The sequence below is a fragment of the Clinocottus analis genome, unplaced genomic scaffold (assembly GCF_023055335.1).
Source record: "Clinocottus analis isolate CAN_PGR_092001 unplaced genomic scaffold, fCliAna1.0.p SCAF_25, whole genome shotgun sequence".
In the NCBI taxonomy this organism is placed as follows: Eukaryota; Metazoa; Chordata; class Actinopteri; order Perciformes; family Cottidae; genus Clinocottus; species Clinocottus analis.
Window position 1 is genome coordinate 605,699 of NW_027175987.1, and position 143,319 is coordinate 749,017.

The following is a 143,319-nucleotide window of genomic DNA, read 5'->3' on the forward strand; positions in this document are numbered from 1 at the left end:
TGCCGCCACACATCCACCAGACTGCAGTCTGACATTCTTAACCTACCATTAATTGGCAATAGAAAATGAATCGGGCCGCTCCCCTCTCCGTGTCCTCGCGCTCTGCACATGGGAGGAAACACAAAACACAGAAGTAAGGGCAGAGAAGAGCGATGGGCCTCGTCTTTTAATTTAATTGGGTCCTGTGTGGACGCAGTCACACTTCCATGCAGCTCATTAAGCTCCGCTATGGAAAAATAAATGTTCCAATTCAAAGACTAACATAATAAAACAAGATAGGATAATAAATAAACTGACATAATTTCCCCCGAGGAGACGTATCTGACTGCAGGAGAAGTAGGTTGCGGTGCGAGTCAGACGAACATGTAATAACGGCGAGTAAGAAAAAGATTATTCTCTTTAATTTCCTGCTCGCCTGCCAAGCCGCTGCACGCCGGCAGAGACGGTGATTGAAGAGGTTTGATTGTAAACGGCTCCACGAAGAGACACGGTAGCCTCAACGCACCAAGAAGTCAACCGAGCAAAGGTGGGAGGAAGAAAAAAAAGGTTGTTTTGTCAGAATTTAAGCTGCTACAGTAGACGAGGCACTAATTCAATCTCAACAGAATCTTACACAAACTGTGCAAGAGATAATAAAAACTTGTCGTGCATTTTGACTCAGGCATCTATTTGTGTGTATGGATGTCTGCATGTGAAAGTGTGCTTGAACGTGTGTGTGTGTGTGTGTGTGTGTGTGTGTGTGTGTGTGTTGCTGGAGGGCTGACACCGGCACCATGCTGCATTCAGCCAAAACAAGAGACAATGACATATTGAGTGCTGCTAGCACCTTCTGTTCGTCAGCCTGCAAACCCCTCTCCGGGCCATGGCTGCTGACACGACCACAGTGTCATCGCGAGCGGCGACACACACTCAAGCAGGTCACACTGTCAGAAAAGCAAAAAGCGCCACGTTACCGAGTATACGTTTAACATTGAAGCGCTTGGAAGTGAACGTTTTGTCAAGCTACGCAGGCCCGACAATCGATGATCTTTCAGATCGCTGTTGCTTCTCTGCGTGAAGCGAGAACGGTTGATTTATTTGTCACGCAACGTTCAGCTAAACTTCCAAAAAGGTTTAATAAATTTTTCGATTTACTCGCGCAACAAAACGACATTGTTAGCGTTTAGCTAGGATGACCACACGTCCTCTTCTTCCTGGACATGTCCTCTTTTTCGAGACATAAAAAATGCGTCCGGGATTTTGCCTCGTTGGACATTTGTGTTTTTCTGGGTCTTTCAAAAGCTGTTTTGTAAACGGTATCTCTCTTACGTTCCACCTTCTTGCTCGAGCTTTGACGGTAGAGAGACCTGTCATTGGTCGACCCATTTCAGTGTTGCCGGATGCACGATAATAATCCTCCAATTATGACCATTTTCAGCCTTTTGTACGATACTTTGCCATCTCCAATCTGGCAACACTGAGCACCTTGACACCTCCACTAGTTGCATTGTTTACAACAGCAACACCAATAGGTCAACGTTGACTCGGGTTTCACACGAGACACAAACAGCGTACTGCTGGGTGAAAGTCCTGTGTTTGTTTAACCCATCTTTCTCTCTCTGTACACGTCAGGAGCGCTTAGTGCCTCTACTGATGAATTATATATGTTTACATGTAAGTTAGTTGAAAGCCTGGTGTGCTAAAGACGCTCAAGGAGTCTGATATCGCTATCGGACGTCAAGGGGCGCCGACCAAGCCGCGGTGTGAGAACATGTTGAACTAACACCGTCACATTTCAACTCCACGTGATATTTGTTTTACAGCCAGTACGGTGGTGGCTATTCTGGCACCAACACATTATTCCGTCTTGTTTGTTCTAATCGCGAGCGCTCGCACACATCAAATTAAACCGAAAGGCACCGTCGTAAAGGAAAAGGCAGACGAAACTCAAAAGCGCAGACGTTGCGCAACACAAATCAAATCCTCATCACCGGGCGTGTTGACGAGCGTGCACCTGTACCGACCTCGTGTGATGAGGCTGTTTCCTTACAGGAGACAAAAGATGGCTCGATCAAAGGAAAGGAAGGTACGGAGGGGTTGAGGAAGTGTGTGTGTGTGTGTGTGTGTGTGTGTAGGGAGAGGGGTGAAGAGAGGAGTTAACGAAGGCTGTTGTGTGTGTGTTGGCGACAGCTGAATGAAAGATAAATGAGAATGAATAAGTGTTGAGGAGACACACACACACACACACTTAATTTGTCGTATTTTGTCCCTGATCAAATGTTTGGCACACACAACAGATCCACTCGGCTTTTCAGCAAAAAAAATGAGGCCGTGAAATAAAAACGGTCGCCCTTGATGCTGACGTTAATATTTGAATACATCCCACTTCCTTGTAATTTGCGCCCGAATATTCTGTTAGCACTCGTGTTTTACATGTTTAATATATTCTGAATCGCTGCGGTACAAAGTGGCACTCTGACGACCGCTCAAAGGGAAGCTACGAACAAATGAAACGGGATTTAGCTTACTATATTTCAAAAACTACAATAACGACATTTACATGGGCGTGGATTTGCGTTTGTGAGCGTCCAGAGCTCATGCAATGAAAAGTATGAATCATTGTAAAACGACGATGGATACACCAAAGTCGAGGTCGTGCACCGAAATAGATTTCAATGCAATAAATGGTTTGGTTAATAATTTACCGGGGCTGTTTATGTTCAGTCACATGCTGAAATGCACGCTGCGCCGAGCCCCCTCCTCTGCCCTTATCCCCTCATTACTCTCCAGGGCTCGGCCTTATATAGCACCGCGCATGCCGGGGGGTCGAATGACATCATTCTCCCCGGAGACAAGCTCATCCTCGTCCTCCTCTTCCTCACCACACATCAAACATGAAGAGGAAAGGAAGGGCCGCACACAGGAAAATACAAACAATAATTTGACAAGCTCGTATTTTCGCTCCTTTTTGTAATCGTCTCCACGCACTCAGGAATAAAGTGTCATCCTGACATGTGATATATTTTTAATCAAGAACACTGCAGCGGGGACAAAAACAACACGTCAACCCTCTGACAGCTTGTTAAAAAAAAAAAAAAAGAAAAAAAAAGCCCACGGATCTACAAAGGACATTCTGACAAACATGGGACAAAGACGTGTGTGTGTGTGTGTGTTTGTGTGTGTGTTGTATTGTGTAGGGGGTCGTGACTAGTGTCATCTCATTATGGAGCGTGCCCTTTGTCTTTCACACATTTTAATCAGTCCACTCATGACACACACACACACACACACACAGTAATTGAGCTCCTGGTCTTACGTACTTGTGTCCTGGTGGAAACAGTCAGCGTCCATTCAGATTCTCCCTCCCGACTCCAATGAATATTAACTTTGTCATTCATGAATATCAAAATAGATTTTAAATTCAGAGGACATGTGGACCTCAACCTCCTGTATTTAAAAAAAACACATTCTGTGGAAACTTTTCATAGTGGATATATAAATATGAGCCAATGAACAGTCAGACAAATCTATTTTAGATTAAACTCAGGATTCTGACAAGAAACTGTTACAATATTAGATTCTTAAGACGCGACTATCATGAGGAAAATAATGTATGAAAAAGAATTTATCTGTAGAAAATATGAAAAACAAATAATATTGAGAAAAGAAATTGGCAAATTATTTACACTCGTAGAGGTTTTGTAGGTAGACAGGTGGATCATTTATGATAATAACTCTACAATATCATGTTTTAAGAGGTGCTCGATTATTTGTTATATGTGTATTATTAACATGATATCAATGACGTCCCTTATTCTAACTTAATTCACAACATTTTGTGGTTACCTAAACAACTCATGTTTCACACGTGGCCCTAATCGTCTTCCGTGGCTACAAATCAACGCACGTCACCCACAAGAAAACGTGAGTTTCTCCTCCAACCTACTTGTGACAAAACACACACAAAGAAAAGTTACATAAAGAACCAGCTCGGCTTTCAGCGAGGCTCAAATGACCTTCAGCCAAAGGAGCAGGGAGCGTTTATAATAGATCGCTTCACAACGGTCGTATTCACCGCCGCTGTAGTGCTCCGTGTGTCGTCAGTAGCTGGCTTTGTCCCGTTCAGATTGCTAAAATGGCCCACGTGTCCTTCCTATCGCCAGAAATATTGAACAGAGCGGCCCGCTACACGTGTCCTCTCCGAGAGCGGTGAGTAATGTTTGGAGACGGAGGGTGAAGAAGACCTTTTGTTTTATAACAGCTCACAGGGCATGAGTGATGCCAGCTGAGCTCCAGGGGCATGAGGTAGGTAGTGCTGAGTGACTGTGTGTGTGTGTGTGTGTGTGTGTGTGTGTGTGTGTGTGTGGAGAGAAAGAGAGAGAGAGAGCTTGTTTATAACCCAACTGCATAGAGTAGTATGTGTGTATGTGTGGGCAGAAGTGTGGAAGGTGTGAGAGTAGTGAAGAGAGTGTGATGCGTGGGAGGTGTGTGTGTGTGTGTGTGTGCGTGCGTGCGTGTGTGTGTGTGTACGCTGTTCATGGACTGGAGGTAGAGACGCACACATGCTGGATCATATTGGTTCCTGTGCTCTTGTCACATGGTCACGTCTGTTTGACCCCCGTTACATCGTCGGCGCTTCATTCCTTCACGGCGCTCGTCAGCCTCCATTATTTACAGAAATTAGTTTTTCCTTCCTTTTTTTTTTTTCTTTCTTCTTCTTCTCTCTGCGACGAAGAAGAGCTCTCCTGCCCACTCCCATTCTCCAACGTTAAACAGCTCATCTTACTCCGCCACCTCCACCACTGCAAGTTATATAAAAAATAAAAAAACAAACATTAAAAGGATAGCAATTATCTGTGACTTCCAACCAAGTTCAACGACGGGTAAAATATGTTTCCAGCAGAACGATTGGAGGACTTTGGGAACATGCCGTACCGAGGACTTTGAAGTTTAGAGGTATACGCTATTTTTGAAAATCTTGTTCGATGACCACTTAAGAAACTGGGTTTGGATTTTATTTTCAAGAGGCAGCTCTGAATAGATTTAATGATTGTGTATTTTAAGCATATTGATTTCGGTGGGGAAATAACCAGCGACAGCAGCATGGGGAGGAGAAGCAATCGCTATATCATCTCTAGAAGACGACAAAAGAAAAATCAGAAACAAATACAGCAACCGATGCTACGTTTAACAGGTCCGCCGTCGCGTGCCAACATGCTAACGTGCTAGCATTGGTTGATCATTTAGCTTTGCAGGTATACACCAAATAATTGTGCCAATTTAAAAGTTTTACCTCCTGGTGGCCGCGAGAGGAAGAGTCAGAGGATCCCAAACGTAAACTTCAATTCATGTTGTGTTGAGGCCTATTTCCCCAAGACTAGTAATACCTGGAGTTTGTGATATTGACCTCTGAGATTCTGCTACGTTCTACCGTCGTTTTACTTCCATACTTTGGTCAAAAACACAGATATCATGTGATTATGTAAGACGATACGAATCAATGATGTTTATTTGTCTTTCCTAAGACGAGGTTTGAGGTTCTCTTCACACGGTTTGTTGCGCCCGCACCTTGTATTCTTCCTGTTTCAGTTGTGTTGACTGTCACTCACCTTGTCGCTCGCTCCAGACTCCTCCCCTTTCTCCAGTGCCGATTGCAAGCCCCGCCCTCATTGTTTCCACCTGTGCCTCGTTGCCTCTTGTCTTTACTCTGTGTCAACTCCCTGTCCTGTGAAAGTTTGTATTGTAATGTTCTCTTGATGTCCGCGAGTGATCGTATTTATAATATATTAATTGTACCAAAAGGGGATGTTATTCACCCCCCGGACTAAGAACACCCTCTACATCTACGTCATACCAATACATCACCCCTCGGCGGGTCCACGCAGACTTCAGGAATGTTCTGCATGTATACTAACTCCCCATCATGGCCCACTTGAGAACGATTGCTGTAAAGGAGCCCGATGTACATCGGCTCTTACTTTACTTCGAGTGCTGTCAAGCATCAATAAAGATTATTTCCTGTAGCCCAGCGAGCATGCTCCACTTCAGGAGGCGAGGCGCTTCTCCTTTTGCAGGCGTTCATTAATACTGCATGGACTCCAGCACGGCGCCTCGACCCGCTGTAAGTCGACACTAATGTTCATATTCACAATGAGTGGGGTCTTTAATTCAGAAGACCCATCTGCCCTTTCTGCATATTGAAATATTCATAGAGGCAGTCAAGTCTTTGTTTTGTTCTTTCTTTCAGCGACCACGTATTCCCTGCCACAGTCAGGAAGCTGCGACCATATATGGCAGAGAGATTGATGTCATTTTCGAGAATGATTCATTGCCGCTGGAGAGGAAGCCCATTACTCAGCTTGCTGAACATGAGGCTGCAAACCCCCCCTCCCAAAAAAAAAAACCAGCAAACGGCAAATCTCTCCAGTTATGATGTAAAATCACGCTGGCAGCGACGGCGACCAATAGCGGCGTGTCAGTCTGTGCACACCTGACACATGAATGCGCCTTTTTTTTTTAATTCATTTTTTTTTTTCCCAGCCTGCAGAATGCAGTGAATCGGAGTCACGCGGCTCCCTAAAAAAAAAAACGGGTCGTGTGGCGCTCAATTGTGCGAGACGGAATCAAAACTCCCCTCCTCCTCCTCCATTTTGGTTTCATTTATCTGTTTCTGACCGCTTTCGGGGGCAACAAATACACTTCAGTCATTTGTTGCCATGGTAACTGCTGCCGGCATGAGCATCGGCTCTTGTGCAGTCAAGAGTCTTTTAAAGGGCCAGCGCGCAGAAAGAGAGGGAGAGATGGTAGAGAGATGTGTGGGCTTTTTTTTTTTTAAGAATGTAATTCGTCTTACAACAAATATAAAGCATATCCCCGTTAGCTCGTCTGTTTATTGCTCCCCTGCAGCATATAAAACCAAGCTGGGTGCACTATAACCGAATCTGCGTATCAATGTGTATTTATTACTCGCTCTTTGAGCTCATTTATCTTCCGTAGACTCGACTACTGCAACGGTGCGTTCACAGGCCTCTGTAAAAAGTCAGATATCTGCAGCTCGAGTCCTCCCTGAGACCAGGAAAGCGGATCACGCCGCTCCAGTTCTAGAGGTCTTTGCACCGGCTTCCTGTCAAACAAAGCACTGACTTTAAAACCCCGCTGCTGGTTTATAAAGCACTGGATGTTTTTAGGTCCTCAGTGTGTTTGTGATCTGCTGCTATGAACCATCGCGACCCCTCAGGTCATCTGCTTTCTGTTCCAAGAGGCAGAACTAAACACGGAGAGGCAGCGTTCAGCGTTCCTGCTCCACACATCTGGAATAAAGTTCCTGAAAGCTGCAGGTCTGCTGAGACCCTCCAGCTCCTTAAAATCCAGATTGAAGACTTTTCTGTTTGCTGTTGCCTTTAATTGAAGCAGACTCAATTGCTGCATCTACCGCACTGCAACGTCTATTTTGCTTTTTGACTTTGTTTCAGTGTTTTGAAGCTTTTAATGGTTTTGTGTGAAGCGCTTTGAAACGCCTCCTTGTTGAAATGTGCAATACAAATAAACTCGCCTAGCCTCTTTCAGCTCTGTATTTTATAAGCCTGGAAAAAAAAGAGCCATGGAGGTGAAAATCAATGTGGTTTTTTTGACAATGGATACCATAGACTACAGTAACATAGACATTAGATCCTGCACAGAGGATTGACGAGGACAGCAATTCACATCGAAACAAAGCAGCCAAGGCAAACGCATTCTACGATGACGACGATGATGATGGTGGTGATGGTGTTGGCGACAAAAGGCTGGAAAACGAATATGTTCCAGCATAAAAAAAAGGGCGACAAAAACACGAGGCTTCATGCAAATGGCGAAACAAAAGCGCGTTTTCACACACGTTCGACTAATTGTGCTGGAAATAGAAAAGAACACAAAAAGCCTTTTGGCATCTCATCTGAAATGTAATCTACACTTCAGCTTTTTTGGGGCACTTTGCCTCGGCGTGAAGGTGAGCCCAATTGCTGCTTCAGAGGCAGAGAGCGATTACCTCCTCGTGATGTGTCGTATCGAGAAGCTCATGTTCCAGCATCCCGGAACGACAAAAAGAGACGCGGCTTTTTGCTTCAAGGACGGACGACAAGCGCGTTCGGGTTCAAACAACGAGAACAACGTTTCCCATCAGGCGCGGTCGTGGATAGCAGACACAGTACCAAGCATTTTGTAAGCGCTGACGTTCCCTTTTTTTGTTTTTTTTGTGTCGAGCAACCGGCTATTATGTTTTCTATTATCCCTGCAGGGTACTCGAGGGGGAAATGTATTTCATAATGTACTGACATCTAACTCTGGAGGTGCAATCGTGGAACGTAAGTGAGAATGACGCCTTCGCAGGAGACGGGCTGTGTTGGTCGGTGACTCATGCACCTCGAGCTGCCCGAGGTTGAATAGTGTGTGTCCTAAGTGACTTCTTTTAGGGACTCATCTGAGTGGGAGGACTTTTGCTAAGGAAAGGAGCTTCGACGCTTCCTTTTCTTATATCTCTTTCAGCCGAGAGTACATCCTGCTTCCCCCAGTGTCGTCAATGTTACAGCTTCAAAAGGGGCCAAATTGGTTGCGATGTTCCTGAAAAAAGAACGTAGGTTGATTATTTTATTCTCCATTCAACCTGGTGTAGAACTAAATATTGGATAAGCACCTCATAAGAGGGCCTCTGAACGTTATTGGGTAACTTGATTAATAGGTAATGACGCTTTATCAAGTGTTTATTGACACTACAATGGATTAATAAGACGATATAAAAGATTTATAAGCGCTTATAAGGCACTTGTTAACCACATGAAATGGTAGAAAGTATAACATAAATCTGTGTTTTTGTGCTTCCCTACTAAATATTATTTATATGTAGTTATTTATTCTCATTTTATAAACCTTGACAATATGGACACAGGACGCTCTATTGCAATAAGTATATTTATCATATTGCGCATTTAGTAACTCTGTATTTTATAGCTAGTTAATAAATGCACAACCAATTAGTTATTAATCTTTTTAAAAAAGCAACAAGGTTTATTGCATGTTTACCAATAGCATACCAGGTAAGCTAGTTCAACTTATTAAATGTGTTTGTCATGTTTTTTATAAAGAATTATATCAATAACTCTTAAGCAGTATATAAACTGCCAACAAGTTGCTTGTGAGTGCTTATAAATGTCTTATAATCTAACAATATACACGTTATTGATGATACTTCTAACCCTTACATAGTCTTATTAACACATAATATTCACAATGTATCTTATGAAGGCCGTATTATCTGTTGAATAATAAATAAATAACCTTAATAGAAAGTATTTTTCTCCAGACTGTCAGCGCTGCTGATTCAAATCAACAGTGGTTATTGTTTGTGGAGCAAATATCTGATGATACATCATCTTTTCTAACTATTACACTTTCTGTGTTTGACTTCTGAGACTTTTTCTTTCCCTTCGCCACATTGCATAGATGTACTGCAGACTGTACAGAGGATTTGATCCAATAAAAGCCTTCAGTGTTGCTTTTGAGTCTTTGATTTGATTCAAACGCGAGGTGAGTTTAGCTTTTTTGTTGTTTTTTAACTAAATCTTTACTGTGCGCATTTATTTCGACAGGAAAACTGGTTTTCTATCACACAGAATAAGAAATCAGATCGGAGTTCAACTTCAGAAAACTTTAAAGCGGAAAACCGTAAACGAGACCGGAGGCTGTGGTCCGATGTGTTTGTTCTCAGGAAGGTTCCTCCTGGAGTGAAAGGACCCGGGATTATCTAAGAAGCCTTGCTTATAAGAGCTGGTCGAATTCTCTAAACACTAAGGAAAGGTGCTTTAATGCTTCCTTCCTTCCTTCCTTCCTTTAGCACACACCGGACCATCCTTTATGAAAGCAAAGCAAATGAAATAACGCCCACAATTCCTTGCGATAGCAGCGACTCACCGTTTGACCCACCTGTTGCTGTTTAATTGTTATGGATTAAAAACATCTGTCACTCTCTCTTTACTTGAATTATACGTCACCGTGTTTGTCAACGGACACAGTTTCCATGTTAAATAAGAAGTTGCTTAATTGTTGTCTTTCCGGGAGTCTTCATGAATCCTCCTCTTCCTCCTTCGAGGAAAAGCTACAGGACATAATCAAGTGACATGCACAGTGGATTACTAGTCGTTACATGAGAGCTAATTTTTGCTACTCGCAGGTCAAACATGGCCACGACCTCTCTGTCCTCGCTCAGCAGCAGATCAGTGTTTTCCCTGTGTGAGCGCTCATGAACATTTATTACACACAATTGACAAAAACAGGCCGCATGACATTCTGAACAGAGCGTTTGTGTCGCTCACAGTGCCTCTATGACAAAAATACGGCGGCAATTATTGATCATTTGACCGTTGAACATCAAGCGATGAGCATGAGACCCGATACACAGGGAACCTTTTCTCAGGAAACACATCTGGAATTTCCTGCATCACCGGCACACAGCAGTCCATCACTTAACAGGATTAAGGAAATGACTAAATATTGTAATAAGCGTACTGAAACTATTGGCTGAGGCCGTTCCAGTCAACAGCCGTGAAACAGCAAATTAGATATGTTCATCTCCCCGTATGACAGTGATTTGCCACGGACTATGTTTTTAATCCAATATGTTAGACCATGAGTACTCTGACGACAGTATAGCGGCGTCGGCAGCCATTTCATCTTTCTTTCTTCCACTTTCAACTTGAGAAACCCTTCCGGAGACAACGCTAATGAGCATTTGATCATATTGTAGACCTACGGTGCGAAGTCCGGAGACTCCAGGGTCACGCCAGTCGAACTTTCCAGTTGATTAAAAACACTTGAGAGCTGGTACGAGTCTTCGTGAGGGCAGGAGGAGGTGAGCGCCGGCGGGTCACACCGGAGACGCCGGACACGAGCCGAGAGATCCGGGGAGCATCGCGCGGCCGGAGCTGAACGACCAGCACTCCGACCCCCGAGGGAGACCCTCGGCCACGACCGCGTCAGGGCCCGGCTCTGGTTACAAAGTGAGGCGGCAAATGGAGGGTGATGAGGGTGATGTTGAGAGGGAGAGGAAGGTGAAGAGGGAGGGGCCGCTGTTGGCACGGGCAGCGCGTGCGTCGGCATTCACCTTCCCCATTAACGAACCGCTGGAGGGGCTTCACATGGCCGACAAGGAACACAGGAAGGAAGTGGGCGAAGAGGAGGGTGAGGGGCGGAGGACAGAGATGGAGGGTGTGTGGGCCGGGGGGTGAGGGGAGAGATTCTATCCGGCCTCGTCACTTTTCCTACCCTCATTGCCGGTTCAATCAGTAACACGCATTAGGAGTAAATTGAGTGGATAGATGATGCAGCTGCTTTCGGCCCGGCCGGGGTCAGACGGAGCAATTACCTCTGCTGAGCGCTGCTTAGCCGCGTGACGTACTCAGCAGCGCTACGACTCCAGATAGTGATGGGGTGGCTGCATTTTCTATCTTCGGTAGCAAAAAAAAACAAGCGCTTTCTTTACACGCTCCGTGCAAAATATATGGACTCCGTACCCTCGATCAGTCAAGAGTGCAGCATTTTCTACCTGTGAAATGAAGGACACGCTTCAGAGAGTTGCTTGAGAAATAATGGAAGTCGTAGGGGGTGGGGGGGATAGATGAGTGTCTTACAAGAAATTGACAAAAGAAATGTAGAGACGCGAGCGATACGTGGCCCAAACAGGAGAAACTTGACTGTGTCACCTTGAAGTGAACCAACTGGAGTTGTCGGTGTGACCCTGCAACCACAAGAAGAAGAAGAAGAAGGAAAAAAGCAAACATGTGACTTATCCTCAAGGTCTTATGGTCGTGCTGTAACAGCTCCACATGGCAGCTGTCACTCCTCGGGCAGGCACTGGGACAGGCATCTCTTATGTATCTCGAGGATGACAGATGCATCTTGGAGATAACGAGTGTAAATTATATTTAGGGCCGCTTAGATGATCAAACTTAAAGGCTAAATGCCTTTTTATTAAGTGGGGGGGGGGGATATTGTGATTTATGGAGTCTGCAGAGATGAGCAAACGCTGGCTGGAGGAAGGACGGGAGCGTGAGAGAGATGGACGAGGAGCGCCCTCACCTGGTCATCTTGGTTTACTGCAGTTGCAGCCATACAGCATGGACTCCCAGCAATGCAGCAGCTTCATTGCTATAATGCTACATGTGGTCAAGTGTGAGGCCAAATGTCTCTTAAACACTGCCCCGCATAAATAATTAAGTAATGTAAGAGGTTTTTGTTTTTAATCATCTGAATTGTTAACTAACAATAAGCTACATTGTGCCTTGATTATTAGCCAAACTACTGTTGGCTAACCTTCTTAGCACGGGTTTTAGCTAGCTCCACCGGGAGGCCGAGGCCATATCACTAGACCTTCAGGAGGGAAGAGGAGGCAGAGAACCAGGACCAGGACCAGGACCAGGACCAGGCTGGTGACACCGACAGACCCTGCTGCAGTAAAATGAGAAGTTTTAGATTTAGAAGGAATCTGGTGCTCGGAAACAATACTGCTTCTGTCCACAGGGGCCGCCAAAATCAACGCCAAATGAAAGTTCCTCGTCGTAGCTTTAAAAATGACAATGAATTACTTTCTGTGTTTTCATCACTGGAGTATCTGAAGTAACACAAATACATGTACAGGACCTCTCTAAAGCCAAAGACATGAATGAATAAAAACATGTTTTATTATATATAATTATTTTTTTTTCCGTATTTTTCCGCATTTTCTTGTTTCCCAGACCTGGACATAGAAGATAAACAGTCGTCACATGAGTGGAACTTGAACTGGGGATGAGACATGACAAACCCAGCTCTGCTTTTCAGCCTGCAATCTTCCTCCACTAGATGGCAGTGACGTTTTTTTGCCTTTTCTGTTTTTACCAGGGAAATAAATGTACAGTATGACAAACTGAGCTCCACACCTGCCCCGTGGAGATGCCCTCTCTCTCTCTCGCTCTCTCTTTCTCTCTATTTCACATTCGACACGGTTCTCAACGTGCTCCTTCAATTTCATGCTGCCCCTCGGAGCCCGGCCACTTGAAAGAAACCAATATTTCTCAAAGATGGGACGCAGCGAACTGCGCTCAGTCATACATTAGAGGGTGCTCCAAAGTCCCCAGCATGCTGTATTCATTTGTATGGCTCAGCAGTGATGATCCAAACCATATGAGGGGGCTGAGTGGATCTGCAGAGGCCCGGTGGAGAGGCAGGCCACCCACAGCCATCGTTCGCTGCTCTCTCTTTTGGTCTCCCCTCCGAGGTCAGGCGGCATTCCTTCGGTGCCCTGGGGATCTCCGCCTGGAGGAGGCAACATCATTCACAAAGACACAGATACTACAACATGTGTTACCTTCATTTCTCCTCCCGCGACGATCAAACGGGGACATAAAAAACATTCGTTTTTTTAAACTCGGTGACAGGCAGATGGGGCAGACTCATTACTTTGGCATTAGAGCATGTACCTCTCTGTGTCGGGAGGTGAACGAGTGCAGGGAGAGAGAGAGAGAGAGAGAGAGAGAGAGAGAGAGAGAGAGAGAGAGAGAGAGAGAGAGGAAGAGAGAGAGAGAGGAGAGGAGCAGATGTTCTTATCAAACACAATGCTAAAACAGATTAGCCTCCATAGACCTCATGGTGTCTGGTCCACAGATACTGTGTGTGTGTGTGTGTGTGTGTGTGTGTGTGTGTGTGTGTGTGTGTGTGTGTGTGTATATGTCCACAATATTCCACAATATGTTTTCAGTCTCGCTCGCTGTGGTTGTCTGTGTTTGATCATCGGCTGAAAATGAGGGGACGTGAATGTTCTCGATAAGCTCCATTGTTGTTGTGTTTATCGAGCTCGATGTATTGCTCAAGGGCAGACCACCTTCTCCCCTCCCCGCCCCCCACGCCTCCATCTCTCAGTATTATTGTAACCGCAGCTCAAGAGTGAAATATCAGCATTGACAAACCCAGACAGTCGACTAAATGAAGCATGGCAGCGTCAGACGACTTTATCTGTCCAAGGACTGTCGCTCCCGATTTTTTTTTTCTGTGCTTCTTGATATTAATTCTATTTGGCACAATGTGGCCCGAAGTTTGTGACCACTTTTTTCCCCTGCATTTTGACGACAGCGACGGCATTTGAGGTCAATGTCGGCTCTCGTCGCGTTCAAAAGATTATTGTTGCCGCACAATAACGAGATAAGACACAGGAATATCATTTCTAACGGCCACGTTGCTCTGCAAAACCGACAGTGAGCAGCTTTATGGACAGAACACGTCCTCGCTCAAACTGCATGTGATTCGTAACCTCTGAGTTGCGGCACATGAGAAGAAATAACAGAGCAAAACATCAACCTGACAATTAAGAAAACTGCTACTTCAGGTCACAATTTAAAGTCAAAGTCAGTTTTACGTATGTGCAAACATACAGCAGATTAAAAAAATAGGTTTCTCTTCTGTCCAACATAAAGTGAATGATAATTATAAAGTGCAAAAGGGTTTAAAGTTCAAGAAAAAAGAGAGAGAAACACAACAGAGGTTGTTTTGCAATAAAGTATTTTCCCGGATACCTGAACAGCTCATCGTCCAATCAGTTTACTCAATAATGTATGAAAAGAAAAAGTTGAATAATGAAAAGAAAAGCTAATCTAAACTTCCCTCGCACTCACTTTTCTTGGACCTAATTATCCCTTAATGAGTCTAATATGGTGTGAAAATGTTGAGTGAGGTCATGTAAGTGCCCAGCGTCTGGCGCTGGAGGGCATGGATCATTTCCCGACTCTGGAAATTGAGTCAGACTCAAACTGTGTCCTGCCCTGGCTTATTACTGGCTGAGAGGATCGCCCATCCCAGCAGCATAATTCCATCTGGGCTAAATATTTATACAGAGGGGGAACGACATCACTTATCCACAACACATTCATTCACATAAGAGGGAGAGCTACTTCCAGAGTTGAGTCAGAGGCACCGGAGGAACATCACTGCTCCTCGCTGATATCTGCAGAGACAAGCGTTCAGAGAAAAGACAAGAAAAGGAAAAGGTTTTGTACCAACTAGAGTTCACAATGATCTTCTTCATTCCTGTTTTTGGGGTGATTCTCACTTTGTATCAGATTGGGAAGAATCCTGCCAGCGGTGAGTGGACTTTTTATATTAGTATTTTTTTTAAAAGTACGACCCCAAAGCTTTCAAAATAATGAATCCCCTTGCAGTTATCATAATGAAGAGGAAGTTTATTTGTATTTTTTTTTCCACGAGAACTTCATTTATCTACTTTTATGTGCTTTTTGAAAGATATTAAATATGACGGTACAGGTGTTATCTCCTCTCTGTGTATATAATTATTAAGGAATATCAAAGGCTGCACATGAGCCTTTTTCAGCTGAAGTCCACTTCAAAGTAACTCTGAATGACATCATGCCCCTTTTTTTTCGTGCGTGTTTGTACAAGAGTGGATGTGTGTTCAGACTAAATCAACTTGTTGTCACTCCAGCTGGGATGTGCTGGCTGCAGCAGAGTCAAAACCAAAGGTGCGACATGGTGCTGATGAGAGGGGTGACCCGGGAGGAGTGCTGCGCCGGCGGCCGCCTGGACACGGCGTGGTCCAACAGCAGCCTGCCCATGAATGAGGTCAGCCTGCTGGGCTTCCTGGGAATCGTCTCCTGCAAGCCGTGCAAAGGTAAACAAGCAGACCCTTTTAAAGAAAACTAATTTGTTGAATCTGCCAAGTCGAAGCGATTAATCACTCGCGTTTCGCTTCGGTTTATCACTGCCGCGGGCGCCGATTAGTCATCGCATGCAACCCCCGAAAAGGTAAATGCTGTCATAAACTGCTCCCAAACCCACATTTAAATTCTTTACAGTCACATTGTGAGTAAACACTCTGCGCTGCTCTCAGTGGAGCAGTGTTTTTTTTAGTTTTTTTTTAAGGTAAGTACTGGGAGTTCTGCTGAGATATCATTTGCAGACCTAAAACAGAAGTTGGCTCCTCCGTTACACTAAATAACTTGTAAAAGTTTATCCAGAAACCGCAGCCGTTGTGAATCAACACACGAGTTCCCACTGAAGCGTCCTAACAAAATGCAGACATGGGTCGGTCCACTTAACTCCCCCCTCCCACCCTCGTCCCCCCCCCATCCTCCCCTCCCGCCCTGGAATCTCTGCAAGGTTCATTCAGGTTCACTTGCGAATACATTCTGGTCACGTGAGCAGCGGCTCGCGATGCAGTGATGATCGGCCAAACATGTGGAGAACTCCACGCTGATAAAGGCCAGTAAAAAGCCAGCTCCTGGCATCTCTTTGACGAGCACGCCCCCGACCGCGGATCCCAGATCTTTCTGGCATCGGAGACGCGGAGATGTGGGTCGTATTGATCAAAGGTAACGTGAAGGAAAGACCTACACGAAGGTGAACAACTTCCATATGGAAAATGAATGAAGTGGGTCGAATCACGACCTCTATCCTCCTCCTCTTATAGGCTTTTTCAAAAGCTAGTTTCAATATTACAATTTTTTTTCTTTTTTAAAGGAGCCCTCTTTCCTTCCAAAATATATTTGAAAAAAAAAAACGCATTCCTGCAGGCTGGAAGAAAGGCCCGCCATGTGGGACTCATAATGTCCTACACTATCTTGATCATTTGGAATTCTGTGGGAGGAGCACGTGGTACATCGTAACAACGAGGAACGTTGGAGCGGTGGCTTGTCGGTACTTCTGACGGACCACAGAGATTTTTAGGAGACTTTAGAGGAGAGAGGAGAGAGAATATGCACCGAGAGACAGAGCGAAAGATAGAAGTCAACCTAAAAAGTGAGCCAGGAGAGTGTGTAAGAGAGAGAGAGAGCGAGAGAGAGAAAACAGGATATTGAAGTGGTGCTCGAGACAGGAAATAGCTTCCTTCAGGACTCGGAGCCGAGCAGACATCACCTCTAAAGGTCCTGGGAAGAAACCTGTGTGCATTGTCTCACGTTGCCTCCTGCACTGTGTAGGATTACAACCCCCCCCCCCCCCCCCTCACACACACACACACACACACACACACGCCCCCGCGCTCTGACATTATGGGGTGTCGGTGGAGCCCGCGGCTCCCTCGCTTCTCAGCCCGTAAAACGTCTCTGACAGCTATTTGCACTACCTCCGAGCCCCTGCGTCCCTCCGCGGGGGAGCTTAGCCCCGTCCGTGTGCAGCCGCACACACATAGATCTGTTATGAAAACACGGGCGGCCTCGCATTCCACCGGGGGCGAGCCCACCCCCGGTGTGTAACGGTCAATAAAGAGATGTGATTATTGTAAATATTGTGCAAGGTAGGAAATTGTGTTATGGTCTGGGAAAAACCCCAGGATTTCCAAGGCTTGTTTTTTTTGTGCCAAAAAAGAAGAAAAAAAAATCACGTGACGTCTGCGATGACTTGTTGGCACAGTAGCATTGCACTGACGCGTCTGACTCGCTGTGCTTGTGCAGAGACCTGCGAGGGAGTGCAATGCAGCCCCGGGAAGGTTTGTAAAATGAAGGCGGGAAGGCCCCAGTGCGTGTGCTCTCCGGACTGCTCGCACATCACCCGGAAGCACGCCGTGTGCGGCAGCGACGGGAGGTCGTACAAGGACGAGTGTTCCCTGCTGACGGCCCGCTGCATGGGGCACCCGGACCTGGAGGTCATGTACCAAGGAGACTGCAAAAGTAAGCTCTGGCTTTTGATCTCGATCAGCGGTGCTGCGCGACGACAACGGCGAGCTCACTTTTTTGAATCTTGCTTTTTCGCGCCTGTCGAACAGAGTCCTGCTCCAACGTGGTGTGTCCCGGCACGCACACCTGCGTGACCGACCAGACCAACAGCGCCCACTGCGTCACGTGCCGCACGACCCCGTGCCCCATCCCCATGCCGTCCGAGCAGCCCATCTGCGGCAACGACAACATCACCTACCCGAGCGCCTGCCACCTCCGCCGGGCCACCTGCTTCCTGGGCCGCTCCATAGGAGTCCGCCACTTCGGCCACTGCAACAGTAAGGCCACGATAAAGAGAACAAAGAAATGTCCCGCACGCACAAAAATGTCAACGGAAGCGAGCGCACCCTGACTCCCTTTCTCTCTCTCTCTCTCTCTCTTTCTCTGCTTGCAGGCCCCCCGAGGAAACCTCAAGATTTCGAAGGCAGCGAGGAAAACGCGGTCTAGCGTGAGGGCGGGGGAGATAACTCCCGACGAGTCTCGGATCAACAAACTTTTCCACGTGTCACACCACTAGCTTCCCATGATGACCTCTTAGTATTCTGACAATCACTCCCAATGTACACATAGACCTCTGTTGGAAGACACACGATAGCGTAACTGCCTCAGAAAAAGAGCGGCAAACCCCCCCCCGCGCGAGCAATTTTTGCGTTAACCTCGTGTTAGTTTGGGAAACAGAGGCAGGCGAACGTGTATGTGTGTGTGTGTGTGTGTGTGTGTGTGTGTGTGTGTGTGTGTGTGTGTCGAGGTTCAAACTATCTCATTGGCTCTTTTTGGGAGAAGTGTGCATATTGTAAATAGAATACCGCTGCTATTTATTGGAGAAGGTATCAAACTCTATTTATGTTTTTACCCTCGTAACAAATCCATATATCCTTGGGAAAGCTGATGCATAAAATGTATTTATTGTGTGTTTCTTTTTGTATGTACAATAGTGGCATTTTACAGACGTTTTGCTTCCTTTTTTTTTTTCCCATTTTGCCCACAAACAAACAGTCCCACCTCCACCTCCACCCACCCACACACACACCCACCCACACACACACACACACATAGCTGATGGAAAGTATCGCTTGGAAAGCTGATACCACTTTATATTCTGCCAACGTGGTTTCAGTCCACCGCGGACGAGAGCAGGACGGCTACAGTCGTGCTGTATGTACTCAGGCTTTTGTCTGGAGTTGAGGATAAGCTCAGCCTAAACAAACCTGTACAGCCCCCCCCCCCCCCCCTCCCTCTTCACATGTTTACTCTGGATGCTAATCCCAAACTCTCTGCCACTTGCTGACAACTCAAATGAACAGTCTGGTTGTGTTTGTCAGAGTCTCAGACGACCTCCTCTTTTGTTTTTTCGTGGATGCCTTTTTTTTTTTTTTTTTTCCCCTCCGTCGGCCTCGCTTCTTCGTTCCGTTGCTGTTTTGCTTGTTTTGCTTGTTTTGCTGCTTTGATTTAATTTGAACCTTTCCGAGAAATTACCGGACAGACAAATGCAATCAGCGTCGTCTGACCGAAAGGAAAATCTAATCTGTCTGAGAACGCGTTGCGATTAAGGCCGATTGAGCGTACCTGATTACACCGGCAGAGACCAGTCAACCTGGTCACCTGCCGGTGGTCACAGACGGCCCCAATGATCCAGTTCAACCATTCAGACTCAAAGCAGATGTCTTAACACAACGCGCTCCTGATAGAACATCTCAACGGCTCGCCTGTAAATAACAGTCTCATGTGCACCGACCTGTGTACCTACTGTGAACTTTAAATGACAAATGCATCAATGTATTTTTGTATTTTTGTACTGCCACTTCAAAAACAACATAAAGTTTAAGAATTGGCACGACGTGTCCTCTCTTCTTTTTCTTTTCTTTTACTTTCAAAGACTTCTTCTCGCTCTGCAACCTGCTTTCACCCTCAACACACTGTCTGCATTGTGTTATATACATATATAAAAAAACACACACACACACACACACACACACACACACACACACACAAAGGGTGTTCTGCGACTTAAGAACAGTTTTGATTTTTACAAACTGTGTCACCGTAAATGAGATCATGCCTGCGCCCGTACAGGATGGAACATGGGCAGCTTTTTCGTCTCAAGATGAAGTTTGGGGTTGGGTGTGTGTGTGTGTGTGTGTGTGTGTGTGTGTGTGTGTGTGTGTGTGTGTGTGTGGGTGGGTGTGGGGGGGGGGGGGTCAGGCGCTCAGTTCATGCGTGCCGTGGTTAGACCTCCTCTCCTGTGCGTGCAGTGGATGAGTCTCCTCTCCGACGGGAGGCCTCACGTGAGGGAGGCGGCCCGGGAATCAAATCCAGGCCGGGCGGCTTTTCTCCTCCTTCTCCTCCGGGGATATCCTCCTGCTCCGGGTCAGGCGGGTGGGTCGGGGGGAGGTAGGGGGAAGAGGGGGACGGTAGGGGCGAAGAATGAATGTTTCGGAGCGCTGAGGCCCGGGTACTGACTCACGTCCCTGTATATGGAGCACCTCCCTTGTTTTTCTGTCTTCCACCGAATTCTGCGCTCCGCCATGCAGCAGCATCTGGTTCGACTTTAGGGAGATGTTTATATTCCCATCCAAGTACCCTTTTATTACACTGGGAATGGAATTAGATGTTTTGTTAGTTCGAACGGTGCAAATAACGAATGCCACCGAGGGGCTGTTGTTGTGCCCGTGAACAAAACACAGACGGCGGGCTTTTTTCAGAAACTTATTTGTGAATGTTTTCGGTGCATTGTGTGTTAAAATGACATACGATGGATTCAAAGATCCACTGAAACACGTTCCACAAACATAAATCAGATTTAGACAGACCTCTTGTCCAATGAGGGTCCTCTCGTGCCAGTTTTGTTTCTCATCTTTTGGGATTAATACATTTTTACTGCCTAATCCACACCTCATTATGTGAGACCGTATCGGACCATTACTCCCATACCTTTAAGAGTGTGAATTCTCCTGTGACCCACGCAACCGCCAAACCCGTGTTTCTCGCCATAGTTTTTTTGTAAAGAAGTGGCAACCCCACAGGTATTTGCAGCGAACACCCACAAAAACAAAGCTTTTGCCTCACTGCGTTGAACATATCTGTGGTCTCTCTTTTACGGAAAAATACACGACAAAAAAAAATAATACATCCAGTCGGATGTAAGGCCAATCCCAGTTGTTGCAGTCATTATGACTGTGTTATACACACCTGTGTGTCATTACCACACGGCCCACTGGCTGGTGTCGGATGTGATGCGTCTGTGTCACTCCAGCGGTGGTAATGACATAATCACAGAGTAAACCTATGAGCCATTTCAGAGCGATCCTGATTACACTTAACATGAGACCGCAGGAATCCTCTTCCCACTGCGCTCCATATTTCATCCTTTTCCCTCCACATGTTCTGGTTTGTGGTGCGGCCAGTGAGGGGGTCGGCCAGTGTGTGTGTGTGTGTCAGTGTGTGTGCGTCTGTATTTGAGTGTGTGATTATGGGTGCATCTCACCTGTTATGAGCACGGGATCAGTCACACACATTACATCACCTCTGTCTGAGTTGTTTACATCCCCCGCAAACACGCATGCGTAATCCTCCCCCTTCTGAGATGTCACGCTTCTCTCTCAACGACGTCCACATGGGATCATTTCCGCCAAGTTGCCGTACGACTTCCAGTAAGTCACCGGGCCAACTTTTAGATCTAAAAAATGATGTTGTGATGGGACCAGGCGCTGCGGAGTGTTGTTTTTTTTTTTTGTCTTTCCCGGAGACCACCCACTCTCTGGATCGCGCCACTGGATTGTAAACAGCTCGGCCCCACAGCTGAAACTAATAGATATCAGATCCATCACTCCATCAGAATATATCGGCCTCATACATGATTTCCCAGACTCGCTCTGTTACACGGCAAGTCGTACAATGTTCCACATGTGCATGGAATTTTAACAATTGATCATTACACTGACACAACAGCCCGCACCCCCGTCTTATAGTTTATCTGGGATCCGCTGAAGCCCGTCTGCGAGAGACACACGGTATATATCTGCTACAGATGGCGTTCTATGGATTTCTGGGAAACGATCTTGGAATAACGCTCATTTATTGACATTTTATGTCAGGTTTAACCCTCTATGACGAGGCTAATGTGATGTCATTAGTTCGTGCTTTAATTTCCCCCCAAATTGGGAAATGTAAGCCAAGTAAAGGACACTGCTCTTAAAACTGAAAGCTAGTGGTTCACTTGTTAAGAGAAACCTTAAAACCACGTGTTCTATCGGCCTTCGAGCAACGACTGGAACGCCACACCGGTCGAGTGGAAATGAGCAGTGTGTGTGTGTGTGTGTGTGTGTGTGTGTGTCGGTGATCTGGTCGGGATCACCTCACCAACAACAAATCAGCGCAGTTAGGAAGTTGTGCAAATGCTAATTGTCCCCAATTATTCTTGGTGAATTGTCTCACTTCCTCGTCGTGACCTCTGGGACGGCTTCTCATCTGGCGCTGTGTGTGGTCTGTGTGTGCCACATGTCCTGACATGGAGGAATATGTACTGGGACTGTAGCACAGCGCGCTGCAGGGCTTTACACAACTGTGTGTTGAATGTAAATCGATTAATCTGCGCGATTACTTTACTTTGTTGTGGTTTTCAACACACATTTAGGTACTGCGTGTGAGAGTGTTTTTAAGTGTGCGGGAACACGTTTTGACGGAGACACATGTGCTGTGAGAGTGTTGCCTCCCCGGCCTTGGCACTGACAAGGTCATTGAATTAACTCTGGTTGGACATATCAAGCCACAAAACTGAGAAAAAAATAGCCAATTAAGTGATAATTGCACTACACTTCCTTTCCAAACTCAAATTTAGTCAAATTGTGCAATTTGAGGCAAACAAAATTACCCGGGCCATTATTTCACATCAGCTTCTCAGGTGGCTGTCGTATAGAAACTAGACAGAAATACTTTTATCCATATAAATATATAGGCCTCGGCCCAGATTCCTGCTTGTTGTTTATAATGAAAACTTGCTTGGTTATCATGGAAAGTTGGTCGAACATCTAATTTGCCGTTGAGCGGGTGCCATGCCAGCTCAGCAAAGGTGAGAGTGGGAAAGTTTCCTCGCTTTGGATTTTACCCGGTCTTGCTTGCTTGTTATCGCCAGCTTCTTTTCGTTGAACGTCAGGCCGAGTAGCCATTAGTACTCGGCCAATTCAAGGATGTGTTAGGAGATCCCCTGCTTATTGAAGCAGGACAGTGCACCACTAATGACCGCAGGAGGCCCATATGACATCTATTCCCCCCCTCTAGATTACACAGCTGCTCATCTCGTAAACATGCCCATGGTCAGTTTTAGATTAGAGGAGTAACAACACCCATGCATTGTGTTATTAGCTCCAGTGTTGCTTGATGTTGGGAAAAGTGTGGCAGCTACAAGTCATACAAATGCGTGAGCAAAGTATGTAAACATTCACACAGAGTGTGCACGCCAGTGGAAGAAGTATCCAGGTCCTTTATTTCACTAAAACTACGAATACTAATAATGTAATCATGCATGTTCAGTAAAAATGTCCTTCAGCTCAGATTCCAGCGGAGGCCTTCCCAAGTTGATCACACTCTGAGCGTACAAAGAGAGTATAGAGTTGCATAAAAAGTTCAGTCCAAGTACCTTGAATTTGTACTTTTTCCTGCAGTTACATTCCACCACTGATGCACACAAAATATTCGAACAGCACACTCTGGAAACACACACACACATACCACACACACACTCACGCCATATTCTCACCCACACAGACAGACGCACATTGAAACATACACACAGAACCTGCCAAAGGCAACACTCCAGACATTCAAGAAGAGACTATTCTCTTGTCTTCTTCTATTACACACACCTGGCCGCTGTCTGTTTGTTTGTTTCTGTCCTCATTTCACACTATACCTGCTGCGGAATTTCATGAAGAAATATTATAGGCTTTGTTTTTTTTAATTGGGAATTTTTCTTGTCTCCCGTGGAGGTTTGCGGTTTGGTGTAGCCACGTCGGATCGGCTGGGTAGAACAGATAACCCTCTGTTCGTGTCTTGTGCTCAACGTCCTTGTGTTTTTTTTTTGACTGCGTACTGCATTGCGTAATGCTGTTTTTTTTTGTGCTGGTTAGACTAAGAGTCTTGCGGCATTCTGACATTTCCCCAAAAGACATTTGTATAGACCTTTTCAAACTTGGCAACATAAACAATCTAAATGGGCCCCTTTTGTATTTCCTGTTGCGGTGTTTGTTAATGCAAGAGCTGACAGGAAGTGAACTTGGACCAACGTTGCCCGAGCAACAGACTGGTAATAAAAAGTTTGTTTTTTTTACTTTTTCCAAAACTGTGTAAGTTCACGACCATGCTGGCGTATCTGTGAGTTAAATGCTAATGCTAGCATGCTAACAGAATTACAAGGATAATGCTAACAAATATACTGTTTTATCACATCCAAGTTTATTGCGTTAGCATGCTAACATTCGCTAATTAACAACAGTCACACAGCTGAGGCTGTTGGGAACGTCATGACAGTAGCTTTTAAGGTATTCGGTCCCAACCACAGTGCGAGTTTGGTTAAAAAGTGTTTAGCACTGTCAACTTGTGACAAGTAAAAACACAAGTTGGCAATGATAATGTATTTCAATTGTTAAAACGGCAGTAATTTAAACTAATCACACTGTGCATAAGTGAGACAGATGTAACTTTATGACACAATCGGTCAATAAAAGAAGATAAAGTCCAACTCCGCGTAAGCATCGACAGTGAGTGACCACAAACACTTCGCTCCAGCAAAGGCGGTTGAACCTAAGTTGCTAATTGTACTCATGTGTTTCGTCTAGCAACATCTATATTTTGTTAGCTGCCTAGTGATGTAATCCCAAACACTGAAGTACCGCCGTAGTATCAGGGGATCTTCTTCTGGAAATACAAGCAGAGCTAAAAAAAAACACTTTGGGATCCCTGCTGTGATTTAATAATGTGTCTAATGTACATGATGAGGACATGTCAGGTTTATTTTAAAGGCTGCTTTGTTCATCACTAATGTTGACCTTTGCAGCCTTTTAGCTCAGAGATCTTATCGTGTGTGTGTGTGTATGTGTATGTCTCTCTCTCTCTGTATGTGTGTGTGTGTGTGTGTGTGTGTGTGTGTGTGTGTGTGTGTGTGTGTGTGTGTGTGAGATGCACAGTGTGTCTGGAGGGAGAGAGAGTCTTCGATGGTTGGGACTGAAAACAAGTGATGCATGACTAAGAGGCCCAGGAAGTTCCAACAGGCGGCTGTTATTGCTGAGTGTCTGTGTATGTGTGTGTGTCTACGCGTGTGTTTGTGTGCACGCCACAGTGTGATTCGGGGGCCAGAGGGACTGTGTGGGGCAATCCCTGCTGGAGTGTCTGGAAAAACTCTGTGGAGTGACAAAAGCAGCAGTGTCCCTTGCAGCATATCTGTCTGCTGCCTTGGCTGCAACTCTTCTTTTTTTGTTTCTAAGAGCACAATAGAAATACATAAAAGTAAAAAGTAGGCAGAGAAAACAACACACTGTCCGTGTGTACATACATGCATGTGCAGTCTAAAAAGCTCCTTAATTACAGCGGCAGGAAGAAATCTAATTAGTGACTTCCACCCCTTGCGGTGTTTTTACAGCACATGTTCCAATCAGCATCACAGCAAGAAGACATCGAAGACATACTTAATTTAAAAAATATCTATAATAAAACTAAATAACTCTATTAAATAAGTATTGTTTTCCAAATCCAATGACCTTAAACTACGTGATGTGGAAGGTCACAGGGTTGTTTTCTGCTGCTCACGCGACCTGTCTATGACCCAAAGTCACTCACTCCCCAGATTGCATTGCTACAATGAGCTTTCGACTGGGTTGGCGGTGACGCACTCGGCGCAGAGAGACAATAGCTTACCTCAGCCAGGCAGACATAGCAAACCTCAGTGCTATCAGACCCTCTCTAATCTCAGCCCATGGGACAGTCGTGTCTTTTCTGCTCCCACATGGCCAGTTCAGACACAATGCCGGCCGAGAGAGGACATCAGGACCTAACTAAGTTACATTGCGAGCTTTGCTCTGAGTGAAACATCCAGTCTTATTATAACTAATTATATCTATGTTATGCATGCCAAGCCGGGAAATGAAACCGTTGGGTCATTGAAAGTTTGCAGTTGTTTCACGGTTATTTCATTAGAACATGTGGCAAACCGGATTGTTCCGCATAATGAACACTGTTAGGAGCTGCTTGCATTCTGGGCTGCTCTTCTAAAGAGCATGAAATTGGACATTTGTAAATAAAAATCAGGCCAGACGGTTTGAGGGATGTGATTGGCTGATGGGAGGTCGCATGGGAACTCCTACTTGCTCTCAACATGTTTTGCCAAACACACCGAAGATGCTCCAGATTTATGTGACATGTTTATAGCGCTCAATCTGTAGTTACGGTAATCGCATTAAGGATACCTGTGAAAAAAAATAATATTGAGGACATGTTAATTTACGACCTCAGAAATAAACACAGACCTCAAAATAAAATAACATCCATCACGTTCCCCTCCAGGTCTTATGAAACCCAGTGATCTCTGAGTCCTCCACTGCTATCTCAGGGCCGCCAGATAGCTGCCAGCGAGAACTTGGCTGTGTTTGCAGAAAAAAATAAGAGAATGTATTTTCCATGTGAGTGGCTTTTTATTTACTGTTTTATGTCTCAGATTTGACACTTGACAAAATGGTTCCAACAACTACTGTCAAATAATCAAGGACAACTCACAAATCCACCTTAGACGAGATTGATGGCTCAAAAACAGATGCTACTTTTAGACGCTTAAAGTATGTCTGTTGGGCTCAAGAAATGGTTGACGGGAATCCAATGGAAAAGTAAAATGTGTCAAAATAAATCCAACGCAGTGCCAGATTGCAAAAGCACATCTCTGGTTTATATGTGAAGAGGGACCTGCAGCGATAAAACACAAGCTCAGTGTGATGATATGTGATACAGCTTTTGGTAGGGGGCTTTAGCATTAGTATTAATTCAGAACATCTTAACCCGGTTTTCCCCAACATAACATAATAATAATCATATAGATTCTAAAGGACATTTACTAAAAAAGTGCATTGTCTCCTTAGTCCCGCACGACATTGTGAAATACAGTGACACTCATCAACAAGAAGTGATGCACAAAAGCGCCATCATGTGGCGATGTTCTGTAACACATATGGTTGTTGGTCAAATTCTTATGATTTAATAATACAACTCTTTACAGTAAAACACCCGTTTTTTAATTGCTTATATATATTCACCAATTGTAAAACAATTAATTGATTTCAATGCTGTTGTGATGTTTCACAGTAATCTTAGTCTGTAATAATATATACATAGAGTTTAATCCATAGCCGAAATATAATTTTTATAATGTTCTTTATTCATGGAGAACATTTTCATAGTGTTTTTGCTGCGTAGTACATATTTTAATCACATGGCCGTCGTGTTTTCTCTGAGGTTTTTGACCCTTCCGGTGCTCCGTAGTCCTTCCTCTTCTCTACCTGTTTAGTGGTTAAAGATGGCGGAAGCTCCTCCATGGCCCAGCCGGTTCTTCTGCCACAGATGCTCGGCGGAGATTAGTCCTCGGCTTCCCGTAAGTACCGCGGACAGAAAGCAAAGACGAAGACAACCAGACACGTGAAAATTACGGTGGCGTTGTCGTAACATTAATTTAAATTTAAATTGCGGCGGGGCCAAACTGATCGCATGCTAACGGCGTTAGCCCGTTTATCTCGCTCGCGCTATCCGGTGTTAGCTAGCTTGTTATCTTAAGCAGTGGATCCATCCGCGCACATTCACGAACTGCGTAGTCGTTACACACACAGCACTGCTATTATGCAATGTCAGAACACCATTGACTGGTTTATGAGTTCATTTATGAGGGGATTTTACGTGGTGTGTTGGCCTAACTGGTATGGTTAGCTAGCTTATATTATCTAGCAATAACTGGTAACTGTCACCCTGATCTAACTGTTAACTGTCACCCTGATCGCGTCCACTTCGGGTATTTATTTTATTAGAGAAACGCTGTCAAGACCAGTCTGACCTTGTGAGCTAGATTCTGAATCGCATGTGAACGATCCACCAGCAACAATGCCACTGCGTCCTTTTTTGTGTGTGTGTTACCATTCACTAAAGCACACAAGTGGCATGCCTGTCTGTCACGGGCTAGAATGATCCGTCATAGACCTGTCAATGTGCCCTTCACAATATAAAAAATATAAGCCTTAGATTTCGGGTTATTTTGTCATTTTTCAAACCATATCAAAATACAGCTGATTGACACAGTGTTTCTGTCAGAATCAGAGGTTAGAGCCATCTAAACAAAGAGAAAAGACACTCAGTTGGTCTTCTCAGCTGTTTTTGGTGATCAGCTGATAAAGTTCCCTTATCAAATAGTGGCAGCTTTGCAGGCCACGTTCAATAGTGTCCCAAATAGAAGCCATCAGGGAAGAGGTGACGGGTTAGCAAACGGCCACCTGCCAAATACAAGGTAATCGTTTGCTGTGACAGGTAAACATTCCAGATTCAGATTCAGACCCTGGAAGGCAGCCTATCCTCTCTTGGTCAGATTGTTGGTTTTCCAGGAGAAGATTGTCTGCAGTGTGTGCTGGAAAAAATGTGGCGCTTTATTTACTTGCAACATACTGTGACACACTAATAGGCTTTTTTTTAAGTCACAGGTTTACAGGATAAGTGATTCAGCTGTTTTTAGAATTGTATAGTTTTACATTTTGTACTAACGTGTCATTTGCATGTGCCTGCAATATTTCAAGCGTTGATGGTGAAAGAAAGAAAAAAAGAAAGAGAGAGAAAAATGTTATGCGTCTAATGTTCTGGTTTTACTCTCTTTATGTTTGTTTCCAGGAGTATACATGTCCGAGATGTGACTCAGGGTTTATTGAGGAACTACTGGAGGAGAGAAGGTGTGTATACATTTCCTTAATGAGGCAGCATTTATTTTACGACTTTGTAGTCTGCCACCTTCCATTATAATAATGGAATTCCTTAAATATTATTCCCACAATACTTTTTCTTTAAACCTCTGTTTGCTTGTTTGAACGCCTTCCTAACAGTTGTTACTCACCAACATACGCCGACCGGAGTCACATTCCTCAAACATACTTGGTCAAAGAAGCTGATTCTGACCATTTAGTATACAAGCATATTAAAAGCAAATGGTGTTATAATATATGTTGTTACTTGTGATAATCGATGCCATTGTGAAGCTGCGTGGAGCAGTCACAATATATATTGCTTTTTTTTTTTTTGGAGGCAGTTTAGTATATAATGTATTACTGTCTGTTCTATCCCTTTTTTGTAACTTTTGTCACAACAATTGTATCTGTTAAAATTGGCATCCCAACAATAAATTTCATGTGAAATCAGAAACTGAAGGGGCAAGGATAAAGGAAAGAAATAGGACACATTAATAAAAACTTAATTTTATGATTGGAAAGGATGGAAACAAAGACACATGGTGGAAAACAAATCTTTATTATCACTGAGTTGACACATAACTTTGTCAACTACTTGTCCTCTGTTTAGTGCCGACAATGGCTCCTCGTCTACCATCTCCAGCGGGCCCCAGAACCAGCAACCATTTGAGGTTTCTAACCGATTCTTTTCTCTAATCTCCATCACACACAACCTCTCTCTCTCTCTCTCTCTCTCCCACCCTCTCGCTCTCCCTCTCTCTATCTCTCTCTCTCTGTCTCTGTGTCCCACTACACCCTTGCATAATATCGTCAGAACAAAAATAGTTTCCATTTGCATTTTTTTTTTTTTTGCTGTTGGAAGTCACCTCTGGGTTGCAACAGAGCGCAGTTTATAGTGATATTATATTAAGTGATTGGGCTGTTTTTAACTTTGCCCAAAGAAAGGTAAAATTCTTCGCCTGATATGTAGTTTTAGATGAGTACTGTGGGATAACATTTTACTGAAACAGAATATGGCTGTGATGATGCTGTTATCTCAGTATACAAGAAGGTTCTGTATGCCAGCATGCATATCCTTTCGGTTGAAATCTGACCTAACTGTCAACAGAACTCTTAAGGCTCCAGGTGTGTTGTATTGTCGATAAACAGTGAATATGTGAAGTGAATATGTCGAGAAATCCCAAAGCTTCACTGGCTTCTACCACCAAGATTGCATAGTTTTATTGTGTGCTTTCATCCGTTTCTTTTCCCAGAATCCGGACCAGCATATGTTTACATTCCCTTCTGGCTACGGACAGTTTGCCCTGGGTGTCTTCGACGACCGCTTCGACTTTGGTGCTGGACTGGCAACAGAGGATAACAGGGATACTGAAAACCGACGAGAAAGGGAAACGGCATCGCGGCAACGATACGGTGCCAGGCAACCGAGGAGTCGTCATGGTTCGAGGCGACAAGCAGGGAGGCATGAGGGAGTTCCAACTCTAGAGGGGTAAGTAGTGCAGACTGTCACTTGTGGGACTCGAGTCCTAAATCAGGCTTGAGGACTTAATTAGTTCATTAAAAGATATTGTTCCACCTGGACCCCTATTTTTTTTATATTTTAATGACTAATGGGTACAACAATTTCTTAAATTTATCTGATGGAGGGAGAGACTGAGCATTCACTGGCTCCTGGCACTGGCTTTTAGTAGACATTCATTGATAGATTATTGTAATACATGTCTGACAACATTATGGAAAGGACCCTACAGAGTGTTTCTTACCTTGTTCTTGATCCAGTCCATCTGTTCGCGTTGAGAAGTTTCCCTCTGAAACCTCACGCCATCTTCTGTGCACCAACACAACGAACTCTGACTACACCGGTACATCTCTCTACAACTCTCACTCACGTTTCCGCCGTTGTCTTTAGGCAACAAGTCACATGATGCGATAACAAACGAAAGCTAACGGTAAGAAAGCCTTTATATTTCTCTGTAGGGTCCTTTCCATACATTGTCTATCAATCAGAGCCTTTCGATGGCTGTTAGGCGTCCTCCGTCTGCAGCGTTCACGATCAAAACTATACCAATTTAAATAAATAATAAAAAAATAGGTTCCTATTGCTGACTTGGACACAAACACATGGGCAAATAGGGTCCAGGTTGAACAATACAGGTTACCCTTTAGTAGCAGTGCAGTTCATTCACTTGTTTCTCATTTCACTATCAATACGTCTGTATCATAGCTCTGTCTTCTTTTTTATAGAATCATCCAGCAACTAGTGAATGGAATAATTGCACCCACTGCAATGCCAAATATTGGTGTTGGACCCTGGTGAGTGTCTGAAAAACACTTATATTTAACCGGTAAACTAATCTTCATCCATCTTGGTTGTTCAAATGTTTTACTATTTTCTTAAAGGGGTGTTCTTCACTCAAATCCTATGGATTATGCCTGGGGCGCTAATGGTCTAGATGCAATTATAACTCAGGTATTTTTCAAAAAACCTTTTTAAAATGTTTTTAAAGTGATTGCTCTGCTTTTTCATTTAAATCTTTTCAACATTTTGGATGTCATAAAATATGCAGAAATATGCATCCAAACATGCATTTATGTTCTATCTTTTTCTCTCTCTCGTATTTAGCTATTAAACCAGTTTGAGAACACGGGACCTCCGCCTGCCGATAGGGATAAAATAAAAACTCTTCCTACAGTACAAATCACAGAGGAGCACGTTGGTAAGTTAAAACATAATAAAGTGTAACAGAATGTTTTGTAAAGTTTTTAATCTGATATCTTGGATTGTAATTGCAAATTTGCACAGCAGTGTAGTTTTCTTTAAAATGGATGGTTGCATGCTGCCATTATATTTGATTTATTCCAGTTTAAATGTAATGCAAGTATAATTTTTGCCAGACTGGCTGGCTTCATTGGGCTTTAGTTTTTGACACACAAACGTTTCTTTTGAAGCATCTCACCAGAGACAAGTAGCGGTCATGAATTATTCATTCTCAATTACTAAAACTGAAATGCATAATTCTGTAATAAAACATATGCTGGTGACACTGATAACTCAAACAGTACACTTATTGAATAATCAACCACAAGATGCAGCCTTAGTCTTATTTAAATCATCATCTGAGATTAGAACCTATTCAGTGTCTCGTCTCATTTGAAACTTTACAGTATCTATTAATAACTATGTATTTCTAAATGACATTGATGGTTCGTAATGTAATGTAACTATTGTTTTAACCCTCTCATCCAAACCGGCTTGATGTCGTACTTAATATTTTTTTTTAACATTTTCTAATCCGCTCTGTCTTTCAGCTTCAGGACTGGAATGTCCAGTGTGTAAAGAAGATTACAGTGTCGGAGAAAATGTGAGGCAGCTCCCATGCAATCACATGTTCCACAATGATTGCATAGTCCCCTGGCTGGAACAGGTATTCAACACCCTAATGCTCTCCCTACTTTAAGTACAAAACAAAGGCACCCTTATTATTTTTTGCCACTCACTCTCTCTCTCTCGCTTTCTCTCCAGCATGACACTTGTCCCGTGTGCAGGAAAAGCTTGTGTGGACAGAACACAGCAACAAACCCTCCAGAACTATCAGGGATGAACTTTACCCCCCCATCTTCCTCTTCCTCTTCCTCGTCCTCCTCATCTTCCTCGACCCCTCAGTCCTCAAGTTCGGCCAGCAATGAGAACTCCACTGATAACTCATAAGAGGGCCGCCGGTCCTCGTGGCCCTGCGAGCTGTTTATAGCTCCTAGGCTGCTGTCCTTCGGAGCGGCGACCTCCAGTCTCTCCCTGCAGTGGGGCAGAGGTCCGAGTGCATCTCGCCAGGAGCACTCGGGCCTGATTCGAGGGGAACTGATACGCCAGGTCCATGTCTTTCTGCCCGTCCTGTTGCTCCCATCGTCGACAGGGATCCGAACAAAGGAAAGGGCGGAGGCCCGGAGTGCAGCTTCTGTCAAGGAGGATGTAGAGAAGCATGGAAACTTAAAAAGGCTCGATCTGCCTGAATCACCTCACGCGGGAAGAGAGAATAAAGAATCCAAAGGTAAAAGACTCGGGACAACAAGACAGTCGTGGTTCTTACTTTTAGTTTCTTTTTTTAAAATTTTTTATCCAGACTGTGTGAAATGACCCACTTTTGCTAATGAAGCAAAAATAACTGTACATGTATTCCTTTTTATAAGTAGTATTCATATCTCACAGATGATATGATCCAAAGTGCACTGTAGTGCACTGTTAAAGGTGTGCACTTAAGTTGTTTCTTTTTGGTTTAGAATGATGCTACTTTTAAAAAAAATGTTTTTACCCAAAACAAAATTCCAATAGTTTGTGAAATGATAAACCTACAGATTACCTGACACCACACGGGTACAAATGTTTGCACTTGAAATGATGCGGTAAAATTGCAGTAATTCTGTGCTGTTTGGATATTGATGTGGATTTTATCACTAAATTACGCGCATACAGATTTTGTTATCTGCAAGCCTAAAACACTCAGAAACATGTCAGTGTTTTGGGATTTTAAAGTAAAGGTAAATTAAATATTTTCTGAAGTTGCCAGTTGACTATTGATTTGCAGTATGATTGTGTCAACCAAAAAAAGTGATATGAAAATAAAGCTGTTTTTGGGTGCTACCACTCAGAATTTGTGTGTGTGTGTGCGTGTGTATGTGTGTGTGTTTGTGTGTCACTCTTTTAAAATTGATTTGTACGCATCAGCAGTCATGAAAGACATCTGTTTGCTGCACTTAATGTTTGATGCTGTGGTTAGATACTCGATTGGAGTGCAGTTTAAAAATACATTAAAAGGACAGTAACCAAAATGTAGTAAATAGGACAGCAAATAAGCTAATAGCCACTTGTTCGTCCTAATGCCAAATAATTCAACTTTTATCGGCAAACAGGCAAAAGTATGAGCTGTGCTGTTTCGTGTTCCCCAGTCTGAATTATTAGTCCCTTTAGTGACATCGTGCAGACACGTTGAACTACCAAGCACCAACCAGAGAACAATGACATAGATGAGCACCGCTGGAAGTGATTTCAATGCATAATGCAGTTCTGAGATTTCAAAGTAAGCCCTTGGTCGAAAGGCACGTCTATAGTAAACAGGGTTTCTATTATATCGTTAAATGAGGTACTTTTCTTTTAAATGTTATCAATAAGCGAATGCTTTCTGCTTCCTCTCATTGTTTAGCCTTGCACGCATGTTTCCTCTATATTGTACCTCTTCTCCTCTGGGGTTTGGGTTCAAGGGCCTTTTAATCTGAGGGGATTGTTACGAACAGAACATCAGTCTCTCTCGATGACGAGTGGATACACTTGATTCATAGTTATGAGTTTGACTTTACAATGTGAAATAGATTAATATCTGTTTAATGGGAGCTTCATGCGAGCATTTGTGCCTCTTTTATAGCTATGTCCCTTGAGATATGGTCAGCTTTTTTTTTATATTTTGTTACTACAGATTCAAGTCTTAACTTAAGTTGATTTAGAGTTTGTGAACCTATGAAAAATAAGTGAAAACAGTTAAATATATTTTCAGTAGGTTGGCAGCACTTTAAGAAGCAGTGGCACGACATATCTGGGTTTGTGGATTTCATATTTTTCTTTTATTCATAAAAAAAACCCACATGTTTAACATTTACACATCACCACTTCTTTGACAATAACATCACAATTTAGGAAGTTACAGAGAATAATATATATATTTTTAAAGCATAATTTCTTGTACATGTTCTCAGTGTACGAGTTGACTGGTAGAAATCTGAAATTAATTCACAAACAGATTTTCAAGTTTCCTTTGGACTCTAAAACTGGTCACCAGGAATTATTTTTTGTTCCCTCTACACAGATCTGTGGCAACTACCCGCACAAAAAGATTTCTTGCATCACCACATTTTCTAATTAAGTGTCTTTACATGTACAAACTCCAGTTGTGATCAATCTAAAATAAAACAACCTAGATGTTTTGTGTGAATGCTGTGCTGAAACCCATAGACTAGAATCTTGACCTTGACCACTGTGACATTTACCCGAAGGAGGAAACTTCGTAATTCAGTCTTTAAATATTGCAGGCATTTTCTTTCAGTCTTTGCTCTCACACATTGACAACCGGGTGACTTTCCTTTTGACACTTTAGTTTCAAATGGCGTATGTGCATTTTAAACCTGTGACTGTGCGATATAAAATGTGTTACTTTCTAGAAGAAAAGCGCTACTTAAGAGTGACATAATTATTATTGTATGACTTATGACGTATTTGACGTGACCACGCCCCTAAACATCGCGTCACGCGTACGTGCTGTCCAGGGCGTGTGCAACCAGAGGACGACCGACTCCCAAGCGGAACGATCAGCTCTCTCATCGCAGCGGCAAAGAGGAAGCACAAGATTCATCCCTGTCGTAGCTAGCGTTGCGTTCACTCGACGATTGAGTTAGCGATAAAACAATTATCCACCATGAAGTTGTTGTGGGCTGTCAGTGCCCTGCTGTTGAGCTGTTGGCGAGCCAACGCGTCCACAGGTAAGAATTGTGTGTCAGCCATGTTGGTTTGAAGATGTAACAGCTAGCTCGACTTTGTCCTGAACACGAGCGTTTAATGCTAAAATGCTGTTTCCGATACTTGCACTGTTAACTTCCCGGTAGTTGTATTTGTCAGACATCTTTGTTCGTCGCGGCCGTTATTCCAACGTTAAGTAAGAAACCGTCACAAACACAAGCGGCATTTTGGTACTGTCGCTGGCAAAACATTTGGCTAATTTGCACTCGCAGAATTCCTTTCGGACGATAAAACGACGGTTTCGTGACTACACTTTTAAAAAAAAAACCTTACATGACGCGAACTCCATTTTTCTTTTGTATTTTTCTCGTGTTAACGAGTGTTATTGGTCACATGAGGTCCAACGTTAATAGAAAATATGTGGAACAGTTGTGTCCACGGACGGTAATTAGTTGCGTAACGCTCCAAAGGGAATGCCGGCCGTTGGTAATTTAACGTGACGTTAACCGTCGTTTTTTACGTTACACCATTTATCTTTTGACTCTGTGATCCAGTTGGTCGGCTCCACGTGATGGACCTGGTCCTCCATTGAGTAATGTTACGGGCGAGGGGCAACTTGTTATTCACACACACACGCACGCACACAGCTCTATTTGCGTGGTTACAGTGATCACAACCTGTTATTTGTTGGCTGTGTCACGTGACGTGTGTCAGCATTGAGACACTGGCTATTATGGAAAATATCGTGGATCAACATCAAAACAAGACGGAATCACTGGGATTTAGGTGGGAGCAATATTCATAGGGCTGCCTAATTACTTAAAAAAATACAATGCATAAAACAATGTTAATACCAAGGGGACTGAATCGGTTGTAATTGTACTCGCATGTTAGTGTATTGTGTTTTCACGATATTACCACTTTTTACTACATTTTTACCCACTTAAAATATAATGTTCATGTTGCTGTGAGCTTTATTTGCCGAGTTGAGTTTTACCACTGAAGGAGTTACTCATAATCATTTCCAAATGTTCAAACTGAGTCATTTCCCTCCCGTTTTTGGATCTCAAGGCTGATAGCTGAGCGAGTACAGCTTTTTGAGTTCCCAGCTGCTTGACCTGCTCTCACCTAAATCATCCTTCAATGACAAAAAAGCCTGCAGTCTACAGTTGCACTGGCTGTGACAGGTTGTTGGGTGTTGACATCCTCGTAATGGTGACAAATATGTGTTACACCACACTGAATTATCACATTAGATAAAGTGGGCTGCTTGGTTTGTGCACTCTAAACGGATCTAAGAGAGAGGAAATATGTCAATACTTTTTGACTAGTATTACAAGTGGCCCGAAGATTACATCTTTTAGTCTTTGTTTTTAGCCTTTTTCTTTTTATGAAGATAAAACATGTATCCAAAGTGTAGACTTGTTGAAAAATAAATTGTAACAAATCCCATTCTACCACTTTAGAATGGGATTTGTATATTTTCCCTGTTTGGTTAAAGCTATTTGTATTCATTGCACAGGCATCTTGTATTTGTTGAGTATATGTAAACATATAATATCAACTATATTTCACACATAGCTGGTTCTCATGTTTAAAGACCAGAGGTCGAAAGGCAGTAAATTTGAGGATTCATGTGGTTAACATCTATTTACACTTTGGACAAGGGCCATGCCTATATTTAATTTTGAACTTTCATTCAGCATATGCCACGAAGGTGACCTTAGATAGCATTGGTGGAAGTCACTAAGCAAGAAAGGTGAAGCATGTGGCTGTGGCTCTTGTTGACAAATTCACACGTCTGCCTGTTTGTTTTAGTCTTTTATTGACATCTGCTGACAGTGTTGATTGGAATAGTTTTGAAACTTAAACTTCTCCAACAGAAAGTTCAATTTATCTTAATCAAGGGAATGTAGGATAATGCGAGTTGCTGGTTAGATGTCGTGGATTCACTCATTTTTCATATTCGTGCTAGGTGTGCTGTGTCCAGCCCTTTTTTTCTCTGCTTGTTGTTATTTTAGGATTTTTCTAAGCGGAGGAGAACAAGCTGGCTGTGCCTTTTTAGCCTGTAGCGTGAGAATGTTATTTTTCTCTGGACCCACCAATTGTATTCGCCCCCCTCCCTTTGAACACCACTGAGTGGCCAAACAAGTCCCCCAGCCTGCTATGAATGTGGAGAGCTCTGATACTGGGAAGGAAACAAATGTGTAAAAGAAGTAAATCCATCAGAAAGTGATTCTATATGACATAAACACAATAGTCAGTGGTTTGTGATCATTAATGTCTAGCCTAAAAACAAGTCGACCATATTGTTGTTCTCACGTAAATCAATGGAATCATCAATGGAAAATGCTGAACGTTTGCCTTTCAGTGGGGATTTGCCATTTTGACTTCCATTTGCATTGATGACATGTCCATTTGCCTGCATGAAATCATTGGCAGAATTTTCTTAATAGTAGTTCAACTCCCTTATCACAGCTGAGTGACACGAGGCACAGCCGAGAAAAGACACCAGCCCAAAATGCGTGCATGTCCTGAACCTTTCATGCATTTTTAACTTGATTTTATTGTGTGTTTTGTTTTTCATTTCAACCTCATCTGCTTTTATTTTCATGTCCTTCTTCATTCATTGTTTGGATTTCATGGGAATGCTATTGGATGCTTTACATGTTTTTCTGTTATCTTTTTTTTTTTTTTTGTCGTTGCTGCTATAATGGCCTTTTAGGGATGTCTTGATTAAGAATTGTTGCCCCCTAGTCCCAACCTAAATTATTGAGTAATTGCTTTTGAAGCCATTAAACAGAACAAACACCTATTTAAAGGAATTTAATTTGGTAAATCACATTGACATAAAAGTCCACCAATAACACATTCAGCTTATCACAGAGATGGTCACCCAAACCTAATAGGATTCTACGGCCATTGACGTAAATGAAAGGGCAAAAAGTTAAAAACACCTCTTAGTGGAATTTTTAACTTTGTAAAATGAATAAAAAATAACCATATAACCGCAACACAAATTCCAGCCTCCAAAATGATTGTAACATTGAGTCAACATCTTATTAAATCTATTTAAACCATAATAATAAAGAATGTATGTAATAAATTATGACTTAAGTGGATGGCTTGATGTTGTCCTCCCATATTATCTGACTCAGCTCTGTTTGTCCCTAATTGCTTTCTATGCAAATTTCTTTTTTTCATCTTGATCAGTTAGAGTACCAGGAAAGATCAAACATTTTCTAAAAATAATTGGATGACAATGCTGCTCTGCTTGTGCATACTTTCATATTTTCATTTCATTTGTGTTTTATTAACTTTCTTTCTTTTTCTTTCTTTTTTTCCTGTCTGCTTGCCTTTCTTCCATCGCGGCCTTTTTTTTTTTCAATCACCAATATATTAAATCCCCTGGCTTGCTTTTTAATTTAAACCCACCACGTTAAATATCTACTTACTGGGCTCACTGTAAACGGTGCTCAGCGGGCTTCATCAAGTGTCCCCTGTCTCGGATGAAGCTGGTCAGTGACAGCGCAGAGCTGCACTGTGAAGTGATAGGGAACCCCATCCCCGAGGTGCAGTGGTGGTTTGTCGAGGGCGAAGAGCCCAACGAGACCTTCACCCAGCTCTTTGACGGGGCGCGGGATGGCCGCGTGCAAATAAATACCATATATGTAGCGCACTCCACAAGCACCATTCACCTCACGGGCCTCAGCCTCAACGACTCTGGCACGTACGAGTGCCGCGCTTCCAATGACCCCGACCGCAATGATCTGAAGAAGACGCCAAAAATCAAGTGGATCCGCTCGCAGGCAAACATTATTGTGATCGAAAGTGAGTGACAGAGGAGAAGCATGAGGAGACTGCGGTCAAATTAGCTTGGCTGTTATCTCCTCATTAGCCAAGAACTGGACATTCAGCTCCTGTTACTCCATGCTTCCCAGTCCAACACCCTCTCCCTCCTGCCTCACCCAGTATATTCGCTCTCCCCTCTCCAAAAAGCTCCAAGATTGTCCCGTAGAATCCAAACCTGTTGGTAAAGCGTGGCTGGGCCACTCCCTCAACCTGTATTACACACACAGAACATATCTTTGATCTGATGCCTTTTTTTGTTGTTCCCGTTTCAAGGCTTAGGTTTTTTTGCTTCTTCCATATAATACTGGGCATAAGGTTTTGAAATTTGTAAATGGCCTCTGAAGAAAAAAAATCTTTTTGATTTAACAAAGAGAAGATAAATAAATTATAGCATATGGCCACCATGTAAAATGTTTCTGAAATTGTTAAGTATAACTGGTCTGCTTATTTAGATTGGGATCTTGATGGAATGGGGTATTGAAAAAAAGGGGTGTCAGATTTTGATTAGTAAAGCTTTCTTGGTAGATATTTTTTCCTAGCATTTTCCTTAATTAATACTAACATTGGCATTGACCCTGGTTGTTGCTTGTATACCATTTCTGTGGCTTATAACCTACTAAACTGTAGGCACAGAAGATGGAAACTAATTATTAAAATTACACTCTCAGCCATGGGGGATCTTTCTGCCTTGTTGTCCAGTATTATTATTATTTTTAACGAATTGGTCAGTTTCTTCACCTAGTTAAAGCAAAAATAACCAAATATGTTGTTAAGAGATTGGCAGTAAATACTACCAATACTATTGAATTCTCCTCCTGTTGCTTCTTCTGCATGTTTTGAAAAGATCTTTTCCCCATGACCTTGTTGTTGACTACCATGTTCGATAGATTATCTCCTATCCTCCTCCTCCTCTCTCCCTCCCTACTGTTGATGTGATAGATCTCCCCATCTTGGGGGGATCTCTTTCCACCATTCTTGGAGAGTTCTGTACATTTCTTCAGAACTTGTACTTGTGTCTGATTTATTTCCTTCTCAAACTTGGCAAGTGGGAAGATAATGCAAAGGATTTAGTTGCTAATTCTGCTTTGATTTCCACTTGACCACTTAACACTCAACAGTTGTCTCAACAAACTCCCAATCTGTGTTTGTAAATGTAGATTTAATATCTATATTTTCAGCCTGGCTGAAAAAACATGGCCAGATTACGGTGCTGTCATCTCAGGGTTGAATTCTTGCACCCTGCCCACCTTGTACTTCTCTGCAATGAGGGCATCCACCGTGTCATTCATTTCTATAAAGACAACTCTTAAGTGTTATTAGCTAAAAGTTCTTAAACTTTAAATTTTTTGCACCCAGTGATAATGATACATTTCACGGCAATACCATCAGGTCAGTTATAAAGTATAAGGGTATTAAGATGACTATTCTGCCCTACAAAGTGTGCTGTAATTACATAATGCATAATAACATTGCAGATATAGTTTTCTGCCTTTTTTTCTGTAGTAACTGCAAATTTTAATTGATTTTCATGGAAAATACACACTTGCTTTATACATATACAACGGACATCAAATACACGTTAAACCACCAATTTTAACTAAATATGTAGTTACTGGGCTTTGCCTTTGTAGGGCAGCACTGATGTCTTAATCTGTAAAAACAAAAATAAAAAGTTTAATGCCTAATAAGATGGAAGTTTGTATTTAGAAAAGGATGATGAATAATTCATATTTCCCTCTGTTTCTCTGAAGCCCTAACAATCGTTGCTGAGCCTAACGAGGTCAGCAACCAGACCTCCGCTGTCCTCAGCTGCAACCTGACAGAGTCCTCCCTCCTCGTCAAGGGCTCCCACTGGGTGCACAACGGCAAGCTCATTGAAAATTCAGAGTCTGACGATGCCACCGCATCCACAGTCCTCCAGTAAGTAGCCACATCATCGAGTGCCGTGTGGGCGGATCTGCCCTTACAATGTCACAATAACTCCCCGCATCTTTGGATAGTGTGCCTTGAATCATGTTTGTTTTTTTTAATGCCGTTTTACCCGCTAGCTAGTAAAGCAGAATAATTCCCTGTGTATGTTTAAGACAACATTGCAGTTGGCTCGACTGTGTGAATAAACCAATCAAGAAAATGGCAGCCCTAGCTGGCTTAAATACTTTGAAGATGTCCTCTGGATGTTTTAGAAGACGTTTAGCCATTTCTCAGCCTTCATGTGTTGGACTTGCATGTCTTGCTGTAGTCCTTTTTTTTTGTTCTTCCGATAGTCATGCTGTCCCTTTTTGGCTCTGTTACTACAGTCAGTATCCATCTCTCTTCTCCAACACGCTCTCCCTCGCACTTTGCATCTTTGCTCGTCGGTCATTCCCTCCCCTCGCCACATTCTCGCTGGCTGCCTTCCATTCGCAGCGAGGCTCAGGGCGCCATTCAGGCGTTCACTGCTCTTGATGAGCAGAGAGATGGGCCGTGCATCCGTGCAGCTTTGCCGGTAGTCTTGGCAGCAGGGATAAGCGCCCCTAGCAGTGCGCTCACTTGCCCTGACCTTAATTCCCCATTAGGGCGCGCAGGCAGAATTGTACGGGACAGCAGCATAAAACAAAAGTGGGATTGTGATTACCAGGGGAAATTTGAAATATTTGTTGCATGGACAAGCAGCTTTTATTTATTTTTTTACCCTTGAGCATAAACGGGTTTGTTTGGAATTTTCTACTTGTCTTTGTGGGAAAACTAATTGCTCTCATTAAAGTGGCTTTAACAGAATTGCTCACAAGTCACCTCCTGCTATGCTATATACAAGGTCTGTGTTCTCAAATCCTTCTTTCTTTTTCTTTCCACAGTTTGGACAAGATCACCCACAGTTCTGGGGGAATTTATGAATGTGTGTTTCGCACCGAACCAGAGATGAAGAAGTCAATTGAAGTCAAAAGTAAGTAAGTAATGTAATTAACATCACATATCAAAGGTGAGTGGTCATGTTTACATTGGGGTTTTAACTTGATTGCAAAGTTTATGTTTTTATAGTTACAGATTAATGCCTTGCTATAAAATATAGTAGTAATAACAGTAGTAGTAATATTCAATGTCAAATGCAGCCAATTTCCTGGAAGCATCATGTGCTGTTCTGTGTTTCCATTAGCAATAAGCACTGCTAATCCTGAAGACCACAAATTAACTGTTTAGAGAATTGATAATGTGCCAAATTCTGCTAAAAACTGTGTGTCATCTGCACATGCAGCAGATAAGGGAATACTCCTGAATACATTATTATGTAAAGGTGCCTTTTTGAGGCAGGATAAGCAATTATGGCAGAGTTAATTTATTTATATAAACTTTCACGTTCTAATTTGAATGTTTCTCCTCTTGCTGTAGCACTTCCCCATATTGCTGCCTACAAGCACTCTGAGCACGGCAATGAGCAGGACAAAGGGGTGCTGGTCTGTGTGAGCCAGAGCTATCCAAAGCCCACCGACTGGACCTGGTTTAAAGAGGAAGATGGCGTCCAAAGGGTACGCGTCTCTTACGCTTGTAATTCTAAATATCTTTCAAATTCTACAGTTATGTTTTTGATCCGCAGTTCTAAACCAGGTGACTAACTCCCTCGATAACAACCCACAGCCTATCAGCAACGGCACCACCGACAAATATGAGATCAAGAGCACCGTTAACAAGACCACTCTGACCATCAATGTCCTGAGCATCGAAGAAGACGTCGGCGACTACATCTGCTCCGGAACCAATGAACTCGGCACGGCCAGTGACAGGATCCACCTGCGTGTCCGCAGTCGGTTGGCCGCCCTGTGGCCCTTCCTCGGCATCGTCGCCGAGGTCATCATCCTGGTGACCATCATCTTCATCTATGAGAAGAGGAGAAAGCCCGATGAGATCACCGACGGTACGTAGGCCACGATGCCTCCCCGGCTACGTACAGTACATGGGGTTTGAAGCAGGGATGGGCAATTCTTTTTCCCAAGGGGCCACATGAGAAATTGGGACCGTTGTAGAGGGCTGAACCAAAAGGCTGAACTTAATTCTGCTCAATATGAATTTTTATTACTTTATAAAACAGTACATTATGTGGTTTTGAGCTGCTACTGGTAAGAATACATGTTAAAATAAGACTGTGAAAATATACTTTGAAAACCTTCACAAAATACATGAGATTTATGCTAAAGATCAGCAATTGATTAACTTTAAACAAAAGCAATTAGTGCTTTTGATATTCTTCAGTTCAGTTTTTCTTACTCGGTGAGAAAAATCCAGTCTGTGTTGGTCTTGAACAAATGCCCTGAAGTCTGGTTGAATGTTTGAGGTGACAGGTGATCAGTGAGAGAGGATCTGGTTTTGTTGAACTTCATCCGTGAGAATGTTTCTCCTTTTCATCTAACAGTTTGTCAGCATCTCAGTGGCCCACTTACTTGGCGCTGAGGCTCACCAGTGGTTGAGAATAGCTGTGAGATTATCCAGCGGAACGATCTGAGTATAAGGGTACGAGTATAAGGGTACACGCTCTGTTTCAGAACGGAGAACCCCACAATATGATGAGCCTGCTTTGGGAATAAAGAAGAAGAAAACAAACATTCTGTGGGTCAAAATCAACATCCCATTCATTGTTCATGGTGCAGGAAAATGTTGCATTAGATTTTAAATGCTAACAGAACCAGCAGCGCTATAGGAAACATTTGCTATTTCAACAACATCACATTACAGATGGCCCTTAACACCGTATTATTTAAATGATTGATGTGATATAGATGAAAGCTTGCTGAGATAATGTGATATTGATGTCACACGAGCAGCTAGATGGAGAATGTGTCACTCTGTTGGAGTTCTTGGGACTACAAAACCATTTGCTGTTGTGCAGTGGCGTTAAAGAGTGAAACTTCTCTCTTCCCTTGTAAACAATCTTTGGTGGAGTGAGGATTCAGCACGCCAACCGGCCATCAAGTTACAAACTTCTCCTGTGGTTTCTGGCTTTGAGAGGCTCATGCTCACACATAATGATGGAACTTTCCTCAGTCATGTAAATAACTTAATTTAGGTGGGATGTGTAGACTATAGGTGCATGCATTCAATATGAACCGTTTTTGTTGTTTCCATTTTAAAAATAAAGATCAGGAGCTAGCTTCCCACTTTTGTATAAACAAATCTGTGACGGCAACTTTTTTTTATTATTTACATTTTTACTTCTCTGTTCGCTGCTGATTTTGCATTTTGGTAAGTGGACAACGCTGCATGTCGGACTGAAGTGGTTGAGCTGAGGTGACCGCGTGGTGGGGGAGGGGAAGCTATGGGTGTCTGAATGAACCGCTTTCATAGTCGCCACTTCTAAGAGGAATGCGCTCAAAGATTTGGTCACTCTTTCACTGGCCCTGCAACCGAGCGAGCTTTAAAAGTTCCACTGGCACTTTTCTATTGTTCCCTGTTTTTTTTAAACCATGTGTTTGAGCCAATGAAAGAGTCGAATGAGACCCGTAAGCTAGTGTGACGGTTTGACATAATGGACTTGATAAGGTTGAGAAGTGAGACGTTTCGGCATTCTGTCTGCATGCCTCTCTGCATCTTGTACTTTCATGCATGATATCTGATAGGCAACCCTCTTCTCAAGGTCAGTACATCATTTACATTTGTCTCGTTCACCATTTTGCCACAAAGAAGAGCCTCACTCTGTCAATAAGTGCTCTTTGCTCCGGTGTGAACTCGGCCTCTGAACCTGCCAGCTGTACGTTGGCTCGGCCAGTTCAGAGGCCTTTTTGATTTTTGCTCTTGAATACAGCGACTGCAGTGTCATTTTTTGTTGTTGCTTGTGCTGCATGAGCCTCTGTGACGCTAAGGGACTCTGGACCATGTGCGGAAATGTTCAAATGTTACCCCCAGTTCTCCTACAGAATCGTACAGCAGTCTGCCAGGGGCAATGTGTCTTTTTCATACACTAGGATTGCGTGTAAATAATTTTCTGGGGATTTAGTCGTGTTATTCATTGTCAGACGGGGGGAGGGAGGGCATGCTTCAGCTCATGTTCAGTTAACCTCATTGGAGTCGCGTTGCAGAGGATGTCGTGTTCTAACATTTGCTACCATCGTCTATCGGGGAGGGGAGAGGGGCGAGTTTTGCTCACACGAGTAACGGACTCTTAACTGACTTGTTTTTTTGTTTGTTTGTTTTGCTCTTCCTCCATTGACCGTTGACAGATGACGACTCAGGAGCTGCTCCTCTGTAAGTACAGCCAGAAGCTCATAGCCTCATGGTCACCAAAGGATTTTGTCTTTTTTTTTTTAAATCTATATATATAATTATGTTTTACTCTTGTTTCTTTTGTGTGTGTTTTTCTTTTAGGAAGAGCAATTCTACCGAAAATGACAAAGACAAGAATGTGAGGCAAAGGAATTCCAACTAAAAAAAGGTGAAAGAGGTGAGTGAAACTATGACCTTCTTCTTGAAATCTACCTGCCCGTGCGATCTACCCCTCAACATGGAAACAGTAAATAGGGAATAATGCAAAAAAAAGAATATAGGTTTTTTTGAAACGGCTATAATTCGTTTTTCACCTAACTTGTTAAAATGTGTTTTATTATTCTAGATGGGGACATCCAGATGGCAGTCCAAGATTCAGCTGTTGTGTGGCACATCCTACTGTGCACCCTGCGATTTTAAAAGTACCCTTTTGTGCTTAGGTGTTTCTAAATAAACTGTCGGATTTCTTTTTTTCTCTCTCTGTTTCTCTTCTATATTCTCCTCCATATTGTGCAGCCGCAGAACATAGTGTGAAGTAAATTCAGCTTTGAGGCCCCGGGGCAAATATTGCATGAGAGTTAAAAATGCCATGTTATAGGAAAGTGTGTGTGTTTGTTGTAAAATCATAAGCGGTTCATGTGAGGAACGCCTCTTTGTGGGGGGGTTTTCTGTTGCTTCCCACACTAACCTCACAGTCGTCCCTGTCTTTGCTTTTATGCTTTTATGATCGGGACTGGTCACTTGTGAAGCAGTGCCAGTTGTGTTCAGAGGATCTGAAACATTTCCCCATCATCAAACTTCACTGCCATTCTCATAACACCATTGCAAATTCCCCCTTTCCGTAGTTTTTATACTTTGCCTAAACACGAGTGTAATGCAGAAATGATGACGATTTAATGCAAAGTTTCGTTGCCGTGAGAAATTACTTATTACCTTTTTTTTCCTCGAATCACATTTTAAATTGAAGTTTGAGTCACCGAGGTTTTTGTTTTGTTGCCAATGTCACATCCAGAATAAAATATATTGTTATGGACCAAGTGCGAGAGCTGTCTGCTACTTCTGTGGAACTTAAATACTGCGCACTGTTTCCATGTACTCCAGCAGATCAACATGTCACACGATGTTCTTCTTCTCTTCTCTCCCACTGGGATTCGAGACATTTTGTGTGCGATTGTTGGACCGTTGTCTCTGTTCCCCTCACTGTCGCCGATTCAGAAGCCATATGTTCCATTTGACCCGATTAGTGTTGTGATTGGATGTTACCACTACAGAGTTACACGGATATAAAAATAAAAAGACTTAGCCAGAATTGTGTACATTGTTGTACCATGGAACACCTTCATGAAACACCATCTGTTGTACAACCTGCACAAACTGAATAAAGGCATTTGATTTTACGTGTTTTATTACTTCTCGATTGAAAGGGTGATTTTACAATAGTGGTTCGAAACTCTGTACAGGAGGCCAAACATCTGCACTGTAGATAATCATCTGTTTGTGGGATTTACTGTCCTGCAAACATGTCAGTGTATCAATGGATAACTATCACACACACACCTGCAGTACAATAGGAGGAATCTCAAGCAGGACCTTATAGTCTCACTGAATTATGGCGTGCATTTTCTGAGGTTGACGATATCGGTATGGCTTTATTCATGGACGTCATACCAAATCTCTGTTTCAGGCCAAGGCAGACTGTCAATAACAGCCAATAGAAAGCCTGTTTTTATCAATAGAACTGTGGACATGTCTCGTTATCTTTCCTTCGTGTGAAAGATGGTTAAGAAGTAGATGTATCTTGGTTTATGGAAGACCGATGTTTATGGGATGTGTTGATCTGCAGCAGAATGGTAAGTTATAAATTGGACTGCAGCTAAAATTTAATAAATAATGTTCTTTTTAAAAAAAAGGATTTGTGGTGGTTGAGGGTTCTCCCAAAACATAGAGAGTAAAATCCCCCTGATGGGTAGAAAAAGGCGTGTTTCTCAGGAGAGCGTGTGTGCAGTGTGTGTATCTCTCCACCAGGTGGAGCCCTTTGACCGTCAATGGAGGATTCATGAACACATTGGCGGACCATCAAGCAACAGGCCGACGCTCTGGAGAACGAACGAAAAGCCTGAGGATCACCTGACCCCGGCAAAGGAGGTGATTGGCTGATGGATCTTACCTGAGATCAACTTGGGATGACGGAGGATGGAGAAAACTTACTGGTTTCGTGTGACCTTCATCTGTCACCTTTGTCCCACTTTTCCCCACTCCTGCAGGTGAGTTTATTAATGTATATAAAACATCTGTTTACTTATTATATAAATAAAGTTACTAATTCCGCTCTCAGATTCTTTAAAACAAATGTTTTACATTGTTTCTTCATTATAAGTTGCGGCCCAAATGTAATTCTCTCTTGCACACACACGACAGCTCACCGTTGGCGTTGCTATGGCTGCAGTTAGTGTGTGTGCACGTGCGTGCGTGCATGTGTGTGTGTGTGTGTGTGTGTGCGTAAAGCAGAAGGCTGTTGCTGCTTTGAACTCCTCACCCCTCCTCCCCCCCCTCTTCCCTCCCGCCGCCGCCCAGTCGCGCCAGGTTGAAGGTGCGGGGAGTGTCCGCCCCGTCTGTCCGTCTCGTCTGTGTTCCGGCAGTGATGGACGAGGCGGAGGACGGCGAGGAGGAGCCCAGATTCCAGCAGCCCCGACCCCGTCAAGTCACCACCACCACCACCACCACCACCCCCACCTTGGCCGGACGCGAGGACCATGGGAGCGGCGCAGGGACCAAGATGAAGCGATCCTCGCCAGGAGGCGGAGCCGCGTCCATTGCGCGCAAAAACTCCAACAGCTACGAGCTGTGGCTCCTGCGAGACGTGGACTCCGCACCTGTCGGCGCCAGTGGCAGCGCAGCCTCTGCTCTGTTGTGCCGGAGGGATGCTGCTGCTGCTGCTGCTGCTGCTGCCGCTGCTGCTGCTGCTGCTGCTGGACGGGACGCAGACCCACAGGCGATAGCAGAGGGAGCCACCGGTATGATATGCAACAAAAACGGAGATTGTAGAAGGGACCCGACCAGTTCAGGGAGCCTCTCCTCTCTCATCTCAAGGCAGGAGAAGCAGGCGGATGGAGTAGTGGCCGCTGAAGACAGGAAGGTGCAGGCTGCCAGCATGGACGGCTCCATCACTTCAGCGGGGTCCCCGGCACAGGGGCCCCCGGGCGCCGAGGTCAAGACCGCGCAGGCGACGGAGAAGAAGGACTCCAGGGTCTCCTTCTCCAACGCCCCGACCAGCAAAGGACACACTCCGAGTCAGCACTCGAGGAACTCTGTCACGTTCACCAAAGCTGAGGACGGCTCTCTGATAGTGCCGGATGATGGAGACTCCAGGGGGAATCTGACATACATGCAGCGGCAGTTTAGTTCCATGCTTCAGCCGGGAGTGAACAAGTTCTCCCTGCGCATGTTTGGCAGCCAGAAGGCAGTGGAGAAAGAGCAAGAGCGCGTAAAGTCAGCGGGTAATTGGATTATCCACCCATACAGCGACTTCAGGTATGGGTCAAATGGAGTTAGGTGCTCTCTAGAGCGACTGGCATGGCAGTCAATGAGCTGTGTTTAATTGTATGGATATAAGTATCCACATCAAACCTTATATGAGAAAAGATTGACATACATCATAAAATATTCAGGTTTGATGTGTCAGCCGAGATGAAACAATATCCACCAAATATTTATGTCTCTATTTCTATTGAGCGTTACACTTTGAAACCTAAGGGGAGGATTTTATCCATCATGGTGATTCATTATTGATAGATAAAAAGGTTCTCAATATAGCAATTGCCTGTCTCAGCCGTGCATAATCCCCAGACTAAAATAGTAATGTATCTGTGATATATGATCGCAACAAGCGATGATGAACTTGATAAACTTGATGGGAAATTTCCTGCGTTGGAATGTGCACCTGTTTCAGCACCAAGGACAGCTCCTCCGATTCCCTTTAACTGTAAAACGGCAGACGTCTAGAAGATAAAGTCAACTATGTGAGCCGTCACCTGGCTCTGACTCACATTTTTCAATCATAAATTGCTGAATCTGTGGGTTTTTTTTGTGGGGAATAACGCAAGGGAACATTCATGACTCAGCAACGCTCTTCAATCGGTTCCTCCCTTCGCTTAACAGGCTGTCATGTTCTTCCAGACGAAGTGTTAACTCAGGCTTCCTTAAAAAAAAAAAAACATGACAAAAGCACATTCGGACTAATCTGCCAATGATTTTCTGAAATCATCAATTGGTCTTTAAACAAAAAAAAAAATCACTATCTTCAAGCCCAAAGTGACGGCTCTGAATGCAGGGTTAAAGGTCAAACACTCAGGTTCACAGAAGATAAAGAAGAGCGTCACATCCTCTCGTTGGAAACGCTGGACTATATTTGTCCAGTTGAGAAATTGCCTAAAGAGTGATTGACCATCAACACAGTTGCAAATACATTTCTAGCTGATGGACCCATCGTCTCAGCTCCAAAAGTCAACAGATAAGCGGTTTAGTGGTACGGTTGATCATCGTGGAGCCGTTATTTGAACACGGCACACAGTGGCTGAGGCATCGGCAGCTTTACTGTTCTAGATGTCTGCTGGTCTGTGAGTTGAAATAAACTGCGGCCAGCTTGTATTTCCTGTTATATTCCTGTCTCTCTGCTTGTCCTTGGTCTGACCTTGTCCTGAGTCTGATGGTTTAGGTTACGTCGCCCAGAGGAGAAGATACAGCACGCGTAGTGAGAAAAGCAGAGCGCCACCGTGTTGGACGGTTCCTCCGTCTCTAACCGTCTTCCCCCTGCGTTTCAGGTTCTACTGGGACTTCACCATGCTGATGTTCATGGTGGGCAACCTGATCATCATCCCCGTGGGCATCACCTTCTTCAAGGACGAGACCACCACGCCCTGGATCATCTTCAACGTGGTGTCGGACACCTTCTTCCTCATGGACCTGGTGCTGAACTTCCGGACCGGCATCGTGTTCGAGGACAACACCGAGATCATCCTCGACCCCAAGAAGATCAAGAAGAAGTACCTGCAGAGCTGGTTCGTGGTGGACTTCGTCTCGTCCATACCCGTGGATTATATCTTCCTCATCGTGGAGAGAGGGATGGACTCTGAGATGTACAAGACGGCCCGGGCGCTGCGCATCGTCCGCTTCACCAAGATCCTCAGTCTGCTGCGGCTGCTGAGGCTGTCCAGGCTCATCCGGTACATCCACCAATGGGAGGAGGTAGGCAGAGATTCAACACTCGTGAAAGCAACTTTGTGATTTAAATACATATTTAAACATACAGCGAGCATACAAGGGGCCCGCAACTCTACGCTAATGAAGATGGTCGAAAGCGCGCGGCCGTGGCCTCGAGGGAAAGAAACGCATACACGAGGAGCGAACACAACACGAGCGCCACTGATGTTGATTGTGAGCTATATTTAGGAAAGGGTAGTTGTCGCGCTAATCTCAGCCATCTGTTAAGCTGCGCCCAGCTGGAACCTGAAGGATGTGGGATGGGCAGATATTCAAGAAACAGACATTTTTTGTGACGATATGAAAATTGTAGTATATAAATAAACTGGAATATACACAATACATCCACTTTTTAAAGCATTTATATACTGCCGCGTCTATTTGTGTCACATGTTGCACACCATACATGAGTCAATACCGGTGTCTACAGTATCTCGTGAGCCAGTATCGACCGATAACATTGTTTTCCTCTACTCGATAAGGTGAGGTTACTGCTGGTTTGTTCAATCTCTCGCTGGAATCTCACAAAATACATATTTTTGTATTCCTCAGAAACAATAGCGAAAACCCCAAAAATCCAAAGGAACACTTCCTGTTCCTTTCTGGTGAAGCGCCGCTATATCTAGATGCATCCTGACGTATTACAGATGCATTGGTGTCGCGCATACGCCGGCTGATGACTAACAAGAACTTGTCGGACAGAAATACCAAAGTAGGTGTGATGTGATTTAGACACAGCGTTTCCACAACGCAGCAGTTTTTCCACCAGAGGGAGTTGATTTAGTCAACTGTGAAATGTGCCATTTTGTTCCAAAAAAAGAAGAAAGAAACAGATTTCATGGCTCTGTGTATAAAGATCGTTGTTTAATGTGTTTAAAGCATTTAAAAAGTGTTATCGGGTTAATAATAAAACTAAATATAGGTGTCATGCACTGACCAGGCTGCGAGCAGATGATGTCTGTTAGCCCGTCAGGAAGCGATCCTAACGCATTCTCAGCGTTTATGTTCCCACCGTGAAACATAACTTGCAGACAGAAGCAGGATCATCAAGTTTATTATGAATTTGAAGGTTGAACTGCCACAGATCAAAGCTACCAGAGAAGTATTGATCATCACCGGATGGTCCTGTATAGAAGGAAGCTTCAGTTTTTTTGGATGTTATGACAAAGTTCGGTTCCCCGCCACTTTGAATTGTTTGCTCATTTGAAAACAGAAACAGTGTGACTGCGCTCTAATTAATAACACAATATTGGATTTCAGCGCAGTGGGTTTATGTCGGCATGCAAGTAATTCTGTTTGTACATGAAAACAATGCGCTGTGATTACTCCCTGACACAGACACCGAGGTTTCACCAGGTTGTAAAGCAGTGAGCCTGATAGCTGGATGCTGATGTAGTTAAGAATTCATAAAATATTAATTTCTGCTTATTAGTGGGAAAGCGAAGAGGGATTTTCCGAGGAAGGAACACAACAAGCGGAGACACTAATTGCCTTTTTCTTTATTCCCGTAGCTAAAGCTACCTTTTTTTCCTCTTCTCCCCGCTTCCTGATCCTTTTCATTCTTGTTTTAATGTGACATTTCAACCGCACAAGCGCTCCGATCACATTACACATCAGGAAGTGGCCATTTCTCATACGCCACCTACATGAACACCATCAGGAGGCCCGGCCTGCTATGTATGCACTTTTGCATATAAAGGGGGAAAAAACAAAAATCCATATTTGGATTAACCAAGCATCCATGAATCCAAAGTGGGGGCTCGCTCTCGTGATTACAGAGTGTATTTGAGCTGTAATTACCGACTCAAACAGTCACAACTGAACGCTGCTTCAGCCCTTCCCCGAGCAGCTTAGTCCAGCCGAGCTCCGCTCCGTCCAAAACGTGGCTGGCTGGGTTTCCCCTCGGCTCAGCTCGGCTCGGCTCGGCCCGGCTTGCTGCTGCGTGGCGGGCTTTTCCCAAAAGATCATCCCAGAGTTGTGACGATTTCACCGTTTAGCTCCAACTGAGTCCACCACGGTGCTCATAATCAAAGAAAAAGAAGGAGAAAAAAAAAGAGCAGGTTGTGTATTTTTGACATGATCTTTGAATAGACCATGCGCGTTTGTGTGTGTGTCTGTGTGTGTGTGTGTGTGGAAGCAGAGATAAGCGTTGTCTGGAATAACCAGAGCAATTTCCTGAGGCAGGAAGCTCGTATCAAGGCTCTCCACTTGCTGGCACGCACTCCAGACGATGCCTTGTTTCATGAGCTGCATGCAGACAATGGCGGCGAACGGGGCGGCGGCGAGATTGCCGCGCGGGAGCAATATTCATCTGGTATCAACCGTTTTGCTCTAAACGTCGTCATCTCGAATCGTCCGTGGGCCGCCCCCCTCCGTCCCCCCCTCTCCGATGTGCTGCAGTCGGGACTTTTTTTTAATCTGCGTTCCTCAGGCCGGCGACTCGTGGTCACAGCGATGCGCCTGGACCCGAGTCTGTGGCGTGACAGTGACACATGGCCAGGTGCTGTTCGGGTGTCAGGGGGGGGAACATTAGTCCTGGAGCCTCATTTATCATAATGGGGATGCTTCACAATCACGGGGCAGGGCCCACACAGCTTCCCTTCCACCTTTGGCCAAATTAGCGAAGGCCATTAGTTATTATAGGAGAGGAGCGAGGAGGGAATTCACAAAGGAGACGAGTGGGGGGGAAAAGAAGAAACTTTACATATATTTAATGGATATTTGCACATCTACCAAGTAGAAACAACACATTGATGCTGATAGATCTTCTATATGCACAATACTAAAGTGTTATGAGCACTTAAAGTGGAAGTAAATGAATGGGACCCTGAGAAAAAGCACCGCAGCTACTTTCACAAGAGTCCTGCACATTGCAGTGGAGTAATATTCGGTTTGTTTGGTCTGTGTGGCTGGAGGAAAATGTGTTGGAAAAGGTTTTTCTTTCTTTGTGTTGTCACTGTGACTAACAAGAGACATCTGCACCCCTGGGGGGGGGGGGGGGGGGGGGGGGGGTTTGTAGGGGATGCTGGTTCTGAGATTCAAGTGAGCTGAGGGTTTAGGGCAGCGAGGTGACGGGATGAGTCGATTTCTCTCGTCTCGAGTGAGAAACGAGGCTTTGTTTTATAGATGTCAGAAATCAGCAAACTGCTCCATAAAGCGGGGCTTTTCCATTATGCATGGCTATGTATTATATACGTTGCAGACATGCGTCCACCAACTGGCCTACTTCCCTCATTCTCTGTCCCGTAGTGAAATGCTTTTGCTTACGATTTTCACGATGCCTCCAGTTGGCCCAGTGAAGCAAGGTTTTTTTTTTTTTAACAGCATTGATGTAAACCTACCCCTCACGCGCAGACACGTAAAAGGGAAACAAGGCCTGGCCGGTAGCCAGCGAGAGCCACACGGAGCGGTGTTTACAACGCTGTGACCACAACGCTGTGACCACAACGCTGCGACCACAACGCCGGCTCCACACAACCCAGCCTCCTCACCTGAGGGGAGGGAATCGACAGAGGCCGACCCCCAGACTGAGAGGCTGATCAAAGCCTCATCAGCGTCTGTCGAGATTTCATCGCTCATCATTATTCTTCGTGTTCAATGTACCCAGCTGCTTATAATGTGGACCCGCTGCATGACGCTGATATTTTACGAAGATTGAGGAGGAATGACACGCAGCACGTCGACCTTTTGTTCCTGATTAAGGGACATCATCTTACCATGTTTTACCTCTTGTTATAAACAACACATTTGTAGTACATTCACATCGATAGGCCCAGGCTGTTGTTTTACTAAGAGTTACCACGAGGAACTTTTATCTGATCACGAATGTGAGCGACTTGAGGAAAAGGGACCGTCAGCAAGAAGATTGACCATTACTTTATAGTCATTCTGGTCACCAATTCTGGGACTGAAAGACCCCCGCTGCCGTAAAATTAGACATTTTTTAAAGGGACTCTGGTGCGGGAACACTACCACTTTGGTCCACAGGTACCGCCAAATCACAGAATTAAAGTTCCTCGTAGTAGCTTTAAATCTGCACTAAGAAATATGTTCAATACTGTATCAAGCAAACAGTTGAGTGACTACCTAAATAAAATACAATAAATCAAATAATACTGCTTTAAAAGTAGGATATTAGCCAACTATCTCCTATAGACTATTGTTTTTACCTCGATCTGTGGAAAGACATTTTTCATTCCCCTCACACATCTATCTCTGTTTTCCCTTTCTCTCTCCGCCCGTCTCTTCTCCTCCTGACAGATCTTCCACATGACCTATGACCTGGCCAGCGCCGTGATGCGAATATTCAACCTGATTGGTATGATGCTGCTGCTGTGTCACTGGGATGGCTGTCTCCAGTTCCTCGTTCCCATGCTGCAGGACTTTCCGTCCGACTGCTGGGTCTCCCTCAACAAGATGGTGGTAAGCTAAAATGTTGCGTGCGTGTATGTTTTTGCCGAACAAGTGGCACGATCACACTGAACGACACGTGCGCGAAGGGGTTTGAAAGAGCAACCGCTGCAAAACCAAAAGCATCACACATGTCGCCCGTGGAGCGCAGACGAGTGTTATTTGCAGGCAGATGGGGAAATGGGATTTATTTAAGGTTGAGTCTGCACACACGCACACACACACACACACACACACACACACACACACACACACACACACAGGACCGGCCTCAATTAAACCCTCTCTAGTTAAACCCAGGAGACATGCCAGTGTGTACAGAAAGCAGGAGTGAGGGATAAAAACAGAGCCTGTTTTTTCACTCAGTTCATACAGCACTTCATGTAGTTTGTTCTTTAGCCAATGTCTTCTCTCTCTCTCTCTCTCTCTCTCTCTCTCTCTCTCTCTCTCTCTCTCTCTCTCTCTCTCTCTCTTATTCACGTCTCCTCTTAGATGTCCTTCCCTCATTTCTAACTGGCAGGTAGCTTCTAGCCATCTGCTGAACGACGGGCCAAATTAATGCTGACATGAAAGAAAAAAAACACACAAAAAAACACTCGAGCTGCATGAGAAACAGTGATCTAGGCCAGATCATTAATGAAACATCATTATTAAAAGCATGTCGGTTTCGAACTTTAAACCTTTATCCCGTGTTTTGCCAAATCAAAGCGACACTTGATCCGACCTCTTGAACCAGAAGATTCTCTTTAAATCCAATCTTAAGCTTCAGAAGTAGAAAAAAACATCCACAATTAAGCAATAAAATACAAAAGTACAACAAATTGCAGCTTCCAAACCACCATGAAGGTGAATCAAGACCTCTTTAACACGGCTTTAACCAATACTGAACATTTTAACACTTGTTAAGCTTAAGAAACTAGCAATAGTACGCTTAATGTATATATTTTTAAAACTATTTATATTTTCCAACATTTAATTTATGGATTGCTTTTGGGATGTAAACGAAATTTCAACAAACAGAAAATAAATTGAATTCTGGAAGATTACCAACTCGAGCTAAAGGTAGATTTATTGCAGCATTGCAATAATTAATCAACACAGTCTAATATCTTTGTCAATATCAATAAACTGGTAACTTCCGTACTGGGTGTACTTGTTACAACACTATTAAAGCAAAGATGTTTTTTTTTTACGGCTGTTCCTGTTACATCACACCGTTTTCACCTGTTTGTGTATTTATCATGTCGGGCTTAATCCCTTCCATCCTTTCTGACGCGTCGCTCCGTATTAGAGATAACTGGCTGAGCTCTGCAGACTGACAGAGCCAGCGGCCCGGAGAAGTCAGGGGATGTGAGCTGTTAAACAAAACACATCTGCCTGGTTGCCCGTTGCTCGATACATACCTCTTTCACACCTTTTTGTTCCTTTTTTTTATACTTATATACTATTTAACACTGTTACCTGTTACCAACAATACAAATTAAGATATTTATGATAATCCTGATGAAGAATATTCAGTTTTGCATCTTGATAGTTCAGATAATGAACTCAATGAAGGGCTGTGAACCCTGATAGTGAGCTTACAGTGTATATAAGGTGTACTATGTGTGCTGATGAAACGCTTTGGGAGTAACTTTAGAGAACGACAGAACAGGATAAGTGGAGTGCGAGTTGGAGAGGGCAGTTTGCATTGACTGGAGAGGTAAAGGGTGAAGTGATTGCGTAAGGCTGAGGAGAAGTAGTTGGCGTCTGTGGGGAATTACGCTATTTCTGGTTCAACTCTGAAAAGTAGAGCTAAAGCTGAAGCGCCTCAAACTTGCATTCTGTCTCACGGCCAGCAGGGGGCGACGGAGAGAACGACTCCACTTCTCTGTTGATTTATTACCCCACTAAACGTTGTACTCATGAGTTTATGGTCTCAATCCATAGTTTCAAGGCTGCTTCAATACAGCATGATGTTTATTCAGTAAATGATGATCTCCTTTACAGTCAAATTGACCGTAAAGCAGGGTGTGCTTTATGGTGTGGCTACCTTTTGATTGACAGGTTGTTACCACAGCTTTGTCTGGTCAGCGGTTTCTTCTTGAAACTTGAACCCTTTGACAATGTTTCCAGTCCATGAAAAGTTTATTGTGAACATTTTATTTGGCTAAAAAGGTTTTACTTTGCGCCCCTTGCCAAAAAACAACATGGCGCCGGCCAAAATGCTGAATTTGACGCTTCAAAACTACAGTCCAGAAAACCAATGGGTGACGTCCTGGTGACTCCGTCCGTTGACTTTAACATCATCATCTTAACTAACCTCTAAGAAATGCTTCTTATGAACCTTCTAGTTTTGGCACAGAGGCTTGTGACTTTCAGCCCTCGAAAACCTTGTGTACTATGACACAGTGGTGTGCGTTTGTGTGTGTGTGTGTGTGTGTGTGTGTGTGTGTGTGTGTGTGTGTGTGTGTGTGTGTGTGTGCATGTGTGTGATCTCCAGGAACAGATGGATCTCACACCCATTGACCCAAGGGGACATCACTTGCTTCTCTATCGCTCCATCTCTTGTTTCATCTCCGGCCATCCTTTTTTTCTCACTCTTACCCTCCTCTCTCTCACACACACACACACACACACACACACACACACACACACACACACACACACACACACACACACTCAGTCTATATAGTTCGACAAGAAGCCCACTGCCGTGTGCCACTCCCGACTTTTAAATGTAATTCCACCTCAAATAGACATGTTGTGTTGTTGTCGATTTATTTTCCAATCTCAGGGAACAGGCTTCTATCTCGCCTCACAACATTGTTGTGTATTATGTTAATTATCTCCAAGGGGAATGAAGAGAAGATTATTCTGGAAGCTGTCAGGCCTCTCCCTTCTCCTCCCTCTCATCCAGATCGCCGCGCTCTCATGCAGCTTTTCATCGTCGACGCCTCAGAGAGAGAGATGCGTGTCGCCTAAGTCCGTGTGCCATTTTCCCAGCAATTTGCCACGACGCCGGCGAGCGCCCGCGTGGGCGCGGCCCGCCCGCCCGCCGTGCCGCTCGCCGTCTCAGAGTAATCAAGGTCATCAGAGTAATCAAGGTCACCAGAGTCTCTTCCTCCTCAGAAGGGGCTTTGAGTGAGAGACGCAGCGTTAAATGATACTCATCCACGCACTTCCCTTCTGCCCGCGCTGCACATTTACTGGACTCTTCCACGCACTCAGGCTGTAATACAGCCAGAGAGGAACAACACATGAGTCATTCACTTGCTCAGAGGGCTCTCTCATGTGCACTAGCGCACCTGCTTTCATACAAATATGTCTCTCTTTCTTTGTGTGGACGTGACATGATTAAACAGCTTCCTTCCAACTGTTTTCCTTCCTGCAATGCATTCAGCTCTGCCTCGAAACATCAAAAACAATATCTGGGACTGGGTTTAACTAAAAGATGTGCACACACCCGACAATGGTGTTGTTTCTAAGCTCAACAACCCGGCTCCAGCGGCACGGTGATCACACGACACCGGGTCATCACGGCCTGTTATTTAAAGTGTCTGATGGCAGGTGGGTTTGTCCCATCTGCCTCATCCCGATTGGCTCATGGATCAGTGGCATTAGAATAAAGCCTCTCTCTTTCTCTCCTCGTCTGGGCCCTCTGTGTCTGTATTTAATATTTGAGGCTGCTGAGGGATATTGTACTGTAGAGGAAGGGTTGCTTGAATTGCAAGATAATTATTACCTCTGCATGTGCACTGTTTCCCCGCACACGTGCAGAGATGCATGTCAAGGAACCCTCCTGCTGTGAGAGTTAATAAGGACATCCCTCATGCCTTCAATTACTGAAGTCATCCAACTGGCACACGGGCCTGTCAGCATGCATCAGCATAACGGACGGTTACTGTGTGGAGGTGCGTGTGAGTTGAGTGACTGCTTGTTTCTGATCTAACAGCTTCTTTTAGCGCTAATTTGGTTCATGCACAACAAAGTTGAACAGATCACAACACAACACAACAACATTCCTTTTTTAAAATACATTTATTAGAGACGAACATCCTGTTGAGCCCCGATTGGAGAAGCCCTTCTCGAGGCCTTAGTGAGTTCTGTTTGAAGTCGCATGAAGTTGTAATACTTTTTTTCAGAATCTATTTGTTAAAAAAACAACTTTTTTTTAACATATTTTGATCATAACTATGAACATCCAGCATGATATGAGCAAGATTTCCCAAAAATACCTTTTCCAGCCACGCCCCCAGGTTTTTCCGACTCCATGGTTCAAGGCCTAAACAACAACCTACAGAGTTGTAAGACCCCACTTTGTAAAGATAATGACGCAAAGAGTCGCGATATGCAATATGAATCACAATAAAACAACACCTCGGCATATTACCAAGGAGTTCCAGTCAAAAAACTGTGTCGTTCGGTTGAAGTTATAACCTTTATGCCTAAACCTGCTCGGGTTGGGGCGTGCTGGGTATTTAAATTTGCATACATTTCTGCTTATGACGCGTTCTATGAAACGTCCCCTGTAAATCATAGCCTGCATTATCTTATGTGTCATGTCTTTAAATTCATAAAATGCTCCCTGCTAAACTATGTTGTCACTTCAGTGTAAAAAAGGGTACGGATGTAGCTAGCTAGTTCCCGCCGGCTCGCCTTTCCTCTCCGGCGCCGCGTCTCAGTCCATTCTTGGCCGCAGGGAGGAAACTTCACTGTGCACAAAGTTTTAGCCTTATTTTTCCATTGCAGGACTAAGTGGTGACATGGCGTCCATCTTTATATACATATAACATCTGGGCTTTGCGAAGGGAAAGCATGCTCTCAATGACAACGCTACCGTGCGGTTGCAGATATCATTTTAACCATGTTCACCTGCTTCGTTGATAAGGCTGATTGCAGGTTTTTAGTCATAAACGACAGAATAAAATGTGTCTTTAAATATTCATTGGAAAACCATCACAAGTTGTTTAGATATTTCCGTCTGGAGCGACCGACCGGCGAGAGTGGCTCGGAAAAAGCAACGTTGGCCTGTCAGTCTGGCTTTTCCCCAACGTTGTTAAGTCTAAAAAGCAGTATAGATTTCTCCCCCCTGTTATTTACGCTTCGTCATGATCGTAGCGGCACAGATGCTTTGGGCTGGAGTCACATGGCCGCAGCTTGCATCATCAACGAGACACGTCCTCTGGATGCACATGGTTGCACACCAACAGCAGCCTGAAATCTACAGCTGTGTCTCCATCCAGAGGCCGGATCCCGTGAAGGGTACGGCCAAAGGCGAAGGTGGGTCCTTCAGACCGGGCGGGTAGGAGGGGCGGGGGGGGGGGTCTCAAAGTGGGGCACTCCGCAAAATCATTTGCTGTGGATCATACAATTGGGGCTGTATCATTAAAAAGTGCTTATCTACAGATGAGGCCCATAAAAAAAGCATATTGTGTTCATTACTCCTATCCACGTTGGCTTTGGGCCAACAGAAAGTCTGATACGATTGTGAGTCAAAGCAATGAATCCATTATCTCTAAGTGGGATCATCTCGATGTATCAGGGGCGACGCCAACCTTGCTACTTCTTCATTTCACTCACTTCTCGAAACACAGCAAAAGCTATAGAAGTGGTGTTGATATGATGTGTATCAGTATGAAACGGGTCCTTTGGGTGTTTGAGCTTTACAAAACAATGGCACCTCGTCGTAAGCAGATGCTTCATCGGTGTGATGATAAAGAGGGGCTTCCTGAATAATGCCCCCCCCCCCCCCCGCCAATCCCCCCTTCAGAGGACCTGAAGGCCGGACCGAACCTGCAAAACGCGTCGCTCCTCGTGAACTTAGGTTAGTTCCAGTGGTGCTCCTGCTACTTGTATCCCCCGGCACACCTTATCCTCAAAAAGTTCCGCTTGCATGGCTGAATTTTCCGATTTGCTGAAAGCAAAAGAATGAAAGCTGTGGCGCTCTCTATTGCAGCCCTGCCAAGGTTGAATACCTCGGGGGGAGGAGGATGGAGCGAGGAACTCTTGGAAAAAAAAAAGAAGGAGAAGAAACGAGCAGATGTCAAGCTGGCAAAGAATTTGGCCAGCTCAAAAACAGCTGAACATTTTTGTGTTTTCATATGTAGTAAGGCCAAAACTACAAGTAAGATGACAGTATACAGAGATTCAAATCTCATTGAATCTTTCGTGTTGGCAGAGGGGTCACATTACTTGGACTCCAGTCACAAATGTGATGACTTTTGGAGAAAAAAATACATTAATAAATAACTCTACATGGATGTGACTTTGGACTTGATTCCTTCCCTTGAAACCCGAAGACTAAAATATACTTCATGTAAAAAGTGTGAGCACGAGATAATCAACTGCCCGGTATACCTGATATACCGGGTATACTTCATGAGGGATCATTAATGGATTTGTTTGGGAGGAAGATTTACTCTTGGGGAATAAAACTTTACCTGAAATGTTGTTTTTTTGTCAGGTGCGGTTTTACCTTAAACATCAAACACACCGTCTACTATGGAGCTGAATTTGCATTTTTGCTTTATTATGAGCATTCACTCTGTCAGGCGGAGAGGATTCAAGAGAAGTGTGTTTGCGGCGGAGTTCATGGAGCACTGATTTATGTGGGGGATCAACCATAAAACATGTCAAACATCATATTGTTGGATGAAACTCCAGCTGGCATCGTGATAGTTAGTCTGCTACAGAACAAATCAATTCATTTCCCTTCAGTTACTGATTCGTTAGATCCACTTTGACGCTGGATGCTCTGCTGTGACAACGGCTTTACATTTGGTGAAGAGTGCAACCATCTCATGGGACTCTTGACTTGTCGGTCTTGATTTAGGAGCTGGGAGCAAAGACTTGGGGACTCGCTTGTGATTTAGAAACAATGACATTTTCCCACATCCGCGGGAGAAGATAACAATATTAAAAGAAGTACAAGGACGATGATAGGATTAGAGCTCAAAACATACTTCTGGGAAGCTAAAAACTAGCCTATGGTCTCCCACATAACACAGACTCCCTTCTCTTTAGCTGATGTAACCTTTTTATCTAACGGTAAAATGATGAATAATGTGATCGCACAGGCATGACTTATAGTTCATGTAACCAACGAGCCATGATCATTTCATCTCATCTATTTGTTGGTTGGAAGTTGTTTCTCAGGCACGTCGTGTTGCACGCCAAACACTATTAAACTATTGAAGCTAATGGACTCAAACCCAATAACAAAAGCTTATTGAGCAGCAAAGCTATGACCCTCTGAGGCAAATTTCTCTCGTAAATCAATTAAGTTCCATCTCACATCTGATGAATTCAATTAAAGAAGTCAGGTGAGAGAGACGAGCAGGAACCGCACTGAGATAAAGACTCAAATCAGCATTTGCAACACAAGTACACAGACTTCAAATGTTGTGTTTAGTTATCTTGTGTTGGTTGTTCGAAGAAGAAGAAGAAGAAGAAGAAGAAGAAGAAGAAGAAGAGGTAGAGGTAGAGGTGGAGGAAGAAGAAGAAGAGGAAGAGATAGAGGTAGAGGATGAAGAAGAAGAAGAAGAAGAGGAAGAAGAGGAAGAGATGGATGTAGAGGAAGAAGAAGAAGAAATAGAAGAAGAAATAGAAGAAGAAAAAGAAGAAGAAGAAGAGGTAGAGGTGGAGGAAGAAGAAGAAGAGATAGAGGTAGAGGATGATGAAGAAGAAGAAGAAGAAGAAGAAGAAGAAGGAGAAGAAGAAGAAGAAGAAGAAGAAGAAGAGATGGATGTAGAGGAAGAAGAAGAAGAAATAGAAGAAGAAATAGAAGAAGAAAAAGAAGAAGAAGAAGAGGTAGAGGTGGAGGAAGAAGAAGAAGAGGAAGAGATAGAGGTAGAGGATGATGATGAAGAAGAAGAAGAAGACGAAGAAGAAGAAGAAGAAGAAGAAGAAGAAGAAGACATAATTATAGGTATAGCTGCTACCGTTAAGTTTGACATAAATCAGGAAAAAAAAGCTGCATTTGGTCAACCGAGACCTTTTAATAAGTCGCTCATTATATTCAGAGAAAGTAAATGTTCCAGTTCAATGTATGCATTCAAACCCGTGTGAGGTTGCAGTTACACAAAGCCATGAAAATGTACTCATTCCTCCATTACTTCACATTAACACACTCTCCAATTTAACTTCACGCGCCGGTACTCCAGTCAGGAGGAATGCGTTTTGCTCTCGACGTCGGCTGTTCCTTCATTAACATGCTCACGTATACTTCCAGCAGACAGTGAACCAGCTCGCAGCTTCCCGTACACTCGTTTGGTTTTGAATAATGGATGCAAACACGAACGCGCTGCTTCTGAATAATGAATACTAGCATTGCTAACAAGGTCTTTTGTGGCAGTTTACATATTAAAATCCTAAATGTCAGTGTGATCTAAATGTCAGTCCTTTAAAAGCAGTGTCGGTTTTTCAAACTGTCGGAGAGGGACTGCGCCCTGTTCAAAGAGAAACACACACACACGCACACACACACACACACGCAGATGGACTTGCCAGCATGCACGTACACTCACTATTCTCTCCTTACCCCGTCATGTATCATAGATCATCGTAGATATGTTTCTGCCTAAATGTATTATGTACAATTAGCCCTCATCCACACTGCTCAGTAAAGATAGATGGCAAATAAAATGCTTCCTCTGCCCCCCTCTCACGGGGCGGTACCTCTGTGGAATTAGTTTATTGCGTTAGCACGAGGGATGTCGTTTGCAATAGCTAGAAACAGCTGTCCGCTGTCAGTTTTAATCAGCTGTTATTTACTACTCAAACGCGTACTGACCTGTTCCTGCGTTCATGAACACACATTTTGCTTTTGATTCTGCTCGTCCAGAGTGGCGCCAAACAAGAGGATAGACAGCAGTCTGGTATACAGTATGCCCGTTGCATGTGAGCTTAGCTTAGCTTAGCATAAAGACTGGAAGCGGGTGCAAACAGCTAGCTTCCACGAAGAGCACACAGACGGATTAAGAGCATGCACCTTAAGTTAAACTGTTACACCTTGTATCTGTACCAGGTGTAACATTAAGGTCTTACAAGTGTATTCTTTCTAATGGCCAGCAGGGGGCGACTCCTCTGGTTGCAAAAAGTAGTCGGATCGTATTGAAGTCTTTGAGAAAATGACTCTACTTCTCACAAGATTTATTACCTCAGTAAATATTCTAAACATGAGTTTATGGTCTTGGTTGCCAGCTTTGAGAATGATGTTCATTTAGTAAATTATGGTCCCACTTAGAGTCAGATATGCCATAAAGTGGAGCCTTTAGGGCGGGGCTACCTTGTGATTGACAGGTTGCTACCGCAGCGTTGTCCGGTCTTGGAGTTGTTGGAGTTTTATTCTTCTTTTTCTGAGCTTTAACTCTTTCACATTGTGTTTTCAGGAACATGAAAGTACATTTTAACATTTTAGTCACCTGGAAATTCAAGTTTTTAATTACTTAGCGCCGCCCTCTCGTGTCCTAATGCTTAAAAAAATTTAAAAAGCCGAACTCAAGACTTCAAAACCGCAGTCCAGTAAAACTACTTCTAATATCCCGTCTACGATCTGTACCAGGAAGAGTAAAAAAATCCACTCGCAGGACTCCAGTTCAGTGTATTTACAGTAATGTTGCCACACCGGCACGTGACAGTAGACAAGAATAGCTCACCGACAGACGAGCTGAGAGCCGTCTCTTGATTTCATGTCTACTCAGCAGCAGCTTATTCTTAATGTTTTATTTCCCTTTGCACAGTGGAGTGTACGGTCCATTCAGGACGGATGCCCGAGATGCTGAAGTTGTTATTCTCCGGTGCTCCGTCCACTCTGTGTTAGTGTGCGTGAGTCTGTTAGAGAGTGAGACGGACAGACGCAGCCATGCGTAAAGAAGGTGTTTATTTCTCTGCCGGGGCTCCGGCTCAGGGCTTCCTCCTCCCGCTGTTCATCCACCGGCGGTGTGGCCGGCATGCTGATGGCCGACGAGAGGGACTGAGCTCCACGTCTGGTCACCACATGTGGGGATGAGTCTCGGACTGAGGCAGGAGCGGGTTTGTCTAATAATGGGCTGCAGGATGGCAGTTGGAGAGCTGCGTTGTGTCGCAGTAACATCAAAAGCTGGAGATCTCGTCATCTTAAAGTCTGCAAACTGTTGTCGTGGCTTCTTTTGTCTGTTATCTAAGATCCCAAGGTCCAGTTTTATCTGCTCGAACCGACAGATGATGTGAAACGTCGAGCGACGCTCGGCTTTCACGCTGGGTTTTCTGGTCGCTCGATGCTAAGTATACCTTTAAAATCCAGCTCCTCCTCAACACACATTTTCTATCTGACGGCGGCCTCCGGCCAGTACGTCCTGTTTCACCTCTAGAAAAAAAACAACAACCGAATTTGAATCTCAAATGACATGCTAATGTTCCTGGAAAAAAAAACAAACCCAAAGCAGATACAAATCCAAGCAGTCAATCAGTGACTGAAGACTCTACTCGTCTCAGAGAGGAACAAAAGAAGAAGAAACACACAAACGGCCGGTAAACCTCGGACTGTGTGTACGTGTGTGTGTGTGTGTGTGTGTGTGTGTGTGTGTGTGTGTGTTTGAGGCTAGGATGTGAGGTTCAGCGAGGCCGGTTGAGGGCTTTATAATGAATCTAACGCGGGAGAATCAGGGTTGACTGAGTGTGTGAGCACCAATCAAAGGCGGAGTGGAGGAGGCAGATATACAGGCTCCTCATTTACACTCGCTTATTTTTGTTTTTTTTCTCCTCTCCTACTTTGGCCCGAGACAAGGCGAGGCAGCTCACTGATGACGATGATGATGATAATGATGATCAGGCTCTTCACCAAACCCGAAAACAATTACCAGAAAATGAGCCATACACAGGAATGTCTTGCTCCTTAGCCCTCTTGTTCTTTAACGTACTCTCTCTATCACCACCTCTCTTTCATGCTGGAGTCTCTGTCTAGTGGCGATGGCTCAGGTCGCGGGGTCGGAGTCGTTTACAGCATGAAAAAGTACCGATATAAAAAAGAAGTAGCTCTTCCAGGAGGACACAATAACCCAGCTCTGTTCCCCTTTATCGTCCTCCACCGCCCTTGTGTTTTGTTGTCCTCACTCGTCTCCTCCTCCATCTATCTCCCGACAGAACGACTCGTGGACCGAGCTCTACTCCTTCGCCCTCTTTAAGGCCATGAGTCACATGCTGTGCATCGGCTACGGGAGACAAGCCCCGGAGAGCATGTCGGACATCTGGCTCACCATGCTCAGTATGATCGTGGGAGCCACCTGCTACGCCATGTTCATCGGCCACGCCACCGCACTCATCCAGTCTCTGGACTCATCCAGGAGGCAATACCAGGAAAAGGTAAAGGATCTGCTTACTTGTTGGTGCGCTGTGTGGCTTCCTCTGGATGCGTACTGCTTCACAGCTCATGTGGATAGATGGGGGCGGGTTTAAAGTCGGCTCAAGCGAAAAAGGAAAAACGCTTTTCACTACTTAACAGCGAATAGCATGTAGACGCGCAGATAGTTGTGGTTTTATGCAGGTTTGTGAGTCTCAAGAACAGCCTGCGATATGGAAAGTGAAAGTCTCTATTGAATACTGATCGCACTATATAACCTACGTGAGTTAATGGGACCACCAGCGAGACAATTGGCTATTTCCATATAGTTTAAATATATAAAATCAGATGATTCTGCAGAGGGTATTGAAGAACCAGGACGCAGGACTGTCAGACTCTGCTGCAGGGAAAATGAGAGGTTTTCTAAAGGGACTCTGGGGCGTTTTGTCCTCAGATATTGCCAAAAATCTACCCAAAATGTAATTTCCTCGTAGGAAATCGAGGAATCGTGCTTATTAGATTCCTTGCTTGCTTTGTGTGAGATGAGAAGATCTCCCTCTCGTTTTCATTGATGCTAGAGCCAAGAGGCAAGTAGCTTAGCTTAGCATAAAGGCTAGAAGCTGGCAGAAACAGATACTGGGACCTGACTATGTGCAAAGATTTTAAAAAATATGCCGTCTTTCACCTTTAAAGCTTATTAATTAACACGTTACACTGACACATTGTGCTGGACTTTCTTCCAGAGTTTAAAGACAATCTGTTACTCGTCTTCATGTGAGAGCGGTATCAACGTTCTCATCCGACTCTCAGAAAGAGAACAAATAAGCGTATTTCCTCAACTATTCTGTAGATAAATCCAGCCGCACCTCTTTTCAGAAACAATGTCCTTGTTAAACTGGCTGATCCGCAGACTGTGCTCGAAACAGTCGAAATACCATGTCCTGTGGATATTGAAATAATCCCAGTGAGTGTTCGGTGGATTATCCGGAGTTACTTGGACACTTTGTCTGGAAAGAGATGATGCTGCTGATGATTTTGAACGTTGTTTCTGTTTGGTGTGAGCTCCACCACGGTAATGCAGATATCTAAGAAAACGGATGTCCCAAAAAACTACATTTTACGATCTTTCAAATCTTAATCTAGATGCATGGCCCGACACCATATGGAGATTTCTGTCATTTTATTGATACAACTCTTTAAACTAAAACATATCTGAGGAAATAGTTGCATTACGTCTCATTTAGCTGACGCTTTTATCCAACGCAACTTACAACAAGTGCTTTCAACCGCGAGTACAAAGAACTAAACTAAACTACAAAGTGCTATCAGTAAGAGACATTTAAGTGCTACTACGGCGCTACTTTCCTTACTCGAGGTGTAGTCGGAAAAAGATGTGTTTTTAGTTCGGACGTTGGATACGAACGCAGAGGGTTTCCTCATTTCATTCCAACACATTTTGACGGGAACATCCTCGGATATCCTCGGCCGCGGCGCGCCGGGCCTCGGCCCCGTCGGAGGTCTCTCGGCGGCGGCTGATCAAAGCGCTCGGCGTCTGCGGGCCGGCGCGGGGGGAGCGCGTCCAGCTTTGAAATAGCCCGCGGTGTCAGCGGTGCTCTGCTTCTTGTCCGTGTCCTTAGATCCTGAGTGATGGGGAGAAGTCTTACACGCACACTGCAAACTGCAGGGTGATTGGTCGAGCTTTGTTCTGCAGGTGAAGCCCGTGCTCGGTGTTTAGAACAAAGGGCGACCGGGTTTACTCTTATTGAGTCATGCGCCGTTTGGGCCTCAACGCTTGGCTGTTTATTTTATCACTTGCAGCTCGGTCGTGCATCATGTTGAATAGATAATCATCTGGCGTTACTTTCTAGGTCATGATAGAAGTGAGCAGCCGTGATGTTGATGTTGAGTTTATAGCAGAACAACACTCACTGAGCGGTGGTGGTATTTAAAAAGTAATGAAGCTACTGTATGAATGTGTCAGGAATATGAGCCTGGCAAATGCAGCAGGGAACGGAAACATCATCAATGGATCTGGGCTACTCCATCCAGCAGCACTGAGCATAATGCATCACTGTGTACCGTGGAAGACAAGGCGTCAAAGGGTTTACTCAAAAGCCGTCAGGAAACACAGGTGAACGGAATTGACTTTTCCCTTAGACCCTCTTCAAATGCAGGCTGGCCAATCATAGCTTAGCATCAGAGCAATCTTTTCAGGCGGTACATATTTTCGGATTTGGAGCTGGTCATGGTTAAATGAGATGGATGGATGGATAGATAGATAGATAGATGGATAGATTGGTAGGGAAGGAGGGAGGGACAGAGGGAAGGAGGATATAGGTAGGTAGATAGATAGATAGATAGATAGATAGATAGATGAAAAATAACGAGGATTAAAGATCTATGCAATTGTATAATTGTCATACGTCTGAGAGTTCAGAATAAGACTGATGTTTCTATGTTTCTAACCTGTGGGAACATTAGGGAGTGCAGTTTGTGACAGTGTGGGCTCCGTTGTAACACAGCTGTGACAGCTTGATGCAGCACCACAACTGTCCACTGACCGGGACACACTGACCATGAGACGCACAATTATCTCTGTTTTTAAAAACTTCTTCTTTTAATAATGTGTATTATTGTACGGGATGTTAACCTGAGACCCTCCGACAGTGATTGTGCGTTTTCAGTCAGCGGCCTCACATCTGTAGACGGTCGTGTCTCAAGAACACAGACTCACTAATTCAGTGCCATCTTCTCAAAATACACTCAGAGACACGCTGTTACGTGATTGTCTTTTCATCTCGCCAACTTTTAACCTTGTCTTATTTCCCCATGCATTATTCATTCTTATTTCATTTTCTAAAGCCTCTTTTGATCATGTTTTCTATTTTCATATCTTCATTGTGTTTCAGCTTGTTTATTATTATTTGCCTTTATGCTTTTGCTGTAATTAACTTTGTTAAGTTAAGTGCTATTTTCAAAGTCTCTCATCTCCTTATTATCTTAGCAAATAAGGTTTTATTATTAATTCTGTCTGGCTGTTAATTAGTGGGCACATCCCAAAAACTCAACATGCGCAACATAGTTTTTCTTCACGTGGCCCCGCCTTTTCTCGGCACGAAGAAAGTTTTACAGATATAAAACGTCATCCTCTACCTTCTTTTCGGTTCAAGAAGTCCTGTAAACAGTTTTTAGGATGGTGGTCTTCGGGGAAACCTTTTGCAAAACGTATCGGGTCAAAGGGGGATTATTTGCTGAGCAAAAATTGAAAGCAAGGCTGAGTGTTGGCGCCGTATCCTATCAGGAAATCACTGCATTTGGTACATAACTTAGTTGGATGAACCTGAAAAAAAGAAGTTGCTGTTCAAGAAAATCGTAATTGGTTTCCAGTATTTGACATTAATGCCATAAGCCGAAAGGACGTCCCCCCGCAGCGAGCCCCCGGACTAAAAAAAGAAGAATTGAGAGAAATGGCAAATGAGCCGCAGAGTCTTTGCAGGAGTCTCTGCTTTGTGTCAGTTGCATGTCGCTGTACTCTGTCAGTGGCGTGACGTCTGCGGCAATCAGTTCCTGCCATCAGTCTCATGTTCCTCTTCCTGCGCGATGCACTGCAGTGCAATAATGAACAGAGTGGCAACTCCCTGCCGGGCTCGACCAGAGCCACTCATCCAACATGCAAACCCCCCCCCCCCCCTCCCCTCACCCCTTCACGACTTGTTTGTTCACCACTAACCAATGAACTCGGCCATGCTGCACTGCAGATAACAGCCTGGAGACGGAGCTATGGGTAGAACCTCTGATTCTTTGTCCAAGATAAAGCAAACGCGAGCGACTTGCTTGGCCGTGTATTGACGCAGCAGAGCAAACAGATAGCATCGGGCTCGGCGTCCGGATGGAAATGTCATAATAGCTCCGGCGCTAAGCTGCGTCTCCCGTCCGCATGAGCAGAGCTCGCTGACCAAAGAGAGATGTGGGTTTGAACCGTTCACCGTGGGATCAAGAGTTAGACAAAAGCAAGCCGGTGTTTTGTTCTGCTTCATCAGAATGGACACATGTTGTTTAGTCAGCCGGGTGCTTGGAAGGTCTGGGGACAGAAATACAGAGAGAGACAAACAATGTGAGATAAGAGAGGGAGATTTTAATGAGACGGTGAAGCAGTGATTCAGTTGAATTGTCAACTGTGTATTACAACTTTTAATAAAGCTGCACTTTTCAACCATATATCCAGTAGGGGCGGGAATCACCAGAGGTCCCAGGATACAATATCGTCACGATACTTAAGTCCCGATACGATATTATCGCGATACATTGAGTATTGCGATATAATGCGATTTATTACAATTTTTACAACCGTAAATTGTCCCCAAAGGAACATTTTGTCAAAAAAACACAAACTGATTTCATTATTCTGGGACCAAAACGTTTAGAATTGATTAAATAAAAGATCAATACTTGACTTCTGTGTATCGATACAATATCGCCTCGAAAAATATCACAATACTATGCTGTATCGATATTTTTCCCCACCCATAATATTTAGTGTTATTAGTTAATTCACCTGTTTATTCATTACTTTCAGCTATTAATTTCAGCTGAAAGTAATAATTAGCTTTTAGCTAATTATGTCAGTTCTTTATTAATTACTTCATTAGCCTCTTTATTCATTACTTTTAGCTAATGAGTTGTCATCCATTAGCCATATGAACAGTTTGAGCATTACCTTTAGTTAAATGTTCTCTTTCTCAGATCATTTTTACACCATCATTACTTTAACCAGGTAACTAACTCTGCTCACTAGTTTTCATGCACTCCCCATATAAGTTGTTAGTATTGTAGCTCAAAGTTTTTTAGTTTTTGGGATAAATTTACACACCAGCTTGTAATATTGTGTGGAAGGTTTGTTATTTTCCTCCTAAACGCAACTATGCATGTATATATTTTAATTAAATTGTTTTCATAAACTGCAAAAGTACCCCTGGGATACAAGTACCTCTGATTGGGGATCTCTGTGGAGCAGCAGCTTCACCGTCTCAGCGTGTAGGAACATGCTGTGGTTTTGTGAGGGCCACAGCGGCTGACATGCGGAGTCGCAGCACTGTTCCCCCCAGACCGTGTTACGACAGGAGACTCGAGGCGGCGGCGGCGGCGGCTTAGCGTTCCCCTGTCACCCCCCCCCCTCCTCCTTCACGTTGAGGTGACTGGTCGTCCTCGTCCCGTGTCTCTCCTCCCGTCTCCAGCCCTCCCCGGCTTCATATGTCTATTCGCCCTTGACTGTTGGGCAATACACCATCTGCCGGGGGACACTGCACACGGGACGGGAGGGCATTAGCCATTATGTAACTCCACTCCGGCTCCTCCTGGCCTTTCACTTCTTCCCCATCATGAGCAAGCGTGTCTGAATATTGGTGAGTGGAGGGAGGTGTGACGCCTCCCCCGCTCCCCCTCCCCTCCCTCCGAGGCCTCACGCCGATGAGCGCCGATCCACTGGGTCTTGACACATAAACGATGACTTGAGAAACTGCTGGCTTCGTAACCCGGCCACTGAGGCCGGACCTTTTACTACCCGCTCTCACACTTCAAAATATCTGATTTTGTTTAATGTGCGCTTCTTCTAGAGCTTTCAACAGCATCTCGTAGTTGTCAGGGAGTCGGACACGGTTCACAGCTCCAGAAACAGCGAGTAAGTGGACCGTGAACTACGATAGATTTTTTTGTCAGACACTATCTCCGGGGTCGAGTGTGTAATTTCATGCTCAACCTCACCTGAAATATTAAGATTTTAATGATTATGAAAATGTATTGTATTTATCATTTGGTCATTGTTTGTATAAATACAAAAAATCCAGGCAAAATTGGTCTTTTTTTAATCCTCAATTGAACCATAATTTACTATGTTGTATTTTAAAATACTTAAAACTAGCGATTGAGACAATAAACTCATGTTTACAATGTTTACTGAGGTAATAATCAAGTGAGAAGTCGAGTCTTTTTCACATAAACTTCTATACAATTAGACTTATTTTTGCAACCAGAAGAGTCGCCCCCTACTGGCCATTAGTAATAATGCAAATCTAAGGCACTTCAGCCTTGCCTTTGGCCTTTAGGTTGTCGTATTGTTTAAATTATTTCCACAATATTTAATACACAGTAGGAAAAAACTAAACTATAAATCCGTAAAGTAGTGTGTGTATGCATGCATAGTTGCGTGAGCCTAAAAGTGTGTGTGCATTTGTCTCTGTCTCCGCTCTTCAGGATAGTAAGCTAAAGGATACTTGTACACAAGACAACACACACACACACACGCACACACACACACACACACAGATTTAGGACGTGTCACATCTCGAGCCTTGACGTTCAGTGACATGGCCCATTAATGGGAGGGCCAATTCACTTCCTCCCCTTCCCTCTGTGGCGGCTTACAGTGACAGCCATGCATCACGCTCGCATCCCACCAACGAGGAGCTTTATGTCCCATAAAAAAGCCTCTGCGTCGCCCCCCAGCTAAGTCGGCAGGCCGAGAGGAACAGATTGGATTTCCGAAGTGTAATGCATTTGTTAGTTTGATGCTAGTAGCCGACTGCAGAAGGCTCTAAGTCCGGTCTTATCTGCATCCCAAGTTTGATTTAAGAAAAATATGAAATGGACACTGCATTTATTAATGTAATGTAGGAGGATAATATCTGTGACATTGGGTTGAAATAGGAGTGGGATGCAGAAAATAGTCCAGGTTCTGGAAACTTGCCATCCTGGAGGGTAAATATTAATTGTAGAAGTGTGGACAAACACGGGGATTCAATCATAAGAATGTGTGAAATGTGTCGGATGAGACATTGCTTTTTAATGCACCGGTCACTTAATTTGTTTTTTAAATTTTGGGCTATTTTGCTTCCATAACAATTCTTCTTTCATACATCCAAAAAACACATTTAGGTGTCTGTTTTTACTACTTTGTGTATTAGTGTTGTAGATTTCTCCTAAATTCCACAAAGTTAGCATGAGATTACTGCTTCATTTGCATATTTAAACATAACATTTTAGAAAAGGTGTTATACAAAAAACAACTGGCTAAATCAACTGAGGAAGTGATTTTTTTTGTTATACTTTACTTTAGGTATTTTTACAGTTCAACAAACAACCTTCAAAAATAAGAAAGAATATCAGAAATGAGACATCCATCTGGCCAAAAAGAAAGAAAAGAAAGAAAAAAGTTCAAGCAGGTAAAAATAAAAGAGATGCTGAGTCTCGAGAGCCGTCAAAGTCCTGAAGCCTGTGTGTTCAGGGAGGGCGAGTCACCTGCTAATTTCCTTATTTTGACAAATATTTTGTCCATCTCGCTATGTATTTGTCCTTTCGGGGGAAGTGATATCCATGAGTTAAATGTTTGACTCTATTCATCCCCATGTTGGATTGAATGAGCTGGAAACTCTGGACGTCGACTGCCTCTTCATCGTTAGTCCGTAAAAGATTTTGGGGTTTTCCTCTTTTATGTTATGAGAAAATTCAGATTGTTTGTCTGGATCACGTGTTTACATTCCAGATGTGGTAGAAAATCTGCAAAGATGTTCGGATGTTACACCCCGTCAGGTTGTCATTTAGTGCTGCTGAGGCTTAATGAACACACGGCCCGAGGCAATTAATCAAGACCGAATGAGATCGAGATTAAAATTGGTTTACATAAGAAGGAAAAGGATGCCGTTAATTGTTTTTGCTGATGTAATTTGTATAATGTGGTTTATTTAAGTAAGCGATACACCCAGATTTCCATTTAGTGCAGGGCCATGCTGTGCTGTATGCGTGTGTTTGTAGTATTTATAGTATAACATCACACTGGGGAGCAGTAGTCAGTCATTGGGGGAAAGTGCCTGAAAGAGACTTTCCTAACACAGCAGCTGGATTTTCAGGATATCACACGATCACGCGAAAATCCAAATCCAATTTTAGTCGTGCGGTTTTGTTGGTTTTATTCCAATCACCTGCTCAAGGCTCCTTTTGAAAGTGCCTTGCCCTTTCCCTAAACAGTTTCCATTGACGGGCGTCTCAGATGGTTCTGTGTATTAAACCATGAGGTTAGAAAAGAGATGGGAAGGGGACAGAAACAGTTTGAGGAAAACGTGGAATAAAAAGCAGGAAGAGATTGTAACAGATGTGGATTTAGTCTAAATGGAAATTTTTCCTGAAAATAAGGAGACATGTCGCTCTCCTCCACCAGCGGTGACATTCTTACATAACCCCAAGTTTTCTCTTCTGTAAAAAAAACCCCTCTCTGCTTCATATTATGGAGAGAAAATCCTGGACAAACAAAGTGTAATGATGTCCTAGCGTGACAACCAGTGTGTGCTATATGAAGGATATTATGTGCGACCAGGGTCAAGCCTTCATTTGATCCTCTCGCCCATACGTCACCGGTGCAGCTCGACACGATGTAATTTCCTGCACAGGGAGCCGTCCCATCGCGCGTTTGTGACATTGACCGTTACGGTCAAGGTCATTGTCAACGGCCCTCATGAAGTGTGATTGTCTGGTCAACACTCTCACCGGCCGGATCATATCAGCTCTCTGGAGGATTAAAGACGTGGATCTCTTGTGTGCACTCGGACCGCTGGAGATCTCTCCTGTTTACTCACCTCGGTTAATGCTTACGTCTCTTTGAAGGTTTATTAAGCACTGAGATGCTCACGAGTGACACCTTGAAGGACAGAACAACACATTTATTGTCTTTGTACGGTGTTGAGCAACACGAGCCTCCAGGGATTGTGGACACTTTGAAACAACGGTGCCAACTAGAACCATATAGGGTTCTTCAGCTCCTCTCAGGAGGAGAACCATTTTTGGTTCCAGGTAGAACCTTTCATAGCCTCAAACCTTTTCAGATGGTTCTACCTATAAACTCATGAAGGTTTATATCTAGACCCATCTCAGCAAGGGTCTACCCAGAACACTGTATTCGAGGAACTACAGAGAACACTGGATGAGAGGTTCTTCAGTGAGCCTTTTAATGTTGTAAGGGTTCCATCAAGAACCGTTCTAAAGCTGCTTAAACCAAGAACCCTTTTATATTCAAACGGTTTCATCTGAACCCACAAAGAGGTTTCTACCAAGAACTCTTTTATTTTGCAATGGTTTAATCTAGAACCCATCCTGGGTTTCTAAACGGTTTCATCTAGAACCCACAAAGATGTTTTTTTATTAAGAAGTCTTTTATATTCCAAGGGTTTCATCGAGAACCCACTCAGGGGTTCTACAGAGAAGGTTTTTTTCTGGTTCACAATCACAGTTTCCGGGTGTTTGGGCTGAGAGGATCTCGTAACACATGCTGTCAACTATCCTTGAATAACCGCCAAAAAGTATTCTTTGGATCTTCAGGGTTCGTAATTGAACCCTTGGTCTTACAAAGAACCCTTAACAAAGAAGGTTCTTCAGAAGCAAAAGGTTCTGGGTAGACGCTCAGCTCTTCAGGAAGAACCTTTATTTCTGAGTCTCCAGGTCTCTGTAAAATGGGATATAAACACTTCCCTTTTCATCCATATTGCCCAGTAAAGCAGATCATTCACGTCATTACTCGTCAGATTGTTCCCCGTCTGGAGGCGTCTGTTTGTTCCTCCACGGATTCATTCCTTTCTTTTCTTTTCATATCTCACCCATGTAAAATGTCAACTGAGCGCGTTTTTTTTAATGAAAATCTCCATATTTCATTAGCGGACTTTTTTTTTCTTTTTTTTTTTTTTTAGCTCTTTGACCATTTCGGAGTTTATCCAACTCGTAATTGAAAGCAAAGTTTTGTTTTGTCATATTCGTTTTTTGTCTTCTTTCCTCTTATTTTCCAGTGGAGGTTAAAACAATGGAAATTGACAGCCACGACAACAACAACTTCAAAAGGTGGAAGAAAAACAAATTACAACTGCTGATTATTGTAGAAGTCGCAAATCCACAGGTGAGCTGTAAACAATGACGGCTTTGTTTGACAGGGTGCAATCAATTTATTTTTCACTGGCAGTAAGTGCTGCTGAGAAAAAAAACTTATCCAACCATCATATTTGAGCTGTAATGAAGATTTAAGCTGCGTCGTGTTGTTTATTCTGGTGTGGAGGTTCTTCCTCGACCCGCTGCTTGAAACCTTGCATTCATCCAATTGACAGTTTATCCCTCAGAGGGATGACTCACACTACTTAACACAAAGGAAGAGGCCTTATATATATCACATAACTCCAACAACACAGTACTGATCACTGTTTGAAACATCTTCGGGTCCATAAACAGCTGATTCATTCATAATTCTCCCGCTTGTATGTTTTTTTTTTGGTCATCCAGTGAATGTTGGCATGTTGTTGGGTTGTCTGTTCATGTGAATACGACATCTCAGAAAGGCACTGACTAGATTCTGGTGGTCCAAAGGTCAAACAAAGGTCACTATGAACTTATATCCGCCCCTTATGTGAATGCGGTATTTCAATCTTTTAGGGAATTTCTTCTAATTCCTGCTCAAACCTCCACTTGGACTAAAGGAGGAACTGATTGGATGTTGGTGGTCAAAGGTCAAGATCACTGTGACTTCTTGTGAACGCGATACCTCAGGAGACGCAACGTTGGAATTCATGTGCTAATTATGACAATTTCATGGAGATATCCAATAGATGTAACATATTAAAGTGATGTCATTTTGGATATAAATCGCAACTTCTGGCCTGCAAGGCATACAACCTTGAGGCTGTAATTGTATATATTTAGTTGTGTGTCTTTCTGGGTCGCATTAGCTGCTCATACAACAGGAAGTAAACCGCTCTGTGCTCATCTTGTGGTAATTTTCACCCGCAGGATGCTTTCGTTGTGTGTGTGCGTGTGTAGCTTCAGGGTGAATTTTGTGTTTACAGGAAGGTGATGATGTGTGAAACCAACATACAATGTGTGCCGTCCTCCTGCTATGAATGAAATAAACCATCAGAAGCCGTTCCATTTGTGTCCAGTGAATGGGGAATAAAAAGCAGGAGATTCATTTCTCAATGCACACAGTGCCATCGTGCACTTCCACCTCCCAGCAGAAGCCATGCAGCAGATCCAGAGCCTGCTCTTTTCAAAGGGAATCCAGGCATGAAATGTGTTACGGAGCGGCGTAAAGGGTTGAGAGAAGTGGACGTTCGGTCTGCATTGGATGCAGATAAACATAACGCTGGTGAATATGTGATGGTGTGAATCACTCGGGTGAGCAAACACAATCTGTGGCAGCCCAGCGCTGTGTTGCTCTCACCACATAGTTATATATTAATCAATTCTAACACAAACAACAAACATCTTCCTTTCTCAGAATAGTAACCCGAGTACACAAATGACCCACTCGTTGCAGTTAATTATTTACCTTTTTTTTTCTTCTCTTGACCTCACAGGTCATGGAAGAGTTGTTTTATATATTTTACCGAGGAAAACAGAGAACAATAATGCAGACATTTCACTTTTGGAAAAGCTTGATTGTAGTTATTTTATCTGTCCCTTCAAAATAAAGCATTCAGTACAGCGAGAAAGATACTCGCTGTGGTTCAGATGTACAGTAGCGGCGTCTTCTTCGCTAAACACAGTGGAGCGTGATGAATCCTCACGGGCTTAACAAAGCTGTCATGTTTCCTTAACAGCTTCATCACCATCTTCCTCCCATAGCTACGAGGTATAAATGGGTCACAGGGTCTTCATGTTTGCAGAAATGTACTGAGAGGATGTTGTAGTCTAAATGAAAAAAGAATGGCTTCCCCTCAGCTGCTGGCCAGATAAACTCCTCAAACCTCTTCCCGTCTCAATTAACGAAACTCTGCTTTAATCAATGCATGCGTCTCCTCACCTCCGTCTCTCCCGCTTCCCTCCTTCCTCCAGTACAAACAAGTGGAGCAGTACATGTCGTTCCACAAACTACCGGCGGACTTCCGACAGAAGATCCACGACTACTACGAGCACCGATACCAGGGCAAGATGTTCGATGAAGAGAGCATCCTGGAGGAGCTTAATGAGCCTCTGCGAGAGGTATGAACACACACACACACACACACACACACACACACACACACACACACCCTTATCTGAACAAAAGTGTTGACGAGACAAGAGAGTGGAGATGAAGCCTTTCGGTTAGTTGTTTTCTCATTCAGCGGCTTGCTAGCTGGTAAGCTAGCTAGCTAGCTGACCTCGCGGTACCTGAAGTGCACACACAGTTTTTATTTAAAGGGAGGAACAAATGGGTTTAAAGTAATGTTTTACATGGACTGCATGTTCCAAAAACACCTGTGAGTTGTTTTTCCTGCAGCCAGGGAACCAGGTTTACTGCAGTTTACCGTCAGCGAGGTCCTCTGGCTTCAAGGGCAGCTCAAAGTACGATTCAGGAAATAGTGTCTTTATTATCTGATGATGTAACCCTTTTATAATATCCAATATTTTTTCTCTGAATAATACCTACAATGGTCATTTTAGGTCATTTCCTTCTTTCAAACATCCAAAATGGCTGATTTTCTCTCCAACTCAATCGAGACATTTCTAGTTAAAAGAGTTGCTCTTCCTGAAATGTTAATGCAGAACAAAGATCACGTTAAATTCTATCACATATTTCACCCAACTTAGTGTTCCTCTTCCTCCTGATGTTGTTATTTACGTCGCGTGACTTGACCCACTCGCTGCTTCCGGTTCAAATCCAGGAAATCGTCAACTTCAACTGCCGTAAGCTGGTGGCCACCATGCCGCTGTTCGCCAACGCCGATCCCAACTTCGTGACGGCGATGCTGACCAAGCTGAGGTTTGAAGTCTTCCAGCCCGCAGACTACATCATCAGGGAGGGAACCATCGGCAAGAAGATGTACTTCATCCAGCACGGCGTGGTGAGCGTCCTGACCAAAGGAAGCATCGGCATGAAGCTGATGGACGGATCCTACTTTGGAGGTGTGTCTGCTGGGGAGCATCAGTTACTGTTCTACTCTGTTCTATTGTTCTGTTCTACTCTGTTCTATTGTTCTATCCTACTCTGTTCTGTTCTACTCTGTTCTATTGTTCTATCCTACTCTGTTCTATTGTTCTATCCTACTCTGTTCTATTGTTCTATCCTACTCTGTTCTGTTCTACTCTGTTCTATTGTTCTATCCTACTCTGTTCTGTTCTACTCTGTTCTATTGTTCTATTCTACTCTTTTGTTCTATTCTTCTCTGGTATGTTGTTCTGTTCTGTTCTATTGTTCTATTCTATTTCTGTTCTGTTCTACTCGTTTGTTCTATTCTACTTTGTTTTATTGTTCTATCCTACTTTGTTGTGTTCTATTGTTCTATTCTACTCTTTTGTTCTATTCTACTCTTTTGTTTTATTCTACTCTTTGCGGTTTTATTGTTCTATTCTACTCTGTAATATTGTTCTACTCTGTTCTATTCTATTCTGTTCTACTATTGTGTTCTATTCTACTCTGTTATATTGTTATATTCTACTCTGTTCTATTCTACCGTGCTATTCTACTCTGTTTTATTCTACTCTTTTGTTTTATTCTACTCTGTTCTGTTCTATTCGTTTGTTCTATTCTACTCTGTTCTGTTCTATTCTATTGTTCTGCATTGTTCTATTGTTTTTTTTCTACTGTACTCTGTTCTGTTGTTTTATTTTCTTCTATTCTACTGTGTTCTATTGTTTTCTTCTACTCTGTTCTGTTCTATTATTTTCTTCTATTCTGCTTCATGACATTTACCTGGACTTTTTGTTCAGTCTTCCCTCGCAGCCTCTTCTCCTCCAGCCTTCTGTTCCTCTGCTGTGTAGAAACACGCAGCGCCACACAAGCGCACACACACACACAAACACACACAAACACACCCACACGCTTTCCTTTTCAAAGTCTCGTGGGTTCATGGTTTTGACTACGTCTCTGAACACCTGCTGTCCTCTGCGGCAGGCCAGAGTTCACTGGCAGCCATGTCGACGTGCGGGCCCGCATGGCACACGGACACACACACATCACACATCCAATTAGCAACAGCTAATTAGCACCGCACATCGCAGATAGATGGCGGGGGGATCGGGCAGGGGGCATCTGTAATGTCAAGCATAGATTCTTCAGAGCCGTGTCTGCCACCGAGGAGGAAACAGCAGTGGGCTTGGAGGGACAATGCGGTTTCACCACCGCAGTGTGTGTGTGTGTGTGTGTGTGTGTGTGTGGTATATTCCCTCAATTAGTAAGTAGACGGGGGCGTCGGGCCAAACATGTGACTTTGCTCCAACTTAGCGACGTTATTGTCACTCTGGAGCGTGGACATTTCTCATTGGCAACCCTCCATCATTGTGTTGTTGCGTTTAGAGAGAGACAGCGCTGTGGAGACTGGGTGCTGTGGAGACTGGGTGCTGTGCAGACTGGGTGCTGTGCAGACTCGGTGCTGTGGAGACTGGGTGCTGTGGAGACTGGGTGCTGTGGAGACTGGGTGCTGTGGAGACTGGGTGCTGTGGAGACTGGGTGCTGTGGAGACTGGGTGCTGTGGAGACTGGGTGCTGTGGCTGTGCATGCAGCTGAGTCTGCAGCTTAGCCTTTGGGCTCCCTTCTCTTTCAAAAGGACTCTCTGGGTGAACAACGCACACATCACTTGTCCGGCCACAGCCTCATCATTTATTCAGTAAATAACTGCTTGAACAAGCAAGATTGGATTTGTTGAAAATACTGGAAACTGAGTTTTTTTAACAGCTGCACATTCACTGCCGTGATTATTAGTCTGAACTTTCTTGTGTGGCTGCGATTGTGAACGACCAAAAATGTTGTTAGACTTATTAATTATTAGTTTATTAGGATTTGATATGTAGTGAAGTTATTAACTGGCACTTTTTCTGGATCTAGGTGATTTGAATAAGGGGAATAATATATTTATAAGGGTGCCAGAAACAGAAGGAGTTTCCCTGTGAACATATCAGGCAATAAAACAGTAAAAAAGTTAAGGCAGTCGTGATACCAAATAGTGCATACTGCTAATATTCTGTATTTTTCATCATATTTGAGTTTGACACTTGCCCTATCTACAGGCTACACATGATTACCCAGCGGTTTGAACAGCTTTTTGACGCAGCCCCGGAGGTTTCACTCGGATATTATTCTCTCCCGGCACGTCCCACTAATGATGCGAGCAATATGTAAATGCTGGTGTTATGTACTGTATAAGCAGAAAGACCTCAAGTGACAACTTATAAAAGGATGTCTGAGGCTTCCTGTGGATTCGGAGGAGAGCTTTTCCACAACTCTCACTAAACTGGAGCGTCTATAATGCTGAAAAACTTCACTTTTTTCAAGAAAGCAAGCTCACCCAATGTATCCACAGACAATAAAGCCGTAACTACTCCCTGCTCTGTCTGAAGGAGTTCAGTACATCAGCTTCACCTCCACTGCAGCAGCGCACCACGAGGATCATGCAGCAGAGCATCTATAAGCGGAGGCTATTAATCATTCATCCACAGAGGAACTATAAATCCTTAATCAGATAGGCAGAAAACATGGTCACACTCAAGGTCACACTTAAATAATCTCTGTATGAAAAGCAGCTGTGTGTCCTGACTCATGGTGAGAGCAGTGTGTGTGTGTGTGTGTGTGTGAATGTACAGTATCTGTTTTATAAGAGACAGTGTAGTGTTTACATGCAAAGGAGGACACACTAATAGTATCTGGCAGTTGTGGCCCAGATCCTTACTGTTTCTTTGCCCTAAAGCTACATTTAGTAACGATAATAAAAATAACTTTTTGGTCGTATTTCACTACATCCTGACTGAAGTACATGAGACAGACGAGCCGCGAACATCTCTCTGCCTCCTTTAAGTGCTCCACATGGCGTTTGCAAGAGTCTACCGCGCCCAAAAGATTAAAAACAACAACAACAACCAATCAGATGACGAGGAGTCTCCAACGCAGCTGTCAATCACTCCCCTGCGGCGCTCGTGAAGTTTGAGACGCCTCGGGGCTGATTGGGGGTTTGGCTTCGGGTCAGGTGGAATCTTGCAAATGGTTTTATGAGCTGCAAAAAGAGGCAGAGAAACCTGCTTTTTGTTCACTGATTACCTGGATGTGTGTGTGTGTGTGTGTGTGTATGACAACAATTACCAACCAGAGCTTTACAAGGTGAAACATCCTGGAACGGAAGATGCTCTTATCTTAGCATGAAGGAGAAGATGAATGCTTAGCTTAGCATAAAGACTGGAAACCGCTCGCTTGCAACTGCTGTCAAAAAAAGCAAACTAGCTTATTTTACTCAATGAAACCAGCCCGCTAACTGTTAGACATGCATAGGTGTCAGAAATTTCACTCCAATTCTGGGCAGTTTTTCTTGAATTAGGAATTTTTTTCGGGACAGTTTCTGCACAATTTTCCCTCCAATTCCAGCTCCGGTGTCTGCCATTCCCCTCCAGCTCCTGCTGTGTTTGCAGCTGGAGATGATTAGGTGCCTCGGCGCTCGTCCTTAATGGAGTCTCCTCGCGTTTCGTTATTTCTCCTCTCTTTTCCCACAGAGAGTCAGAGGAGGTCGACCTTTCAGGCAGGAGGAGGGGAAAAAAAAAAAAAAAAAAAAAAAAGAGGGCATACGGTTGTCAAGACAACAGTCGGTGCGGCCCGGCCCACAGATGAAGAAGAAGAGGAGGAAAAGCCAGAAGAGATAAAGATACTCGGGGAAGGGGAACAACTGAATGTAATGAAGCTTAGCCGCACATCTCCAAATATAGAGCGAGCTTCCTTCACACAGCTGTCTGCGCTCGGCCGCGGGAAGAACTCCCCGTCAGTGGGTCACGCTGGCTGCACACTGTGTGCATGACACACACACACACACACACATCTCAAAGCCCTGTGTTTCAGAGTGCTCAACAAATCTCCCCCTTTTTCAGACGACACCTCTGTTCTTTTCTCCGTCACTGACACCCGTGAATCCGTCGGTGTGATCTGATCTGTCTCTCGCCCGCTGTCTCTCTCCTCCCCCACCAGAGATCTGCCTGCTGACCCGCGGCAGACGGACGGCCAGCGTGCGAGCGGACACGTACTGCCGCCTGTACTCGCTCTCCGTGGACAATTTCAACGAGGTGCTGGAGGAGTATCCCATGATGAGGAGGGCCTTCGAGACGGTGGCCATTGACAGATTGGACCGGATAGGTAAGACCCACCATCTGGTCTGTTTCCCTGCACCGCGGGGGGAGGCAACTTTATGTTGTATTGTTTGACAGTCAGTTACCATAAAGCATGTAGTTTTGTTGCTTTCATTTGAGCAGAAGTGAACAGCGCTTTTTCAACTCTGATATCCTTTTCCCACCAAAATAAGAGCATGTATGCTGCAAAAAGAAGTTAATAGACGTCATTTCCATTGCTAGTAACACTTTCAGCTGATTGTTTCTTCTTCTTTTGTGTCACGTTTGATGTCACAAACATTTGAAAATACATTTAGTGTTCATCAAAATACTTTTATTTAGTTTCTGTCATGTTTTTTTTTTTTGATTGACTGACGTCTGACTGGAATCTGGCGGCTTTGAGTAGAGCACATTCATGTTTTTCTTTACGTTAATAAATCATAATAACTGTCCAAATCATCTTGAGATCCAGACCTAATTCATGGGCGATTCAGGATAATCGGCGCTACGACGCTCAGGTATACGCGGGCTCTCGTCTTCATAAGCAAATGAGTCATTCAGAAGATGGATTGAAGCGTAAGGAAAACGCACATTCATTCATTCACACATTCATTTATTCAACGTCTGTCAAAACCCGGCGCTATCTGACAGCTGTGATTCCCTGAATGAGGCCGACGTGGTGAAGATTATTACTTATTATTCACGGCTGTGAATCATTTCATTATCTAGCTTCTTGAGTGTGAATGGAGTGGATATACTCGGCATTTTAAAAAAAAAGAAAAGAAAAAAGCAGTGATTAAATAAGTGTGACACTTATTAATATCGTGGTTAAAAACCACAGAGCAGAGTGGTTCAGCGACTCTGCTCTCTCTCTAGACTCACTGATTCTGTATAATTTGCACACACAAACATGCACAGACCTTGTTGCTTTGTCTCGGCCACGCCTTGGGATCCCCTTATTGTTGAAGAGTAAACACAAACATGTTGTTGTTCTTCTCCACCGTGCAAACAACTTTCCCCGCCCATCACCCCCCCCCCTCCATCGCCCCCTCCCTCCGAGGTCAGCGGTGCTGCCGATGTTGCGTCGCCCTGTCACACGAACCCACTTCACATGTTGACAAAAAAGCCCTGCATCCGCCACCTGCCAGCTGTTGCCATAGCAGCCGGATTCCACACATGAGCGGCGTTCAGTCAGCGGCTCGCCGCTTTTTTTTTTTTTTTTTTTATGGGGGGCGGCGGCGAACATGTCTGCTTCAGGACCAAATCCTCTCCCTGGGAACATGACGATGTGTTCCTCTGTTGACGACAGACATGATGGACCCTTCGCTCTGAGGGTCATCAGAAGCCTTGTTGAGATTGTTAAATATTAAACACAGACGTGCCGATGATGGCGAAAGCTTTGGTACGATCGAGTGTTCGGATGCATCTCTGTGAGATCCTCGTTGTGAGAAAGCGAGTACAACCCAACGCTTCAAAAACATCAGCGAAATCCTTTAGTTTCATCACATTTAAGAAGTATTTTGTTGAGCATCGGTGACCAGGAGTGTTTATTCAGGATCAGTTCAGCCTGACGGACCATAATGACTCGTGTTCATACCCATAATGCATCACATTGTAAACACAGCTTGACTTGGCGGTGTTACTTCATGATGAATAGCAGGCTCTGCATTGAGCCCCAGCTAACTCGGGTGAATGGTTGACAGTGGAGATACAATTATGTTGTGTGCTGTTCGAGCGACGCTATTGGCCGTAGAACCGTACACGCTTTAATTGACAGTTTAAGTTCACCAAATTCTAACCAATAACCATCAATAAAGACACACGCCATGAATGAACTCTGTCAAGTCCCTGTGTCTTGCTTCAAAACATTAAAACGGTGCATTTTATTTTCCTGTTTCTTTCTTGTCCCCAGGCTAAATAGGCTAAATATTTTCTGTGTGAATATAAATATATTGATCGTATATGTTTGCACTCGGGTGTGTTCATCCCTGCACGCCTGTGCTTCGGTCCTGTTCCCTTCAACCCGCACAAAAAATAGTCCCTCCCCCAAAAGAAACGGTGTACTTTGAACACAGTCTTTCTATGAAGACGTCTCGAGGATCCAAATGTTATCCCTTCATTTAGCACATGGATTAAAAAAGTAAGGCAACGAGAAAAACTTCAAGAAAAGGTTCATTTTGGAGAACGATGAGTCGAATGACATTTACTGGTCGGAAGACTAGCAAGGCCTCGCATGTCAAGTGCCATCAGAGAGTTATTGTCCTCGGATGCTGCATATCATCTCTTTGCCATCCGAGACCCCCCTGAAGACGGACCCACGACTGTTTCGGTGCCACCCGTGAACCCGTTTCCCGCTCGCTCCGGAGGAAGTGCCTTGAAAGAGTAGACCTGGAGGGGCTTCCTCGAGGAAGAACTCTCTCCGCCTTGAAGCCGGGGCTTCTCTTCTGCCTCTGAGCGGCGGTCATCCCGTCGTCACCGAGCCTCATCTGTGCGTGCTCGGCTGCACAGATGGGAGCCCACGCGGCGTGTCGGGAGGGCGCCGGACTCTCCACAGTCCGGGTCCCGCCTCCTTTCGGTCCTTTCTCCTTCTGGCCGGGACGTCTGTCCTCCTCTGTGACCTCTCGAAAAATCTCGTCTTCGATCCCAGCTGCGTCTGTTGAGGAGAATCCAGCAAGAAGAAGATGACGAAAGGGGGTGTTGCCACGAGAAAACGAAGCATCCTTCAAGGAAAACTCTTTTCCTCCTCCTCCGTCGTCATCTGAACCTCAGCCGGGCTTCAGATGTGGAGAGATTGATGCGCATCAAACCATCTGATTCCACTTCTTTTTTAACTGGATTTAAGGAACGCGGCTGACACATCCAGGGTGTGTTTGCATCAACTTGCCGTTGATTCACAGAATCATTCCCCGAATCCGCTCCTTCTCTCTCTTTTCGTCAAGATGGACGTCTCTGTGTACTTCCACCCTCCTCCATCTCCCTCGCTGGTCATCACGTCAGCGACGGAGAGAGGTGCGGGGGGGGAGAAAACTTGTAAATTTAACTCTCAGCGGGTTTCCGACGCAGCAGTCTCTACACACACACACACATCTTCCTTATACCTGACAGCGGTGAGAACACCCGCGGGTTTCAACCTCGCCGCTTTGTGACGCACACTCTTGTTTGCTTTTCCGCGCCGCAGCCTGTGATGAACCGTGCGAGAGGAGATGGGATGTTTCTCTCTCACACTTCCCCGCTGTGACGTCTCTATCTTCCATCGCTCCGCCCGGCTGTAAACTGGGAACGTGCTTCTTTTTTTTCCCCCCAGATAAAGTGGGATTCAGTCGCCGGGCGAAATTTAGCAGCATCCTGGTGAATTCACCATCCGATTCCATGTTGTTTGTGTAGCCCAATATGACAAATTTGCCTCGCAGTCGGTCCAACTAACAGTATCCTAACATGAGGAAGGATCCCTCTTTCCATCGACAGGGAGGCATAAATAAATAAATGCTCCGGCAGCAGACTCTCCCGCTCTGTCAGTCCTGAGGAAACTCTGCAGAAACACTTTCCCCCGTATCCTCACATCGGGGAATCAGTGCAAAATATACGGCTGTGTATTTATCTTTCTATATGTGTGTGTGTGTCAGTGATGGATTTTGTGTCTGGAGGAAATGTCAGCTAGTTCCATATATAGGCTACACTATCCACCACAGCCAGGAATAGACTAAAGGATGACGGTAAACAGTGAAACTGTTATTTCTGTGTCTGGTAATAAAGCGAGGGAGGATTATACGAAGGGGAGTGAACTTTGCTTGTCCAACTTTTCTCTTTTTTTTTGTTGTCTCCTTGTCATTCGCAGGCAAGAAGAACTCGATCCTGATGCACAAGGTTCAGCACGACCTGAACTCGGGGGTTTTCAACAACCACGAGAACGAGATGATCCAGGAGATCGTCAAGTACGACCGGGAGATGGTTCAGCAGGTGGACGTGCCGCGGCCGCGCGCCATGTCCGTGACGCCTCCGCTCCACGGCGGGGTCTTTCACTCCCCCGGCTCCTCCGCCCACCCCCAGATTTCGGCCATCGGCACTCTGCAGCAGGCCGTGGCCATGAACTTTTGCAGCCCTTTGCAAGGGAACGCCATGGCGGCGGGGAACCTGCAGTCCCCCAGGATGCTGAGGAGGTTCCAGGTGCTGGAGAGCGTGACCGGCAGCCCCGTCTCGGCCTCGCCGCTGCAGTCTCAGCTCCTCGCCTCCGGTGCCTTCGCCCCCGTCTTCTCCAGCCCTCCGTTCCAGAGTCCGCTGGCGCTCGGCGGCGGCGGCGGCGGCGGCGGGCGCTCGTTCCAGTACGGATCCGGCGTCCTGGCCGGTCCCGCCTCGGGCTCCCAGCTTTCCCTCGGCCAGCAGCACGTGGCCAGCCCCGCCCACCGGCCCAGCGCCCACAAGAGTACTCACTCCCTGCAGATGGGCGGTTTGAGCCAAGACGCCAGGGCGCTGTCGGCCTCTCAGCCCTCGCTGCCTCACGACGGGGCGCAACCCGGCGCCCCGAGTCCCCCCCAGTCCGCGCGGGTCTCCTCCTCGTCCATCGGACCCCCTCAGACCCCGTCGGCTCACGCGGGCTCCCGGAGCGCTTTACCGCAGAGGGTGGTGCTGCCCCACCAGATGTCCGCGGGGGGCTTCCCCGCCGCCGCCCTGCCTGGTTTTGGGGCCGGCGCAGGTGCAGGAACAAGTCCGGGGGACTCGGGACTACCCAAGAAAGACTCCATCGTGAGCCTACCGGACACAGACCACATCAAAATCAGATCCAGGCTCTCCTCAAACTTGTGATCGTATTTAAACTCTCGTGGGGGAGTGACTCGACGAAGAGGCTCGACTGCAGGAGCACAGAGGAGGAGAGGAGGATCTGTTGTTTCTCCTCCAGCTCCTCTCCTCTCCAGTTGGACTATCCGAATGTATGAACGTCGAGTGTGAGCGACGGCAGGGAGGAACTGTTCGAAACACAGCGGCTGTGCGGTGACTTTTGAAACTGCAGCGTTTTGAGACGTTTGCACTCGCAGAAATCGTAGTTGCACAGTAGCGCTAAAGTAGCATCCTCCCGTCTCCAGCTCCTTCATTAGTCATCTCCGTACGGGCATATCTGCTTCACGCTCCTCTCATTCACCACATGATGCAAACTCGGGGTCGGGCGGGACTGAGAGAACATCAGGGATATCCGAAGCCGGCACTTTTCGTTGGGTTTAGCGACGGCGTGGAGGCTGCCTGTAAAACCAAGATCTTCACACTAAAAGCATCGCACGTGTAGTTTTTCGGGAAGAAGTCATAAGATGTTCTTCTGGCGTTTCTGTGTCGACCAAATTTGTGAGCACAAAATTGAATCATTTTGTATTATCTGAATATTTGAAAGGGAGTTGCTTGCAGTGTTGAACCCACTCAGAACGATCCCTCAGCTCTAATGGAGCTTTAAGCTTTTATTTTATTTTATTTTTTTTTTAGCTCGACGGCTTTAAAGCCACAGATTCTCTGTACAGTTCAGACCTGTGACTCATCGACTCTGTTTCCGGTAGCAAAAGGCAGGAAAAGCCCCGTTAGACCCCTGCGGTGTGTGCCCTGTACAGTTAGCACGCTAAACACACTCCTATTTCTTCTCAGGAGTCGGTGGAGACGAAAGCAGATCAAAATGACGAGGAAATAGAAACCGGCGGCCGGAGAGGCGACTCCAGTTGCTTGTGTGTTTTTTTTGTTTGGTGACATGTCTGCCATAACAATATGATAAAGTAATTATATTTCAGGGCTGTCAGCTTGTGTTTTGTTCCCCCAAGTGGCCAAAAACCTGATTAACGCAGCTTCAACATTCACGAGTTAACACGATCCAATAAAAAAAAAAAAAAAGTAAAAGACCCGTCGACACAGCAGCAGCTTTCGGCGTCTGACTCACGGGGTTTATGGGCTGTCGTCATGCGAGGAAAAATATTCTATTGTCTCTTAGAAGTTATAATTCACTGCCAGGTACATTACAAAGACGTTTTGTATGACTCCAAAAAATGTAAATCCATCCAAACCCACGTAATCAAAACCACTTATAAAATGCATTCTTTTCTAACCTTGCATCTCACATTTCTTGCAGCAGCAGCAGTTTTTTTTTTGTTTTTTGTGAGTGGGGGCAATGTGTCACGATGCCAAAGTCACGCAGAACACGAAACTCAACCTTTACTGTTAAAAAGCGTCGAGGTCAGCGCAGCGGCTCCGCCGGACGTGTGCGTCGCCGTGTGCGCCGATACGATACACGCCGCTGATTTGTGTCCAAAAGAGTTACGAAAGAGGGGGAACCTTTCCGTCCTGGACGTGTCCCTCCGTTCACCTCGGCTCATTAAGGCCCGGACCATTACCGGGTAATGAGAGTGGGAATTGGAATCCCTCGGGCCTGTTCGGGACTATTAATATTCTCCTTCGATTGGGTTTCATTATTCATTGCCGGCGATGAGTTCCTCTTCTGTGATGGTTTTGCATTTTCATTTTTCTTTCACTTTTCAGTTGCTTTGCACCTCCAGAGTTCTGCACGGGACGCAGGTGAAGGTTTGTCAGCATTTTTCTGTTTCATTGTGTTTTTGTCTCATCAAATTATGCCCAGTGGAACCAACGTGGATGCTGGGATATAATCCACGTAGAGGCTCGCCATGAGAAGAGCGTTTTAGGACAAAATAGGTTTATGGACACTTCATCAGAAGGCCCAGAAGAGAGAAAGCATGACATGTGGCAGCCACTAAACCTAAAGCAGATATTAATAACTGAAGTGCAATGACCCTTAACGACCGTCGCAATTTCAATAAAAACCAAAGTTTTTTTCGTATGCAAGTGTTTCGACATGTTCAGCCATGAATGACTCGTCACGGACCCAACGATCAGAGAATACATGGAGTCCTGTCGCGCTGATGGAGATGCAATATTTCACCTCCGGATTCATTTTGTCTGATGGTTTTCAGTCTGTTTTTTGGGAGGAACTTGAACGCGATCTCACATTTCATGTCTCCGCTCTTTGCTGACGATAACTTGATTGACATGGTTGTTATTTCTGTGTGTAAACGTCATGTAAACCAGACTATTTATGCATTTATTTAGCCTAGTTTACTGTAACTGTAGACATACTGAAAAAGAAAATGTTTGAAAAATGGAATATCTTTTTAATCTTTGACAACAAAAAAAATGCATATTATCATCTGGTATGAGCAGATATTACTTGAACATAATAATTAAAGCAGAACAAAAGCAGTTTGCGTTAGACGAGATGTATCACTTCTTCTTCTTCTTCTTCTTCTTCTGCAGTCGCTCACAGGAAACCACCCACAGTTTGTATAATCCTGTGCCAGCTGCCGCGAGGTCTGCATGGTTTCTTCTATTGTGTATTATTTATTTATTAATCTAATCTCCATTAGCAAGTCCTGGCGCTTTGACCAGTGCTGCTTTCTGACTTCCTCCCCTCCCACGCCGGCGCAGCACCCGACATCTAAAGAGCGTGTCGCCCAGAACTCTGGAAATGCACTTTACTCTCTTATTTTGCATCTGAACAAACATAGTGTTATATATACAGACATATGTATTGTATCCTATGTAAATGATGTCTGGACCGCACACATGCAGCATCATCATGAGGCAGCAACAACGTGCTGCATCATCATCATCGTCGTCATGAGGCCAAGTTGGGAGCTTTTTCAAAATAGAGAGATCCTGATTTTCCACAGTTTCTGCAGAGTTAAAACTATATTTCATTCCAGCGCGTCTTCGGGTTCATCGATGACGGTGAAGTGTGGAGATTCACAGCGTTTTAAACAGGTTCATGATGCGATTACTGGTCTCCAACTTTGTCACAAGAGTACATTCAGATGAATTATCTCATACAAATAACTCCAGAAGAGTTTTGTTATACTATTTCTGTCTTCAACAGGATGCAGAACATTATCGTTTAATACGAAACCGCGATCAAACTTTTCATTTTGTAATTTATTTTAAATCCCATATTAGTCGCACAATTTGAGATTCTCTGCATCGTAACCCATCCTTAGTCGTGAAGGAGCAGTCGTCGGCTTCAGTGTCTTGCTCAAGGACACCTCAACATGCGAGCGATGGGGATGGAACCGTCTACTTTGTGGTGTCAGGTCGAACACTTCCCCCCCTTTATGAGCTACGAACACATGATCTCCTTTACATTCCTGCTTTTCCTCGCTCTAAAACCTCTTTCTCGCTGCCTCCATCTGACCCCAGACCTTTGAGGTGACGCTCAATAATCCAGCGACTGCGTACAAAGCACTGCAGGCGGGATGACGTCCACGCAGGGCTTAACAGCCACCGCCATTTCCCTGGAATCAAACAAAATAGTGCAATCAGACACGTAGAGGGCGGCGCAAGAGGGTGTTTTTCCTGCATCACGTGTGCCGAGCAGATACGGCAGTCTCCACATACATGTACAATACTCTGTGTGGCTGTGAAAGAAACAGCCCTCATTCAAATGTAACTTTCAATACACGTACGCGGGACATGATTCCACTGCTTCATGTTTAAGTAAATATCCTGAAGTCGGCGTGTTGGAAGAGCATGAAGATCATTTCTGCATCTTCTCATAGCGAAAGCTGCTCGTGCAGTAAAGCCACGTGACGGTGACGTCGCCGCTTTCTGTTGGTCGTCACATGACGTGTCAAAGGTACGACGGCCTCTGCATCTTTGTTATTGATCGTTCGCGTTTAATACCATCTGATTATCTGCCTGATTATTAATATAGAAAATACCCTTCAAACTCAGTAAAAGATTGCAATATTACTGGTGTGGTACAGTGGATTCATATGTTGTGTTTTCATGCTTTCATTATGAAATGTGACTTTTCTCAAAGCCTTTGTATGGGTAGTATATATTTTAGGATGCAACCGGTTATCTCTTAATAAAAATATACATTTAAAACGTCTTAATGTTATTGTATTGTATGGCATAAAAATGTCAAAGAAACTCTGGAATATAGTCGTCATAATATAATATGCCATATAATGGAATACAAAATGGATGTCGTAGAAAATGCATGGTGTAGTTTGTGTTAAATTTATAGTATAGTGTATAGTCACTAAAACGTCATAGAATAATATTCCAGAAGAAGTGTAGTGAAGTATGAAAGTCAGAAATAGTTAAAGTTAAGCTTTAAAAAGTCAATCTGTCTAAATTTTAAAAAAAAGTCCCAGTATGTAAGAAAAAAAAACTAAAACTAAATCACAGTATTCCATAAAAATGTCAGAAAAAATGTTTGATATAAAAGGTGATAGTATAGTCTGGCAGAATAGTAAGAAATAATAATAAAAAAACATCCTAGTTTAGTATCCAACAATTCCTTTTTTAAATAATAAAAAAAGCTATTCATTATAAACGATGAACAACACACGTGTAGAATGCCCTAAAAAAATGTTTTAAATGTCATTAAAATACGTCATAAAAAATGCATTTCATAAAGTCATAATGTGCCAAAAAAAATGATTGAAGCGTCATCGTATGAAGCATGATGAATAGCTGGAGCTTCACCTCTTGAGTCCTCACTTAACCGAAGAAGACGAGCTGAACTAACCTGCAGCTCTGCAGGAGAGGAAACTGAACGTACATCAAACGTTTATTGTGGGAGTTTAATATAAAAAAGCTTAAACGCAGACGCTGCTGCACATTTACTTCTTTCTGGGTTTAATGTAAAAGCTTATTTACTTAAACCTCCACAGAGCCGAACAGCTCCTCTGAATAAACACCTCAAGAAACATTTTACTACAAAATGAAACAAGTGTATGTTTGTATTATTTAAACATCAAAAGAAATACCCCCTTTAAAAAAAAAAAAGAAGCCACTTCAACTCTTCTAATCAGATCCAGTTCACTGAAGCAGCTCTGCATCAGGCCCAGATGTGTGTGTGTGTGTGTGTGTGTGCACCGTGTGTGTGTGTGTGATGCTTGATAATCAACCCATCACTACCTGTCAGTCACAATAAAGGTCAGACAAAGGAAACTCACACACACACACCTGCCAACACTGCACCACCTGTCTCTCTCTCTCTCTCTCTCTCTCTCGCTCGCTCGCTCCCTACACCTCCCGCTCTCCCCTCCTGCTGACAGGGCGCTCTGGCCCCACTTGCCCCCCCCCCCCCCTCCCCCTCCTGAGTGCCGGCCCGCTCCAGACGCCGCGGGGCAGCAGCAGATAGGGCCGGGGCGACCCGGGGACCCTGGCGAGGAAATCAAAGCGCTCTCGGTGGGAGCGGAGTGGTCCAGATATGGAAGAGTGGCTTCAGAGCTCCGGCACCTCCGGAGCGACCTGATGTTCCTGTGGCTGGAAGGAGGAGGTGCGGAGTCACCCGGAGACGTGCGGGACAGTCACATGGCATCATGTCAGCAGACAATGTACATATGGAAGAAAAAGGTCGTATTCCACATATTCTGTCAAGCAAAAAGAAATGATAATCAGCACTTTTTAATGTCCTTTTTCTGGCCGTGGTGGGCTTGAAGAAGACCTGGACGAAGAACATGACGTCACACAGAAACATGACGATGGACGCCGGCTGCTGTGACGAAGACGTTCTGGAAAAAAGCAACAGAAATCCCACCGAAAATAAATACGTGTGTGTGTGTGTGTGTTTGTGTTTGTGTGTGTGTGTGTGTGTGTGTGTGTGTGTGACCAACTGCATCAGGAACGACCCCCAAAATGGCTTCCAGTGCTTTTTTTTAGCCGTTTTTTTTGTCTGTTTGTGAACCGATTTTTATCAAGACAATAAGTGTCACAAGCATGTGAGAGGCTTCACAGGTGTGAGGCGTTGAGGTCAAAGCGAAGGCAGAGGTTAAAGGTCAGGTGAAGGGGGAGTCTGGAGGAAAGGAAGAAGGGAACGGACGGATTTGGCGCCTGGGGAAATCTAATTGTATGATAATCTCTGGGTTCAAAATAGGTTTGGAAAATCTGAGCTTAAAGCTTTTAAACTCAACTCGCACTTACTTTTTTATGAAAGATTAAGGCCATCAGTATCGCCTTTTCAGCATCCCCTACAGAATCCTCATCAAAACAAGGCGTTAAATCTCCGGAGAGGACCCGCAATGGGGAAAGCGTCGGACTATTTCCTGCAACGGGCGGCGGCGCGTCACCGCAGCCCTCTCATCCGACAGCAGACATCCTTGGAATCACCCCAGAGAAACCGAGACGGGCCCACGCAGCCGCCGCTGTAAGGACATCTTCAATATCCTGTTCACTCCCTCGGCCAAAGTCAACGCTAGTCTACGCCCCCAACAAACACACACACACATACGTTGAACCCAACAATTGTGTGTGTGTGTGTGTGTTCCCGGACCTGCACCAATACCGCAACATGTTCTGCCATTGCCGGTATTTTTTTAAAAGCTAATTCAGAGCCGCCGCCGCCGCACAGCCACGGAGTCACAGCTATCGATCGAGACACTGAAAGCCCTCTGGCACCGTGGCGGCTCCTCAGTGCGCGGCTCGGCTCATGTTGTGCAGCACTCTTTCCTTCTTTTTTTTTTTTGTCTCAGCCGTGTGTCACAGATAGAGTCGTGAAACGTTAGAGGCCCATGTGCTAAGTATGTGAGCTCCTGAGAGCACTTTGCAGGCGAGAGCTCTCCGTCCTTGACGACGAGGCCTCAAAGAGACGAGACACGCCGGGGCCGACGTCTGCTGGAGGAGGAAGACCTTGGCACGGAGACGGTGGCAGCAGCTTCAGCGTAAACTTTACGAAAAGTCAAAAAGACCCGAGGCGAGTTTCCTGCTGAGGTGAGAAAAGGAAGGCGAAGGAAAAATGGAAACTAAGGCTGCTTGTAGCCCTTTAAGCCCTAAAACCTACCTATTGTTTGAGTTGTGTTCAGAGGTTGCACATGAGGATTATATATTATTGTAGGCCTGATTTTTATGTTTAATTTGATACCTAACATATTTATATAGAGAATATATGAGAATTATGTGAGAGAATCGATAAGTAATGTGACGCTAGCTTTGTTAGCTTAGCTTCAAAGGCCCGCTGCACACACTGGGTTTAATCAGTGGCGGGTTGTGGATTTTCTATCTGCGCCTTCAGTGAGTCATCGTCTCGATCAGCTGTTTCACAGCTGGGCTTAGCAGGCCCTGAGCTACAATTTAGCAGACAAATAGTCACGATTAAAAGATCTGGTGGCATAAATAAAAAGCTGGAATTATCCTCTTTAAAGTTCAACATGGGTGAACGCTAACAATAATTGGCAAAGTTGACAAACATTTGAGGGGACAGAGAGGAACGACAATCTGTGAATTTCATTCCCTGATGTTAAAGGTCTGCTTTCATTTAAAATGTCTGTAAACAGGAAAGTAAATCAGGTTATATCACTTGAGAAACCGTTCATTTTCAAACTTATCCTTAACATAACGTCTGTGTGAAGCCATATGAATGAAAAATCACTATAAAATCGAGTGCTCATCTTCTTTTTCTCCCTTTACCGAAACAATAACACAACTGCTCATAGCCGCAGGTCACATGCCCGTCACACAACATGAAGCGCATCACCACGAGCGAGTCATCCCAACACCTGCAGTGTTTCCGTTCCGCCGCCGCTCAGCCGGCTTCGCGTGGCCGAGTCCACGCCTCCCTTTGAACATCAACGGCACCTTTTTCGCCTCTGAAAACTTGCTGTAAAGTTTCCAGCGATGATCAGATAGCACTTCTGCTATTTTTACTTCTGGTTGCGGCACCGGCCCAGAAAAAAAAAAAAAAAGATCCGAGTTGATTAGCGAAGCTCGCGAACCCTTTGTGGCGGATCTTAAAGGGACGCCTTCATCTCACGGCGCACAATGGAGCTGAAATATGCAGATAGAACGACATAATAGGCTCTCGTTCATCCTTTTTTAAGCACGCCGAGAATGCCAGCTATTCCTTTTGAACCCCTCAATGAGTAAGGAGACGTTTTAAAAAGACACTTTTATTTGCGGACAACCGCCCGAGTGCTGAGTCACTCTCCGAGCAGGTGAGATATCAAGAGTACGGGATGCACACGAGGCTCCGGCTGTCGCGCTCCGAGAGGCCTGTGCCTCCCGATGTCAGCGCGAGTCTCTCGTCTCTTCTCTGGACAATGTTTGAATGTCGTATCGTGGAGCATCCTGCTGTCGTCCAGCGGGTGATGGTGATCGACGGATAGTCACTGAGGTAAGTCAGCGCTCTGTGGAGGTGTTCCCACCGTGAGAACACACACACACACACACACACACACACACACACACCACCACCACCAATCACTAGCAATTACAGCTTGTAGGTGAAAAGGTTATTGAGAAGCAGAAGTGCTGAGTGATGAAGTCGGTAAGGCTCATGTACACACACACACACACACACACACACATATGTACACACACACACACACACACACACACACACACACACACCTGAATATGGTCTAAGCGCCCATTATAAGAGGTGCTTTTCACTGATTGAAGTCTTAACATTCCCATCCGGTGCTGATTCCCTCATCATTTCGCCCGGATGAGTATCCCGTCCTCCCCTCCATCAGCCCCGCCAGTCAGTTAATCAGGCGGGTTCACTGTGCGATAACGCCTCCAGCAGCTCCAGGGGGCGCGGCCGGATCAATGTCCTGACGTCTTGAGGGAGACGGAGCCGGCCGAGACCCGGCGGGCCCGCAGCATCCCGCCTCCCCCCGCTGCACTCTTGTCAATTCCACTCATCTCCCTCCGCTGGCTCGGACCCGGTGAGTCTCTCAGCTGAAGAAGTACGTGGAGTCTTTCACCTGCTGGAGATCAAAATCACCTGCAGAGGCAAAGAGGCGAGGTGTCAGAGCGGGTTTACGTCTGTTGGACGGTAGTTAGGAAGAGTAGATGACGTGCGGTGAAGCTTTAATCAGACACACACTACTTTAGCTTACTAAATACTGCTACAGATGCTATGCTAACACAGCTACACGGCACGAACCAGCCAGCAGAGCAGTCGCCGAAAAAAAATTCATTATTAAAAACGGTGTTACTGTTCAAAATTGGTTGATTGTGAATAAATCATGCGAGCAGCTCGGTGAGGCTGCACAGTGCTTCATGCTAAATGCTAACGGACGTTTAGCGGGTTTAATGTTCACCACGCTCACCGTGCGTTTGGCCGTTTGCATGTTTCAATTTGCACAAAACCTCAAGTCTCAGCTGACCGCTGAGGCCGATGGGAAGCTCATTAGTTGTGCAGACATCTGACATCAACCAGAAGACCTGGACCTGATGTGGGAACTGGAGACCGAGCGACCGCCAACAGAGCCAAACCCCGTTTATAATGAACTAAAAACGTCCGTCACAGAGAAAGAGTTAAAAGGAACGGCTGTCGGACGTTCGTCGGGTGTCGTTTGAGATCAGACGCCGGGTTGCAATCTTCACGAGACGGAGAAGAAGAGGAGAGGTTCATCTTGAAGTGGGTCAAACTCAGGAACCATCTTCTGCTTTTTATTATTATTTTTTTTAAATCCGCTCACGTTTTGGTTTTACTGGGCACCCGCAGTAACATTTCTATGAACTTTAATGCAACACTTAAATATTAATTGTGTCCCTGGGATGAGGCCCTGGTCCTCTTTGCCTCTCTCGCAGCAGCAGACGCCTGAATTATTGAGGAAAGGCCATGAAAACTTTAAGGACGCAAAAACTTACAGGAGATAGAAAATGAGGTTGATGTGAAAGCTTAAAAAGTAATATTATTAACTCCAAACTTTAATCGACTGAATAAAGTACGAGGTTGTACTTTCTATCTATGTGTGTTTATGAACTGTGTTTAGTGTAAGATTATTATGTAAGCGTCATGGTACCACACATACACACCAGGATTGTTGTCTGGATGAGTTTTTGGTGGCAAATGAGTCCCCCCCCCCTACCGGGGATTAGTGAAATTGTCTAATCTAATATAATCTGATGACATAATGTCCTGCATTGTGTGATAAAGAGACGTTTTTCTGACCTTATAATAAAACAATACCAAAGTAAAGAAATGTCTGTGTTTAATAGAGACACTGGAAAACCTCCAGCATCGACTCCTCCAACGAAGAACTACCGAATCGTAAAGAAAGTCAGAAGCAAGCTGTAATGGCTTTTAAGTTATTCAGTGTGTTTCTCTTCCTTTCTGTGGTCACAGAAACGCCCGATTCCCCTGAACTCCAGCTGAACTAAACACAGAGAAAACCCCCGATTCACCGACTTCTGGATCCTTCACAGTGACGATTATAGTGGATTTTATAGTCTCTGGAGTCTCACACTGAACAGTGAGCACCGGGAAACACACATGAGACCCCCCCCTCACAGGAGCACACCTGACTGGTTCAGCCGCATAAGCTGATTATACAGAGGAGGGACACAATTAACAGTAATCAATTTATACAACCCGGCTGTCGGTGCCAAGCAGACACAGTAAAGTGTGCAGATGGAGATTGAGCGAGGGGGGTTTACGTAACAGCAAAGCCTCCCTCCACCTGACCAGGCTGCCTCTCTACCTCCACTCTGGACAACAATAGACAGACGCTCGCCGTGGCGTCGGCGCGAGGCAAACCTGAACGCGCTCGACATGAATTCACATCTCATGACAGGAGCTGAAAATGTACTTGATTAAACAGGAAAAGCCGTTTAACTCGAGTCGGCTGAATACTACGTGCGGGCAACACCGACAGCTGGACAACCAACTGCAGACAATGGGGGAACTATACGAAACAATAGCACAACAACAATTAGCAATTATAAACCAAGATGGAACATACGAGGATGGTGCAAGAACCCGATTCTATAGCGTTCCTGCAAATCTCAGACAGAGCTTCAGGACGTACAAGTTCACTTCAGTCCAATTAGGGAAATGGAAGTTGGCTCTCTCAAAACAATACCCTTGCCTTTGGAGGGGCCAGCTGTTTGGGAGCCAGACAGCTGCATGCAAAACTGACCTGTCTGGGGCACTTTGGCCAGCAGCTGCATCAGCCTCCTGTGCTCCTGGTACCTCTTGTTATTGGCCTCGGTCCTGCCAGGAAACAAAAAGAAGAAAAGTTGAGAAAGAGCAGCGTGTTTGTGTGTCTAAAAAGCGCCGAGTCAAAAAGGCAACAGCACTTTTCCGAGTCCTCGTTCAAGTGGCTTCATCTGCTGACTTGTTTACACATTGAGCCCCTCTGCGGGATGTTCACACTTGAGCTGTCGAGGGCGCGCGCCCGCGCGGCGGCGCAGCGACTCGCTGGATTGGAATTAGCACATCATTAGTTAGTCTAATGTGAAGTGCGAGAGGCGGTGCAACACACCTGTCAATGTGCGAGATGTGACTGGCGCGCTCCCAATATAGCCAATTTTATGTTTTACCACCCGCCGTTGTGCCGGCATGATGACGACGACGACGACGACGACGATGATGATGATGATGATGATGATGATGATGTGTGGAACTTTGTGCAGACTGCTGGTTCCTTAAAAAGTTCAAAGATAAAACGCTCGCAGTTGACGACGCAAACTTGCTAATGTTTAGCCGGCGTTTGCCGTGGTCGCCGCCTCGTATCGGGCGCGCTAACGTGCGCTAATAATAAGCACAAAGTATACGGCGACAGTAGTTTTGCAGGTATTCGGTGATGAACATACCCAAAACGTATTTGCTAAATTAAAAAAACATTGGCCTGATGAGGACGCGAGATGTAACGCTAAAAGTTGACCAACGTTTTTTTTACAATTCATCCTCAGGGGGACATGAACTGTTTAAATCGAACTTTACAGCAATCCATCGTATAGTTGTGTTACTCTTTCACTCTTAACTACAAATGTCAACCTCATGGTAGCACGAGAGAAAAGCTCAGAGGTCACCAGCGACACAGAGATTCCTCCTGTGGGGACCAGGAATGTTTCAGCTAAATTAAATGACAATGCAGCCCATAATTTGGATATTTCAAGTGACAGGCTGGTATTACCTTGAGTTTTTAGACACTTAATACATTGTAAGGTAAGCAGAATACTCTCTCTAAGGAAGGAGTTAAATTATAATCATATTCAACTAGAGTATATTCTTGCATCAACTGTGAGGACGGCTAAAAAATATATTCAGTTACTCATCACGATAAGTGAAGGGATCCAAAAAGTCGTTATTTTCCCGCGCGTCTTTCTCTCTGTGGCGCCGACAAGAATGAATAATGTGCTCGCGAAGCTTTCAGGGGGAACATCGTTGTGTCTGAGCGAGAGGAGGCAGGAAGACGAAGGGGGCCGAGGGGCCGCTGTGGAGTAAAGGCTGGAGAGAAGGTGTCCAATTATCCCAAAAGAGAGAGGAACACAGTGGGATGATGAGCGTAACCCAGCCCGAGGCCGGCGAGACAGACAAAGAGAGAGAGAGAGAGAGAGAGAGAGAGAGAGAGAGAGAGAGAGAGAGAGAGAGAGAGAGAGAGAGAGAGAGAGAGAGAGGGGAAATCATCATATCAAATGTTTTAGATAAGCGGAGCGAAAACTCTTGTGAGATGTAACTTTAACAATCTCTCCGTCTGTTTGGACGGTTTCATAATGTGTGTGCATGCTGGAGTTGCATGTTCAGGGCAGAGTAACTTCAGTCTGCACCGTAATAGTCCATAAAGATCCTGCGGCGTTGCTTAAAACACAGACAGCGAGACGAGACCGACGGCTGCTTTGTGAGAACAATTCAAAACGGAACAAGAAGCACAGATGGCGGTAACTAAAGGGTGAAAGTATGACCATATAACAATCACACAATATTAAAAAGATACTGTATGACATGAGCTATTTGAACCCGAATAGGAAATGCTATGAAAAACAGCTGTTTTTTTCTCTCTCACTCAAGCGTGTCGCTGCATGCAGGTGTGTGCAGACTCACGCCGAGGAGCTGCAGTATTTCTGCACCAGGAAGTTGGACAGCTCCTGAAGGATCGGCTGGCTGTGCAGGGCCACAAACTGCTCCCGACAGACCTGACGGGGAGGAGGAAGAAGAGGAGGAGGAGGAAGCGTTACTTGGAGTTACTCAAAGCCTTGACCGGCGACATTAAACGGCTCTGCCGTGACTGCGCGGAGAGATCTATGTGCAAAACTAGGCGGGTACAGCGTGGATCTGATTTACAGAGCTGCAGAAAACCTTGAGAAAGCCATTCATTTTGCTGCAGGTTATATGTAATCATGGAGAAGAGGCTTAAGGCCGTGTGAAAAACGTATTGGAGCTTGAAGTCAGAGTTCTGAGTTCAAACTTCCAGGTTTTCTCCATCGAAAGAGACTTCGTTGTGCATGAGCGGTCTCTCCACACGGACTCCAGATGCAGCCGATGAACTACAAAATACACACACCGTGGAGATTACACTTTGCCAAATGTGTCAAGATTAGACTTAAATGATGGCCGGTAGACGCACGATGCATCAGTGTGAACCGATACATTTAATAACAGAATTTGAGTGACAGGCGTCAAAACTCGTCTATAAAAAACGCTTTCTATATCGATTGGCCGTCTCAGAAGTCAAAGATATTGTTCACACTCGGCCCTCATCCATATAATCTGTCATTTCTGTGACAATCTGCTCAGATTTGGGTCAAATTTTGGGTCAAATTTGCTGCGTGAACAAGCTCAACTCAATTGAGATTAAATGCTTTTAATCCAAATTTATTGCAAGTTTGTTGTTGTGTTGTGTGCATTGACATAAACAGTTGATGTGCAAATTCTTAGGGTCATTAAACTCTTGTAGAATTAGTTTTTCTCCTGAGGGCTCCTCGAAATTCACTTCAAAAAGCATAAAAGCGATTTCCGATATCACATTTAGCACATTTTTATGCATTATTTTGTGGTGTTTTTATGCGTAAATTGAAAACGTGCATCCGCGGATTTGTACTTTAATGTCAACAAAGGATTTGATAAACATTGTGAGCGCTACGGTCGTCTCAACACGCTTCTTCCTCACCGGTTTCTGTGCAAAACCAACCGCTTACTAAAGATCCACGAGGGAATTATCGGGATACTTTCCATGCATTGGTTTTGTGGTTCGTGCCGTTTAAACATCAGGCACAATCCTCGTGTTTATCTTCTCATAAGCTCTCAGTCGTTCTGGTTTGTTTTCTCCCCCCCCCTCCCGACTGTGCATGCATCTCACAGTGACATCACCCACAAACCCGTCTGTACTGGCAGCAGTAGGGGGGGGATGGAGGATGAAGGATGGAGGAAGGATCCGTCCCCATTTAAATAAGGACCTTCTTGATGTGCTTAGGTGTTGACTAAGATATCCAACACCCCTCCTCTGCCGCCCTGCTCAATTACCTGTGTAATGAGGAAAGCGTACGCGCACATCAAGAGCATATGAGAGAGGATAAATGTACTGGGAGGGAACTGCTTCATTGCTTGGATGAAGACATAAAACTGTGACTGAGCTCTGAAGCTACAGCCACAGAGAACTGGGTCTTCGTGGTAATTTGATCCATTTTATGCTGAGCTGTGTCTCAGTCTGGGCCCGTAGACGAGCTACTTTCAGCATGCAGGGGACAGCCGTTTAATGATGGCGCTACCTGCAGCCAGCAGCCTGCAAACCTGTGACGCTGGGAGAATATTCAGTCTGGCTTCAAAGAGCGGATGCTTCTACTTTAGCACAAGGGATGTGAACTTTTCAATTAATCAGCTAAAAAAAAAAAAGACGAATTCTAAACCTTGATGGTCGGCAGACAGGATGAAACTGCTCTGCAAGGAGGATGATGAATGAGTTAAAAAGATACCTTGTTCATGGTGTCCACATCGAGGGCGTGGGTCCAAAAGCAGTCGTGGACCGAGACGAACGTCAAGCCGGCACTGAGACCGCAGATGAGGGGAGGGGGGCGAGAACATCAGAGAACGAGAGCACAGAAGACAGAGTAGAACATTAAAAATAAAGTAGACTTTGAAAGAAAAGGTGCATTACACGACGATAATTGCTGGAGCCCTGACGGACGCTCATTCAAATCAGGTGTGAGTTATCGCGCCCGTCGAGGGGCCCATTCTGTGAGTTGAGCTAATATTACGAGGCGTATCATACGACGCTCGCCGAGTCTGAGGCGATAATTGCATTCAAGCCGAGAGGGTACAAAAGGAAAAGCTATTTGAGGTCATGAATACATGGAGGGACAATGTCAGAAGCGTATTACAGACTGCCTTTATAAGACGAATGGCTCCCAGAGAGAAGAACAAAAAAAAAGAGAAGAGGCGGGCCGGGAACTCCTGGCTGTGAGCGTGCAGGATGTTGCAGGATACCTGTAGCAGTGGAGCGCGGTCAGCATCATGTGTGTGGAGTCCAGGGAGTGGATGAAGTTTGGCGGGAAGGCGTTCTTCTGTTTAACTGTGTCCGGCCTCCTGCGACGTGACAGAAAAGCCGAGCACAGACATGTACAAATGAATAATAATCAGAACTTTATTTTTTTTTTTAGAAAGCATCAAACGGGGCGTTTCAGCTAACTCTTTTCACTCGACTGAAGTGGCCTTGTTGTGAACTTCTGTTAATCACCTGGGAGACAGTTAACAATCCTGTATTTTTGTTCCCTTTTATTTTTTTTTAAGTGTATGCACGACTCGGGAGACAGCGCGCGTTCACAGGAACTGCATTAACACTCAATTGTTCTTTTCGAGGATGCTTTTAAGTCGGATGTTGCAGTGAATTTGTGGCGGCTCAGCGAGTACAGAGCTCGAGATATGGAGCTGGAGACGACAGCTAGACTCCTTCCAACACACACACACACACACACATTGTATATCTATTGGACATCACTTTGCCAGCTCCTGTGGCCCATAATGTAAAAAGCATTGTTTCATGTGATGGGCCTGGTTGTCTAGTCAATATGAAAGCACACAAATATAGAAGTGACATGAAAAAAAGAAAGAAACGGGACAAGGTAATATGAATGCAGCACTGCTGCTACTGATGATGGAACTGGCAGTAAAAAAAAAAAAAAAGCATCCAGCCAATCTGTATCGCATGTTCCCATTACCCTGAGCCTGTGCCATTCAAATCCTCCGGGCTGCCACAGACCAGAACGCTCTTCTAATGGGAATGGAGACAGAGCGGAGAGAGCTTGGGCCAGTCCCAAAGCTAACACACACACACACACACACACACACACACACACTCTGTCTGTCAGTCTTGTTTACCTTCTGTCCGCTTCATTTTTGGCTTGGAAAATGTTTAGACTTTTATCAGAGCGCCGTTAGTTCTGCTGTGTCGGGCTTGAGCTGAACAAAAACAAGTATCCTAGAGATTTATTCGCGAGCTCACTCAGCCGTCAGGACAAGGCTGTCTTTTTTCCTCTCTCCTTCCTTTGTCTCACACCTCCATGCACATCTTTCTTTGTCAAAAAGTGCTATACATATTGAGTCAACACATTTCGTCATAGTCCTCATGTACAAAATGAAAACTATCAATAAGTTAGACAGGATTTGCTTTGATGTGTTTTTACTGTTTATCTGAAATTAGCTTAACTTTCACTATACAACTCGAACTTAATCCATTGGTTGTTGTTTTTTGTTGATGTTGAATAATGTCACAAACTTCTCGTAAGATAAACTCATTTGAAAACTATTTGTGACCATTTATGATGCGTATTTTCGCACGAACCCTTTTTTTTCTTGTTAAGGAGTGTGTACTGTTTTAGCAGTAGTTTGATTTTGCAGTATATTGTGTTAAATTAAGCTTCTGGACTACTTTTTTTTGTTGCAATTTGACTTCTTTCATTTTAAACTGGAAGTGTAAAACTATGCTTTTAAAAGGTTTTCCCAAACACCTCCGACACCATTTCCTTTTGACAAAAGCAAAGTTACATCTGAGTTTGAGGAGGCAATTAGTGGAAATACAGAGTGGAGAAAGAGCTTTTGTGCAGCTGAACCTTTTTTTCTTTCTTCTTCTTGTAAAATGTAAGCTAATTGCCTCCTGAGAGCTCCACTTTCTACTTCCATTCACCTCTAAAAGCTGCAAAGAGAGATGTCAGGCGCTCTGCAGCTACACTTTAGAAACGACTGCAAACTCACGTAAGACCAATAAAAAATTAAAAAAAACCAAGACAGAAAAGCTGCGGTGAACACAGTTTCTCTCATCGGCTATCTGGTGTCTTTGTTCCGGATTACAAATATGACACGTCAGCAAAAAAAATAAATAAACGTCAATGAGCGCCACGAGAGAATACAGATGCATTTCATGGGTCACTTTCAGTGAGAGAAGAGAGAACAGATGTTCGCTGCAGGACGACTTACTCTTTGCCGTCGTGATTGATCTTGAGGGAGATTTGTTGCATGGGGCTTTTTACCTGCAGGGGCGAAACAAACACAAAGAAATGAGCCGGGTTAATCATCTGAAGTCCAATCGGATGAGAACATTATGAACTTTAAAGTCTAATTATGTACAAGATGTCTTTGTACTTTTGTAGCGCTGCCACGGGAAAAAAAGTCCCATGTTTTTATTGTTTTACTGCATGAGAGCATTAGACAGCTTAATGTCTTGAAACAAGGGAATATTAAATATGAGGACATTTATTTTTCATGAATGTTCTTAAAAACAGGAAAATAGAACAATATAGAAAATATACATCAAAATAAAAACTGGTCTTGAATGCTAAAATATTCAAGTTGCCGTCATAGACGACAAATAAAAGCAATAAATCATATCAGAGAAGCTGGAAGCGGCTTCCTGTACATCACATTTGCTTCAAACATGACAAAAGATTTATTGATCATGAAAATAGTGGCAGATTAATTTTCTGTTGATCAAAATTATTGATTTATTGACAAAAGTGTCAAGTAGTCATACTGTCATACACTGGATATATATGTTACCTTCCAGGCAAAGATCAGATATTAATTGTTTAAGTTCCAAAAAAGAAAAACGTTAGGAGGATGAAAACTGGAAAGTATGACAATAAAATCTACTAATATACATTGAGAGGTTTAAATTTGACCAGTGTGTATGGTATGTTACGACATTTTGAAAAACTGAATGAATGAAAACTGAAATTTAAAAGAGTAACGCAACTTGCATTTTAACACATACAATGCTGGTTTCATGACTTGAGAGGCCGCAAAATCAACACAACAAAACCACAGCTGACACGAGTGCCTTCACCGAAGGGACATTTCAGAGTTATTAAGCCCAAAACGTAAATCCATTTTACCTTCCTTGCCTCAGGTTGACCTATTGGTCGTCACTTTCTCAGCCCAATTGAACGAATTAGGAGTGAAAGTCAATAAATTGACCAACAAATCATGCAATACAACACATATAGAAGAAGATCTATAGCCACCCTTCCATCCGTCCATCCATCTTCCAGCTGCTTGTGCGGTTCAGGGTGTCACAGGGTGTCACAGGGTGTCACAAGGTGTCACAGGGTGTCGACACAACGCTGCTTGAGCCCTAAAGGCTGCGATTGTGGTTCAAAGGTTGGACTCTGCTTTACTGATCAACAATCGCTGTGGTCGTCATTACACGGGCAGGTTTATGTCTATCTATTTCCAAATGAGCATTAAATGTTATTAAAAGTATATTTTCTTTCTGCTGTGCAGAGTTATTCTCCATCATCCTTCGGGTGCATATTTTTAGCATTAAGATCTCGACAAAAAAAACAAAAAACGTTGCTTTTCTCTTTTAAGATTTCCCACTCCTCCTTATAAAATAATCCCTCACCCCGACATCTTGTTTCAAGAGGAATTACGTCGCGTTAAGGAAGTAAAGTGCCATCGAGAGTCTCACCTGTTCCCACCTCGCGCTCACAGACTCAGACACCTCTACAGAAAGGCAAACGCACACATCTGGATCCACACACAAACAGGCGGCAGGAGATGAGTTAGCTCGTGGTGGCGCACAGTCATCACACACAGGAAATAGATGGAAAAGAGAGCCAGAGAAAGGAAATGAACGACAGGAAACTTCCAAGCCGGGGGCATCCCCATTACTGAAGTACCGCTGGTACAATGTCACACCTCAGTAAAGATAGGTGGTCATCAAAGTATAGTACTACTACTTCACCGAATACTACTACAGGAGTATTATCAAAACAAGCCTGATGACCAATCAGAGGAAAAGCCCGACGTATCAAGCACAGCACGGTGTTTGCAGGTCTACACACACACACACACACACGGCAAATACATGGTTCTGATCTCTGCTGTTTTCTTCATAGCATCATCAATTTTTTTTCTACATTTTTACACGCTCCACGACCCAACAGCAAAAGCCTTTAGTTCCTAGTGGAAGGGAAGACTCGGCGCTCTAATCTCCCAAGCCTTCAGGGTCCATCCAGTTCGCCGTGCCAAGGCATCTGTGGCATGGCAGTCTTTTCCCTCCCGCCCCGACACCTTGGAACCGAGCCCGGGTGCAGACGACGGGCGACTATCAGGAGCGAGATACGACCGGCGACAGGAAGCCGGCGGCGGCTCGTCAGCGTGAGCGTTAGTGCGTTTACCTTTTGTATTCAGCCTGAACTTACGCCTCGTTTGTCTGTCGCTCTGTATGAACGCAGTTGAGTTTTTGTAACGACGACGCAGGAAAACGCTTAACAATGAAATAATACTCCGAGCGCTTTTATTGTGAAAGGTCATCAGGCACTTGTGTCGTTAGTCCTTGCCCAGATTTACCCACAAGCATTTAAATGAACTGAATTGGTTCCCAATTATTTAGAAGGCTCACACGAGAATAAAAATATGTTAATTTTTTTGATTTAAAGTCCAATACACAATATAAAATAAATAAAGAAACAAATCCGTTCCTTTCGGGCAGCATGACGGCTTAGTTGTTAGAGCTGAGCCCTTCAGAGTGAGGCTTACATGTGCTGTGTTTGCACGGGTTAGAGAAAGAAAATAGATGGATTAACTCATTAAAGTTGTTGGTTTGCTTTATACTACTATTGATCGTCTGGCTGCGAACACATTTTACAAATGTGTTGCTGTGTTGGGTCCTTGAATTCAACTCTTTTATTGTCTGTAACACCACCAACAGGAGAGCATAGCATAACCGCTGCTGTTCAGACACCCATAGGAGGCTTTCATAACCGTGTCGGGTGCTAATGTACAGCTCTTATATTTGTAATATCTCGCTTGCTTCTCTGTGCGCTGAACCCCGAGGACACAGAGGCCCTTTGAAGTGCACATCCATCAACAATCTGAACTATTCCCCATTTTGCAGAGTCTATAATGACCTCCTCGAAAAGCTGGAGACCAGACATTTCATGTGGGACGCTCTCCCTAATGCTGCATTATCGAAATGGGCCCTGATGGAGAGGTCTTTTCACACCTTTAAAAACGAAAAAAAAGGGGAGAAGTGCACTCTGGAGCAGACTCACACTGTGCTACTTCAATGATTCAGTCTATTGATTTTAGTCGGCATCGGCGAAAACGACGAGCTGGAAATTGGGACATCAAGACGGCCATTTATAATGAAACCAGGTGACACTTTTTGGAATTGGTCCACTGACATTATTGAGTCATATTGAGTTTGCGCTCTCATCGGAGCTGTTTGAGATATTACATCCTGAAGAGCGTTTTGGGTGACGGATGCAAGACGTACACACCCAGTAGAGTGGTCCGGGGTGCTGTCAGTTATTCTATTACTCAGTGCAAAAAAACTTTATCACTCTCAGACAGAATATTCCAATGATTTTAAAGAGCCACCATGAGGTCGAGTGTTTTGTAAATTAAATTTGGTGCAGACGTTCAAGCTCTCCTCGAGGTGAATTATGAGAACCACTGCGCCCTCGAACTCTGGCGACCTTGTTCTCAACACTTTGTCTACAGAAATTGTTGATTCGTCTAGCTCAATATGAACGTACCAGATATACGTCCCTCAAAGTTTGTCTCGTCAAGTTCTCCACTACAGAGCGTCCCCATAGCATACTGAACAAATGAAAACTTCGACCTGAGGATGGAAAGAAACGAAGTGGCCGTGGTAATCATAATACACCTCGAGGAGGGCTTGAATGTCTGCATCAAATTTAATTTAAAAAAGCACTCAACCTCTCGGTGGGTCACCGAAAAATAATTAGAATACATATACTGATTTTGAGTGATATAGGTTTGTCCAAAATGTGAGCCAACCCATCAAGATTTCCAGATATTTTGCAGAGGTAAAACATTTGCTGTGAGCGCGAGTGGAGAAGCCAGGAGGATATAATGCACCAAATGTCACGCCAATCCATCTAATAGTGATAATATTTCCCTTTACAACCGAAACGGCCAACCTCTCCATGGTGCAAAAGTAATTGGTTCAGTGCGGTTCATCCTCTGGGGATCAGAAAAAAACCTGGATAAACGTGTCAAGGCAATTGTAAAATGTAATAGTTGTTGAGATGAAAGTGGCAGACCAAGTAACCGATCCATTGACCACGCCCGCTAGCTGTATGACAATAGTATTGGTATAAAAATGACGGATAATGTTCGAGGTTACACTTTTGTTGTATTTGATCTTCTACTTCTCAGAGTAGAAAACAACAGAGGAGGTGCTTTGATGGTAATAAGACAATGTATACTTACTTTTCTGTAAATTATATTTCCTATGGCGGCCTTGCTGTCAAACATCTAGCACTGTAAATATTACATAATAGGGATTAAAGTGACGGGGGTTGCTAGTTCAAAGGCGCCGGCGAGCTCCTCGGTTCAGACGTTCGAGTGGAATACTTGAAGATCGTCGTGTGATGAATGACAGAATCGCACAATTATCAAGAAACAGGTTTAAAAAGAAGCGTATAGTGTGGTAAGAACCCCCATTAGTTCGTGCCGCGGCTGCTATCTCATCCCTCACGGCTCGAGGAGGACTCGTGTGGGGAATCTGTCCGTCACCTGCCTCTTTGTGTGCCAACGGATAGGTCAGAGAGAGAGAGCGACGCAAAAAAAGGTGCGAGGGTGAAAGCGATGGAGGTTACGCTTGGTGTGAGCAATGGACTGGCACGCCGTAAACGAGGTCACCGCCCCACACCGAACGACTCTTCATTATAATGCATACGTGCATGATTTGTGTCCCGAGACCCGACTCAAACCCAGAGGCCGTGATGAACGAGGCCTTGGCTGGACGCTGCTGTGTGTCTGTGGGGAATGGGCTCCTGTGGTCTAAATCACACGAGAGTGGCAGCGGCGCAGATGGTCACGGATACAACCGCCCGTCACGAAGCTTATATAAGCCGTGCTGCCAAGAGGGGAATCCCTATTTATCACACACGGCTCATCCATTGAAGTGGATGCAGCTTCTTTTTCTCTGCTGTTCCGGGTCGCCTGGTTCACCCCCTCGCCTTCTCTTGAAGACACTTGCAGACTCTTTGACACCGACACACACCGACACACACACCGACACACACACCCCTCTGAATCTCGCCACACTGCCACTGACCTTTTTTCAAGCCTTCTTGCTATCAAACTGTCTTTTTCTTCCACTCTTGGATGCCCTTGACACGAAAAACTGCATTCATTATTTCATCCCAAAATGCCACAAGATTCTGCAAGATCACCGATACTCCATGCCACCCCCCTGGGAACGGCTCTCTTCTGTTTTACCGGGCAAAAAAAGAGGCATGGAGGGCATGTCGGCGACATTTAGAGATACCAAGTTCCCTTCAGAATGAGAAAAGACGACATTGTGCAGGCCCGGAGAATGTTTCTATACAAAGGAAAAGTAGACCAGACAGAAGGGCATCCTCTTTTTAGCCAAGAGATGGTAAATGTCCACAAAGAGAGTAGAAATTGGCCACAAAGATGTATAAAGCAACCACTAATAGGTACAGCACAACCACAACGAGACTTAACTGACCCTGAAGTGCCACAAAAACCAGCACAAGGAGACACACAGCAACATGAAACGGTCGCAAAACTACCAAAATAACTCAAATGAAGCACAAATAGATGCAACGGCGAGCAAAAATAGACACAGAATGACCACAAAAGAAATACAAAGTGACCGCAAACTGTTTCTCTCTCAGTGGGTGGGTTCCTGTTGTGTGTCTGTCCCCACTGTCTCATAATGCCTCCATGATTAGGAAGATTGTTTTTATTTTTGAAAAAAAAGGTATTACCTCTTACGGCTTAGACCACATCATACTGAACTATCTATCAATGTTGACAGTGGACTATATTTCTACTTGTACTGTACGAAAAAAAACTAGCACAAAGCGCGACTGTCCACCAATGATGAGCACAAAAAAAAAACCCAAACCTAACTGCATCTTTCCACAGAGGACATTAGATCACTCAGCTTTTAGTCACGCTATGAACTCACAAATCCAGTCAAATCCAGCCAATCCAGCGGACGACTCCCCTGTGTCACCATTCCCTGAGAGTGAGATTTCACTGTAACCTTGCCCGGGAGGGGAGAGCGAGAAATAAACAAGGAATATGAGCCGTGAGTGACCTCTGATCCGATTAGCATCTCCCAATCCTGTTAAGCGGCCTCCCTGATGTATGTTTCAAGCTCCATTCAGCTACTCCATCCTACTTTAATGTGCTCAACTCCCATCAGCCACGGAAAATACTCGACTGCACTGGCGGGCATTCGTGCTCCTCTCCGTACGCACACTGAAAAGCGCCAACGAGCAGAAATGCTCAAAGACACACACGGTGTATCGTGTCGCTCCTTTCGCTGCCTTTATTAGTTTTCTTTCTGTGCACTTCATCTTCCTGTGCTATCGAGAGTCTAATTACTAATGACCCCCTAGAAACACGGTGGCCTTGGATTTAAGAGGCAGAGAGAGAGGAGACTGGGAGATTGAATTTAATCCAGCCGCGCGGGGAAAAGGTGACCTTTCTGCAAAGTTGCATTGTTGTTGCCCAATGATGCAGCTGGATTAGAGAATTATTGACGGGGGATGAAAAAAAAAAGTTATCTGTGAAATGTGAGCAAAAAAACAAACAAACAAACAAACAAAAACCCCTCGTTCATCCGTGAAGTCATCATCATCATCGGGCCTTGAAAATGCACACGCTAATCAGCTTCCTTGTCCATGCCGGACATTAGAAGAAGCAGATCAAATCAAAGGAAATCGGCCTACATCGACAGAGAAAGAGAGAGAGAGAGGTGCACCCTCGGGAGACCTCGCCATCTGTCACCCTCGCTCTCTTGCACCTTCGTATGAGGTGTCACTCCCCCCTCTGAGCCAACCGTCTGCTTGATGTCATCATAAAGAGCAGGCGGCACGCTGGGCCGGCCCATCAGCTATCTGACTGCGTGTGCTTGGCATACGCTGTACGTCCGTCTCTCCTCTCACTTAGTGAATGACCTTAAGGACGGAGAGGTCAAAATAGATTATCTGTAATCACACACACACATACACACAAGCATGTTTATCTGCAGATGTGCTGGCACACAGACGCGCTACCGTCAGGCTCTCCCACAGTGACGGACAGCTCTAGTGATGTCGTCGGGCTCCGTTACGGTAGAGGCACTCACGGCAATCGCGCGACACCATCGGAGACGCACTCCCGCAGCGAAAGCATCGTACGTTCCACCCTGCAAAGCATCCAGAGCTCATGCCTTCATGAGTCACTGGGTACCCTGCATGCCAGAAGACTGAAACAATCATTATTTTAGGGAGTTGGAGAAGAAAAAGAAAGAAGAATTAAAAGCGCAAACACACACACACAGAAAAAAAGAAGTGAATAATTTAGGTTTTCGCCTAAAAATAGAGGTCAACCCCGAAGGGATGAGTAGTGGACACACTAAACTCAAAGCCAGACAACAGCACAACTCACACGCTCGCTTTGTGCTTCGAGATGGAAACATTAGTATAGAGATATTAGTCTGTGAAATAAGTCCACGGGCGCCGATGTATCCGAAAAGAAATCCTGTTTCCTTTTCTTTTTTTTTTTTTAAACCTGGACAGCCCAGAGAGTGTCGAGTGCATCCAGTCAAGTTCCCATTTGTGCAGATAAGAGCACTTGTCCATTATCTATCTGTTGAAACCAGGCTGATGCAAATGCATGCAAAGTAGTTTTGGACCTATGCTCGTGGAGCCGTGCCAAACCACGACGAGTTGAGCAGAATCTGAGGGCACGCTGCATGAGGACGGCGGCTCCAAACACAAGATTTATAGCTCGTTATAAGCCGACAGCTATTAGGCATGCCGCTGTTCTTGGTGTTGTTTTTGTCTGCAAATACTCACATGACTCATGTGTGTGTGTGTGTGTGTGTGAGCCTACTCTACACCTCTGACTCACAGCTATCTGGCCACTTGGATTTATCACCAGCTTCATCAGAAATTCCATCAAAGTCCGATGAAATTTAATGAGTGGAAATTGCGCTGTGAAATTATGATTATAGTCAAAGTGATCATCCAAAGCGTCTCAATACCTCATGGAAATATTAGAACAAAAAAAGACAATGAGGAAGGGGGTGGGGGGTCCAGTCTGAAACGCATTACACTGCATCAGCACTAAGCTGCTTCACACAGGGGTTTATCGCATCATGTAAACGGGATGATACACGTCTCACGAGTCATTAAAGGTGTGTGCATTGTGTGCTGTGAAGAGTATTTAGAATGGTGTGAAAGGTGAGACTTATAATATAAATTGTGTGTGTGTGTGTGTGTTTTGACCCTGTCTGTTGTGGCTCTGACCTTCATCTACCGTATACAATACACAGACTGGATAAGTGCCTCCTTCAACTCCACTTGAAGACACCCGGTTCATCCCTGTAATTTAGACCCCCTGCCCCTCCTCACACACACAAACACACACACAGTCCAAACACAATGAGCTCCTCAGACGGTTACTAGTTCCTGCGGTCGGAAAAAGCAGCTTTAGTGTGAGACTCACCAGTTGGTTGCGCGAGCGGTGGTAAGGCTGAATGATGGGTAAACCCAGGGGCGTCACCCACTCCACGGTGTGGCCGGACTTGGAGATGAGCTTGGCGCTCTCCGTCAGCCAATCCTGCAACACACGGACGCCGGCAGAGGTAAAGCGAGGGCGCACACACGAAGAGCATACTCGGAAAAACATTAAAAGCCCCTTTTTCACCAATCAAGAGCGTGAGTCTGCCTATTTGTTATGTTTGTAACCGTGTGTCTCTGTGTGTGTGTGTGTGTGTGTGTGTGTGTGTGTAGAATGGAGCAATCAAGCTCAAATCAGAGCTTTTGGACAGTTGAGTGCCAGATTTAATGAATCAGGCTTTAACATATGAGAAAGGCCACCGCGGTGCTTGGAACAACAAACTGAAAACGGGGAACTTTCTCTCCACGGCGTTGACAGACGACCCGTGCATTTTGACTTCAAGTTATTCATTATCAAATATGCACAGCAGCTACAGAAGCAGGTGTTGTCAACGGAGAAATTGGCTCTCGAGCCCCGGCTCTATTAAGAGGACAGACAGTCTGCTGTTCTACTTCCTGGATCGGCAAAAAAAAATTTAAAAAAACGCTGCAAACTTGCTGAGGAACACGTGAATTGTTGTTGTTGCCCGAAAGAAAAGGAAGCGGTGTCTGGCACAGTCTACCTCCAAGAATAGAAGCCCTCCTATTACTGCCCCACAAGTGCCTCCTCACACATGCAGGCACACAGAGAGCTGTTGGGAAGATATATTTGTCCTCACAAGTTGAGGTAGCCGTCTGGCCCCAAAGCTGCAGCATTCATCACCACCTCCCCACCTCCTTCTAGTCACAGGCACAATGACAAGACGACGGCGGCACAGCGAGGAAAGCGGGAAAGCGGGAGATTAGCGGGCGAGAAAACCCGATCAATCATTAGCTTGATAAGAGTCGGAGGGAGACGGAGGAGCAGGCGGACGGAAGGACCAGCGTCCGAGGAGAGTGAGCCGCTGATGAATGGGAAATATACGGAGAGGTCAGGGATGACAGCGATGGGAATATTCTCTCTCCCTCCGCTGGGAAACACATGAGGATGTGACCTATTTAAAAGCAGCAGGTGCGCTCCCACACACACACACACACACACACGCGCATCAGGTTGGCACTGAGGCATGATGGGAAAGGGTTTTTTTTCCTCTCAGACTGGGCCATGCCCACACATTCCCCAGAGGACACACAGCGGCGGTGGGTGGCGGTTCTATTTGCCGCCAGACTCCCTCTTTCTGCCCGTGGAGATAATACACACACACACGCACACGCACACACACACACGCACACACAGTGCCCGTCCCAAAGCTATAAATGGACTCTTTGTGATGAATGGGTGTCGTTGCCACAGTAATACTGAAGTAAACTAAGCCATCAATAAAGATAAAATATCATCCAATGTGGAGTAGTAGGTCAGAAGTCAGAAACTGGAGTAACCTTTTATTTTAGCGCTCTTTAATAACAAGTTTCCTCAGGGAAATAATTGTGTTAATTGGACGTAAAGTAGTGATTATGTTTTGTTCTCTCATCAAGAGTAAAGTGAGGTATGTTGCGTTTGTTTATACATAGAGGTTGATTTCAAAACAAATTTATCTGAAAAAATTAAATAAAAAGAAGTGAAAACTGTAAAACTAATTTCACGTTCATCCTTGGAAACTTCGATCTTCATATATTTGAGTTTGTAGACACTTTTTCATGTGTAGCGCTTCAGGTTAAACTCAATTAATTGGAATTAAAGGGATACTTCACTCACAAGATTACCAACCGTGAATTATTTCATTCTTTTTCTCTGCAATCATCCACGAGAATCTGAAACCGGACTAAAAAAGGAATTACTCCATAAAGAGGAGAAGTAAATGGAGGCTAGGTTCAGCAAATTCACGTTGGCACGACCCCTTCAGTACAATGCAGGTCTCTAATGTCCACTCACTAATTGCCATCCATACAAGTTTTCACCCGAATTGTGTTTAAAAAAATAATTAAAAAAACACTTTGGAGCCGCCTGGACCTGCAGCAAGGCGTGAGACGTTATTGACAGAAGTTCTTTTAAATAAAGAGGCTTTAGTTTGGAAAGAGGTGAGTCTACCTCGGGATGAACAAGACTTGGATTATTAGGCTGAGCGAGTCGTTTGGGGAGTTTGCAAGCGGTTGTTTTTTTATATCTTTTTGCTGTTGTTAACTAAAGTCGACCCTCATTTACTTCAATTAAGGAATTCAAGGTATCGTGCTGTGAATAATTGATAACCAAAGAGCAATGTTAAAGGGTAATGTGTGGTATTTGTGGTGATTTGTCGGATGAGAAAGTGTAATTGACTTCCTGTAGGTGCAGTGGACCCACCTGGATCTCTCTGGTCCCTGTAAACATCTCCTTTAGGCTACCGAACACCTTTCTCACCAGGTAGTGAGACGCTTCCCACACATCATCCTGGAAATACAAACGCATGATTAGGCTTGTGTATTTACTTTCAAACACACACACAAACACACACACAATACCTTTGTGCTCCGCTGCATTTCTCATTAAAACAAAACTATATATTGTGTGTCATTTCCCTCCACTTGGTTATGATTAGGGATTAAATGTAAAATGCTAATACGAGTGACAAAGGTTGCAGCACCGAACGAGCGTGGTAGATTTCTCATATCATTTCAGCGATATGATCTCCTCCTCTGTGGGAGCCGCCTCATCCGTCCCCCCTGTAATCACTCACAATTACACTTCCCCCTCCGTCTAATTCCCTGTTTAAACAATTAGGGACATTATGCAGAAGTCATTTAGCACACAACCCTCCGGCTACGAGCCGGTAGATACACCGACAGCGGGATCGCGCCGATCCCATCTATACGGCAATGAGATTAACTCCCAACTATTGTAAGGAAGTATATAGCTATTTGACAGATAATAAGCGCCACAGAGCTGTAAGAAGATTAAACGCCTCCATCCTCCTGCCGTGGTGTCATCTGACAGAACGGGTGGGATCCGTTTCCCTGCAACCAAATCGGTTCTGAACTAAAAATAGATTCATAATGACTGTGCACAGGATATCAAATATATCTGTTGTTGCATTACACTCCTGGCCTCCCTGATAGGACGGCGCAATATCGTATTTCTCCGCAACGAGATGATGCATAAATTAGCTCGACTAACAGAAACTTTAAAAGCTTTCTGAGCCTCGCTCCGTGCAGCTCCCGAAGAGACGGCGTGATGGGGTTCTTAAGGTGGAGGTCAAAGCGACTGGAATCCTTTTAGGGTTTGACGAGTTATACGCAGTCGCTGCCAATTTGGTGATAAACGTCTTCGTGCGCGTGCAGGAGACGACGGAGCAATAATATCCGGGGATGATCGACGTCCTTGTGCATCACTACGAGCCGATCTATGCTCAGTGTGTGTGTGAGAATGTAAAGCCTAAGAGGAAGACGTAAGGGGAGAAGCATAGAGAGGAGCTCCTGCGCTAAAAGGCCACTTCAACATGCTGATACAACCATAAAAATAAAACAGTATGAGGTGCGAGGGAAGCCCCAGATCCATTAGCACGACCGTACCTTTGGGAACTCATCAACCTCCTTCAGTCGCCTCTCTATCTGGAGGCGGGCCCCGAAGCGCGTGACCCCGTACACGACCGTCATCACGGTCTGCTTCACCAGCTTCCTGTTGATGAGGCCCTCCAGGACCTGGGCGATCTTCAGACCGTGCTGTGCGTCGTGCGCTCGAAACTCCTCCACCTGAAACGCAGCGGGCGTGTGGTACATGCAGATGTGCAACATTTACATGGATGCTAATGGAAGAAAGAAAAAAAAAAAGAAAAAAACAGGCTCTGTTCAAAACGTGTCTTTTGGAGGAGGTTTTTATGCACAAGCACATCATCAGGGAAGAAGAGGTGCTGAGAAAAAAAAAAAAAGGTTCATCGTGGACGGATTAATCAAGCCAATCAATCGAGCCAAGCGAGGCCATTTTGAGATCAGGCAGCCTTCTCTGTGTGTGGTTGCTCTGCAACAAATTTGCCAACGCCAGTGAAGGTCATTTAATCTCTGTTTTTTATTCAAAAGTTAGTTTTGCAGGAAATAAAAGGTCAGTCCAGAGAGAGTTGTGATCTACTTAAAAGTGGACCGAGCTTGATAAATGGCACTAGAAATATGTATTTTAGAGTTTGGTGTTTTAACTAAATTGCTGTACTTTATCAGTCCCAACGTTGTTCTGTTGATCAACTAAGGGAGTAAACAACTGATCGTTTCAGCTCCACTAGATCTAATGTACAGCTGCTGTTACTTATTGAACGGCTTATCTTTACGAGTCCACACGGTTTATTTATCCAGCTAACTGGATACTTCACAGGCCAAATATCATCACGGTAATTAGTTTTACAATAACCGTGAAATGCGCGCAAACTCCTCTTGTATTGAAATGTCGGTTCGTAACAATTGGCTTCAAATTGTGCTTCAAAGTATGCGGGTTCAGAGCAACCTGAGCTCTTTGAAAGGCGTTGTATGCACACTTGCCCCAAGCCTTTGGATATGTGAGTAGTCTAAGACACTGAGCGCTTTTAAATTCAGGACGTGCGGTAAGAAACTGGGGACATCGTTCATCATCTGGATATCACCAGCTGAGCAGCTGCCTTGTAAAAACAAGCCTGCAGTTTGGCTATGTTGTGCGACTCGGAGGCCACGTAGGGAACAAAAACAACTTTAAAAAAAAAACTAAACAAAATGAAAAGAGCCTACTGGCGCTGACCTGCTGCGCTACTCCGCTGTACACATCCTGGGGCACGTCGGAGGGCACGAGGTTGACTGATGTGGCACCAATAACATCTCTGCCGAGAGCAGCGTAGTGCTGGAGACCATTACAGGAGCCGTCCTGGAGGAGGAGGTGGAGGGAAGGAGAGGAGGGATTGAAGTGGGGATGTGGAGGAGGAGAGAACAGGATTACAGGAGGAGGGGGTTACAGGTGAACAAAACAGAGAACCGACGATTTAAAGAATGTGGAGGTGAAAATACAACAAAGAAACTAGGAAGATGACAGAGAGAAGAGAGTAAGAAACCACATGAGCGTGACCCTCTAACCCTGATAAAGAGGAAACAGATTTGTTTGAGGCTCTTAGTTCACAAGAACTTATTTCTCTGTCCCACAGCAGGACGGCCACAACGTGAATTTTGCATTTAATGCTCGACGACGAGCATCTTTAACGAACTCGTTCAGCCGGATCAGACATGAGACAGAGGAAAGTCACAAAGGGTGTTCATAATTATAATTAACTGACTCATTATTTGTCTTTCACGCTCAATTAAAAAGTACCGTAATAGGTCTTTTGTATTTTTATATTATATTATATAATATAATATATATATATATATATATAAATATAAATAAATGAACTGCTTTCAGCTGTCCATTACACTAAGTCCTTTTAAAATGAGATTAGCTGGATCTGCGTACCGACATCGTCCAACATGTTCAGCTCACGAGGCCAAATGAAAAAGCCGAATATAAATATTGCAGTAGTTTGGCCACGTTCCTGCCAGCTGTAGAATTCATCTTTTTCATTTCCATCAAAAGGTGGCCTCCGACCCGAGTGTCTCTGTGCTCTTCCCTCACTTTGCCTTCGTGACCCTCGAGCTCTGGCTGAAAGCTGCGGCAGCTGTGCTGCGCGGAGGAGCAGCGGGCAGCATGTGTGCTCGATGGCGTTCAATTAAAAAAAAGTCAAGTTCTCTCCTTTCGGCTATTTAATGCATCGCGGCAGTGGACTCGGGGCAATTAATTAACATCAATTTGATGATATTGTGACCGAAGTTGGCTAAAAAGGCAAATTATCATCCACAACCCCTTGAAGCGACTGTCCTTTACAAAACAGCTGCATGGAGGAGGTGCTAAATACTCCTCAGCATTGGAGTGGATCCTCCTTCAAATCAGAGGATCTGCAGTTCGATCCCCCCGGCACGGCCTCACCTTGCCTTAGCCCCTGCCGTCAGGGTATGAATGGGTGTGAAAGGGTGAATAACATGTTGTGTTAGAGCGCTTTGAAGTCCATCTACCATTCACCCTTTGTATTACGACTGCTGCACAGCAATTTCCCTCGGGATTAATAGCTAGTTCATCTTATCATGCATTTGTAGGAGATGCAACGTGCGTTGCAATCGCTACACAACTCTGTGAAAAGATCAATAATTGTGTGGTTTTTTTTAAAATGGTACCTGGTGAACGGGGAAATGGGAGATGAACCGCGTTGGGTCGGGAGATCTCACAGCTTTGGCGATCTCCATGCAGCAGCTCAGAGCCTGCCAAGGCTCATCTGCATCCATCCACCACTTCTTACCCTGAAGGAAGACAAACACAAGCACATGGAGCATTAATCCTGCTTACATGAACATAAACACTCCTGGAAAACGCTCACTATCTTTACTGACCGACCCTGCAGTCAGAGAGAAAAGGGGTAAATGCTGCAATCTGCGAGTTTAGGAAACTTTGAACAGTAACCGTTTCGGGATTTCTGCTAATTTCATTGGTGCAAACCTCAAAATGCTACGTGTGAATATACGGCGAGACTGAGCCATCGATGAACAGGAAAGAGCAATAAAGACAAACTGACATTTAGCGGGTTGTCCGCCGAGTCCAAGACGTCCTCCATGATCGAGTTAGCGTACTCCAGCCGTCCGTCTAGCGAGCTCCTCTTCTTCAGCCCCGTCAGGTTGACTAAGTGGATCTTCAGCCAGTCCATTCCCTTCGGCCCGAGGGGCTTCCCGTCCGCGAACACGAGGAGCGCCCGCGTGACATCGCTTCCCAGGTGGTTGAAGTACGGAGGACAGGGGTAGGTTCGTCCCCGGAAGTCCATGTTGTGAGGGAACCAGAAGACCTCGTCCCGCATGTGGTTGGCGATGGAGAGTTTGTACAGAGCGTCCATGCGGAGGCTGTGCATCTCACTGTACTTCTTTTTGGCATTAATCAACTCCTTCTTCATCTGAGCTTTCTCAGTGAAGGTGCAATCGGGATCGATGGCGTTGAAGTCGGGTTTTTGGGGGGCCTCCGACAGCGGCGGAGGGATGTTCAGCTTGTCGCTGCCCCGATCGTTGAAGATGGAGATAATAATGTCCAACAGGGGTTTGTTGATACTCCAGGCGCAGTTGCCCAGCTGGTTGAGAGAGTCCAAGACTGGCGAGAGGTTCTGGCATTTCTCCAACAACTCCTTGTGCTGAGTGGCCCCGTCCACTGTGCGCATCAGCGCGGTCGTCGTCAGCAGGTACGCTCCAAACTTGACAGACGTCCAGGGCACGGGAGGGCACAGCATCGGCATCACGTAGGAGTCAAAGGTCAACTTGGTCTCCACGGCTTCCCGCTGGATCTGAGTCAGGATGGGGTGGGGTTTGATGAAGCCGATCTGGAGGGTGAGACATCAAAGGAAATCTGATTAGAAGCAGAAACGAGCAGAGAGGTAAAACATTTTAAAACGCCCCCTTTTCTTTTATTTATATTTTTCTTTCTTTGTATTTTTACCATATTATTTCTTTTTATTTCTATCATTATTTTCTATTTGTTGTGTTGGTACTGTGGCTGTTTCGGGGATTTTTTGCCTTTTATCCGAGTCAGCAGATTACTCGTATCTTCCCAGAGCGATGTCTTTGTTTGTTTGTTGTTTGTACTCGTCAGTTACACAATCCCCAAGCAATATGAATCTAAATGTAATAACATGTATGTGATGACCTTGTTGGGACCTTGTCAGATCAGCCTGACCCACTCTTAACAGCAGTTAAAAACGCATCTGGGAAACACCCCTATCTCAGCGCTTCTTCTTAGCCGAATCCTTCTTAAGAGCCTTCTTAAGTCCCTAAGAACGATCGAATCTGGGAAACGTGGCCAAGAACGGCACCGAGTACAGGCCCAGACCACCAGGGTAAAGATAACAATGATATCTTTCATCATTTCTACAACTGGTCACCAGTTAATGTCAGATAGCGAGCGGCCACAAAGGACTGCGAGAGCTGTAGCTGCAGGAATAGAGACGCGGCAATCAAACTTCTTCAGTCCCGATACCGATACCCGGGCTTTGGGTTTCCGTACCGATCCGAAACCAGTGTTTAATTAATGAGGCGAGTGCCTCGCTGTGTGGAAGTGACTGGGATCATTCTTTGATGTGGCTCAACTTAAAAAATTGCGAACAAATAAGTACATTAATATTCATAGACTGAATTGCTTTTTTAAATTAAATTAAAATAATAAATCCAAACATCAGCTAAAAAAAAGAAAAGAAGAATGAATCAAAATGAATAGAAAAAAAAATACAGCAACAAATTGGGCCAAACTTAAACAGTATAAAATGTATAAAAACAGAGATTAATTGAATAGATTGGCTGCATCGTCGCAGAAACCCGATAAAACTATTGAGTCACTATCTGCCAGATATACAATATCTATACTTCCCTGTCCATAAACCACACAGCTAAACTGAACTGTCCATTTGCATTTTATGAAGTCATCACTAAAACACAGCTTACGCACTCAAGCTTCCACATTACAGATGATCTTAAGAAACTTCTCTCTTTGTCTTTATTTAAAGTAAAACCTATATATTTTATAAAAAAGACAGGCCTGCGTTTCCGAGGCCGCGACGTAGTTCTAACTCGTGCATTCTGGACTGGACAGAAAGACCATCGTTGGAGTGAATACAGTAACTTGAGAGAGGGGAAGAAAAAATAAAATAAAACACCTCAGCATTGCTTGCATGAGTCAGACTGTCATGCTGTGCTGTAAAATCATTAGGATGCTCCCCTGATGGGCTAACCTCCAAAGAGAGAACGAAAGGGGAGGGGGGGAATTATGAGAAAAGAACGAAATTCTGCAACAATGTCAAAGTGCATTAAGTCCAAAAAAGTCCATGATTCTCTCTCTCTCTCGGCCTCCTGCAAGGTCCTGTGGCAGTAAATCAGCGAGCCAATTAAGGGGACACTAAAAAAGGGATTAACCCAGAACCCATTCATCTTGCTCGACTGTTCCCTCCTTGCCAATTCACACAAGAGGGGGGGGTTTAGGATTCACACTCTTTGGAGCGTCACAGGTGGCTAGGCGGCCGCACAGGTGTACGAGGCAATAGGCTTAAAAGTGACGGTCGAGTGCTTTCGGGAACTTTCCTTATTTTCTCCTCCGCTTCTTCCCATACCAATGAGAACGTTAACTTCTGTGCAACAACTGTACCCGGTTAACCTAAATCGGCCTAATTGTGTGTCGTTCTCTAAAAGGTCATAATGAATACAATAGTTTGATTGATTGAACTGACGCGGGGTTCTCATAATGAACCGTTGTTTTCTATTATTTTACTCTTTTGAATATTTTTTCCCAGGATTCAGGCGATCCCTTTAAATATAATCCTTGACCAGTTTTTTTCTCCACATAAATCTCAGCTGAAAAGGATCTTTTTTTTTGTGTGTGTGTGTGTGTGTGTGCTTTGCTTTAATGCTCAGTAATCCTGTTAACCCAGGTTATCAAAGCCCCGTGTCTATTTGGCAGGAGCACAATGGCTTCCGACTCCGGGGGGGGTCGGCAACTCCTTAGATCGGAGAGAGAGTCGCGCAGCCACCAGTACCTGTCGCATGCTGCGGAAGGCGTACATGTGGTACAGGATGGGGATGCGCTTCATATTGAAAGCAGAGTTCAGGATGTCGCTGTTGATTTTGAGGTTCTTGACCATCATGTCCACCATGATGATGCCCAGCTCCAGGCACACGTTGGACGGCCATTGGGTCTCGAATCCCTGCAGCGAGGGTCCCGAGTTGTGCTCCGTCTCGAGATTACGCCAATGCTCGCTGGGCACGACGTCGTAATCCTGGAGGGAGACGAATGAGAGCGCGTGGATGTTACATGGACTCCTCACAGTGAGCTACAGAGTTCGGAAGGCGCATCGACATGCCTGAGAAGACCCAAGATCTATGGGTTTTTGATATTTAGAGCTAAAAGAATTTCTCAAACAGGCACTGTTTTTTATGATCTAATCAATTGATAAGCTATCATGTGTCAATAAATATGATGACTGATGAACAAGAACACACAGCTAGGGAGCCTTCAGGAAGAGATGTGATCCAAGAGGATAAAAAGCCTTATTCGGTCCGCAGACAAGTAAGTAAAAAGTTGATTGTTTGGGGTCATGACAACAACAAAAACACAAATTTAGACTACAAAGGCTGCATGTAAACAAATAATACGCAAGTAACTTCTGGTATAACTCGCTTACTGCAGTGTACTGAGCTCCTGTTCATTACAATCTTGATGACGTTGGTGTTTTTTTTTTACTATCAAAGCACTGGTGGGGCCGGATAGAGAGCCACGGATTGTGTTTTATGGAACTAGAGCTGAAAACCACATACAAATTATTTAACTATATGCCTTGTAAATATGGAGATCATTATTATGTATGGCTCAAGTGAGAAGTAGGGTCATTTTCGCAGACTTTTATACAACAAGTCTTCTTTTAGCAACTTGAGTCGGCCCCTAGTGGACATTAGAGAGAATGCAAGTTTAAGACTCTTCCGCATTAGATTCATTTTCAAATCTAAAACATAAATAACATTGTAGTAAAACTTTTTACCCAAACTATTCTTATCTCCAGGTGCAATTTAAACGTGGGATCAAGGTGTATATTCGATTATTGTGCAGCCTAAAAAAAAAAACGTATAAAAGATTTGTACAAACTGATGCAAAAAGATGTATTTTGCACAGTGCATGCAACGTAAATCCTCCTCAGATAAACTAGCAGGATAAAAACACTTACTGCTTGTAAAAACTAATACACATAAGAAGTACACACACGAGAAGACATGTGGAGCGAGAGGATTTCTCTACCTTTGTGTCTTTGGCCAGCAGGCCTGTGTAATCGTTGTAAACGTGACGCAACTTTTCCATCATCTGGTATCGGCACTTCTGCCGCACGCAGTACTGGGAGTAGACGCTGTTGCCCAGCCCTCCGGCTATCCACTTCAGTGACTCTCCGCTGAGAGGCATGTTGTCAACGCACTGAGGAGTGAGACACAGTTCAACGCGTCAAACAGAATACAACGTTTCAGGAAAAAGGCTGTCACAAAAAAGCAGACCGGATTCAGTTTTAATGAAAAAAGCAATCCCTCAGTCAGGAGGGAAATCAAAGTGTAAATGGTCTTTGCAGAATTAAAAAAAAAAAAAAAAAATCAAAACAACACATGTCGTGCATTTGTCTGTTGGAAGCAAAGGTATCTGATCAAAGCGCGCCATCCTTTGCTTGCCATAGATGAAGCCTGATGCTTTTGCAGCTGTCAGACACTTGATTTGTGCTTTGTGGTTTCCCAGATGGGTTCGATGGCAATGCACACAGCGTGGCGGTGACATCACAACAAATCTTACAGTCAAGCCGTCGTCCGTCAAATCTCTTTGAGTCAAACACTGACAAGTCTTTTCTTAAGACTTCTGGCTTTTCATTGGGCGGTAGGCTGGGTTCGGTGGTTTGTATTACCTGCAGCATGATGTCAACATAGTCTCTATCCTCCAGCACACAGAGGTAGGGATAAAGGTTAAGCCGGGAGACCTTGGGCTCGGTGTAAGCCAGGGTCTTCTTGCACTCCCTGAGGGCCTGCAGGAGGATCTTCTGCCACTGTGCCCGCTGATCCGCCAGCATCTTCCTCTGGAAGGACGACACAACTGATCTCATGACAGTGACCGCCAGCAGGAAAACCCTCTGAAGACGTGTCAAATGAAATGAACAATCCTGCACCGATGCTTGTTTATCACACACACACACACACACACACACACACGGCATGAACCGAAAGGGAACGTCATTTTAAAGCGGGGCCACCTCCCCCTGGACACGAGGTACGGTGAAGCGTGAGTGTGCGATCCATTTCATGGTTAGGCTTGATTGTCGCTGAAAACCTCCAAGCGACGGCGAGAAAACGGACCATCCTTCTGAGAGAAACACTCCCGGGACACCGACTGATTTTTCCAAGACAAGAACTGAAAGCGAAAACTTTATCGGCCCTTTAAAATGGCTTACAGCGACGTAATCAATTTATCAATGACAGCATATGTCCTCGTAACATTGAGGTTAAAGAAATTGTTTGACATCTTCCTTGAGAAGCTTGATGCTATTAGCATGGAGCGAGCGCCAGTTAGCTTAGCACAAACAAAACGGTAAATAGCGTGCCCGGTTCAAAATAAATTCTGCCGACCAGCTCACTTATTAACATTTTAAAATCGGATTTGTTTAACCCTGTACAACAAGTGAAATGTTAAAATGGTGAGTGCTTTGTGGTTTTAGTGAGGCAAGCCGTTTCTCCCTGCTTTCAGATTTTATGTCTGCGGCTTCATATTTAACCCACAAACAAGTGTGGTATTAATATTCTGACCCCACGCTTGGCAAAAAAATGTATTATGTGTATTTTCAAAAGGTTCAAAAACATTGTTGAAGTCCATTTTGGGTGGTTTAGCTTTACATAAAGAGTTAATGATGTCAATGACTAGCATCGACATCCTATTTTAGGAAATACAACCAAGTGAATTGTCCCATTAAATGTATTTTCGTACTTTTTACAAGCAAGAACATCTTGTGTTTATTGTTTATTTCTCTCCAGTAAAACAACCTGAAGCGTCTTTAAGTTCAGTGTTGATTGAAATGTTCATTTAAAAATCAGACAGACATCTAAAACCACATTGTTGTGCGCTCTCACATTGTGTTACATATTTTGATCTGACGCGATTTAAAAAGCGGGAGAAGACAGAATAAGCACTAGGCTCGGCATTATTATTTTTGGTGCAATTTAATCACATTTTAAGCTTCTTGATTCTCATGATAGACATGAAACAATTGGATTAATAATGCAAAATGAGATTATATAGCTGGTGAGGAGTCTTTTTGCCTATGTGTGCATACCGTATTGTGGCTGTACGCATGTTCTGTGTGTGTGTGTGCGTGTGTGTGTGTGTGTACTCTTCAGTCACTCTGGATTGTGGATGGAGAGGTGACCCGGTGTTCTCTCCAGAGGTTTCCATTACAATACATTATTATTCTGCCCTGCCTGTCTGCAAATGCTTCCTGACCACCAGGGACTCGCAGCCTGCTCGCTTCCCACGTAGCCCATCTGCAGAGGCTCGTCGGGTCTGGACTGTAAATGCCAGAGCTGAAAACGCGGCACACCACAGGAATATCTGTTTCTATACTCTCCCACGCCGAAATGAATATTACTTAAAAGTTGATATCAGATAAAACTCATGGGAAACAATAGGGATCCTTAGAATAAATAAATGGCAATACGTTGTATGTATGTAGACGGTGTTATATTCGTATGATCTTTTCAAACGGACAAGACCACTGCCAAGATAAACTCACCCTCGATGTTTGTATTGTAAGCCAGAATGTTGGATTATGCAGGATTGTTCGCAGATTAAAAGAGACAGAATTACCGCACAAATGGAGCAATGTTTGTTTGTTTGTTTTTTTTAAATCAGGAAGCAACAAGGTTTATGGGAAATGTTGTCTTCTATTTTTTTTATATTGCATAAGCAAGAAGCTTTATGGGAAATGCTGTCTTCTATATTTTATATTGCATAAGCAACAACATTCTTGTCGATATAGGTTACCAATTATTTCAACCAGCCTGACAATAATTAATTTAAATACCAAATGTTGTACATTTAGTATATTACAGGATTTACGGTATGATAGTTTTTTTTAAGACCTACCCACGCATTATTAAAATCTCCATAACACACCATTTATTAAAGAGTTAGTGGATTCTCAGCATCACAGCACCATAAATCCATATTTCTGAGAATGTGGTGCGCTGAGAGTGTGATGAAGATGAGCAGAGGCAACAGGCGGGTTTGTTTACCATCCTCGCCATGTGCTCCGTCACGGGTTTGGCCGTCTCCACAGAGTCGATGGTGATGCTGCACTCCTGCTCCATGGCGAGCTGACGTTCGAAACGCTCCTGAAGCTCCTTCTGAGTGAAGTTCAGTTTGGGGTAGTGGTGGCCAGACCTCTAAAAAAATCACAAACACACACACACACACACACAAACGCAACAGTGAGCAAGACAGATCTGAGAAATGACGATTGCTTCACCCGTATGACATTAGAAAGGTCAAGTGTTTAGGGATTCGGTGGCATCCAGCGTTGAGGTTTGCAATTGCAAGTAACTGAACGCCCCTCTGCTCACTCCTGAGGACCGAGGAAACGCCGCATCGTTCGGGACCTTGACCCCGCCCACTTTAGAGGCAACAAAATTCAGACGTCGGCCGCCGTGACAGTGGCTTTTGCACCCTGTGGCCCGCGTTGCGGTGGCCTTCAGGTCGCTTGTTGTGTTTTGGTTTGTCCATTCGGGGCTGCTGTAGAAACGTAGCGGGACCCGCTGCCGATAAAACGATTCCTACATATTTCAAGCTAATGAAAAACACCACAATTGTCGGTTTTCCGGTTTATTTTACAGCAATGAAAATAATATTAGAGTCCATTTCTGACAATAGCTTCCTCCTAAATCGTGCACACTGGACCTTTAAGTGACTTTCTTGCCTTGCTTAACCTCTCAAGACTGACAGACGGACATTGATCTTACTTTTAAAAAACACCCACCAATCACTTCACGGCTGGAAGTTGCTTGGAACACGAGTCGGGGATAAGCTTTGCCTGAGAGGATAAATTCAGGGCAAGAAGTTTAAAAAATAGTCTTTTCAGGCCAGCGAGCGAAGGCCAAGTCGTAAAACCATCTCAGTCCGCCGCCACGAGCTTTGGCTCAGTATCGCTGGAGAGCAAACAGAGAGCACATTGTTCAGAGTTCATTATTTTCAAGATTCGCCTGGACATTTAGTCGCAGGTTAGGGTGCTTGGGTGCCGATGTTTGGCGTCATTGAAATCACTCCAACAAACTGAGCAATAGGGCTTTATTATCACGACTTATGGCGATATTGTAACCGTTTAATTGTTGTATGATTGTTGTAATTGTATTGTTGATTGTCCATTATCCCCATTTGCTGTATTGGGAAGAATAAAAACGAGACAAAAAGGGAGTGTTTGCGCAAGTTAAAAATGTACAGACAAGATCAACTCGCAACTACAGTACATGTTAATAACCAAAAGATAATATTTTTAAAAAAACTTAGTAGTGATTTTTCATTTAATAGGTGATTGAACATGTTTAGTGCTGCTAACATGTAAACTAGATCACCTTAGTTATATCTGATGTTATAATTGTATGCAAGTTTAGTTATTAGGTGTATTATAATTTAGGTATAAATCCTTTAAAGTTTTAGTTGTTGTTATTCTTTTCTCATTCTCATAAGAGTCATTGCAACTAATATTAATAATTTAAAAAAAAATAATAATAGTGCTCCTTCCATCCCACCAGATCAAAGTGTTTTGCCCTGACAAGGTTGAGCAACTGCTTCCTTTAAGGGACAATGTATTTCTCGCTCAAAGAAGTAAAATGTGTTTTAAAGACCATTGTTGCTTACAGCTGCTGTAAGACCATCATCTGTACACATCAAAGAAAGGCTGCGAGCGTGTGCGGATGTAGAACATAACGGCAAAAGAAACATCAGACAGTAAATCAGGCCTCAGCGAGACGGAGCGTGGCCAGCAGCCCGAGCAACGCTGAAGGTAGAACAATAAGTTAGCGAAGAAGCTAGGAAGCTAAGAAGCTAACACCCCATCAGGAGAAAAGGTGCTGGTGCCATGGTTTTGAAGGTACAAACCTTCTGACGTGAAAAAGCTCGACAGACCGGGCTGAAATGTAGTTGAAAGGAAAGCTGTGCGATTCCATTTACATATAATAACAATATTTTGTAAAAACTGAACGAACTCAAAGCTCCAAACTGTGCACCGACGGTGTGCAGCCCACAATGCATAGAGGCCAGTTTCCAGCTGAACATGATGATCAAATGATGGAATACCAAACAATATCGGATGACAAGTTGAAACTGGATCAAACTGCATTTCGCACGAGCGTCGGCTTAATCAAAATTCCATCTCACAACAACAAACACTATTCTAATTAGATTGTGTGCGTGTCTGCCGCTAACACCGATTCAAAAAATCCTCCGGAGACCATCCGGTCTGCTCCCGCGTTATCTAGCGGACCAGTTATTTGGACAGCCTTTCAGTCATTAAAAAAAACAACCTGCCAGAAAGTCACAGTCGCAGTCAGATAACACGGCCTCACGAATGCAATCGGAGGCCACCGTAATGGAGCAGTCACATTTGACCTGTTTCACATTTCACCATGTGGCGTAGATTCACGCGAGACAGAAATACATGACCCGCCGCTGACTGTTGCCATCACACACGCAGGTCGGTAATAAGATAAAAAAAAAAAAAAAAAAAAGGAAGACCGAAAATATGTCCCTCAGACGACGACGGAAAGTGAATGTGGCGCGAGGCTAAAAATACAGCGATTGAACACAAAAAAAGGCTGTTAATGAATCGTGTGAGGATCATCAGAGGAAGGGAGGTGGGGAAGGAAAGAAGAAGGAAAAAAAGGAGGAGAGAGGAGGAGGAGAGGCAAGGAAATGGAGGGGCCCATTAGAAAGCAGAGTTGGCTCACTATTAATAGGACAGGGCCTGTCTGGCTGTGAAGGGGTGACAATCAAATGGTTCGTAGTTACGCTGGAGCCTTGACAGCTTTCCCAGATCTCCGGGGCTTTGACACTCAAAACATACACAAGACTCAGCCTTGAAGAAATAACTTGATGTGTATTAATAGTCGTACATTAACGCTTAACATAAACCCCCTCCAATGCGGTTCATAAATATATTCGAGTCATCGCTATAATGCTTCTTTTTTTTTGAGTGAATGTTCATGTCATGTGAAATATACAGGTCACGGCATATACATCAAGTATATGATGATTGAAGAGATTCAACCGTTTGTGCTTATTGAATTTTTTTAAATAATGATAGATGCTATATAACTCTGAATGCTTCACTTTAAGTTAACTTTGGCGAACCACAGGGATTACTGCTAGGCCCATGGAAATGGAAAATGGATCTGCCTCAAACAGACTGTGTGTGTGTGTGTGAGTGTGAGTGTGAGTGTGTGTGTGTCTGATTAAAGATATTGATAAACTATTTTTTTTTTAATCTATTAAATTTCTATTCATCCAGAATAATCCCATTGAGAGTTTTAAATCACTGCAGGTCGTATTACACAAAAGGCGCATTAGGCACCTCACAAAACCCCCTGCACACTTGAAGACAGTGAGGAAGGAGAGGACAAAAAAAAAAGTTCATATTCAAAATAACCCGTTCAAACTTTGGAAGAAAAATAATGCGTTCACATGGAGTTCATCACTCCAAGTCAAAAGTCACAATTGAGGAAATAGGCCGTCGGTGGCTTAAAGCCAGCCAACAGTCCATCGGTGTTCTCGTGTGATACATACCTGTGTGTAGAGGTCGTGGACCAGCGGCGAGAAGCGCGGCGTTGGGCTCGCGTTGAGGCCGGGCCGGTAGTCGGGCTGCACGACGCGCACGGCCTTCAGCACCATGTCCCGCTCGTCCTGCCGGAACACACACTGGCTGAACAGGTCGTCCAAAGACAGGCCATCCTTCTCCATCTGGCTCAGGCACCTGGACACACAGGGACACACACAGTTGCTGTCCCAGCTTTTTGTTTGGCCCTTGAGCAGATTGTAGCCATGTTACATCTGTGGGAAATGGCTGCACTATTATTTTTTGCCAGGTTCTGAGAAATTAAATTTCATTATTGTGTAAAAGATAGTCCACAATAAAGACACATTTTTACAGAGTTTTTAAATGCACAGCCAGTTATTGGACCTGATATCAGGGCGTCACCCTCTTCATTGACTAAAGCCGAGAAGATTCGTAGTGTTTTTTTCATGCTTATTTCTTTAAATTCTGAAAACATCTCTCAAACACACAAATTTAAAAGATTTTGAGCGATTTTTTGAGAGAGAAACAATTTTTTTTACAGACAATACCAGTTGGTTTGTCGACACAAAAGCAGTGTTGGACGTCTCAGAAAGTCTTTGCTGAAGGCAACAGGTGTTTTGTACAAGAGTTTAATACATTATTGCGACATTGGTGCCCCTATTGTGTCGTGTGATACCTGCAGAGGATAAAACAAAGCAGGAATAGAATATTCTTTGCGATTTATTCCTGAAAGCCACAAAAGATAACAAAGAGGTGCACCACAATAAAGCTGGAGGATTCGTCGACTTCATCCCCCATCGCCACGACAGTAAGTAGCTAAAGATACACTGTACAACGTACAATACCACAAAGAACATACAGACACAATTACTGGATGTACTGCTGAAATATAACTTCACGGGCTCCAAACAACAAACCTTTATGCCTTGCTTTGTGATTTACCGAAAAACTACAAATTCTTCCTTTGAAATTTTTCTTTGTATTTATTTTTATATAAACATTTATTTTATTTATTGTTATATATAAAACATATTTATATATATATATATATATATATATATATATATATATATTTATATATATATATATATATATATAAATATGATGTTATTCATATTTATCTATTTTTTATATATATATATATATATATATATATATATATATATAAATATGATGTTATTCATATTTATCTATTTTTTAAATATATATATATATATATATATATATATATATTACAAATTAATAAATAAATGTATATACATATTATTTATATTAATAATATATATATAATATTATATATAATCTAAGATGTAGATTAAAAATACATAAATAGAAATACATATTGTATAAATAAATAAATAATAAAACACACACACACACACACACACACACACACGACTCTGTTTGAGAAAGTCATTTCCATACTTTTCTTTTCCATCAGTGTTGATTCAGATGCGGCGTTCATAAAGTTCGCCCGAGAAGCAGCGCATCAGATGACTGAGTAGATTTTCATTTACGTGGGAGATTATGGTTGTTATGATGGAACAGACTTCGGAGTTTGATCCCAAGTTCAGAGCTCACGACCTTCTGACCTGCCTGATGATGTGGGAATGGGAGTAGGATAATCATAGAACTTGCTGGGCTACTTATTAATTCAGCTAAAAAAAACCCTCCCGTGTCTGTTGGGTCATTGTATATGTGCCTCGCCTTCACCAATCATCAGTTGCAGAATATCAATTGAAATATTTGCGTCAGTGAAATATAAATTTAAATATCTAGAGAGAGAGCGCAGTCTCCATGACTAGACTGTAGGATAAAGATAATACCAACGTGCAACCGGTGACTGGAATTCAAATGAGAGGTGCAATAACGCGATTATATTTTAACTCAACTTGATACGTTACCACAGAAGGCCTGTGAATGAATATGTTCAGCCTGGTTTTATCTTTATGCTTCTGTCATTAGTGAGATTCTGGGACAAATATGTTTGCTTGTGTAAAAGATTCATGAATTTGGGGTAAATAATGTCATTAAACTGTACATTGATGTATTGGTCTGGTCTGTAAATTGAGCCGTTTCTTACTACAGTGACTAAATATCATCCGGGAACGGAATCATATTTAAATTACCTGAAGAAAGCATGTCTTCTTGTACATGTAATTACAGGTGGCTTATGTTTACAGGGTAAAAACCATGGTATCGTTGTGCTACTTTAGGGTATAAAGCCCAACCTCGAGCCTGAAGATCATGTTTGGTTGCACTGCTCCCTTGAGGTTAACAACGCAACTACATGACTAAGCCGAGAGACAGAAGCGAGGAAACCCCAGTTGTCATCGACCACAGAGGATGAGAGCTCTGCTTCACCCTGCAGCCCTTTCCCTCAAAGACAAACAAAAATAACTGCGCGCTAATTACCATCTGGTGGAAACCTTTGCTCAGCAACTTCCACTGACTTAATACAACTAAAAGTGAGAAGGGTTCTGCACATTAATTCATAAACACAATTAAGAGAGCCTTTGTTTTTGCAATATTCCGTCGGACGTCTGGTGTTTGAAGTTATGACGTGTACGTTATGTTTTCTGAGGTGAGCCAAAGAGGTCAAATTCCTTCAGTATTTGCACTCATGCCTCGGATTCTCGGGTGATGCAACGAGCAATTTTGGTCAGAGTAAATGAGAGAGCCTTTTCGACAAAGAGGGGATTAGTCTGGGTGCCGGCACTGTGGTCCAGAGGAACAAAGACAGCAGAGAGGTTGAAAGATAGGGGGGCATAATCAGCCTGGTGGCTGCTCGGCTGCACCCTCGGGAGCAAAGGCGCTCTTGGAGGACACGGGACTTACAAAAGGGAAAAACTTAAGGGGGGGGGTGAGAGAGAGAGAGAGAGAGAGAGAGACATTGAGGGCAAGGATGCTGCCGGGGAGACTTCAGAGGAGAGAGTGATATCAGGAGAGCAAAGCAGGCCGGCCGTAATAAATGGACGGAAAACACAGTAAAGAAAAGAACAGGCAGACTGTAAACACATTGAGAGAGAGAGAGAGAGTGAACGAGAGAGAGAGCGTGCAAGCGAGAGAGTGAGATAAATGATGATTGGTGAGGATTGTTGGAAAGACTGTGCAGGAGGCGCACCGCTGCAGAACAACGATGTCATACAAGCATCGGCTTACAGTGATCGATGGACCAACCGGATACCTACTGGCCCTCGCCACCTGTCCCGCTATTGGACCGCGCCGCATAGGGTGATGTCTCCCGACTCGCCCATTATGGCTTTGGCAAACCGTTTGATGAGCAGCCATTGAAATTAAATACATGGATGTGGGCCCCTCGAAACGCAACAGCACCGCTGCGTGGCATAAAATGAATAGCAATAGAGCGGTAAATCGTTCAGCGAGAATCTAAATGACAATTACAAATCTGGGTTGAGACAGCCTGACATAAGAGTGATGACATTTCATCGTTTCCCTGCAGAACTCGTGACCTAAACTTTTCCAGAAATGTAAAGACCTTATTGTAACCCTCGGCTGAACGTGCACTCCATCTTTGAATGAAGGGGTCTTACATTGAAAATGCCACAACATACATAATGCATTCGGGCTGCGCTTAAAAACAAAAAAACTACCAAGAGGAAGTCGTCTTCAACGTCACCAACAAAGTGGTAACTAACCACAAAAAACAAGTTCACAATACAAGCCCCGATATATTTTTTCAGACAATGTCCAGAGTTAATAATAAATGTCAGGACCAAACCCATAATGGATTTTCTTTTTTTAGGGTGACTTAGAAATCGATACGTGAAGAGTTAAAAGCCTTGGGAGTGATATAGCCCTGTGCACATATCATGGTGTTCTCAGGAAATGAGAGCATGACAGTGCATTGTTCAACAAGGGCTATACCGCATTTAAAAATACATAAAGGAAAATTAAACAAATACCATTTGTGCCCTGTAGTTTCTCCTGCTATAATAATAATGTCAGGTTAGCCCCCCTGGGCAGCAGGCCAGCTGATTGTATTGGCTGCTGTCAAAACAGGCGCACACGCACACGCACACACACACACACACACGCACACACACACACTGCGACACGTGTAGAGTTCTGCTGAAGCTGTGCCCAGTCACTGTGTAACGTATGCGCTACATGTCATGCAGTTAATCTGGGTGTGGGTCAGACACACAGTCGGTGAAATAATAACTTGATTAATAATACTAAGCATTGATTTGTCAGGATGACCTAGTTACCGCTGAGACACAACTGGGCTACTGGCCGTGATGGGTTTCCGTAATATTACAACAAAAATTGCAAAGGTTGTGTGAGCAAAAATAAATGATCACCTATCACCGTGCTGCCACAACCAAAACAAGTCCAGGTGGTCTTGGGAAAAGCAGTAAAAATTGTGACACAAACAGGCTAAAAAAATTCAATAAAAAAAAAAAAAAAATCAACAAAGAAAATTTAAGACTCAAACCCTGTGATGCTGCGTTGCCATGGAAACAATATCCGCGATGAGGGAAAGGAAAAAGCAAATGAGCTTCAAAGTGTTACGAACACTTTATCCCGTCGTCTTAACACAGAAGAGACACTGAACACAGATGCTGTGTGGCACTCAAAATTAAGTATGTCTCAATTTGAAATTGATAAACAGGACAACTTGTATTTCTTACAACTGGCCAATGATGACAATGGAAAGCTTTGACCATCCCATTATTTATATCAGCAAAAAAAGGATTGAAAATACAAGACCTTCAGCAAGAACAGAAACTACAAAAACCTAAAATAAATCAATATAAAAATCCAAAAAGGAATATCCTAATAAACATAATTGATTTTAGTCTAAAAAGCCCAACTGGAGTCTCTCGAGGCTCTGGTGCTCTTTAAACCCCGATGTGAGCTAAGTTGTATGTGGTGAGATTGTCCGACCAACGCTGTTATCCTACAGCCCTGAAATCCACCAAAACCCATCAATGTAAGACAATAAGACAAACAAACAAAAGATCAGCAACTTTGGGGTTTATTTGCTACACGTTGCTTCTTCTCTGACGCCATTATTCTTAGTTTAAAATCATGGCTTCACTCATTCATAAATTGTATAATGTAAGAACTTTGATAGGACAGTAGAAGTGCAAACCATGAGCACAGCGTGACCCCTGCTGGTGAGTCTCTGAATTACAACTACACTCCTTTTAAAAGATTAAAATATCTGTCCCGTGGTTTACAGTAATCCTCCTCTTACAAAATCACACATTCTACAGGGAAAAAAAGTAAATTAATGAAATTACAAACACAGCTTATTATGAGTCTCATTCATGTTTTTTATGTCTGTGTGTTTACATACCTTGAGATGACTTTTAGGGTGGATTTGGGATTGCGGCCCATGCACTCCAGGGCACTACAGTAGGATCCCAGATTTGGCTTTAGGCTCGCCTCTTCTAACAGAATAAATAGGCGGCCGATGTGATTTAACGTGCCCTACAAACAGAGAGAGAGAGAGACATGCATGGGAGAACCATTCATCTTGGCTGGTACTGACCAAAGATGAGACTTCATAGTGTTGTTAACTGATAAAATACAACAAAAAGAATGACAACTACCAGAGCACTCATCTACAACTAAGTACCCTCCTGAGAAAGTCCACCATGAGTTATAAACAGTGACAATGCAATATTTACTAGGTTGTTAAACCGTTGAGCTTCAAACCTGCAGAAAAGAGGTGTAGCTGAACAAATGCTGGTTTCAATCCAGATGTAAACGCCGCGTCCTGGTTGTTGAACTCACCTGCTTGGCCATCACCCTCATCATAATGTTGTAGATGTCCGTGTTCAGTTGTTTCCGTCGAGTACTGATTCTGTGCTGGCTGAGCAGGAAGCGGTGCGCCCTCCCGACCTCCCCGCCAAACACGCACGCCTCCAGGTAAGAGTGGATGCTCTGCTGGATCACATCGCATGCAGTCGCCTGCGTGTCCTCCAGCAGGCGCAGAGGGTTACTCGACGACGTCCGCTGGCTCACCGGTTGACTGAGGCTACTCTGCAGATCCCCCACCGGGGCCTGCTCTTTGGCCGCGGTCTGGGCATCCTCCTCCCTGCGCTCTTTACTGGCCACCGGCTTTTTAGTGCTAGACAGTTTCACGTAACCGGCTATAGGTTCCTTGACATTCTTCATTTTTTTGTGCTTGAGAAGTTTCTTTTTCTTCTCCTGAGTGATTTTTTCTATCCAGCGGCTGGGCTGAGATTTAGACTCTATAAGAGTCTCTTGGGATTTAGGGGTGTCAGTTTTCTCCTTTGGGGCGCCTTTGGGCCCCTGACTAGATAAATCCCCTCGTCCCGAAGAGGGGGCATTGAGACAGTGTTTCTCCTGAGTGAGTTTTTTTATCGAGCGGCTGGGCTGAGATTTCGACGCTTCTTTAAGAGTCTTTTGGGATTTAGGAGTGTCAGTTTTCTCCTTCGGGGCGCCTTTGGGCCCCTGACTCGATAAAAACCCTTGTCCCGAAGAGGGAGCTTTGAGAAAGTGCAGCTTTGTGTGAGGGACATCTAAAACAATGTCGCACTGGAGTTGCTGGATCCTGGCCTCGAGCACTGAGGGAGAGAAAAGAGAAAAGGCAAATCTCACGTGAGCAAACTAAATTGATGACTCGTCTGTTTAGTGATAGACAGAAAGAACTAGCAATAAAAAAGAAACATACACTTTAATAACTCTGGTCTCACAGACGGGAGTCGTTGACTACACAGTAAACGGGCTGGCAGCATTCAGATAGGAGATGTATAAAGGTACTCAGTGTGAAATTACAATGATTAATAACGTACAAGTCACTGTCGGGGGCTTGCGATGCGCCAGCATGACGACCTGCTGTCTATAATAACATACCGTCTAACAACTGAGACTGCTCCAGATCACGTTTCTTAGTGCTGTCTCTCTTTAGGATCACAAATTTAACATTTCTTTTTTGAAGCTGCAAGGATGTCCCTGGAAAAAAAGAAGATAAAGAAAACACACACCATCAGAGTCAATAATAAATACATGAGCCTCTACTTTCTAAACAATAAAACTAAAGCTACATATATTATATATATACATTGATGAGCACTTGAGGGGGCTCAGGAGGGAAAGGGACTGGGTATCGAACCATAAACCTTTCTTCCTCCACATGACCTACAGCTACCAGTCAGTCCCAGGTGTAGTTTTAGTAAACTCTGAAAGTAAAGTGGCGGCTCAGCCGGTATTTACCCAGAGTTCATTGCAATATTAATGGCATGTATAACGTTTGCAGGTACGTCAATGACCGAAAACAACAGAAGAAACCGTTAACCGTCACAGGCACCCTCCTCTGGCTGGACTCGAACCGGTGGCTGTCATGCTCACGCTCGTCCAACATTACAAGAAGTGTTTGGTTAAAACGCAAGTGTATTATCCAACACAAGAGTCCTCGGTCCACGGGGGGCAAACTTGTCCCTCACAGCTTCACCTGCATGCAGGAGACTTCCTCTCGGCTCACCTGATATTCGCCTCACCGCGCCGTCTCTCGTCGGCACGCGCACCTGACAGAGGTCCGCCAGAGGCGCGCGCACGACACACCGTTCAAATAAACTTCGACGACTCAAACGTTTTGCAACGGCAGATACTCTGAGGAGAGACATGTCGACATGTAACAACCGCGTTACTTCTGAGCTCTAGGCCGCCATCTTGAACGAGACCGAGCTAGTCGCTCAGGAGCGGTCATCGTGTGCGCAGGCGTGGCGAAGTGAGCGCAGAGAAATCGAGCAGAGAGGTCACGTTTTGGGATTGTCCCATTATCTTAACATAGATTTTGATGTGACGATGGCGAGTCATTTATGTGACTGCTGTTTGAGGTGTAATGTCATCGGGTCAGCTGGTCAGAACTCAATGTTACACACGAATATTAAATATGCTCGTTAAGAAAAAGAAATAAGGCTCAGGTTAAACTTTTAATCTGTTTCAATTACACAAAATCGAGACTTGAATTTTTTTTGTTTTTTTTGTTTCAAATATATATATATGAATCAAAATTAAAATCATATATATATATATATATATGATTTTAATTTTGATTTATGGTACATCTAAATATATGTTAGATGTATGCTATATCTAAATATATAGTAACGTTATTACACTTTAACAGAGAACAAGTTCAAATCATCATCCACGTTTTGTTAAATTTACTTCATGTATTTTCTCTTTTTCTATATTTAAAGACATAACTGCACTTATTTCTTGCTGTATACTTTAAAAAAAATAAAACTTTCAGTGACTAAAATGAACTATTATACGTCAGAGTAGTTTGCAACGGACAGTGAACTGTGTTTGGCCTGCAGGTGGCAGTCTCTTCCAAGTCAATCAAAGTCGGACTAGAGGTCAAACAGGAGACCAAGGTGAAAAGTGTCCTGCAATGATACAAGCAACATGATCATGATTTGATATTTGTAATTCACATGTGTTCTTCTACACCTCTAGTTAAATAAAGGATTCTCTGAGATGTTTTGGTAATGCAACTTTACCGTCATCGGTACAGTTTATACAGTCTAGAACAGAAAAGTTAGGACTGTGCTCATGTGTACTAGTTATACAAGAAGAAAAAAAGCCCAGCACACACAAGTGACTCACATTTTCTTGAGTAGACATAAATACTGAATATGCAGCAGGAAATTTTTTTTTTTTTTTTTGTATTTATCTCCGTACTTTCCAGGAATGGAGCACATTAGCACATTAATGAATACCTCAGCTTCTACCTGAATGTAAATGTGCCAGTCTTAGCTAGAGCGCTGCTTTTCATCTTTAAACCAGGTTACTACACATCAGTAGCCTGATGTTATCAACACAATACACAAAACCCATGCAATATAACACAAAATACATAACAGCATTACAAAAGTAGCACGTATGTAGAAACAATTATGTAACGACCAGCGTCAGAGAGGATGTAGTGAGATTAGTCGTGGTTGCAGGTTTAGCTTGCGTAAAGCCATTTCTGAAGTTTGTGTGTCACGGTTTAGTTATTAGTGATCACTCTTCATTCAATGGAAAGACTGTTTCAGTGGTTTCAGGACCGTTTACCCAAAATTGCTTCAGCTGTATTGTACAACATGGTCCCCTGTGACATTCACAATGTTTTTTCGTAAGCACAGAAACTGCCACTAAAGCGCGACAAATAAAGACACTATAGGTGTGTGTGTGTGTGTGTGTGTGTGTGTGTGTGTGTGTGTGTGGGTTGTCCCAGGGCTTTTCAATGCAAACAAACTTGACATTGGAGGAAAAAAACTGCATATGATGTTGCATTTATTCCCATGAATGTGATGTGAAGCTGGTCGCACACGCGTGCAACATGCCCGCACGCTGACTCCACCAAAGTGCTTATTAAAGCCAATTGAAAAATGACTGTCTTCCTCTTGTGTTGGACGTTTGAAGTTCAAACGTCACAGAGTTTAAAATCGAGCGTGACTCAGCTTCCAAATTGAAAGTAAAACTGAATGTATCTCATTCACATCCTGTACACTTTCTGACCCCCAGCAGTGTCGGCCTCCCCCTGTCATGCATCCATAAAGCATTCTTAAACACTTTAGCGGCCCTTTGTGTCTCGGCAGGCTGGAGGTTAACACAAGCACTACTTGACAGTGAGAGAGAGAAAGGGGGGGGGAGAGGAGTGGGAGTGCGAGTGGGGGGGGGGAACCAAGCAGTACATCTTTTCTCAGTGGAGGCAGCGGCTGAGAGAGAGAGAGAGAGAGAGAGAGAGAGAGAGAGAGAGAGAGAGAGAGAGAGAGAGAGAGAGAGAGAGAGAGAGAGAGAGAGAGAGAGAGCACAGCGGTGGGTGTCTGCTGCCGAGCTGTAGGTGAGGATCAGGAGGTGTTTGTTGCCACGGTTCACGAGCAGGGCCCCTTGACAGCCTCGTTTGATGTGGTTGGCCCCTGTCGGCGGCTGGCTCTTTGCGCTGGTGTGACAGTCATTGCCGGGTGAGTGACTGTCAATGCCTCGGCCGACAAAAGAGGAGAAGACAGGCATTCATGGGGCCTGATAATGGCCAGGCCAGGACAAGGCTGCCATTCTCACACACTTTGATCATGTGGATTCTTTTTGCACACCTTTGTAGGGGCTCCCTATTTGTTTAACAGATGGAGGGCTGTTTTTTGATGGAGATACTTCTCTGTGAGATGCTTGTGTTGGTAAAAGCCTTTGGCATGTGTTTGCGTGTGTGTGCGTGCAAGTCTCTTGTGTGTGTGTGTGTGTGTGTGTGTCCGTGTGTGTGTGTGTGTGCACCACTTACATGGAATTAGTGACCTGTGGAAAAAGCTGCTTCTTAAGGAACTCCCCACGTGAGACTCCACATGTGTGACATCTAAGAGGTCATATTCAGAGCTGATTTTGAAAACTTTATTTAACTTTTTCTTCTTTTTAATTCTTTCCTTTTTTTTAAAATCACACTTTTGGGAACAAGCTGACACTTGCAACACATTACTTTTTTCTTTTCTTTTTACAGCCTACCGTAAACTTCCAGAGCACTGACTCGAGCATTAATTATGAAATATTACTCATCACTTTGTGTCCATTACTGTCCATTACAGGGAGACAGACATCAGAATGAGCCTTCAGGCTTCTGCAACGGGCCTTTACCGGACCGCTGTGACTCACACGGCGGCTCTCACTGCATTTGAAGATGGATTCAATTAGAGAGTCCGTTAAAATGTCTTCAGATGTGTCATGCTGCTACTTACAAGTGCACGTTAATAGAATAATTTGAAAGAATTACGCCGGCCTGTACTTCAAACTTCGATGACGCTCTGTCGACCTCAACGTTTCAGACATAGCTGGCATGAGGGAGAGCGAAGAAATGCCGAGTCAGCGAAGATTTTCAAAGTGCTTTTTTCTCCGTCCTCACCGCCGCCGTCCTGTTCCCGTCCGCGTGGCCTCTGTTATTTTTCTTCTGATACATCGGATTAGCAATGCGCGGATGCTAAGTCACCGCTCAAGAGTCTTTTTCCTTTTTTTTTCCTTCCTCCTTTCTTTCCCATCAAACACTATCAGACGGCCGGATCTCTGCTTGCTGGGAGAACTGGGAGGCAGGATCTCTCAGAACTCTTTCACGGCATCAGATAGACGACCCACTTATCATAATGCCCCTGACAATAGACAATGGTCACAGAGGAGGACATGCAAAGGGACGCGTCCCAAACCAGGCGAGAGTTGAGGGTGGTCCGGTCAGTTCATTTCACCACGTCCGGATGTTTGTCGGCCAACAAGCTCAGCGGTACCAGACGCACCTGTGTGTCGGCTCCGACGCAACAGAGGAATTGCGTAATAGCTGAAATTATGAGGATTCCCTGCCAGCGAAATAATACGAGCGAGATGGTTTCCCCCTGCGAGTGCTGCAACCCCGTCCAGTTTAGCATCTGCGATGAAGAGAAAGTAGATTGTTGTCTGGAAACAGTTTCGTTTGAAAAAAAACAACAAAAACAAACACCTCCCGAACCACGGAGTTACAAACTGGCAGAGGTTCAGCGCTCTTAAAAGCTCGAGGTCACGGGTGAGCTAAAACACAACGGCGAGAGCAAGGGGGAGAGAAAGAGAGACAAAGACTTCGCAGGCAGGCAAAACAATTAATAATAGGGAGCTATTACTGAGGGATTGTCAGTGCGAGGAGGGAGGTCGGGTTTCAGACCCTTTTGAAGACTTTGATGGTACAAAACAGGCCTCATTATAGAGATATTATCTCTATTCATACACTTACAGAGCCGCTTGGATTCCTGCTGGGAAAGATTAGGTTCCTCCACTTGAGAACATCCTCCTTGGGTGCCTGGCTCACAGAGCGGTGTTCTCAGCTCAGGGCACACCCACACAAGTCCAGACCGAAATATCTCTTCAACGATGTGATGGATTGAGCTGA

At 44.2% G+C, this 143,319-nt stretch overlaps 5 protein-coding genes across 10 annotated transcripts; 4 read left to right on the forward strand and 1 right to left on the reverse strand.

Moving 5' to 3' along the window:
* The first annotated feature begins 14,858 nt into the window (after positions 1 to 14,858).
* On the forward strand, positions 14,859 to 19,537 carry fstl3 (follistatin-like 3 (secreted glycoprotein)). Its single transcript, XM_068591683.1, has 5 exons — positions 14,859 to 15,120; positions 15,479 to 15,664; positions 17,445 to 17,660; positions 17,756 to 17,983; positions 18,100 to 19,537. The coding sequence occupies exons 1-5, from the start codon at positions 15,051 to 15,053 to the stop codon at positions 18,150 to 18,152; spliced, it is 753 nt and encodes a 250-aa protein (XP_068447784.1). The 5' UTR covers positions 14,859 to 15,050; the 3' UTR covers positions 18,153 to 19,537.
* A 7,695-nt stretch (positions 19,538 to 27,232) lies between these two features.
* On the forward strand, positions 27,233 to 32,745 carry LOC137794394 (E3 ubiquitin-protein ligase RNF126-like). The gene is made up of 9 exons (XM_068591113.1): positions 27,233 to 27,333; positions 28,608 to 28,666; positions 29,289 to 29,349; positions 29,932 to 30,167; positions 30,923 to 30,991; positions 31,079 to 31,148; positions 31,302 to 31,395; positions 31,988 to 32,103; positions 32,202 to 32,745. Exons 1-9 carry the CDS (start codon positions 27,259 to 27,261, stop codon positions 32,385 to 32,387), a joined length of 966 nt encoding a protein of 321 aa, XP_068447214.1. The 5' UTR covers positions 27,233 to 27,258; the 3' UTR covers positions 32,388 to 32,745.
* A 2,239-nt stretch (positions 32,746 to 34,984) lies between these two features.
* Positions 34,985 to 46,654, forward strand: bsg (basigin). Its single transcript, XM_068591258.1, has 8 exons — positions 34,985 to 35,200; positions 40,781 to 40,949; positions 41,864 to 41,952; positions 42,396 to 42,532; positions 42,642 to 42,918; positions 45,215 to 45,239; positions 45,360 to 45,435; positions 45,604 to 46,654. Exons 1-7 carry the CDS (start codon positions 35,137 to 35,139, stop codon positions 45,418 to 45,420), a joined length of 822 nt encoding a protein of 273 aa, XP_068447359.1. The 5' UTR covers positions 34,985 to 35,136; the 3' UTR covers positions 45,421 to 45,435; positions 45,604 to 46,654.
* A 765-nt stretch (positions 46,655 to 47,419) lies between these two features.
* On the forward strand, positions 47,420 to 90,539 carry hcn2b (hyperpolarization activated cyclic nucleotide-gated potassium channel 2b). 4 transcript variants are annotated; one of them, XR_011078322.1, is made up of 10 exons: positions 47,456 to 47,521; positions 47,832 to 48,788; positions 50,078 to 50,501; positions 54,777 to 54,938; positions 66,030 to 66,248; positions 78,082 to 78,228; positions 78,894 to 79,134; positions 83,171 to 83,335; positions 87,143 to 88,232; positions 88,930 to 90,539. XR_011078322.1 is itself a non-coding variant. In XM_068591533.1 (9 exons), the coding sequence occupies exons 2-9, from the start codon at positions 47,899 to 47,901 to the stop codon at positions 88,105 to 88,107; spliced, it is 3,213 nt and encodes a 1,070-aa protein (XP_068447634.1). In that variant the 5' UTR covers positions 47,456 to 47,521; positions 47,832 to 47,898; the 3' UTR covers positions 88,108 to 90,539. The 4 variants fall into 4 exon arrangements, 3 of the variants coding, with proteins under 3 accessions (XP_068447636.1, XP_068447634.1, XP_068447635.1); XM_068591533.1 differs by having other exon boundaries at positions 87,143 to 90,539; XM_068591534.1 differs by lacking the exon at positions 47,456 to 47,521 and having other exon boundaries at positions 48,159 to 48,271; positions 48,348 to 48,788; positions 87,143 to 90,539.
* Positions 90,540 to 96,161: 5,622 nt separating this feature from the next.
* Positions 96,162 to 139,097, reverse strand: polrmt (polymerase (RNA) mitochondrial (DNA directed)). Of its 3 annotated transcripts, XR_011078319.1 has the most exons (22): positions 138,919 to 139,097; positions 138,291 to 138,389; positions 137,205 to 138,001; positions 136,765 to 136,898; positions 131,429 to 131,615; positions 127,888 to 128,037; positions 125,514 to 125,681; positions 124,871 to 125,041; positions 123,618 to 123,857; positions 120,633 to 121,418; positions 120,238 to 120,360; positions 118,781 to 118,903; positions 117,595 to 117,774; positions 116,390 to 116,476; positions 114,017 to 114,130; positions 105,491 to 105,543; positions 103,505 to 103,603; positions 102,994 to 103,066; positions 101,126 to 101,217; positions 99,219 to 99,292; positions 96,697 to 97,075; positions 96,162 to 96,473 (listed from the first exon to the last, which is right to left on the reverse strand). XR_011078319.1 is itself a non-coding variant. In XM_068591487.1 (21 exons), exons 1-21 carry the CDS (start codon positions 139,058 to 139,060, stop codon positions 97,026 to 97,028), a joined length of 3,942 nt encoding a protein of 1,313 aa, XP_068447588.1. In that variant the 5' UTR covers positions 139,061 to 139,097; the 3' UTR covers positions 96,162 to 97,025. The 3 variants fall into 3 exon arrangements, 2 of the variants coding, with proteins under 2 accessions (XP_068447588.1, XP_068447589.1); XM_068591487.1 differs by having other exon boundaries at positions 96,162 to 97,075; XM_068591488.1 differs by lacking the exons at positions 96,162 to 96,473; positions 96,697 to 97,075; positions 99,219 to 99,292; ... (2 more) ...; positions 103,505 to 103,603; positions 105,491 to 105,543 and adding an exon at positions 113,841 to 113,917.
* Between the last annotated feature and the right edge of the window lie 4,222 nt (positions 139,098 to 143,319).

What these genes read in the sequence shown, in the direction of transcription:
- bsg (XM_068591258.1), top strand. Translation starts at nt 35,137, where the DNA reads ATGAAGTTGTTGTGGGCTGTCAGTGCCCTGCTGTTGAGCTGTTGGCGA. An exon ending in GCGAGCCAACGCGTCCACAG is followed by an intron (nt 35,201 to 40,780) that starts GTAAGAATTGTG and finishes GTTTCTCTGAAG; the next exon opens with CCCTAACAATCGTTGCTGAG. An exon ending in GACTCAGGAGCTGCTCCTCT is followed by an intron (nt 45,240 to 45,359) that starts GTAAGTACAGCC and finishes TTTTTCTTTTAG; the next exon opens with GAAGAGCAATTCTACCGAAA.
- polrmt (XM_068591487.1), bottom strand. Translation starts at nt 139,060, where the DNA reads ATGTCTCTCCTCAGAGTATCTGCCGTTGCAAAACGTTTGAGTCGTCGA. An exon ending in TGAGGGTGATGGCCAAGCAG is followed by an intron (nt 136,899 to 137,204) that starts GTGAGTTCAACA and finishes CTCTGTTTGTAG; the next exon opens with GGCACGTTAAATCACATCGG. An exon ending in CGGAGCACATGGCGAGGATG is followed by an intron (nt 125,682 to 127,887) that starts GTAAACAAACCC and finishes TCGTCCTTCCAG; the next exon opens with AGGAAGATGCTGGCGGATCA.
- hcn2b (XM_068591533.1), top strand. Translation starts at nt 47,899, where the DNA reads ATGGACGAGGCGGAGGACGGCGAGGAGGAGCCCAGATTCCAGCAGCCC. An exon ending in TCTCCCTCAACAAGATGGTG is followed by an intron (nt 54,939 to 66,029) that starts GTAAGCTAAAAT and finishes ATCTCCCGACAG; the next exon opens with AACGACTCGTGGACCGAGCT. An exon ending in GGAGGCAATACCAGGAAAAG is followed by an intron (nt 66,249 to 78,081) that starts GTAAAGGATCTG and finishes TCCTTCCTCCAG; the next exon opens with TACAAACAAGTGGAGCAGTA.
- LOC137794394 (XM_068591113.1), top strand. Translation starts at nt 27,259, where the DNA reads ATGGCGGAAGCTCCTCCATGGCCCAGCCGGTTCTTCTGCCACAGATGC. An exon ending in AGATTAGTCCTCGGCTTCCC is followed by an intron (nt 27,334 to 28,607) that starts GTAAGTACCGCG and finishes GTTTGTTTCCAG; the next exon opens with GAGTATACATGTCCGAGATG. An exon ending in GAACTACTGGAGGAGAGAAG is followed by an intron (nt 28,667 to 29,288) that starts GTGTGTATACAT and finishes TCCTCTGTTTAG; the next exon opens with TGCCGACAATGGCTCCTCGT.
- fstl3 (XM_068591683.1), top strand. Translation starts at nt 15,051, where the DNA reads ATGATCTTCTTCATTCCTGTTTTTGGGGTGATTCTCACTTTGTATCAG. An exon ending in TGGGAAGAATCCTGCCAGCG is followed by an intron (nt 15,121 to 15,478) that starts GTGAGTGGACTT and finishes TTGTCACTCCAG; the next exon opens with CTGGGATGTGCTGGCTGCAG. An exon ending in GTACCAAGGAGACTGCAAAA is followed by an intron (nt 17,661 to 17,755) that starts GTAAGCTCTGGC and finishes CCTGTCGAACAG; the next exon opens with AGTCCTGCTCCAACGTGGTG.